General features: G+C 45.9%; 5 protein-coding genes across 5 annotated transcripts in view; all 5 read right to left on the reverse strand.

Moving 5' to 3' along the window:
* The window catches only part of LOC129380053 (mite group 2 allergen-like Ixo r 2), an 18,681-nt gene extending 3,645 nt beyond the window's left edge, over nucleotides 1-15,036 (reverse strand). The window contains exons 1-3 of the mRNA XM_050193694.3: nucleotides 14,809-15,036; nucleotides 7,191-7,295; nucleotides 6,406-6,578 (exon numbers count right to left, since the gene is read on the reverse strand). Coding sequence (XP_050049651.1) covers nucleotides 6,406-6,578; nucleotides 7,191-7,295; nucleotides 14,809-14,977 — 447 coding nt within the window. The 5' untranslated portion in view covers nucleotides 14,978-15,036. The remainder of the gene's footprint in view (nucleotides 1-6,405; nucleotides 6,579-7,190; nucleotides 7,296-14,808) is intronic.
* Nucleotides 15,037-46,570: 31,534 nt separating this feature from the next.
* Nucleotides 46,571-60,619, reverse strand: LOC126545737 (mite group 2 allergen-like Ixo r 2). The gene is made up of 4 exons (XM_050193710.3): nucleotides 60,390-60,619; nucleotides 55,429-55,533; nucleotides 54,641-54,810; nucleotides 46,571-46,687 (listed from the first exon to the last, which is right to left on the reverse strand). The coding sequence occupies exons 1-4, from the start codon at nucleotides 60,556-60,558 to the stop codon at nucleotides 46,607-46,609; spliced, it is 525 nt and encodes a 174-aa protein (XP_050049667.1). The 5' UTR covers nucleotides 60,559-60,619; the 3' UTR covers nucleotides 46,571-46,606.
* Nucleotides 60,620-103,057: 42,438 nt separating this feature from the next.
* LOC126545774 (mite group 2 allergen-like Ixo r 2) lies at nucleotides 103,058-111,348 on the reverse strand. Its single transcript, XM_050193768.3, has 4 exons — nucleotides 111,148-111,348; nucleotides 108,416-108,520; nucleotides 107,209-107,381; nucleotides 103,058-103,314 (listed from the first exon to the last, which is right to left on the reverse strand). Exons 1-4 carry the CDS (start codon nucleotides 111,227-111,229, stop codon nucleotides 103,234-103,236), a joined length of 441 nt encoding a protein of 146 aa, XP_050049725.1. The 5' UTR covers nucleotides 111,230-111,348; the 3' UTR covers nucleotides 103,058-103,233.
* Nucleotides 111,349-116,423: 5,075 nt separating this feature from the next.
* On the reverse strand, nucleotides 116,424-125,974 carry LOC126545781 (mite group 2 allergen-like Ixo r 2). The gene is made up of 4 exons (XM_050193781.3): nucleotides 125,716-125,974; nucleotides 123,404-123,508; nucleotides 121,135-121,307; nucleotides 116,424-116,662 (listed from the first exon to the last, which is right to left on the reverse strand). The coding sequence occupies exons 1-4, from the start codon at nucleotides 125,792-125,794 to the stop codon at nucleotides 116,582-116,584; spliced, it is 438 nt and encodes a 145-aa protein (XP_050049738.1). The 5' UTR covers nucleotides 125,795-125,974; the 3' UTR covers nucleotides 116,424-116,581.
* Nucleotides 125,975-137,431: 11,457 nt separating this feature from the next.
* Nucleotides 137,432-144,179, reverse strand: part of LOC126545789 (mite group 2 allergen-like Ixo r 2) — an 11,307-nt gene continuing 4,559 nt past the window's right edge. The window contains exons 3-4 of the mRNA XM_050193790.2: nucleotides 141,467-141,639; nucleotides 137,432-139,605 (exon numbers count right to left, since the gene is read on the reverse strand). Coding sequence (XP_050049747.1) covers nucleotides 139,525-139,605; nucleotides 141,467-141,639 — 254 coding nt within the window. The 3' untranslated portion in view covers nucleotides 137,432-139,524. The remainder of the gene's footprint in view (nucleotides 139,606-141,466; nucleotides 141,640-144,179) is intronic.

The raw sequence follows: 144,179 nt of genomic DNA on the forward strand, positions 1-144,179 counted from the left end.
TGCACAATTCTTTCTGTTCATTCTTACAGTTTTTTCTATTTGTTACTTGAGCACAGCAAGTGGTGCTGCATCTTCGTTTTCCTCTTTCTACCTTGCGGAGACGGTCCTCACTCTGTTGCATCGCTTGCGACCACTTTACTCGTGACAATGTAATCAATAAGTACTTTTGCTACAACCATGACTTCAACTTAAGGCAGGCGTCTACGGACTCGGAACCACCCAGCAAGAAACATGCCGTCAATTAACACACGAAAACAAGTAATTTACCTCATCTTTAAAGAGACGCGAGATCCTTGCGGCGTTTGCTTGACACCACGTGACTTGCTGGCTGCGTGGATGTTTGCATGCGCGGTCCGTGCACGAGCTGCGCGTTTCGCTCGCGATAAATTCGTTCCACGTCTGCCATCGGAACCTGGCTGCCAGAACCAGCGCTCCCAAAGCTTCGTCTGTTCCTTCTGAGCCTGGTCAGATTCAAGGCATGTCAACCTTCGCTGCTCGAAAGAGCTACAGGAGAACGAATTTGAAGCCCAAGCTGTCGTTCGGCTCGACAAGCGGCGGCCCCACCAGCTTGCCGTCGAACATCAAGGTAAACCTTTCGGAACTCTTGGCCCTTCTCAAGATGCAGCTGAAACCTGATGTTCCTGGAAACGTGACAGAAGCAGCTGCTTCCCAGCACTGCTCAAACGATTACATGCTGACCACTTCAGAGACACGCCGATCGTCAAGGGCAAAGCTCAATCATCATCTCGCAGCACCGAACCTTGGAACGGGTCAGAATGCGAGGCAAGTGTGTCCATAGTGGATTTCGTGAGGCAGCTGCGAGAAGTGCTGCAGGAAAAGGGCCCGTCCCAGGAACACGACCCCTTGGAAGCGTTGAGTTATTCGACCACTAATAATCGAGGTATACGGCACCCTGACTGTCTTTCTGGAACGGCGCCCAGGATTTCGAGTGGTGCCCGAGGACCTGTGCTCGTTTGCCCCTTCGAGAACCGCGATAGATATAAATTTCTTGTTTAGTTTTGCGCTCTCACCATTTAAAAGTGTCTTCATTTTTCCGATTTGCCAGTTAAATTATGTAATAAATTATTCTACTCGAACGTGTGTTAGGCAACCACTTTCTTTATTAACACAAAAATGCATCGATTCATTCATGGCACATATTGCAATTGCGAAAGGGATGCAGAGCAACTGTGTAGACTTTGTAGCAAAGACTTTTAGCCCAGCACCGTTTTTGAGAAAACTGTCCCTAAATGTGTTCCAAAGTGCGTTTGCGTTGTAGCTACGTGAATGAAAAGTTTTATTTGTTCCAGTCCACTAGAGAGACAAAAAGTTAAAAAAATTAGCTTGACGTCTGAAGCGTAGAAAACAAATACAAATATACATGAACAGGGGTTACATGAAGTCGCAATTGGTCAGCATGCAAAGACGAAATAATATTTCAAAAGGACGTAAGATTTCATATGAAATATTCTGTGTGATATATCCAACAAAATCGCACACAAGACACGCGTTAAAGAATCGGGTATTAGAAAACTATACTCTTTTGGGTTTATTGTTTGGCTAATGAAGCAATATTGCTGTAGGATTATGTATTTACAGAATACATTTGCAAAAGCAATAGCAGCGATAACCAAAGTAGTAGTCATGGCTCTGCAGTGAAATGGAGCAGCCCACTATGGGGGATCGGCCGTTAATCGGGCAGTGAAAAAATTATTATAGTTATCGCTTTTTAGAGGTAAGTAGCGGGCAGCTCGTTCCAAGTTCATGATAGGGCGACCCTGCTCATTATTTAAGAGGCGAACGCTCGTAACATTAGAGACGTTTAGCGTGTCCGCTATTCCGGCAAACGGGGGCGGTTTGGGCGGATTACCGGATGGTCGGGGGCGTAAACGTGAGCGGCCGGAGTGGTGCAGCCGCCTGGCGGCATAGAGCTCAACCAAACAAACACAGAGCTAAAATTGCAGCAACCTACTTTATTCTGCTTGGCTGCTGGTACAAATTTTCGGCAGCGGCGTAATTGTGTTCACGATTACGCCGCTTTTGAGAACTTACACTCCAGCTCAGAAGAATATAGTAATTGGCTCTGTGTTTAGGTGGTTGAGCTTTGCACCAACAGCTGGCGCCACCAATCTGGCCCGCTCACGTTTACGCCCTCGCTCATCCGGCAAACCGCCTGCGCTTGTCGGTATACTGGACGCACTAAAATTCTCGGTGACAGAAAAGCTGTTCCGGCGCGTCTTAAGATCTGTAGCAATGACAGAGCGATAAGGTTTGAGGTGTGCGACATGCACAATATTACTGAATTGGGCTGCAGATGAGGAAATGGGATCGCTGGAGACGATCTCATGTGCAACGGGACTCACAGCACGAAGTACGCGGTATGGGCCTGTGTTCCGAGAGAGAAGCTTGTCTCAGAGTCCATTGTGACGGGATGAGAACCAGAGTAACACCATCAAACGACGTGCTTAAAGCTCGCGCCTTTGTGCCATCGATCATACAAACGACGTTGGTTTTGTTAAGAGGTAAAGAGGCAAGTGCGGGAAATCGCCAGAGCTTGCGTCGCCTGGTTAATGGCGTCTTGAGCATATTGGCTGGCCAGTGCTACAACGGTTGAAAGAAACGTGTCCAGTGGTAATGTGGGCTCTTGGCCGAACATCAGAAAAAAAACGGGGAATAAGCATTTGTGTCATGGCGCGAATATTTGTATGCAAATGTGACACAAAGTAGAACAAGATCGCAATCACCGTGGTTGGACGAGACGTACTTAGAAACTATGTCTGTAAGGGTAAGATTAAGACGCTCCTTGAGATCACTTGTTTGTGGATTGTAAGATGTGAGCTGATGGCGCGTTGAACATGAGTGTAGGATGTCGGCAATGACTTTTGAGAAGAATTTACTGTCACAGTCAGTCAGCAGTTGGAGTGGGGCTCCGTGTTACAAAATAATGTCGTGAAGTAGAAAATCGGGATCACCCTTGGCGCACCTTGTCGATAGCACTCTGGTTGCGTGTAGCTCGTGGCGTAATCTATAGCCGCAGCTACCCCCTTGTCGCCAGAGGTGGGCGCAGAAAAAGGGCCTAATAAGTCCAAGCCAACGCAAAATAATGACTCCAACGGGATGTCGAGCGTTTAAAGATACCATGAAATTTTAGCCGATGTTTTGAGGCGTTGGCATTTCCCACAAGCCGCAACGTATCTTTGTACCGAGCGAGCAAGGTCTCGCCAAGTAAAGAGTTGACGGATCAGGTCGTAAGTTCTAGAGAGGCCGAGGTTTCAGCGGAAGTTGGTACGTCGTGAAATATGTGGTAAACGGTCGAGTGGTGGTGTTTGGGAACGGAGGTGACGCGGGCAGGACCATCAGGGCGAAATTTGTTGTGGTAGGGTACACCATCCTTAAGGACAAACAAGCGAAAGAAGGTGTCGGAAGGAGGAAATTCGAGGCTGTTAATGAGGGTGCGTAACGTCACCAGCGATATGCGTTGTGGTAGGCCTCTCTCTCTCTCTGCGAAATTGACAACAGGGACAGCAGGGCTGGGGGCAAAGGTTACCAAAGAGTGCAGCACAATGAATCCGCGTCAGAAGGACATCGCAAATAGGCGTGACGATGTTATACTAATCGGGCATGGATGATGGTGGGAATAAACCGACGCATGTTAGGGCTTTAGTAGGCAGACGGATGAATGCGGTGGTACTGAGGCTGTTCGTGAGTTCGGCACGAATATCCGGCAGGAGGAGAAGGTCCAGGCAGAGGGTAGGGGCGGACTTTCGATCAGAGCGGAGTGCGTCATAACGTCTAGTGCAAGAGTCAGGTCATGGGGACGATTGGCCAGAGAGAGAGAGAGAGAGCAAGGACAGGAAAGGTAGGCAGACAGGTCAACCAGATGAGCACATAGCGTGGTAAAGAGGTCTGGAACGTGGCGGCCGGCGACGCTTACGTAGGCAGTACACATCCCAGTGACCGCAACAGTGCCGCCGTCGGCAAAGCGTACTGCTCGTGTGGTAGCATGCGTCAGGATTTTCTGGAGTCGACGACAGGGACTTGGCGCTCGTAATGTAACCCTGGGCTCAAGTATCAATTAATGTCGTCAAAGGAACGCCGTCGACTTGTACCTCTAGTAAGCTATGAATTCTAGAGAGCGTCGATTGAGGATTTCGGCAAGATGAAAATAATGCAGCGATTTTCTTTGGACAGATTATTTGGATCTTCGAACTACCCAAAAAGTGTGACCTAACCAGTTGTCGATTATCTTTGCTGTAACAGAAGTGTAGTTTCTTAAAGCAAATTTTAGAGATAGATGTGTCGCGGACGTGGAGCTACAAACTTAATATTTCCATTAAGCAGCCATGGTTTTATTTCTGTTAGGCTACAACATGGAATCACTTAAATAGGGAATCATTTTTTAATTAGCCATTTGGATAATGCTATCTCTCGCGCAAGTAACGTCGGTGTCAGCAGGCAATACGCCTGAGCGGGCCATATAACAGCATGTGCCCCATGCGATCCTAAATCAATTTTTTCGAACAAAGAAAGAAACGTCCACACACACACACACACACACACACACACACACACACACACACACACACACACACACACACACACACACACACACACACACACACACACACACACACACACACACACACACACACACACACACACACACACACACACACACACACGCGCGCGCGCGCGCGCGCGCGCACACGCGCACACGCGCACGCGCACACGCGCACACGCACACACACACACACACACACACACACACACACACACACACACACACACACACACACACACACACACACACACACACACACACACGCACGCACTGCTTGACGCTGCTTGAAAGATGGCAGTGCTAAGACCTTGTGCAAACAGTTTCGTCAGGACATGCTCCCATAAAGTCCCAAAGCGAAAGCAAATCATAGGCCTTCTTCTGGCCTTCTGCCGTGAGGCTTTATTGCTGTTTACGTGGTAAACTGACTAATAAGCTCGGTGAGGCGGTGCACTGCAGACGTGAATCTTTACAGAATGAACCTGCATTGAAGCAACACCGCTGCCACCAATTGTTGGTGGTGTATTTATTTATTTATTTACTTATTTATTTATTTATTTATTTATTTATTTATTTATTTATTTATTTACTGGCTATAATACTGGCTATCGGCAGGGGCGTTTCCCAAACGTTCGGGAGGCAGAAAAAGCCGCGAGAGAATTCCTACGCCGAGTTCGCGTACTCGTCGATGGCTGACGTCAGAAAGTGGCTGAAAGAAGCCGGGGCTTCATACGCGTACATTCTTGGCCAATATCCCAGAATTGATATGCCCGGGTGACTCAAGGGAGTATGTAACTTTTGATATATTATTCTTTTCTTTCTGCTTTTCTTTATTTCTTCCTGAAGACATGGTCTAGGAGGAGGCCGAGACGAAAGACGAACAATGCACAGCAATTTAGTGTTTAACAATTCGGGCAGACGGGTTACGCGTACTTGAAAACAAATGAAAGCACATCACATAACTTGAAACCCGTAACTGTTCAGTACCAACCAATAACCATTAACAAAAGCGAAAGGGTCAGATCCGAAGCAGACACCTCCGCTTCTCGCGTGGCCGCTTGATGGATAGTCATTGCAATGAAATTGCAGCTAGGGTCGTAGTAGATACTGGGGGTTGCTACGGAGTTCCTACTCGAGTGCAGTGATTAAAACAAGATGTACTGTGTCGTGGTATCATTCGACATTGTGGTTAGCAGAGAGATTGCCACTTTGTGCGTGTGGTAATTTGCCCATGAGAGTTCGTGATTCCAGGGTGGCATGAAAATCAAATAATAATCAAAATAATGGTCATAATATATCAAACAAATCACCAATTACACAACATCATCAGAAAGGACTGCGAATCGTTTACGTCGTCGATGATAACCAAAGAATGGATGCGCCAACAGTTTCATTCGTTTACATTCGTAAGCATATTTTGCGTCATCACAGAAACTCAGCGGTAGGTAGGTAAGATCCTGACTCGGCGTTGTTTCGAGCCTCTGCAATAAAAAGAAAATTCAAGTGCCTGAAGTTTCGGTCGAACACTGTATTCCCATCACAGCAGTGCCTCTTTTGGCTAGGAATGATTTTGGTGGCAAGCCGATCCCACATATGTATGTATGTATGCATGCATGTATGTATGTATGTATGTATGTATGTATGTATGTATGTATGTATGTATGTATGTATGTATGTATGTATGTATGTATGTATGTATGTATGTATGTATGTATGTATGTATGTATGCATGCATGCATGCATGCATGCATGTATGTATGTATGTATGTATGTATGTATGTATGTATGTATGTATGTGTGTATGTATGTATGTATGTATGTATGTATGTATAGAGTCGTCAACTCACGGGAGGCGCAAACCAGGGCACATGTGTTTCCAAAACTCCGGTGTACGTATTTCCCTTGACGATGGGGCACTGAACGACGCCGTTGCACACGTCTTTCGCCAGACCGGGGATCGGTACCATGAAGCCGAACACCTTTATGGTGGCGTCGAGAATAGCGGTGTCACTGTCTTCGTCTGCAGAAGGCGCCGTAAGGTAGAAGTGGAGAGGGAGAAAGATTAGTAGCAGTCCATGAGTGAAGACGTGCAAAGAACTATATAAGACATGGATGCAAATAAGGATATGTGTTATAAGCACGGGAATGCAAAGATGCCCTTTCGTATTAATTATAGAAGCATCTGCGTCGCCTTAAGCAGTCAGATTGCACAACTGCACGTCTGGTTTGGTCGTACAAAACGTCTTGCAATTGTTGGTTTCTTCCGTCTGTGTTGCGAATACGAAGAGCATGAACTTCTAGGTTATCCTTTGCGCACTGTTTACATTATAAGTTGGTAACCCTATTGACAGATGAGTTATGCGTTGCGCGAACTTCCGGTTTACCACATATCTTGTGGAATTTGTCCCGGACTGCGCTCATGAAGGCGGGACTAGTTGTTGAAAGTGAGACTGCACCCAAGCTGCCGACCTGATTACGATCTGTGTATCTGTGGTTCATAAAATAGATTCTTGCTGGACTTCATTGAACCTAACAAACTATGTCTGTACATATAACATGCACGCTTCACAAGTTTTATATCGCAGAGCAAACATTTGATCACAACTATAGAAGTATGAGTGAAGAGGCATACCTGAAACCAAGGTAAAGTGTATCTTCACTTTTGATCCACGCTTGATGACACATGGATCGGAGTCACACGGCTCCATTTGGACTGAAGTAACTTGGGCTTTGCTTCCTTAAAGAAGGAGGGGCGCCATCTTTAAAGTCATCTTCCTCGCCGTTCATTATTGTCAGCCGTCATAATCATCGCCTCTTAATGTAAAAATAGAGAGAAAGGGAAAAAAAAACCAGGGGCTTTAGCTAGAAAAAAATAGACACCGACTCAGCTGCTCTGTGCCAATTAGTGCGGGAAGAAGCTTCACTGAAATGAGCCCTTTCCATAGTTATAGCAATCGCAAGTTATAGCAATCGTAAGGTGTGCTCAAGATTAGTCTACACTCCAGCGCCACTGTGCAACTGCTCGGTAACCCTTCTCACTTATTGACAACTGGCAAAAGCACGACCAAAAGGAGAGAAAAAGGAAAAGGAGACGGGTTTGCTCCCCTGTGCGGGAGGGGGAGAGGGGGAGGGCAGTTCCTGTAGCTACACGCCTAAGCAACATGTTCTAATCGCCGCCTCGTGGCTAGACGCCACGGCAGCAGCTCCGCTCGCATTTCCGTCTTCTTCAATAAATGTAGGCACGATGGCATGGAATGCCGGTCGCCGTCACGTCGTTCTAATACAGCAAACACCCTCAGTAGAAGTTGAAACGAGAAGGGAAAAAATAAAACTTGATTAGGCACCTGTTACCTGTAATTACACTGAAGTGCCACTCTGTTTTGAGTTTCTCAGGAGAAGGAAAAGAGAGGGAAACACCGGGAGTTTATCCAGGGAACACGATTTCTCACGGAAGGAAAATAAGGAAAAGGAACGAAGTAAGGAAAATATCACACGAACTTTACAACTATATCGGTTCGAAACCAGCAAGGCAGTGCATGCCGCTGATATGAAAAATGTAAATTTTAAGACCATGAAATGAGCAAGTTGAGGACAAATGTTTTAATTAAACTTTGTCACTCAAGAACTTTGTTTACATTTTTGTACATATACAACGGCCCGGGAAAAATCTCAATGACGCCGTCATTTGTTCCAAAGAATTGCTGAGGAGCAGCTGTCACCGGTCGTGTATTGTAAGCGATTGCACCGAAATTATAGTCGCAACGGAGAGCACATATAAAACGCAGGAGTTCTGCAGAATCTACGAGGGCGAGTCAAATGGAAGTGAGCCAATGCGAATATATGACAAACGGGGTACATTATTTAAAAGTAGTCTCCATGAGCAGTTATACATTTGTGCCACTGACTAACGAGTTGCGTGATTCCCGTCTCATAAAACTCCTTGAATTGCTGCTTCAAGAAGTGTCTAGCTGACTCTTTCACGTCATCGTCTGACAGGAATATGGTTCCCTGGAGCTGTTTTTTCAATTGCCCCAAAATGAGAAAGTCGCAAGGCGACAGGTCTGGGCTGTATGGCGGACGTTGCAGCGTTTCCCACTTGAACTTTGCCAGCTTTATATTAACCACATCAGTGACGGTGGAAGGGGCATTGTCGGGGAACAAGATGACCCCATTCCTTAATTTTCCGCGTTGTGTCTTCTTGATTGCGACCCGCAGCCGATCCGGCGTTTCACAATATCGGAAACGATTGATAGCCTCTTCAGGTTTAGCAAATTCTATCAGCAATGACCTATCAGGAAAGTCTACAACTTTCCGGCGGAAATGACGGCCTTTGCTTTATTTGGGGGTGGTGAATTCGAATGTTTCCACTGTAAGCTTTTTGCCGTCGTGTTTCAGGCTCGTAGTAGTGGCACCATGATTCGTTCCCGGCCACAATTGCAGACAAGAAGTCGTCACCCTTATTGTGATATCGGATCAGATGAGTCAAGGCAGCGCCAACTTGTCCGTCTTCTGGCGGTGGTTCAAAATCTTGGGCATCAATTGCGCACACAAGAGCCGATAACCGATATGCTAATGAATTATGGTGTGAACCGAACCGTGACTGATGTTCGCACGCTCTGCCAGTTAATCGATGCTTTTCCTCCGTTCTTGTCTAATAAGCTCATCAACCTTTGCAATTGTGTTGGGGGTAATTGCACGGCGGCTTTGTCCCGGTCTTGGATCGTATTTGCAACTTTCACGTCCTTGTTTGAATTATTTGCTCCCATGCTTCACAGCGGCCAATGAAATACAATGTTCAACGTACACGGCAGCAATACGGCGACTAATTTCTTTCTGGGAAACACCATCAGCTGCCAAAAACCTCACGACACCACGCTGTTTAACTTTTGGAGTGTTCATTACGTCATGCAACCATGTTCAACCCAGTGTATAAGAGCATTAAAACACCTTTATCCTCACACCTGCGTGTCACTTTTGTAAATGAGAGATGCCTGTGTGCTATGCGCATGCTTCGCAGATCATGAACTGAACCATTATTGCGCGGCGTTGGTTGGCTCACTTCATTTGGCTCGAACTCATACATTAGAAATGCGAAGATACTATAGAACATACATATGCGAAGATACAGCTTGATAAAGGGCAAGAAAGTGTCACTGGAAACAAGGTTCACTGCATGTGTACACAAAACCTCGCAATAAGATATTTTAATATACGTATATGTTTCCGATAAATCTACAAGGTAAATCTACAAGGTCAAACAAGGTAAATAAACATGTTGCGCAATCACAAATTCACAAACCGCAGAGTCCTAAGGCCCGCTCCTCCTCCCTCCAGTCCTCCCGATGTATCGCGCGCGACGGAAGGCGGCACGCTTCCTCCCCTCTTTTCTCCCTTACGCACACAAGACTGAGCCACCATCATCTCGTCCCCCATGCCACCTCCCCCACCCTTTCACTCGCACATACAGCATCCGGCGCTAGGTCACGATGTTATCACCCTTGGACATTATACGGAACATGAAGGCGACGGCGACAGCAGGAACGCGCCTGGACTGTCCATATAATTGCTATCGGAATAATATAGTAAGAATATCCGGTAACTGAAGTGTCCCGTCGCCCATGACTTTCCGCAAAATAACAAGTAACAAAATCCAACTTTCCCCATGCGACAATTCGCTGCGCCGCAACAATGTCTTTCTTTCTTTTCCGAGGCGGGGTAACCAAAATGAAAAAAAAAAACCGCAACGGAAAGCATGTTGGCCATAATCGGATGCCTACCTTGGGCACCTAATTTGGCTACTGGAGGAATATCGAAGAAAACGTGAGACGCTTGGTACACAGGGAACCATACGCATACTACTCCGTATCCTACACTGGCGAGACAAAAGACTTTCCGGAGAGGTTGCGCTCAAGCGAACGCGTTGCAATACGTCGAGTCCCCACAGTGATCGCGGCGAAAGGCAACTGTTTCTTTTTCTGGTCTGCTAGCCAGAAGGTGTTCAAAACTCTGCCAGGTGAAAATCCAATCGCCTAGAGAAAAACCAACGCGCACAGAAGTGCGCCGTGCGATAGTCGAGGCAACACGAGAAAAACGCATGCTCTCTGGCTGGCTCTGGCAGCCTGCGGGTAGCGAGAACAAGAAAATTGAGAGGCTCAATGTGTTCTCGCGAAAAAAAAAAGTCAAAGTAGAAAAATAAATAAGAAAGTAGTTACCTTTGCTGGCTTTAGTGTCTTGACATGGGGGCTTTGGCGCAGGTGGAAAAAATGTTGATATATTTTTTTCTGTGAAATGATGGCACAAATGAAGCACCACAACGCTTCCTCTCATCGGACATCGCTGCGTGCTTTGTCAACTTCTCTGATAGTGTGTTGATTCGGCTTGCCTCGTTGTATGTACCGATGTACAACTTTAGAAAAGGCAATGCAACTATGGCGTCAAATGTTCATAACAACATTAAACCCACAAAGTTCCGTCATTGAAAACCTAAAGCACGACTTTGTAAATGTCTATCTACCTTCCGCATCAGAAGTTTATGAGAACTTTATACCCACAAAGTTTCGGAATTGAAATCCATGCGCTCCGTAGATTCCGCGGCCTGCGCGCGATGCCGCGACGAGCCCGCTCGCCATCAAAACGCCCTTGAAAGTTCGTGCTCGGATGGGGCTCCTTGCGTTATGTCACTCCCGGTGCATGGGCGTTGCCGCAAAATCCAGCCCGAGTTCGCAATGTACGCGCTGAGATGTCTTTTCGAGCGTGAAAAAAAGACATTCTAGACAAAATCCAGAATGTTATCCGGATCCAGGGGTTGTTTTGGTCGGTGGTGCATGGACAGCACGAAAAAATTTCATGGTCCCCCCCCCTCCCTCCTGTGGCTACGCCCTGACCCCCGTGGCTAATAAGTACCCCCCCCCCCCCCCTGGCTGCGCCCCTGATGGATGAGGATGCCAAGGAAAAAGATACAAAAGAAAATCATGCCATGGACGAGGAATCTGCGGAGAACGCGGCAGCTAATTCTGGTCTACACTACCAGGGCGCCATATCCATTCTCTGATTTGCAAGATGCAGCGACACTGTGGAATTGCCCATCAGATCCAGAGAAATTGTCATAGCAAGACCTACCGGTCATCGTCATGCTGCAGTCACTGGCTGATGCTCTTCGAATGCTTTTTACTAAGCTGCAGACACCGTTAGCTGAAAACGCCTTACAAGCACTGTATACCCTTCATCGAGTGCTTGTATGCCTTCAGTAGGCATCCTGGCGTAAACGAAGGTCCTTGAACAATGGCCGTGCGCGTCGATGACAAAGAAAGCGACGAGAACATTCCTGCAAAACCTCCAGTCGACAACTCTCTGCGACCATTTACACACCTACTGCGCTACTCCAAGTGTGCGTGAAACAAGTGCACTCTCTCCCTCTCTCTCTTTTCGACCCTATGTCCCCTTCTTCCCCCCAGTGCTGCGTAGCAAACCGGGAGTGCATCTGGTTAACTTTCCTGCTTTTGCTCTCTTCCGTCTCTCTCTCTCTCTCTCTCTACAAGGTGAGATGGGTACGCAAGAATTCGTCTAGTTATGCCTGCAATCTTATACGTCGAAAGACAGTCCAGTTTTCTTTTCTTATACGAAAGAGATACGTTGCATCACAGCCTATAGAAGAGGGGTTCCTCTACGCGAGCTTCCAATCCATGAAGAGCCAGGAATAAATATAAAAAAAAGCTTAAAATAAAATTATCCAAGTCCAACGCACATGCTGGAATGTATGTGAAGCGAGGCTTTCGTAAAGCCAATAATGAAATGCTACAAATTTGCCTATGCTATTCCCGCGCCTTTGTCGCAAAATAAACTGGCGTGTGGACTTGCTCTCGCGTACCCGTGCCACGCAGTGTGAGAAATGTTATATATGCCTTTATTTCTTCATTATTTCTTATTTATTTTAAATATACAGCGACCGTTTCTTTGCCGATCACCCGCTGTGGGCATTTGCCATAGCACCGTCCGCTTCTTGGCCAACTCCCGCTGTGGGTACGTGCCATTGTACGGAAATCATCATCACCATAATCAACACGTGGACACGCATGTAGGCCGATCCCCCTCTGTGAGTGTTTTCCATAGGACGTGAATTGTAAGTCTCATATTCGTGTTTCGGGAATATTCCAATTGGCTCAGTCGCACATGTTCGAAAGATTTCTAGATTATCGTGTAGGTCTTGCTGTGGCTGCGAGACGCCTCAACACCTGATATTGCAGTCCCCCACTCTTATTGCGCAGAGCACGTGGCTAGTGAGGGACTATCACCTCCTTGGCCTGCGGTGCACGACACTCGACGAATGTTTGTATCTCAGTGGTTGTCATTCTCAACACCATCAGGCGCATCGCGCTGTTCCTACTTTTCTAAAAGAAAACAGCTCAGCTTCACATTTACAGCCTGTTTATATTTTCGGGTGACGGGACCTCAAACACTATTTATTATTTTTTGACATTCTTTAGTGGCGTTACCTGCAGTTACCGGCCCCACTGGGTGTGACCTGTACTGTGTGTGTTCTGTGTTATTCTTTGATATTTGTTCTCTTGCTCTTTCTTTCCTCTCCCCTCCCTTTCTTCCTATTTTCCATTTATATGTTTCTGTCCCTTCATTTCAGAAGAGTAGGCAGTGCTATGCCCCTTCTGGTGGCAGTTGCCAACCTGCTCCTCGCTTTCCCGTTCCTGTCTAGTGTATGTATGTTTTTAAAAGAAACAATACATAATAATTATAAGCATCCTCATACGCGGCTATCATCTCAAAGCGTTAGTTGGCGTTGAAACATATCTACCTCTCGCTTCTGGGCCAACCTTCCTTTGTGGTGGGTATGTGCCTTTACATATAAATCATCGTCATCATAATCAAGAAATGGACACGCGCGCTTGGTCAATCCAAGCTCATATCAAGCTCGCGTACTACAAGTGACTTTAATTTTGAACGCATAAGCTGCAGTACTCTCTAAACATAGTCGCCTTCAGATCTGACGTGATGTTGTGGCTGCTGCTAGCGTCGACGATCGCTCTTAGGAATATCATTGGTATTCTTGTCTCCTAACTCTCGTACTATTGACCGCGAGCTTTTTTGTTGCAGCGGCCAGAAGTAGATGTACTTCCATATGATCATTGCCAATGAAATAGTATCACGCCACAGTGACAGAGTATAGTATCATAGTGACAATAGTATCAATAGTATCAATATCAATAGTATCATAGTATCAATAGTATCACAGTGACAGCGAGCACTTAAATGACTGTGGGGGTGAACGAGGAAAGCAGTCACACATCAGTACGCACGAAACGTGCGCCTAGCCATACTTCTTTTGCGCGATTGCAGGTCTCTACACATCACAAACCTATTTTATGTCTCCATCTCCCAGCGATCTTCATTTAGCCTTGTAATGCATCACTCAATTCTATGCTATGCCTGAAATGGTATTATATCATTACACTACCTAGTATTTTGGCGTCCTATTTCCATTCCCTTCGCATCAATTGTGTAATGTCACTGGAAACTTAAAAAAATCGCTAGGGGAATAAACGGCTAAGGAAGGTTACACAGAGAAACACTCATGTCAACACATTTCCAATGCCCGGACCGATATCTATTGTTATTATTTCGCCCCTCAAATTTTCTGCTAATATTAAATAAAGAATGTAGCATTAAGATAATAATCGCCATAAACAATCTTCGAATGCGGTACCAACATTCGCTTATTTCTCAAATTTATCGCTGGACACAGTGTGCCTCTGCACTACATTAGCGGATATTTCCATCTTTGTGATTCGAAGCGAGAAACATTACAATAAGAAGAATTTTGAAAACGGGGCTACAAGAACGGCTGCGGCGAATGACCGAAACAGATTTCACAAGAGCAAGCAGGCGTTGAGCGGACGACAGAAAGACGCCACCCAAATATTCTCGGCCTTACCACGGGACTAACATTAGAACGCTTTCCGACAAGTCGCAAAGAGCACATATCGTGTAACACATTGTATACAGTTTGCCCATAAGCGGTACTATAAGCTACTAAAGAATGCTGTCTCGACCACGACACTCGTGGCGTTTGTATGCGGCCCGATGGAAGCGCCGTACTATGTGCCACCGTTCTAGTTTTACTTTAGCATGCCTGCTTTCGTTGTATGAACAATGTATCCTTTACGAAACGTGAGAGATAGAAAATAAGAATAACGGAAGCCTCGGGGGAGGGGGGGGGCAATTTAGCTCGTGCGGCTTACCACAGTCTTCATACGCGACGTCTTTACGTTGTCCGAAGGCCAAGCCGAAGAGTAGCAATACAGCAACGAAGCGAACCATGATATGCTGCGTGCGTGTCTGCCCGGGAAGAGTACGAGGTTGAAATGCTCTTGTATGCAACGTCAGTCGGGAAGATGTAACAGCAGGCATGGCCTTAAATAGTGCCGCGGTGATGCCGACTGCGTGAGCTCACATGACCCCATTAATGTCGACCGGAGGCCTTGTAGTGTGTAATGCGAATGCAGCCGCTTTAACCTTGATCTCGGCCTTATCGCCTCATTGTGGCGTTGCCCACAACATCACCGGGTAACGATATAGAAAGGGAAAGAGAAAACAAGCACCTTCCGTACTTCCGAACGCGATATCTAGACTATGTTCAGTCAAGGACGCTGCGCGGGAGATTATATCGAGGTTCTCATGAAGCTTGCCAACATTTCAAACGTGATCCAAGTAAACCAGTCGGTCGAGGACTATGTTCTGAAGGGCACGTTGGGCGAATGCCACCCTGTGAATTATTCTGTGCAGTAAAAACAGAAGAGCTCTGACTGCGTAATCATCAACGTTTTTAATTTATGCTGGCGTGTATATCGGAATATTTTAAAGGTTCTGGGTTGTCAGTAGCAAATTTTTATCACTGTTCTTACTTTTCTAACAATACTATTTGTAAATTGTGGCAATTTACTAAAAAACGAGGCAAGAAAACTTGATAAATCCTCACCAACCCTTGAAATGAATATTATGTAAGCTGCTTCTATTGTAGTTTCCATAAGCATTAAATAGTTTCCATAACTTGCAACTAGTGGAAAGGTGTAGCAATATGCATAGCACTATGTAAGTTGTTATAAACGTGTACTATACGATGAAGTACAAATGTATGTAGTTGACACGAAGCAAAACTAGAGAGATTCGTACCTAAAGTTGCCACAGACCGTCTGTGTGGTTTGATGGGAGAAGTCAACGGTCTTTCTTTCCTTTTTTCTTGGCCGCTGATATTACTTTTCTTGCACTCTACTACAATTCTTGATTACCTTTGTAATCACCAAGGAAGCACGTAAATCCAAGAGGAAACAGTGGGATATTTCTGAAGTTAGTGTTTCATATGTAAAGTACGTACCACGAATAGGGTTATTTTCTTATGTTCAATCATTTTGGCCCTTTTTAGCATCTTAATATATTTAATCTGTATAACATGTGTTACGTTCTTCCACGCGCTGAATACTGGGGCATATTTTCAAGTTCAATGCAATAGCAGGAAGCAAGCGTTTGTAACCTCTGTAACTGATCCCCCAGTTACCACTGCCAGCCCAGCTGAGCTACAGCTGCTAATCTGCCCCATTTCATAATGAAGTTATTATTCTTTCTTTGCAAAGCAAGCACCAGAACTAAAGGGTATATAAGAGAAATGGTTGAACAAGCCATTAGCACACCAATGTAGCAGAAGACTTGCTGCCGCCTTACGGAAATTCCCCTAACACAATCAAACTGAAGCTTCTTTAGAGAAGCTGTTGAATTTGAGCGCATACTTTTTCAGGAATAGGCTGTCAAAGACAAAACTATGCCGGAGAGCACTCGCTCCACAGGAAGCCACGGGAACGTTCTAGACTCCGCGAATTCGCGGTTAAAAGAAAGAAAGAACGATAGAAAAAACGTGCTGGAATACGTCTCTCACTGGCCATATAAGCTTGCTTGGCATGCGTGCAACCGAAAGATAGGAGCGAACACACGCATACGGTACGGCGCAAAGGCAATTTCATATCCTTGACATGTCCAGCACAGGGGTTTTCAAAGTAGACGCCACTCATACAATATTATCACTCGTGAAGGCTGACGTACCTGAACCAGCTTTGACAGACGAAAAAATTCGCGGTTGTATAGAAAAAAAAAAATGTTGTCTGCAGTTGTCATCTCTTCTCTGACTTGCGACCTATATTGTGACGTAGTCCAAGGTGCATGCGGGCCCGTCCGCAGTTTGAGGATCGTCGGCTGGTGGGAAAATCAACATAGTGGGTATCTCGCACCGTCGAGCTTGCCAGCGAACTTGTCATCCTCTCTTTCTTTCTTTCTGTTCCGCCTGAAAGCGCTCGTGTAGCGTGGGTTCATCAACGCGGGCGAGTGCCCCCCTTTTTTTTTCGGCCTGTATTCGTAATAGCGTTATTTGCTTGGGCTACATGACACATATAATATACCTTTTAAGGCGAAGATTTCTTTGCATGCCCTTCTGGACTTCCCTGACCGAGGTTAAGAAGAGAAGTTAACAGAACATATCAAATCAACAGAAGTCAGCGATTCGTGACACTGTCTTGAAAAGAGCCATGAAAACAAGAGAGTCCTCAAAGGCTACCAATAAAAGTAAACGCACTGGAAAAATTCCACATTGCACGCAGCAGTTAAACGGATAGTACAGAAGTAAAACGTCCACGGGGAAGAAAGCCGTCGCGAGCACAAGATATCACGGCAGAGCTGATCTCACGATGAATGTCGACGGTAATGCAAATAGCAATCGAGCAATGCAGCGACGGACCATATTCCTGAAGTCACGTTTATTTAACCTACGGAGTAGTAATTGTGAGACTTTCGTTGCTTCGGCCATATGCAACATACTGCGATGTCATGAAGACGCGTTATTTTGCCTGTTTTTGAAATGTGACATATGGTGAAATTACGCTAAATAGGGAGTACTGACGGGGCTAATATGAGAGAAGATGTGCAACGGTTTCCGCCTTTGCTCGGACCACTCGGACCAAGTGACCAACCACGTGACTCGAACCACGTGACTCGAACCACGTGGCCAAGTGATGAAGTCACGTTCCTGCCGCTGGACTTGCTCCGGTTCGCACTTCGAAATCCTAGGGTGAACAGCCGCGGCGTCGGGCGCACGCCGTGGCCCACATCCAAAATTGGATTAAGGTGAATTAAATTGGATTAATGTTGATACAAGTTAGAGAAATGTGTATTAAGGTGGATTAAGGTGAATTAAGTTGGAATTTTAATGCAAGGCGATCCCTTAAAGAAGTCATTAGGCTTTCGCATTGAGATCACATAAGGATGCGTAAGTCACTGTTAACTTATTATTTTTTCAGGCCTCATACACAACAAAGGTAGAGTACGGGTCATCCGCAGCCTATGCCAGCACTGGCAGAGAATGTAAGGAGAAAAAAAAAAAGAACACACAGACGAAAAAGGATGTTGGCAAAGTGGAGAGTACAAGCAATGGTCCAAAGAAGTGTTTATTCTTGTGTTGTACATGCCAAAGGAAAAAAAAAAGACAAATAAAGTGGTCTTATCGGTGCCGCAGATCTCTTCAGGTGGGCTGTAGACTGCGGTCGCGCTTATGAAGTCGGTCGGACGCTTATTGTGCCGAGCTGGCTGCGGTGCTCTGACTAATCTATTGGATGCTACGGAAACGTGGACTTCACCATTTAATGGAAAAAGCGTCCGCCGCTATCGGCGCAACAAAAAGAGTGAAAGGCTATTTACTTGTCCAATCTGGGGCAAAGCATCTGAACTATCAGTCGTATACCTTGTGAAGAAAACGGGACACGGAGCTACGTATCCGTCGCGGCTGTTAAGGAGGGCAAGTTGCAAGCTGCGTTCACAACGGGGTCTGGTGATGACTGTAGCTTCAACATAGTCCAGACATTCCTAAGCTTTACCATCTTGGAGTAAAGATTGTAGTGCCATCTTCGACTGGTTGTTCCTAATCCCTCTGGCATGCAACGTCTGCCGAACTCACTTAAAGAAGGAACCAAGATGTGAGAATAAGCCCGCTCTAGTAGGTACAATGGAACTTGATGATCACATTTAAAGGCCGAATGATCACATTTAAAGACCATAAAACAAATGCAATTTGAATTTCTTCTTAAAGGACTTTAGAGTGCGCCTTGATTTTTTTCTAACCAGAGATAGGAGATTAACTCGGCTATAGAACTTTTTTTTTGATAAGAAAAATTAGGAATTAAGAATGCTTCGAAGGCAGGAGCCACGTCGGGGCTGTCATGAGCTTGTATTTCACTCTAAATGTTATTAACATTAGAGCGCTGCAAAGCCGATATGGATCATTTATTCTTGCTCAAAGCCTACGCGTATATCCCATTTATTACGCCTTTGCGCCTAAAAGAAACTTTAATCCAAATGCCTGACATGTCTGTCGTCTAAGCTTAACCATGTCATGCATAACGTACTTGGTGCTTCCTCAGTCTTGCGTCACGAAAATATTAATAATTATAGGGAATTCGCATAGAAACAAAAAAAAAACATAATACGAGTGCTGTGAACTGAGCAACCTAAGCGATAGATGCTTCTGAATATATGTTTGTCATGCTTACCAAGTTACAAACGTCAGCGTAGATGCTGTACAACATGGTTGACAATTATCGCATTGATCAAAGGAACATTATTCGCTCATTCGTTCACATTAATTAATTAGATGATTCGTTCGGTCGCATTCATGCATTTATTTGTTCAATGATTTCATTCATTCATTACTTTTGGCTGTGTGTTGGGGGAACATCTACGCTGCTCATACAATGCCATTTTAAACCCTGCTAGATCTGCCGTTACCGTGTAAATTATTACTACGATAAACTGAGTCACTAAATTACTCACCGAACATGTTAATTGCCACTTGTCCGCTTAATATAATGTCGTGGTTACAGCATATTTCAGACTTGAGTCGATCTTAATAAGAACTACTGCACGTGACTCGAGCTACATTGTTATCTCGGCTTGCCGATTGTACGTGCGAGTTACAGTAACTGAGTGGAATGTGGTACTTCCTGTTGTCGGAGCAATTAACTTATTGACCACTTTCGCGAAGCAGTTTGCTCTACAGAAACGAGATGGCGCTTTCGGCGGCGCGGCGCACGTTGCCTCAGCGAAAGTGCACGAATATGAAGCCATTACCTCTTCTGCCCTGCTTCTGTGCAATCAGATGTCGGAAATGCAGCGGTGTTTTCGCTAACGCAATTTACTCCATTTATGCTGGAAAATATGGAGCGGTGGAGTGAAGACGTGTGTAGTAGTTGGCTACAAATGTTGTAACTGGCATATTACGGAATGGAATTAATCTGTGTGTCCAAGCTCATGGGGCCGCTGCTACATATGGACTGCCCGCGTTGCCGGCTCTTCGCGATGTGCGGCTTCCCTTGAGGATAAAAAAATTAACTCATCCGCCAGCGTTGCAGCTCGAACCTCCAAGGAAGAGACCCCGGAGTGTCTGCACGAGTGAGTACCGCTCGTTATACGGTGGCAAAGGCAGTAGCGTCGCTTCTTGGCATATAGTAAGTTTCTCGCACGTTATCTACACACATCCCCCGCAACGCACAAGCAAACTTAAGCCCACTCTGTCACCAGGCCCTTGAATCAATGCGGCGAAACATGGGTGACGGTGTCCGCAGCGCCAGCGCACTAATGTTCGAAGCCGAACGTTTCGTAATGGTCCCCACAGTAAGCGAATGACCAACGATAATACGTATTTGCTTCAAGCTATTACAACGTACAGAAAAAGTACGTTACTAGCCTCGTTCCTGGAAAGAACAAGTATATCGCAACTGAGCCCACCCGTGACGGATCGGGTGGAAAATCAACAATCAGATATTGACCACCCGGACACCTTTACTGAATCAGAAATATGACAAGTCGCTGTTTAAATGTATTTGCTAAATAAAGAAGGAAGAGCTAAACACTCTGATACTGATTCACTTCATAAGCAGAAAGTTAGGACAGCTCGGAATACATTTTTAGCCCCGCTTTTATTTCAAACACCGTATAAGCTGATCGAGCCGTTTCGACAAAGCGTAATAAGCTCCGAAAGCGCGTATATGTCCTTTGAAGCAGTGGCCAAAGCTTCGCTTGTCGCCCACCCAGTCACCGTCTACGATATTCGGCGGAACAGAGCTTCGCCGAGCGCACTGGCATCATGTACGTCCATTGTAAACACAGAGGCAACGCACGCAGTTGAGGCAAGCAATGGTCGCCACGTGATCAAGCATGGCTGCGCCCGCGGGATCGCCGGGAAAAGGGTCAATCCTGATTTAAACAGGCCACCCTCCACCTCTCTCTAATGATCAGCTACTATTACGTGATGGCGATAAGTATTCTAAGATTGCCTAGCAAGACATATAATTCAGTCGTACAGAGAGATTATTTCTAGAACAATGATTTACATTTTGTTTCCCAGTACCGTAATAGTGTTTTTCGTTTTCGAATGCGGCTGCTGTTTTCTGCGTAATGGCCACTTAAAGACCTTTCAGGAACTTGACACATTCTTGTCTTTTACGGTGTTCTCGTTGAGCTCCCATTACTGCATATTGACCAATTTCGAAATCAACATAACTAGAAGATCTCGATTCAGTTGCATATTACGGGACCTTCGCATGCGTGTAAATAATTTTAATTTTGTTTAATTATGGGGTTTTACGTGCCAAAACCACTTTCTGATTATGAGGCACGCCGTAGTGGAGGACTCCGGAAATTTCGACCAGCTGGGGTTCTTTAACGTGCACCTAAATCTAAGTACACGGGTGTTTTCGCATTTCGCCCCCATCGAAATGGGGCCGCCATGGGCGGGATTCGATCCCGTGACCTCGTGCTCAGCAGCCCAACACCATAGACACTGAACAACCACGGTGGGTGTAAGTAATTTAGTCTGATACACGTCACGAACATAAACTTGTCGTATTTTTGCATCGAAGATTCCTTGCATCGAAAAGATTCCCCAGTAAACACCCCGAATCGCGTTTTCATCGCGTAGGGTTAATAGCAAGACAACAAAAGGATAGCGTACCTTTGAAGGTATGCAATAAAAAACGTCCAAGTGGAGTTGTATAACCTGTTTGTAAATAGGTTTATTAAAGGGAAAAATGTTGGGTGGTTCTAGAGAACAACGTGGACGTGTATCGTCCATTGCTGTAGCAGTGGGCCCAACGCGATGCTTCAGGCGAATTATTTGCGCCTGCATTTTTATTCGATGACCACATTGTTCTTGATGCAAATGCTGACGCCTTTGTCGCCCACAAGCTTGAGGTGGACTTGGCTTTTCATCTGCGAAGATAAAAAATTCACCGACGATTACGATACTCCGTAATTCGAAATTTGAGGGCAGCTCTATATTATCTACATATCATATCGACCGCTAATAAAGGCGAAGACCTGGGCCTTTCTTCGTCTTTATGAGCGGTCAATACGATATGCAGTAAAGATCAACTAGGCCGAACTCAAGTTCTCTGTACCTGTTTTCATTTCGCGATATGTTGGTTGACGTATACAATCGTCTCGTGCAGCACGTTCCAAACGGAGCGATGTGTGACGCATCTACCTCGATAATCGGGAGATCGCGAGAGGCAGTGCTTGTGTGACGTGTGGGTGTGATTCACAGCTCCCGACGCAGACAGACCTCCGCTCACGCTGTGCTTTGTTTCCATAGAAACGACGCGCGCTACTGTGTAGCCACATCGTAGTCATCGTCGCCACACAGCCCGTCTTGCGGGTACTACGCTGCGACGCCTGGTGGGCCATAGAGAAAGCGCATATTGCTACACATGCAAGGAAAAGGCACCGCGAGCGTGTACAGCAACCATCGCGGCGCCGAAGCACAAGCGGAAAGGGCGCAAGCGCGATCGCTACATTTCGTCTACAGCATGGCTGTACATCCACTTTCAAAGGGTGGAATAGTGGCAGATTTTTTAAAATGCGTAAGCATTTCTATGGCTACCCAACGAGGGAACCTGTCCGTCACGTAAGAGGAATCACTATAAAGAAAATAATGTATAAAACACTGCCGTTGTTGATATATGTGGTGATGGTGGAATAAAATTCAGCTCTAGAAATACATTCAGAGTCGACTTGGTGCGTTTTAGACATCCTGATTTTGCCACCACTTGAAACTATTTTCTAAACACGTGCTGGTGTGTCTAACGGATTCTTTTCACAACTGAGGCCGCAAGTGGCTGTAGCCTCTACAGAGAAACCAGCGCAGGTCATTAATATGTAACTTCATCATTGCACACAGCGCTGGTAGGACCCGTAATCGACGAGGACACGCAGCATTGTCTCTGTAGTACGTAGTTAGGATGCCGCGTTCTCGGTTTTTATATCCCCCAAATTATGCATACCTTTTTGTTTCTTATTTCCACCCTAACTTTCAGTTCTTCTTCTGGGTGAATGTACAGGGTGCCGATAAATGTTATTTATTTATTCAAGTCACGTCACAGGCTCCAAGCACCGGAACATTGTGTGAGGGGGGGGGATTACATAGATAGGGGCAAAGTCAGCAGCTTGAGTGACATGATTATACAACGCTTATTGACGGTTACTACCGATCACTAAAACACAAGAACATCTTTATGCAATACTTAATGACGCCCTAGTAACTAGAAAATATGGCGGTTACTTGGGCTCTAAAAACTAGCAGCTTATTGTCTGTTAGTGCCGATCCGTAAAACGTAAGGACATCTTTATACAATAGTTAATGATACGTTAGTAACTAGAAAATGTGGCGCTTACTTCGGCCCTAAAACGAGCAGAATCGCCAATGTTGACGATCTGTTCCGGAAGACTATTCCAGTGGATGATCGCCTGCAGCAAGGCGGATGAATTATATGCTACGGTTATACCAGAAATGCGGTGGAAGTTTAACCGGTTGTTTAAACGACGTGATGAGCGGTAAGGTTGCACAAGAGGCAGCGTTGAATGACTGGCATTAGATACCATTTTGTGAAATAGGCACATTAGTGCGATTATTCGCCGTGATTGCAATGATTACCATGATTTCAAGATTAAGTATTAATTATATTTATGATGGTAATGTGTGTTTTTTATTACAGTGTACAAAGGGACCCACAAAGGTTCTGTCCAGCTGTGTCTCGTTCAACTCTTTCGCCACAAGGAGCGCTGTGTAGATATATCGTAAAATGACTTCCCCCCAGGAGAAAGCTCAGTGTGTTGTGTGGCTATCAGAAAGCAAATTATCGATTACTATGCAACGAAAATTTAGGTCCCATAATGGAAAGAAAGCGCCCGATGTGAAGTTAATCAGAACAAAGAAGAAACTTTTTTTAGCAACGGGTCGGTCCACAAACGGACAAGCAGCGGCAGACCATCTGTTTCGGAGGTGACTGCGCAGCCATTTCAAACAGCCTTGACGAGGTCGCCACGGGAATCGACTAGACAAGCTTCACGGGAGCTCCAGGTGCCAGGGAGTACACTGCATAAAGTGGTTCGCAAACCTCTTAATTTGTATGCGTACAAGGTCCAAATTGTTCAGGGATTTATAACCGGATGATCGCCGAAAATGTGAATAATTCGCAAAGCACATGCTGAACTGTTCGCAGGAGGTCAATGATTTCTTGAAGCATATGTATTTTTTTCCATGAGGCTAGATTTCATGCTCATTTAAGCGCCATAATGTCCGGATCTGGTGATCAGAAAATCCTCATGTCGTACGAGAACATATTCAAGACAGTCCGAAGGTTAATGTGTGGCGCGCGTTAATGTGTGATCGAGTGACTGGCCCATTTTCCCCCTTGAAAGCAATGCAAGTGGATATGCTTGCCTAGATATGTTGGTGAATTATGCCATTTTCCAGCTACAGGATATGCAAAGCACTATCATCTATTAGCACGGTGGCGCTCCCCGTCATTGTTCTCTAGAAGTCCGCGCTTTTCTTACCGAAACCTTCCCCAACAGGTGGATTGGCAGAGATGGCCCAATTCCATGGCCTCTGAGATCACGCGACATTATCCGCTTATATTCCTTTCTTTGGGGATATGTGAAAGATGTTGCCTACAAAACAGCAGTTCCTGATATTGTGACATTGCAACAACACACCAGAGATGCCATTGGCACAATCGCACCAGACATGTTACAGAATGTGTGGCAAGAGATTGAATACCGGCTTAATATTTTGCCTGTTACTAGGGGTGCACATGTTGAAGTGTATTACCTGCATTAAATGTTCATGTAAGGTTCAAAACTTGATGCGTAGAGGCATATGTGCCATAACGCATGTTTCATTTACTGTATCCTATTAAGAGATACATTGTTTTCTTATCAGGGTAAGCATTTATAGACACTCTGCATATAATTTTACACAAAAGCTTAATGAACTTTCTTTCGGTGGATAGCTTGCGTGTGGTACCTACCGGTTCAAATATCTAGTTCACTAAGTTTGTTGATGTTGAGATGTGCTGAATGATCGCACATCCCACTTTTCAACACTGTAGTTGCATCCAATACACACTATAACAAAGTTTTCGAGAAGCGGCGTACACCACTGGCACAACGACATACAGTGATATGACTGTCTACAAATTAGAGTGCATTTGACATTCGAGCCCAAATTGAAACATAATTTGTAACATTAGTCTTATAGAATTTGCTAACTAATAATATAGAAAAATGACTCGGTAGATACGACTCCTCATTTCCGTCAGTGAAGTCGCCCCGTTTAGCAAACGCAGTGGCCGCATTGCGGAGACAGCATGGAGCCGGTCCACAGCTCCCTCAAGACCTCGGCGTACCACCCTCCCCCATCTCTTCCCCGCTTTAATTTTTCATCGAAATGGCAGTCGAATGCACGCAAATAAGAAAACAAGTGAACTTTGACTGCACGGCAAACTGGCGCGTGACCGCCACCCCGGCGGGCTGCTTACATCGGAGCGCCTAAGCTCACAGCTGCGCGCTGATTGTCGGATCAGCTCTTCGGTAAATTTGGTTTCACTGACTTTTCCGAACCAGAGTTCGGAAAAGTAGATTCGGCATTCTTTTTTTAGTCTTTTAAACCAGGAACGTTGGACTCTATAACTACATATGTATGTATGTATGTATGTATGTATGTATGTATGTATGTATGTATGTATGTATGTATGTATGTATGTATGTATGTATGTATGTAGAAAAAGTAGGCCGGTTTCATACCCTGTACGGGAGGGGCGCGAGCGTAGTTCACCTAATTAAACACCAACGGAGCATGCTCTCACGCAGCACTGACAGCGACAACGCCATCAGTCTGAAGTGTCCTAACTGTTTCGAATACCGCGGTGGCTCTTCCATGTAAATTCCACTGTTTAAGAAAGAAAGGGTGATATTGTAGCAGAGAGTGTGGGACCACTTGTCTCACCGAGAAGCCGTTGACATGGTTAGAAAATGACGCCGACGACTCTCCCTTCCCCGACATTCACCAAGGACCTCCACAGTTGCTTTTATGCGCATGCCTCGTCCGTCACTGTCACCTCTTCTGCTACCTAGACCAAGCAGACTTGAGACCAAGGACGAGGATGCCAAGCAGAAAGATGCAAAAAGAATGATGCCACGGACAAGGAAGCTGCGGAGAGCGTGGCAGCTGATTCTTGGCCTGCACTCCCAGGGCGCAATGTCCATTCTCTGACTTGCAAGACACAGCGACACCGTGGAATTGCCCATCAGCTCCAGAGAAATTGCCATAGCTGGAGGTACCGGCCATCGTGCTGCTACAGCCACTGGTTAACGCTCTTCGCATGCTTTTTACGGAGCTGCAGACACTGTCGGCTCAAAGCGCCTGACAGGCACTGTACACCCTGCATCGAATGCTTACATGCCTTCAGTAGGCATCATGGTGTTTCTTAAACGAAGATCCTTGAAGAATGGTCGTGCGCTTCAGTGGCCAAGAAAGCGACGAGAACATTCCTGCAAAACCTCGAGTGGACAACTCTCTGCGGCCGTTTATACACCTGCTGCGCATCTCCAAGTGTGCGTGCAACTAGTGCACTTTCTCTCCCCCTCTCTCATTTCGACCCTATGTCCCCTTCATCCCTCCAGTGCCGCGTAACAAACAGGGCGTGAATCTGGTTAACCTTCCTGTCTTTGCCCTCTTCTGTCTACCTCTCTCTCTCTGCAAGGTGAGATATGGGTACGTAAAAATTCGTCTAATAGTGCTCTGAGTTTTACGTTGAAGAAAAGGCCGTCAGGTTTTTTTTCTTGTATACGTGTATACGTCGGCGAAATTTGAGCGCAGCTGTATACGTGTTTTCGCTATATATTAGCTAGCACGGACAATCTGTCTGGTTCGGCACGTCGCGAACGCAGTGAAATGTGGCGCGACTGCTGCAATCGGGTGATCGTGAGAGCTGGCGTTGGGTGACGTTTCTGGGCGCGATTCATAGCAGCCATCGCAGACAGACGTCCGGTCCTGCAGCGCATATTTTTTTCATACAGACGACGTGCGCTACTCTGGCCCTTTATCTTACCCTCCTCCTCCGCTTTCCGCCTAATGGCGTTGTATGGTGCCGCTGCCCCTTGCTGCTGCACTTTCCCCCTCGCGCGCTTTTCGCTATCGCCGTCTTTCATTTTGCGCTGCGCTCGTCGTTCGATTTCATCCTTCGGTGTGTTCGTTAGCTCGCTTACGAGGGACAACGCCGATGCTCGCACGAGTAACGGGTGCCCAAGAGCGGCGCTCTAGAAAGATGACTAAAATAAAGTTATGCAGATCCCACGCACATGTTGGAATCTACGTGAAGCTAGGTTTTCTTAAAGCGCCATCAATGAAATTCTACAAATTTGTCCATGCTGTTCCCGCGCCGTTGTCGTAAACGAAACTGGCACGCAAATTTGCTCTCGCGTACCTGTGCTACGCAGCGTGACAAATCTGATATACGCTTTTATTTCCTCATTCTTTCTTATTTATTTGAAATATACAGCGACCATTTCTTGGCTGACCACCCGCTGTGGGTGTGTGCCATAGTATGGGAATTATATGCATCCTCAACGCTTGGCGATCGTCTCAAAGCGGTAGTTGGCATCGGCACATACACACTTCCCGCTTCTTTGGGTGTGTGTGAATTTATATAAATCATCGTCATCGTAATCAACATGTCGAGACGCGTCTTGGCCGATACAAACTCATATCAGGGTCGTGTACTACAAGTGGCTTTATATTTGAACGCATAAGCTGCAGTATTCTCTAAATGATGGTCGATTTCAACTCTCGTTTGACGTTGTGGCTGCTGCTAGCGATGACGATCGCTATTATGAATATAATTGGAATTCTTCTGTGCTAACTTTCGCGCTATTGACCATAAGCATTTTTGTTGCAACGGCCAGAGGTACATGTATTTTTATGTGATCATTGCCAGTGAAATGATATCACATCCAGTCACGGAGAACACTTAAATGACTGTGTGGGTTAACGAGGAAAGCAGTTACGCATCAGTACGAACTAAACGTGTGCCTATAGCCTTACTTCTTTTGTGACATTGTAGGTCTCTATATATTGCAAACGTATTTTATTTCTCCATCTCCTAGCGATCATCATTTAGCCTTGTCATGCATCAATCAATTCTATGCTGTGTTTCAAATGGTGTTATTTCCATTCTCTTCGCATCAATTCTGTGATCTCACTGGAACTAGAAAGCGTACTAGGGAAATAAACGGCTAAGGACGGTTACACAGAGAAACATTCATGTCAACACATTTGCAATGCACACACCGAAATCTATCGTTATTATTTAGCCCCCCAAAATTTCTGCTAAGATTAAATAATGAATGTAGCATTGAGATAATAATCGCCATAAACAGACTTCGAATGCGGTACCCGCATTCGCTTAGCTCTCAAATTTGTCGGCGGACGCAGTATGCGTCTGCAATGCATTAGCGGACATTTCTATCTTTATACTTCGAAGCGAGGAACTTTACAACTCGCATGATATAAAAAAAAGTTGCTTACAAGAACAGCTGCGGCGAATGACCGCAAACAGATTTCACAAGAACAAGCAGGCGTTGAGCGGACGACAAAAAGACGCCACTCAAGTATTCTCGGCTTTACCACGAGATTAACTTTAGAAGGGTTTCTGCAAGTCGCAACGAGCACGTATCGTGCAACACCTTGTACACAGTCTGCCTATAAGCAATACTATAAGCTACTAGAAAATGCTGTCTCGATCACCACATTCGTGGCGTCTGTATGCGACCTGATAGAAGCGCCGGACTGTTTGCCATCATTATAATTTTACTTTAGCTTGCCTGCTTTCGTTGTATGTACGATTTTTCTTTACGAAACGAGCGAGATAGAAAGTGAGAATAAAAGAAGCCTGGTGTTTAGCTCGTGCTGCTTACCACAGTCTTCATACACGATGTTTTTACGTTGTCCGAAGACCAAGCCGAAGAGCAGCAATACAGCAACGATGCGAAGCATGATATGTTGCCTGCGTGCCTGCTCGATAAGAGTACGAGGTTGAGTTGTTCCTGTATGCAACGTCAGTCGGGAACATGTAACAGCAGGCATGGCCTTAAATAGTGCCGCAGTGATGCCGGCTGCGTGAGATCACATGATCCCGTTAACATGGACCAATGGCCTTGCAATCAGTAATGCAAACGCATCAACTTTAATTTTTATCTCAGCATTATCGACTCATTGTGGTGCGATCCGCCACACTATGCTAGGTAATGAGAGAGAGAGAGAGAGAGAGAGAGAGAGAGAGACGAAGCACGTTCAGCATTTCAGACACGATATCTAGACTTGTTCAGTCAAGAACTTTGGGCGTGCGATAACATCGAGGTCTTCACGAAGCTCCTCACGAGGATCGCGTGACATGTAGGTCACGGGCCCTGCCTTCACTTTTTTCTCTCCGCTTTTGTTGCGCACACGCGCGAGCTGTTGCGATTGTCTCGTTTTGCGCATCGCACGATTGTGCGCGATGTGCACGAGGACACCTGACTAGCGGTGCAAGTCAGTGTTAAAAGAATAGTGAGGCAGACACAAGCGGATCACAGAACATGATCTTGCGGTGGAGCACAGTTGAAAATGACATAGTTTCGGTGTCTGCGCGCGGGCCTGCACGACGTGAGAACGAGCAGACGAAACGGAAGTACATCTCTCTTGCTGCGGTGCGAGGTAAAACAAAAACACGCAGAGATTCGGTTTGTGTGTTTTATTGTTTCTCTAAGCTTTAATTAGTCTATTCAAGCGACAAATTACATAAATAACAGATGTTGCTTTGGATAATTCTAGGAGTCATGTGTCACCACGAGCGATGTCACAGCCCAAACACGTGTACATAGGTACACGAGCACGTGTACGTCAACCGGCGGCTTGGAGCGCGGTGGCCGCGAGGTGAAGGGCAAACGGCGTTCGGATTGAAATTTCAGATCGTTCCGTGGCGCATAGCGATGTAATACTTCGCAGACACGATCGTTATCGCGCAATGTATTCTCTGCGCATGTCAGCTCCAAATGGCCAGACCTGGTGAGGGGCCCTTTAAGGTGAAAAACGGCTCACGGGACGAAAAATCCTTTGTCCGGCGTTATGGCATGGCACCAAGATTCGTAGGGAGTCCAACCCTCGACTTTTGGTGGGAGCCAAACCCACTCCCTGCGGTGTTAATTACCACGAAGTTAATTAAAGCACTCGAACCAGTAGAACTACCGACCTTTGGTTGGTGTCAAACCCATGACCTGTGGGGTTAACTAGGTCAAAGTTAATTACTGCACGGGTAATTAAAATATGGTTAATTAAGGCACTTGTATGCGCTACCTTTGGTGTATACGTCAAACCCTCGACTTTTGATTGGAGTCGAACCCACATGGAGATATTTGTGAACTGGCGATATCTCCAAGTTGGATTCCAGTTTACATGGTGAACGTCGAGAGTCAAACCCACGACCTTTAGTGTTAACCAAGGCGCATTTAATTAAGGCATGGTTAATTAATGTATAGTTAATTAAGACACTCGAACCCGTGACCGTTGGTGTTTATCATGGCGACGTTAATTACGATACTCGAACTAGCAACCTTTACTGTTAATTATGACGGAGGTAATTAAGGCACAGTTAAATAGGGCAGGATTATTAAGGCACTCGAGCGCACGACCTTTCGTGGGAGAAAACGAGTAATAGGAAGTTACAATGCATTAGAATGATGTCAACTAATCTAAAATAATGTTTCGTGAGCGGGCAGGCTTCCGCAGTAAGGTAGAAAAATGGCTTAGTCGGAAACGATATATACTTATTTATCAGCGTGAAAACAATGGAAGACACAGAATTGGAAGGAGAATTAGAAGAATTAGAAGGACAGAGTTGAAAGAGGATGAAGGCTTTCGCCTTCGTCCTCTTAGGAGTATGCTAAAGTGATTGTCAACATTTTCATTATGCTGGAGCCGATGATGCAATGCTAGTGAACCTTTCAAATTTGATACAAGAAAATCAGCCAATCGAGGCCTACATTCTGAAGGACAAGTCGGGCAAATGCGACCCCGTGTATTATTCTGCGCAGTAAAAACGCAGAAGTGCTCTGATTAGGTAAGTATATAACGTTATGAATTTGTGTTTATTTATTTATTCATTTGAACATACTGCTAGCCTCACATTTGAGGCTGTTGCAGGAAAGGGGCAGGATACATATTCAAGAGAACACAGTTCAAGTAGGCGCGGAGATAGATAAGTTTGGGTGAACAAGGCACTACATATGCACTTTATAATCATTATACAATTTCTATAACAGGAGCGGGAAAAAATGGTAGTAAACGCCATGTTGGAAGGTTTTGCACACAGAAGAAGAACAAAGAAAGAAAACGTAAATATGTTGGATGTGTAATGCGCAAGAGACAAGATTCAGCAGGTTTTTATGTCACGGCAGAATACAAGACACTGCTAAGTGAATTAGAATGCCATTGTACGACGCAGCTCACCTATGTGCAGATCGTAGCTACAGAGCATTGTTTGATAACTTGGCGATAAATGTTTCGAGTGATGTGCAGGTGACAACGCCATCAGGCAACATGTTCCATTCACGGATTGCATGTGGGAAAAAGGAGTGCCTGAATATGTCGTTGTGAAATCTGTATTCTGTTAAGTGCTTGGTGTGTTTTGTTCGAGAACTACGTGTATCTGTCTGCAGCAAGTAGTCACTCGCATTGATTTTCATACTGCCATTAAGAAGAAGGAAAAGAAACTTAATACGAAGTAGTCGAGCTCGATTTTGTATAGTGGGAAGTTCAGCTCGCCTTAATAGTTCTGTTGGGGAGTCAAGACAGCGATACTCATTAAAAATAAATCTAATCGCTTTCCTTTGTACGCTCTCCAATTTTGCTATGTACTGCTTACGGAAGGAAAACCAACATACTATTCCATATTCCAGTATAGAGCGAACTAGTGACAGGCATGCTAAGCGTTTAGTATCTACTGATGCGGATCTAAGCGAGCGTTTTAACGAGTATAGAACTGCCATTGATTTATTAACAATACATGTTACCTGCTTGTCTCATTTAAGATCTGATGACATTATGACTCCTAAATATTTATACTCTTCTATTTTCTTTAACATCTGTCCTTGTAAATAATACGGGCAGTTCATGGGCACTCTCTTATTCGTCACTGTCATACAAACTCTTTTCTCTGTGTTCATCACAATCTGCCACGTTTGGCACCATTGTGTTATATTTTCAAGTGCACTGTTTAAGGTTATCTGATCATCACGACAGGTTATTTCCTTGTAGATAACACAGTCATCTGCAAACATTCTTACTGTGGCGTTAGTATTAATGTGTAAATCTTTGATAAAAAGAGGAAAGAGGATGTTGTCGTGTTTATCAGAATATTTTAACTATCAGCAACTGTTCTGAGCAGATTCTGTGCTAAGTTTTCTTATTCTTAAAAAAAATAATAATAAATAGCTAGAAAGAATAAAAAAACCAGGTAGAAAAGCTCCGCCACTCCTCAACAACACTTGACATCGCAAAAATGTACACCGCATATGATACAGTGTTTTAAAAAGTCTTTGTTTCCATATCTTATAACTAATCGCAAAGGTGTCACAATAGGCACTACGCTTTGCGACTCATGATGACGTGTCTCATACTATGAAGTATATTTACATGTAGTTGAGACGAAGCACGACAATAGAGCTTCTTAAATTAAGATACCACAGACCGTCTCTGCTATGATGTGGCAGGCTTTATTTTTTTCGGAACCGTTGATATGGCCTTCTTTTTTTTTTCGTCATGGAACCATGCAGATATAAGAAGAAGCCGTGAGGTATTTCAGCAATTAGTGTTTCCGTTATGGAGAATGCAGGTGATTTTCCTTTTTAATTCACCCCCATGTTTGCTTCATAAAGGTTACTTTATTATGTTCTATCATTTCGATCTGCTTTAGCATTCTAATATGGTAAAACGTGTACTTCTTTATCGCTCTCCTTTGACCGGTTTTCACCGGCTAACACATGTTAAGTGTTATCGCTCGCCGCCGGACGCGCCCGCAGTATCGGACGGTTCTGCCCGTTGTCTGGGCCGCTATTTTGTAGCGATGCCTTATGCCTTATGCTATACTATTCTTATCATCCACCACACACGGCCGCCTGATCGCGTTGATAATGTGGGCAGACCGTCGCTCTGACCAGTGGCCAAGCGCGAAAAGCCTGAAAAAGCATAGAATCGAAAAAGGCATCGCTACAAAATACCGGCCCTGTTTTCACTCGACCTCGTGTAATCTGAATGCATGCGCGACGCCCATTGTGTGTAGTGCTTTCTGGGAGGTACGCTGAGACCAGCGATTAGGCTGGAAGCTTCGTCGAGTCAGGTATGAAAGCCGACGCCCTTGTCCCGCAGATAAGCCGCCGCTATCTCAGCGTGTGCGTTACTTGTTTTTATGGCCAGAAGTTCGCCCAACAAAAAAAGGTAAATTTGTAATTCACTAGTGGGCCGAGATTATAGACCGATCAGCTTACTGTCCGTTGCCTACAAAGTATTTACTAAGGTAATCGCAAATAGAATCAGGAACACCTTAGACTTCTGTCAACCAAAGGACCAGGCAGGATTCCGTAAAGGCTACTCAACAATAGACCATATTCACACTATCAATCAAGTGATAGAGAAATGTGCAGAATATAACCAACCCTTATATATAGCTTTCATTGATTACGAGAAAGCGTTTGATTCAGTCGAAACCTCAGCAGTCATGGAGGCATTACGGAATCAGGGTGTAGATGAGCCATATGTAAAAATACTGGAAGATATCTATAGCGGCTCCACAGCCACCGTAGTCCTCCACAAAGAAAGCAACAAAATCCCTATAAAGAAAGGCGTCAGACAGGGAGATACGATATCTCCAATGCTATTCACAGCATGTTTACAGGAGGTATTCAGAGGCCTGGAGTGGGAAGAATTGGGGATAAAAGTTGATGGAGAATACCTTAGCAACTTGCGATTCGCTGATGATATTGCCTTGCTTAGTAACTCAGGAGACCAATTGCAATGCATGCTCACTGACCTGGAGAGGCAAAGCAGAAGGGTGGGTCTGAAAATTAATCTGCAGAAAACTAAAGTACTGTTTAACAGTCTCGGAAGAGAACAGCAGTTTACGATAGGTAGCGAAACACTGGAAGTGGTAAGGGAATACATCTACTTAGGGCAGGTAGTGACCACGGATCCAGATCATGAGACTGAAATAACCAGAAGAATAAGAATGGGTTGGGGTGCGTTTGGCAGGCATTCTCAAATCATGAACAGTAGGTTGCCACTATCCCTCAAAAGGAAAGTGTACAACAGCTGTGTGTTACCAGTACTCACATATGGGGCAGAAACCTGGAGGCTTACGAAAAGGGTTCTGCTGAAATTGAGGACGACGCAACGAGCTATGGAAAGAAGAATGATGGGTGTAACGCTAAGGGATAAGAAAAGAGCAGATTGGGTAAGGCAACAAACGCGGGTAAACGACATCTTAGTTGAAATCAAGAAAAAGAAATGGGCATGGGCCGGACATGTGATGAGGAGGGAAGATAACCGATGGTCACTAAGAGCTACGGACTGGATTCCAAGGGAAGGGAAGCGTAGCAGGGGGCGGCAGAAAGTTAGGTGGGCAGATGACATTAAGACGTTTGCAGGGACAACATGGCCACAATTAGTACATGACCGGGGTAGTTGGAGAAGTATGGGAGAGGCCTTTGCCCTGCAGTGGGCGTAACTAGGCTGATGATGATGATGATGATGAGTGGGCCGAGGGAAGCAGACGAACTTCATCACGGCTTCATCTTCCGTCAATGATTTCACAGGGAAACCACCTAAAATCACCGAGATTTTGCTACTACCTCACGCAGCAAGATGCCAGGATTCTGCTGATGCCAAATATAAGGTGGGAATTCCATTTTTCGGACATATACGCCAAATTTTTGTCTGTGCCATACCGGCAACCACGGCGGCGGCTGCCCCGAGCCGATAGGCCTATAGGCGCACCTGGAAGAAAGAGCACACGTACCGCGTGCCCAATCGATTGGGTAAGGGAACAAACGCGAGTTAATGACATCTTAGTTGAAATCAAGAAAAAGAAATGGCCCTGGGCAGGACATGTAATGAGGAGGGAAGATAACCGATCGTCATTAAGGGTTACGGACTGGATTCCAAGAGAAGGGAAGCGTAGCAGGGGGCGGCAGAAAGTTAGGTGGGCGGATGAGATTAAGAAGTTTGCAGGGACGGCATGGCCGCAATTAGTACATGACCGGGGTTGTTGGAGAAGTACGGGAGAGGCCTTTGCCCTGCAGTGGGCGTAACCAGGCTGATGATGATGATGATGATGATGATGATGATGATGATGATGATGATGACCGCGTGCCCATGCTCGCTCGCAGACGGAAGAAATGGAGGTTCTCGTGCTAGGGAGCACATTTCCCAAGAAGAATTCGCGGCTGACACTGGCTGAAGCACCGTGGGCTCCAAAAAAGCAAACCGTGGAGACATCGAGTAGCAGCAGTTTCGGCGCCCACCGCGCCACCGGCGGAAGGAAGCAGCAGCGCGAGCAGAAGCTGAAACAGCAGTTAGTGAAGGCCAGCCGCATGCCATATCAACCGAAGCGCGATTTCAAGATCATCATCCGCCCAAAGGGAGGCCTCAAGATTGGCGAATTAGGAGCAGCCCGAGTAGCCTCGCGCGTCTGCCAAGCTGCTGGCATATCCGGGGAGCACAGGGAAGACGACACCATGCGCCTCAACGTACAGAAGACATTATCGTAGTGAGTACCCCCAGTGAAGCCAACACAGACAGATAAGATACCAGAGTCGAACACCTCGTGGTCAACGGCTAGGCATGCGAGACCAACACATATGAATTGGCATCGGACCTAACTTTCAAAGGAGTCATCAGGAGTACACCTCTCGAAGATTCACTCCGGGACATCGCCGCCCAGGTCGTTATCCCAAGAATCCTATGGCAATCACTGCGAAGTGACTCAGCAGTACCACCACGGTCATCGTGCTGTTTTCCGGACTGAAAGTTCCCACCATCGTCGGCTACGGAGGCGCATTCATCAGAAAACAAGTCGACATGTGCCACAAATGCGGCAGACTGGGCCGCCGCACTGGACGTGGGCCCCAGCCCACAGAAACGCATCTGTAGAGTCTGCGGCATGGCCAACCCAGGTCTCGACCACCAGTGCAATCTCCGTGGCTAACTTTGCGGGGGTGAGCACTTAACGGCTGGTAAGGATTGCAACACTCGCTTCAAGACGCCATATATTCAAGGGACGACTATGGGAAAGACAACGACAACAGGAAGAAGAATTCCTAACATCGGAGGCTACGACGGAACCACTTGGGCGTCCCTCCCGCGAGACCAGGCCCCCTTCGTGCTCCAGATCCCGCTCGAGAACCATCAAGTCCAGATCACGGAGCCGCACACCCGAACCGGCCCGAACCAGGTCAAGGAGCTATACGCGATCGCGGTCCCGCCGCAGGGCAGGCGGCCCGGCGTTAGAAGAGGTGACCAACAATATGAGCTGGGCATACGGGGTCAAAGGCTCGTCGCACCGCGGTGGATGTGAGGAGACTGCAGCTTCTAGAGAAATAGCAGAAATGAGACGGGAAAATGCACAGTTAAGATAATTAATCTCACACCTCGCGAGAGGAATCCACGATGTTAAGAATAATCGTGGAGCTGAGATATCCCCTCGTCCGAGTACTTGTAGTGGAGGTGCAGCTACAGTAACCCCTGATAATCGCATGGAGGAGGACGACAACCCTCCGCCACCTAAGAGAAAGGCTCCGGCCGATAGCAGCCAAACATGGATCGCAACTGGCAGACCTAGGGCAGAAATTAATGGAAATGCAAAATGTACTCAAAAAACAAGTAAAAGCCGCCGGCAACCTCACGCTGGCCGTCCCGACCATAATGTCGAGACTTGACAAATTCGAAAACAACGTGGTCAACCTAAGTCTTAGGCTAGCCCAACTGCAGCCAGTTACCACCGCAGAGGCCCCCACAAATGGGGTCGCATCTAATCAATTCCATAACATAATGCCGCTGCAAAGACTATTGGCCTCGAGCTCCACCACTAGAAAAGCTGGCGCCACCGTCGGCGTGACGTGCTATGAAGGATCACGTGAACATAGCGGCCGCGTCGGCTGCTTCGGGAGCGCCGAAGCGAGCTGAAAACGAGAGTTTAAATCCCTGCGTACGCTGCGGCCCTCATTTAGTGGCGAGATTTTCCCGCTTCGAGTGTCTCCTTTACAACGCTTGAAAGCACTACAATAGGTAGTGGCTGCCTTTGAAGGCGCGCAACATGGTAGACTACTGCTCGGTGCCGCAGTGTCGGACATACGCAACGGAGCCCGGTGTCGGCCTTATTCACACGTAGCCGAAGGACAAGCAGCTGCGTGACGCTTGGCTCGCGAAACATAAAACCGGCAAACAGTCATCGGCTACAACTCGGGTATGCAGCAAGCACAGACGTGAGGAAGATACGGCGCTGCTACGGCGCCGGGTCTGCAATGTTCGGAAAACGCGCACTGATGCGCTCGCCCGAGCCCGCTACCCGACTAATGTGATGATGGTTTGGTCTATGAACTTGTCGATAATATAGATACTGGCAAGTTCACTGGAGTGAAAAGGGAGCGGTAAGAAGCACATTAAAAAAAAGCATGGCATATGGTCATGTTTGTGTTATGAATTATTGCACTGGATTACAAAACAGAAGCAGCGGGAAATCACACGCTGAGAACACCGATAAACATACAGTGCGACGCAACTCCAGAAATAATATTGAAACGTCGAAGAATTAAGAAAAAAAAAAAAGATTGAATCGTCGCGACGGGGAGTAGGCGCCGAAGTCTCTACAATGAAATTATTTATGAACAGCTCTGATAGCGCCCACGCAACAATGGTTGCTTGTATACTGTCAAATGCTCATATTCTGCGGCCTAAAGCTCATGGCACGGTGAGAAAACGCGCACGCGGCGAAAGCGAAACAGTGCGCGGACAAGCATGCAGACGCGCAGTCGGTCGCTGCTAACCTGTGCAATCGCTGCATTGAGGCTTCATTCTATTACGCTCCATTTAGATATACAAACACTATAAGAACGTATTTCACATAGTTTGCTCTCAGCGTTTGCCCACCTTTCAAGCAAGAAGCCTGTTCGGGAGACTCCATCGCGGCGACCGCGCGCAGTGGCGTTCACTGTACGTACTCGGTAAAGAGATAGCGTCTCTAAGCGATTCTGTGCTTTCAGTTTGCCCAAGATTATTATTTAGGCAGTAAAAAACTTCTCTCGTTTCGAAAGTACTTACAGAAATGTCCGGGAGAGCTCCCGCGTGGTGTTTTCAGGGAGCGCTGACAGCAAAACCTACGAGGAGCGCGCCGCGTGATCCCTCATAGTATGCCAGCTAGGCGCTTCCGACAGATGGCGACTCCGTAACTCCTCGCCGCCAATAGTAGTACCTGGGGTCGTTCAGAGTGCCACCCCACGACCAGACCTAAAGAGACAAACATCGTAAAAGAGGCGCGCTGACGATATGGCAGTGGAATTGCAGAAGTTACGCCGCGAAAAAGCAGAAGTTCTTCCGGATCGAAAATTCTAAAATAGAAAAATGAAGCCAAAGCTTATGAAATGCTTGACTACCTGATCCATAACAAGTTGAATCAAAAACTTTCATTAATCAAGAAAACTAGCTGTAGAAAACGGACGCCGAGTATTTTCAGCCAGCCATAGAGAAACCAGCACTGATGCTTAACATGTTACATGAAAATATAGCAGCACTAAAACGTAACTTTGCATATTGAGTTATGGAGGCATATCTATAGTTGAAATCCTGCAAACAACTATAATCAGAACTGACCTGCATGAATTGAAAGTACTATTCAATGAAAACAGTACTTTCTTAGCCACATGTACAAGAAATTTCATAATGAACAGGCTTTCAATATCGTGTTTCCGTAAATGTGAAGCGATGTCATATGGAATTTTTTCGCCTATGGAATTCGCTTTACAGTGGAAAATGACACTGAAGCATAGAGAGGACACTGCGCTTGTCCTTTGTGCCTGTGTGTATTGCGCCTTTGCACAGAGTGCAAATTCGGCGAAAATTATCCAACCGCCCCAACAAGATGTTCTGATAATGTATCTGTTTTTGCAGGTTTTACACCGCCGCAGCGAGGCCAAAAGCACAAAATGTACTCACCAGGTACCGCAGGCGTCATCAACCGACTGAGGGAGGATACACAAAGGTATCGCAAGTAAGTGAAGTCAAAGAGCTGCCGAACGGTTACCACGGGGGAAGCACTAGAGAAGTTGATGTATCATGTGAGCGCAGAGTTCTACCAACTTTTGGAGAGCCAGGTGGCACTCCATTATCCCAAGAGGAAGGGAAGCACATGGATAAATGCTTTCTGTAGCACCTTGGTGTAGTCGCGCAGTTGTGCAGCGTGTCCACTATATTTAAAGATAAGCTAAACAGCCGTCTACTGTAAAACATATTTTTCCCTAATAAGCGTCGCATAGACCTGCTGCAGCAGTTCCGCTTTGCGTGTCTTACACTGCACATAAATGATATCAATCTGGATCTCAGAAAACAGCGTGAGAGAAACCTCGCTGCAAAAAGAAAGCTCCAGAAGCTTGAAAATTAGGAAATATTTTCTTACTGATATTTTATTCTTTTTGTAATTCTGACAGTTCTTAGGACGTTCTCCTGATTAGTTTATATTTACACAATATTTCGGGCATAATTTAATATTTGCATAAAAATCGTGCCGCGTATTCTTTGCGCTAACAATCATTGCTCCCACGCACCCTCCTCTTTAAAGGTTATTACATAGCTAACATTCATGGATCTTTGGGTGCTAGAAAATTCTTGAGCTTACTTCAGTAAAGTTGTGAAAGTACTAATGTTGCTCGACACTCTTGACATCAGTGTTTTCATTATCATGGCAAAAGAGGGAGGGGGCCGGGCTCTTTTCGATAAAGCCACGGATAGTCTTAATAAGCAAAGAAAGCATGCTGTGCCAAAACGAGTGTTCTAGAATAGTTGTAATGTGTCGACATCGGAATTCTCATGATGGATAACCTCCAATCAAGGATTAAACTCGTAGCATAGCTCTGGCACCTGTCCTATGCTTCAAACATGTCGCACAACACTGAGCCTACGCGCTCTGTTAAAGAAAATGCGTAATGTATGTTCAGCGTATTAGAGCAAGATCTTGAAAATCATTCGAAAAAGAATCGTTCTGAGCAGGTTGTCTTGATGCACGGAATGCAGCCGACTTGCGTTGCTTTTAAAAATATGTCTACATGTCCCGAAGCTACGCGTTAAATAATACATTTGTGCATCGCTCCGTCGTTACCGATTGACACGTGCTTCTCCTACATTGACTGTTTCTTGACAAAAAAAAAAAAAAAAAACTTGGCACTATTTGTTATTGTCTCGGAAATGTGCCATTCATGCCTAGATGACAGAGCAAATGAAGTGCATTACCATTTTTTTGGAACATCTGCAATATGCTGGTGAGAAATTTTGTAATGATACCTCCTTCGTAATGCTACAGATGTGAATGAATCTCTATGGGTCTTACATGTGCATCGTGGAAGGAAACCACATATGAAAAGAAACTATAGACATTTTCAGTATAAGTTGCAGAATATTTATCGGTACATTAGCATTAGGAAAGCTATGCGGAAAATTGGCTAGGTATAGCATGTTTTTTGACTTGCAAGTATACCCGTTGTGTGGGATAAAATAGGAATTTGTTTTTACTGGCATGCAAAAACGTGGGCTCTTGGTAATCTTTTTATTATTCACACATACCTGTTACGACGAAAATTAATTTGGTAGATTTGTGTTGGGCGCACCAAACAAACATGGTCTTTGTAGCAATTTTCTGTCAATGACAAATTGCAGGAAGCTGTCTTGTGTACATATGGTGGTACAGTACAGCATGCGCCCATTTGCACTGAATAATGAGAGGCTCAGCTGTACATTATTGTGTTGCGTATTAAAATTACGGGGTTTTACGTGCCAAAACCACTTTATGATTATGAGGTACGCCGTAGTTGAGGACTCCGGAAATTTCGACCACCTGGGGTTCTTGAACGTGCACCTAAATCTGAGTACGCGAATGTTTTCGCATTTCGCCCCCATCGAAAGGCGGCCGTGGCCGGCATTCTATCCCGCGAACTCGTGCTCAGCAGCCCAACACCACAGCCAGTGAGCAACCACGGCGGGTTGTGTTGTGTATAGAATACCTAGCTGTGCGATGTATTGGTAATAAAAACGGTGAATAAACCACATTTTTCTACCGACTTATGTTTTGCCGAAACAGTATAGCCGCGCGCCATGACAAGCTGGGTCGCGCGTCTTGAACAGAAAAAGAGACGTTTTCACACAGATGCGCTGCACATATGTTGCAAGTGCGAAAAGAAAATTAGAAGCCGAAGGGTGTTGAAAACAAGATCTGAGAGAAAAAATCAATCTGAAAAAATAAGTGCAAGCGGTGTTGGAAGTGTTGCAAGTGCGAAAAGAAAATTAGAAGCCGAAGGGTGTTGAAAACAAGATGTGAGAGAAGAAAACGATCTGAAAAAATAAGTGCAAGCGGTGTTGGTTTCCGTTGGCGCCTGCAGAGAAAGTCATGTGCTCGTCGAGCGCATAGCAGACAAGCGGGATAGCGTTTCCGCCTCGCGGATCAACAAAACGATTGCCATGGCAGCATGCTTGATTTTTTTTTCCCTCCGAGTTTGGCCTACCAAGCACCAGGGGACATATTGGCGCTCGTGACGCAATGTTTGGAAAAAGTTTATTTCAACAAGAGACCATGCGAACACTCAGTCACAATCATGGCCCAATTCCACCAGGACGATAACATATGCAAAGTACGAAGCATTGTACCCACGGCACGTTTTCAAAGTAGTGTCCCAGTCCTCACTCACTAACATAGAACCACATAGACCCACGGAAGCGCACAGTCGCACATAAACTGATTGTCACATATATAAAATGATTTTTAATAATACAGTGTACACAATGGTTATGTACAATGGTGGTGCGACAGAGACACTTTACATAATTTTGTAGTGATGCTATGATATGTGTATATACACAAACGATCATGTATACGAGAGCACCCACATGCGTAAATAATGGGCACCTATATTTTGTGCACATTCAATGAATACTTCTGGTGGCCTGGCTACATGAACCAGGGTGGTCGAAAATTAAGCCAGACGCATCCATCAGCCACCGACAGGAAACGGCATGACCACTGTCGAAGAAGCTCTTCTTCCCCAAGGAAGAACAACTCCTCTGACAGAAACGACAGTTGCTCAGAGTAAAGCCTCCCCAAAAGTGGAAACAGAGCGCGGTGACGATGTCCCGTGGCAACTGCCTCGCTTCGGTTACGCCATAGACAAAAGGCCCCCGCAGCAATTACTAGTCGCGCGAAGCGGCCACGTGAGTAGCGAACCGGATGTAACAAGGCGGTTAACTCCGAGGCCACGGAAACCAGCATGCACGGCCCTCCTACCCTGGCAACGACGCATTGCAGCAGCACATGTTTATCAGATTCCTGAAGGAACAATCGGGACACAGCGAAGATGGGACTACGCCCCACCGCTCTAGCTTGCCACGCGTTGGTAGCACTTGCCACCCCAGACGCCACATGAAGTCGCGTAAGTGGCCAGGCAGAAATGATGCCTTTATCGCACCCCACGACACATTACTGGGGCTGACTTTAAGAAGGAACTAATACCCCTATCACATGGCACGTGTAATGTAATTCGCAGCGAATGAGGTTACATCTTAATGCCATTTTTGTTGCTTCTACACGGGCATAGTGAATGACATTCACAGATGATGGCATTCGCCCATTGAATGAGTTTCCCGAACTCATGCAAGCGCGATTTATGTAATGTCGACAACATGGGCTTCGCAAGAAATTACGAAATCGATAAGTTAAAACGACATGTAATCAGCTTAAAGGTTATCATAATTGCTGTTATGAACGTTTTAATAATTTTATGACATACAGCACGATAGTTGAAGTAGTTTGCGCAGCTATATTCTTCTTCCCAGTCGACGACTGGATGCTAGCACCTCTTGTCGGCCGTGTTTACAAACGCTTGTCAGCGTTTTTTTTTTTCATTTCTGCGTATTGTTTTCAAAGTGATGCCGCACTAAAGCCTATCCACCAACCACGGAATCTAACTTCTCTGCAGCTTCGTAAACGGAGATTCAAAAGCGAAAAGCGAATTGGACCGACGACGAGACGCGCGCACTGCTGAAAGTGTGGGAAGACCAGCTCACCGACTTGCGCAGGGCTATGTGCAACCTGAAATTATAAATGTCGACTGCCGACTGCCTGCTTGCCGATAAACATCGCCATCAATTGCGAGTGCCATTTTGTATACCTGTGTAGACAGGGAGCGCAAGACAGCAATGACATTCGGCATGAAGTTAATTTACTGTGAATGACATTACACGTGCCGTGTGACAGAGGTATAAGATCTATTGTGAGAGTAAGCTGGCTCGATTACGTACAATGGAACTGGATGATCACATTTAAAGGCTGAGTATAAAACAAATGCAATTTGAATGTCTTCTTAACGACTTTAGAGCGCGGCTTTATTTTTCTCGAACCAGAGATAGTTATGGAGAATAACTCGCCTAGAACTTTCTTTTGATAAGAAAAAATATGGATTTATAATTGCTTAGAAGGCAGAAGCCACGTCGTGACTGTCGTGGGTTTGTACTTCCCTCTAAATGTTATTACCATAAGAGCGCTGCAAAGCCGATAATTGATGGATCTTTTATTCTTGATCAAAGCCTTCGCTTACCCCATTTATTACTCCTTTGCACCTAAAAGAAACATTACGACAAATCTAATGAATACGCTATTGCGCCAAAAAGCAAAATAAAGACTTGGGAGGAAGAGTATGAAACTACAGATCGAGCGCTGAACTTCAACTGATTTTGTTCTTACAGCAGGGCAGGGAGAACGAACAAATGCGCATGCGTACATCAGTGTTGCCTAGAGCGATTACAGTGACGTTTTTAACAGTTGCATCTCGTTTTCAAACAGAAAAACAGACGTATCACTAATAGAACTCATGCCTCTCTCTTTTATATGATATGCCTCCAAAAGTATGTTAGCAAGAAAACTTTTGGAGGCATATCACATGAAAGAGAGAGGCACGAGTTGTGTTAGTGATGCTGGAAAATATAGAGCGGTGGAGTGAAAACGTGTGCAATAGTTGACTGCAAATATTCTAACTGGCATATTAAGGAACGGAATTAATCTGTTCGTCCGATTTCATGGGGCCACTGCTACATACGGACTGCTCGTGCTGCCGGCTCTTCGCTATGTACGGCTTCCCTTGAGGATAAAAGAGTTAACTCATCCGCCAGTGTTGTAGCTCGAACCTCCAAGGAAGAGACCCCGGAGCGTCAGCTCGAGTGAGTACCGCTCGTTATACGGTGTGTTGGGACGCCTATTTCTCGAACCTAGACCGGCGTTAGTATTGGGTAGCGTGGCATTGTCGGCGGGCTGCAGGCATCCGGTAGACCATAGCGACCAAGCAAGGACGAGACACTTTCTAGTGTGAAGCTTGCACTGTTTATTCAATGGTTGGTGAAGGATAAGAAGAGAATGAACGAAGTGAAAAAGTACATTGCGGGGCCCCTTAAATTGGCCTACTAAAATCGTGCGCGGGATCTTGCTCACGTCAACGTCACGTGGCAGGCACTGAATCTGGTTGTGGATGGGTGGCTGCTCCCACTTTCCCAGGTGACGTTGCACGTTCCCGTCGTTCCTTTGCGGCTGCTCCCATTTCCCGAGGTGACATTTCACTAGCTTGCCTCCGCTGGTAGCAACCAGCGGGTCCGGGATCGTAGGCGGCTGATCCTTTTTTTCTAGGCGACGTTGGTTCGCGGAAAGCGTTCTCCCCTAGAGTTGGACAGTTCGTAGAAAAGGTTCTCCTTTTGGTCGCACACACAAAGGGGCCTGTCATCACTGAGGTGCGCCTGCCAGACCGGCCACCACCCGAGACAATTATAGCAAATTAGTAATCCATCCTCCGTTTCGGTTGAGCAGGGTCTTTCGAGCATCCTTTTTGCCTGGGTTGTTACATGCCAACCGTAACAGGTGACAAAGGGAGCAGCGTCGCTTCTTGGCATATAAGAAATTTCTCGCATGTTATCTACATACATGCCCTGCAACTCACACGCAAACTTAAGCCCACTCAGCCGCCAAACCCTTGAATCAATGCGCATACTGGAATCAATGCGCCGAAGCATGGGTGACGGCGTCTGCACCGCCAGAACACTAATGTTGGAAGCTGAACGTTTCGTAATGGTCCCCACAGTAAGCGAGTGACCAAAGATAATAAATATTTGCTTTAAGTCATTACAACGTACAGAAAAGCTACGTTACAAGCCTTGTTCTCAGCAAGAACAAATATATCTCAACTGAGCCCACCCGCGAGGGATCAGGCAGAAAATAAACAATCAGATATTGACCACCCGGGGACCTTTACTGAATCAGAAAGGGGACAAATCGCTGTTTAAATGTATTTCCTAAATAAGGAAGGAGGATCTAAGCAATCTGATACTGATTCACTTCATAGGCGCAAAGTTAGGATAACTTGGAATACCTTTCTAGCTCCGCTTTTATTGCAAGCACCGCATAAGTTGCTCGCGCCGTTTGGACAAAGCGTAATGAGCTCCGAAAGCGCTTACATGTCCTTTCAAGCAGTGGCCAAAGCTTCGCTAGTAGCCCACCCAGTCACTGTCTACGATATCCGCCGAAACAGAGCTTTGCACACAGCACAGGCATCATGTACGTCCATTGTAAACACAGAGGCAACGGAGGTAGTTGAGGCAAGAAATAGACGCCTCACCACGGGATCAAGCATGACAGCGCCCGCGGGATCGCCGGGAAAAGGGTCAATCCTGGTTCAAACAAGCCACCCTCCCCCTCTCTCTAATCAACAGCTTCTATCGCGTGGTGACGATAACTATTCTAAGATTACCTAGCAATACATACCATTCAGTCATACAGAGATAATATTTCTAGAACAATTATTTGCATTTTGTTTCGCAGTACCGTAATATTGTTTTTCGCTTTCTTGACGCATTCTTCTCTTTTACGTTGTTCTCGTTGAGCTCCCATTACTGCATATTGTCCAATTTCGAAATCAGCATAACTTGAAGGTCTCGATTCAGTTGCATATTACAGGACCTTCGTATGCGTGTAAGTAATTTACTCTGTTACACGTCACGAATATAAACTTGTATTTTTTTCACTTGCATCGAAAAGCTTGCCCAGTAAACACCACGAATCATGTTTTCACCGCGTAGGGCAAATAGTAGGACTACAAAAGGATAGCTGGCCTTTGAAGCTCTGCAATAATAAAACGTCCAAGTGGAGTTGTATAACCTGTTTGTAAATACGTCTATTAAAGCGAAAATGTTCATTGGTTCTAGAGAACACCAACGTGGACGTGTATCGTCCATTGCTGTAGAAGTGGGCCCAATGCGATGCTTCAGGCGAATTATTTGCGCCCGCATTTTTATTCGACGACCACATTGCTCTTGGTGCAAATGCTGACGCCTTTGTCGCCCACAAGCTTGAGCTGGACTTGGCTTCTCATCTGCGAAGATAAAAAATTCACCGATGATTACGGTACTCCGTAATGGGAAATTTGAGCGCAGCTTTATATTATTTGCATGTCATATCGACCGCTAACGAAGACATGAGAAGAGGACACAAAACGATGACACGGGTACTATGCCCGTGTCATCGTTTTGTGTTCTCTTTGCTTGTATTCGTCTTTATGAGCCGTCAATACGATATGCAGTAAAGAGCAACTAGACCGAACTCAAGTTCTTCTCTAAACGCGTTTTCACTTCTCTATATATTGGTTGGCGTACGCGGACAATCGTCTCGTGCGGCACGTTCCAAAAGGAGCGATGTGTGATGCATCTGCCTCGATAATCGGGAGATCGCCAGAGGCAGCGCTTGGGTGACGCGTGGGTGAAATTCACAGCAGCCGCTGCAGACAGACCTCCGTTCACGCTGCGCTTTGTTTCCATAGAGACGACGTGCGCTACTGTGTAGCCACGTCGCATTCATCGTCGCCAAACAGCCCGTCTTGCGCGGGACTACGCTTTTCTTCTGACGCTTTCGTTTCATCAACGACGAGAGCGACCCTTCGTCACGGGGAAGTTGTGCCACCAGTGTCAATGGCGCTAACACCCAAGGGAGCGCTCCGTCACATCGAGCGTTACTCGTAGTCGCTCGCCATCGCCCCTTGCAAGAGCAGTCATCCCCTTCACACACGCTGGTAGCGCGGACTGACCTCAGCAGATGACGCTACGGACGAGCGTAGCCTAAAACTCCTTAACCTTCGTAAACTAGCGACACGCTTTGAAGAATGCCGCCTCCTCCTCGCGCGCTCTGGCCGATGCCGCGTCGCTGTTGGCCTAATAGCATCACGTGGGCCCTCGCGCCGTCCATCAGCACCATTTTTGCTCGAGAAGCGTTTACGGAGTGGCGAGGAGCGCATGTTGGCGCCGTTGCTACGGTCGAGCAGTGTAGGCGGCGCCACGGTCGAGGAGGGAGCGTGAAAGAGAGGAGAAACGAGGAGGAGTAAAGGCGGAGGAGGAGAGTGCCGTTACTTTATGAAGTTTAAGGGCATTTAGCGTAGCCCTCCCCACCTCACGGCGCCTTGCACCCCTCCCCCTCCCTCGGAAACGCAGATGAGATCGCCTACGCGGCTGCGGATACCTAGGCCGCGGGCAACTCTGCTTATGCGCAGGGCGTCTCCCTCCACTCCTCCTCCGCTCCTACGCTATCGCCTTTCTTTCATTTCCCGCTGCGCTCTGCGTTCGCGTTCATTATTCGCGGCGCTCGTTCGCTGGGTTATGCCGACGCTGTCGAACAACGTCGACTCTTGCCGCTCGAACGGGCACCTAAAAGCTTCGCTCTAAAACAAGAAGCGTTGGCTGAAGCAGATTTTCGTTAAAAAAATATAGCCGCCCATCCACTCTGTGAAGGTGTTTGAGCAGCGAAGCTGTGGTATCACCTGATCCGATCGACTAATGCGAGGTAGCTTTGAACTGGGTGCTGCCGAGCCTAAGCAAGACGCTATTGTGCATATTGACCTTGCTGTTTCCGTCGTCGCTCATTCTGCTCATGCTGCTCTTCGGGAGCTTTAACTGCGCGTGGCGTTTGCATAGCGCTATCACAACACAAATGAAATCAATTGCTAGGCGGGCTCTTCTGGTACACATGGAAGTGTACTGACGTCGCTCCTCGCTTCGTAGGCTACAGGTGCCACTTCCAGGTGATTGCAGCTTATATGAGCGTAATCGCTACCGGGAAACGCCTGCGGCGTACGCTATGCGCGAAGGTGAACTTTCACGTTCTCTTTTTTCCCCCTGCATTGCCAGCGCCGCCACTACACGGTGACGAGCGCTATCAGCTAGGGCTGCAAGGAACCAAGCTGCGCACTCGGTGCGTGCCTTTCGCTGTGATTGTTTTTTTGGCGACGCAGAGAAAGAAATTCCGGGATCCTAGTCATAACACAGCTTCGCTGTTAAAGTCCCGGCAGATCCGATCGATGGGTTGTCAGCTTACACTGTACATCAGGCTCTGTGCACATGCGCCATCCTGCTCTACAGTATGCCACTAGATGCCCACTGACATTTGCATCCATGCACACTTTCGCTTCACATCTCACTTTGACGAATATGAGCCAAAATTTGCTTGATATATCTTTGTAATCGATATCTTGCGCATTACGACAAGAGACACGCTGAATAGTTCAGTGACTAACTCGTCCCCCAGCCACCGCGATGTACCTTGCATATAAAGCATAACTTTTATTAAAAATTAAAAGGTGTTGAATCACAAGACACACGTGCTTGACCTTGTAGAGACGCGCCACAGCGGCGCATATACCTTGCTAGAGCGCTAGACACGCAGCGACTTTCGGCGACGAAGGCGCCCTGTAACTCATCGTCAGCTATTTTGCAGGGAAGCTGTTAGCCGATAGTTGATCAAGATTTGTCGTGTCCGCGTGCCAAGTTTTACTGACACAAAGGCAAACGGGCAGGCTTTGTGTTTTACTTACACAAAAGGAAATCTGGAAGGCTTTGTGTGTGATTTTCAGCGTAAAAGAATTATGTTTTCTCCCATAGTTTTCGAATTACAATTCGATGCTATCATGTCTGCTGGTTGTGTGTGTGTCGTATATTACAAATTTTGTGATGCACATTATTTTGGGAAATTGAATGTGTTGAATAATGCACTTGCGCCAGGCCGAACGCAACTAGAATGATGATGTATGCTGCAGTTCCGTACACCTGGCGTGCGCGCATGACGAACGTGTAATACGATATGTCTGCCCTTGATGTATCCGCGCTCTGCTTGTTGCATCTTTTTCACAGCGTGTGCTGCGACCGTAATCGACATTACCGCGCTGCATGCTCAAAAGGTAGTGACGTTTCACTTCGCGAACGCGGGTCAAGCGCAAGCGTATGGACGGTGCGAACTTGCACCGAGGCGTCGCATAACAAATGGAACGGGTATGAACATGGTAGCCGACTTTACATGGATGGATGGATGGATGGATGCATGGATGCGTTCGTACCCGTTCCCCTTTGGAACGGGGTGACGGGTGGCGCCACCAAGCTCTTGTTATCATATTGCCTAATGTCCTACTTGTGTAAAAAGAAAGAAACATGAAAGAAAAGGAAAAAAAAAACCACGATGAATTCCCATAACCAAGCTTTCTGAACCCCTATTGTGAACTTCGTTTTTGTACGCCTCCGTTGTTGGTCGTTTGCCAACTTTTCTTCCACCAATCTTCCAATAGCCTCTTACTAATCCCTACGGCGGACATGTTAACTTTGCCCCTGCTCTCGCTGAACCCAAAGGCTTCAAGGAGGCCAGAGGTGCCTAAATCGGCCGTGCAGATATCCTCACATTCTAATAGAACATGCTCCATGGTTTCTTGTCTTGTCTGTCTCCCAAACACTGGCGTAAACCCACTACGGGGCATTGGCCAAGAAGCAGGTGGTTTCCCGTATGTGTAGAATTTCTCTTTCTCTTCCTTACCTTTATAAATTAGATTAATTCTACGTTGCCGCCAACTGTCTGATATTCGTCTATCTCTTAAAGTTTTCCCTCTGTTTTCAACCAAGCTTTCTTACTTTTTGGTCCTAGTTAATAATCACCCTAATGGGCACATCGTGCACCTAGCCCTGTGGCTGTGCGCTTAGGAATTTTTCTTCGGCTTTCTTCCAGCTTAAATTTGCCAGCACGAGCTCCACAATAATCACGATGGTGCGACGCCTGGTGGGTAACAGGGAAAGTGCCCATTGCTAGACATGCAAGGAAGAGGCGCCGCGAGCATGCACAGCGAAATTACCTAATTGAAACCAATCGTTTTCCATGTTAGATTGATCGTTCTCCCTCCCTACCATAGCTTTCTTTTATTTCTTATCTATTATTAATTATTATTGTTATTATTATTATTATTTTCTTATACCCGGTTTTCATCTGATTATCATTTTTTTTTCTCCAGACACAAAACGTTTACTTTTAAGCTCACACGCCCAAATTGTTAACTCCCTTGTTATCATTATTATTTTTAGGCACCTAATTAAACCGCCCGATTCTTGGCCAATCCCCCACTGTGGGTATGTGCCACGGCCACATAGGACAACAACAACAACAACAACGACCACCGCGGCGTCGAAGCACAAACGAAAAGGGCGCAAACGCGATCGCTACATTTCGTCCACAGCCTGGCGGTACATCGACTTTCATAGGGAGGAATAGTGGCGCATTTTCTCAAATGCGTACGCATTTCTATGGCTACCTTTCCGTCACGTAAGACGAATCACTATAAAGAAAATAATGTATAAAACAATGGCGTTGTTGATATATTTGGTGATGTTGGAATAAAAGTGATCTCTAGAAACACATGCAGAGCCGACTTGGTGCACTGTACACATCGTGATTTTGCCACCATTTGAAGATATTTTCTAAACACGCGCTGGTGTGTCTAGCGGATTTTTTTTTCACAAATGAGGCCGAAAGCGGCTGTAGCCTCCGTAGAGAAACCCGTGTAGGTCATTAAAATGTCGCAGCATTATTGCACACAGCGCTGGTAGTACACGTAATCGACGAGGACACGCACCATTCTCTGTGTAGTACGTAGTTAGGATGCCGCGTTCTCGGTTTTTATTTCCTCCAAATTATGCGTACCTTTCTTGTTTGTTATTTCCACCCTAACATTCAGTTCTTGTTCTAGGTCAATGTACAGGGTGTACATAAATGTTTGCCCTAATTTCAAGAATAAATATTAATTATAGTTATGACGGTAACGTTTGTTTCTTTATGACAGTTCTACAAGGGAACCCGTGAAGGTTCTGTCAAGTTGTGTCTCGTTCAACTCTTCCGCCACAAGGAGCGCTGTGTAGTTATACCGTAGAAATGGCTTCCACCCAGGAGAAAGCTCAGTGTGTTGTGGGGCTATCACAAACCAAATTATCGATTACTGTGCAGCGAAAGTTTAGGTCCTATATGGAAAGAAAGCCCCTGATGTCAAGTTAATCAGAACATGAATGGAATCTTTTTTTAGCAACGGGATCGGTTCAGAAAAGGACAAGCAGCGGCAGACCATCTGTTTCTGAGGTGAGTGCGCAGGCAGTTGAAATCGCATTCACGAGGTCACCACAGAAATCGACTTGACATGCTTCGCGGGAGCTCCAAGTGCCAGGGAGTACAGTGCATAAAGTGGTTCGCAAACATATTAAATTGTATGCGTACAAGGTCCAACTTGTTCGGGCATTAGAACCAGATGCTCGCCCAAAACGTGAACAATTTGCAAAGGACATGGTGAAGCGTTTGGATGACGCCAATTATTTCTTGAAGCATGTGGGTTTTCTTCCGATGAGGCTACATTTCATGCTCAGTTAACCGCCCTAATGTCCGGATCTGGGGATCAGAAAATCCTCCTGCTGTACGAGAACATGGGCCGTATAACGTAAAACTATTCCAATATGTTTTTATTCCAATCTCCTGACGTCAAATTTACGTAATCGCCGACGCAAGCAACGGGCGGTCACCCGCAGGGTTGTCTGACCAAACCAATCAAATGCTCCCGTCGTTCATAGGAGGTCACTTTTGTTTGCTTGAAAAACGAATAACGTTGCCTGCAGTAAGAGGCTTGCCTTATCTAATTGGCTCACGAGAGGCGAGGAGCATGCTCAAGTGGAGAGAGATTCGATATGGCCGAGCCACTGCATTGAATATCGATAACCGGAAGAAAAGGGTGGTGCCGGCGTCTGCGATTGCTCCGCTTTCTCTTACTTAGCTTGTGGTGGCTCGTCGACAATCGCGGCGGCATGCAACGGAAGCTTAAGAATGACGCTAAAATGGATCCTCAGCAAAGAATAGTTGACAGAACGAGGTCGTAAACGGGCCGAAAGTTCTCTAGAACGTTACATGGCCGCACAAGAAGTTTTATTACACGCAAATAAACCCATGCTCTCCGGCAGGGGCGAGTAGCCAGTGCCGGATTGATCGGCGGCAGCCATCTTTTATTCCTATCGGAACGGGGCAGCCTGCGGCTATTCAGAAGAAAATTCAGTTTTGTTCGGCATATTAATGCATCTTTAACGCGTACGCGTCACTTATACGCGGTAAGTTTTTGCGGTTTCGTGACGTCGCGTGAGATGCAGGTGAAATGGGTACAGCCCGAAAACTTTTGACCAATAGCCGTGGGCTAACGGCAAAAAGGCGTCGAATCAGAAATAACAATTTTTTGTTTTGTTCGGTCAAATTGTGCATAATTAGTGTGTACACATCATATCAGATGGGGAGGTATCGCGGTTTTCTAGACGTCGCGTGACAGACAGGTGAGGCGGAGTTGGTCCACAAAAGTTTTTGACCAATCGCGGTGGGCTGATTGCAGAATTGGAATAGAAAGGTTTGGAATAGTTTTACGCTATAGCGCCCCATATTCGGGACAGTGATCGAGTGAATGGCCCATTTTTTCTTTGAAAGCAATGTAAGTGGATATGTTTGCCTAGATATGTTGGTGAATTATGCCATTCCCCAGCTACAGGACATGTAAGACACTATCTATCAGCATGATGGCGCTACCTCTCATTGGGCACAAGAAGTGTGCTCTTTTCTTAATGAAACTTTCCCCGACAGGTGGATTGGCATAGACGGGCCAATTCCATGGCCTCCAAGATCACCTGACATTACTCCCTTAGATTGCTTTCTTTGGGGTTATGTGAAAGATGTTGCGGACAAAACAGCAGTTCCTGATATTGTGACATTGCAACAACACATCAGAGATGCCATTGGCACAATAGAACCAGACATGTTGCAAAATGTGTGGCAAGAGATTGAATACCGGCTTAATATTTTGCCTGTTACTAGGGGTGCACATGTTGAAGTGTGTTACCTGCATGTTCATGTAAGGCATATGTGCTATAACGCATGTTTCACTTACAATATCCAATTAAGAGATACATTGTTTTGATATCAGGGTAAGTTTATGGACATCCTGTATATTTTTAACATAGAGGCTTAATGAACTTTTTTCGGTGGATAACTTTCATGTGGTGCTTAGCGGTTCGAATATCTGGTTCACTAAGTTTGTTGATGCTGAGACGTGCTGAGTGATCGCACATCCCACTTTTCAACACTGTCGTTGCATCCAATACACACTATAACAAAGTTTTCGAGAAGCGGCGTATACCAATGGCACAACGACATATTGTGATATGACTGTCTACAAATTAGAGTGCATTTGACATTCGAGCCCAAACTGAAACATAATTTGTAACATTAGTCTTATAGAATTTGCTAACCAATAATATAGAAAAATGACTAGGTAGATACGACTCTTCATTTCCGGCAGTGAAATTGCCCCGTTTATCAAACGCAGTGGCCGCAGTGCGGAGACAGCATGGAGCCGGTCCACAGCTCCCTCAATACCTCTGCGTACCAGCCTCCCCCATCTCATTCCCCGTTTTAATTTTTCATCGAAATGGCAGTCGAATGCACGCAAATAAGAAAACAAGTGAACATTGATTGTTCACTTGTTTGAACACGGCAACCTGGCGCGTGACCACCACGACGCCGGGCTGCTTACATCGGAGCGGCTAAGCTCGCAGCAGCGCGCTGATTGCCGGATCAGCTCCTTGGTAAATTTAGTTTCACTGACCTTTTGTGGGGGTAAAACTAGAGTCCGGAAAAGTAGGTTCAGCATAGTTTTTTCAGTCTTTTAAACCAGGAACGGTGGACATTATAACTACATACAAATAAACATGTATGTATGTATGTATGTATGTATGTATGTATGTATGTATGTATGTATGTATGTATGTATGTATGTATGTATGTATGTATGTATGTATGTATGTATGTATGTATGTATGTATGTATGTATGTGTGTGTGTGTGTGTATGTATGTATGTATGTATGTATGTATGTATGTATGTATGTATGTATGTATGTATGTATGTATGTATGTATGTATGTATGTATGTATGTATGTATAGAGTCGTCAACTCACGGGGGGCGCCAACCACGGCACGTCCGCTTCCAAAATTCCATTGTACGTATTTCCCTTGACGATGGGGCACTCAATAACCTTGCACATGTTTCTCTCCAGACCGGGGATTGGTATCATGAGGCCGAACAGATTCATGGTGGCGTCGAGCCTAGCGGTGTCACTGTCTTGGTCTGCAGAAGGCGCCGTAAGGTAGAAGTGGAGAAGGAGAAAGATTATTAGCAGTCGATGAGTGAAGGCGTGCAAAGAACTCTATAAGATATGCATGTAATTAAAGTATGTCTTGTAAGCACGGGAAGGCAAAGATGCCCTTTCATATTAATGACAGAAGCGTTTTGAGTCAGTTTGGATTCACTGCATCGCCTTAAGCCAGCAGGCATCACAATTTCACGTCTGATTTAGTCACACAAAATGTCTTGCAATTATTAATTTCTTCCGTCTGTGTTGCAGATACGAAGAGTATGAAGTCCTAGGTTATCCTTTACGCCCTGTTCACATTCTAAGTTGGTAATCCTAATGATGAGTTATGCTCCACGCAAACTTCCAATTTACCGCTTATCTTGTGCAGTTTCTTGCGGACTGCGCTCGTCAAGGCGTTACTAGTTGTCAAAAGTGGGACTGCACCCAATTAGCCTTCTCCAATACCACTGTGTATCTATGGTCCACATGGTAGATTCCGGCTGGACTTGATTGAACATAGCTAACTATACCTGTAGATATCGTTTCACGTGTTTAATGTCACAGAGCAAGCTTTTAATTACAACGATAGAAGTATGAGTGAAGTGGCATACCTGAAACCAATGTAAAGTGAATCTTCACTTTTGTTCCTCGCTTAATGACACATGGATTGGAGTCACACGGTTCCAGTTGGACTGAAGTAATTTGGGCTTCGCTTCCTGAAAAAAGAAAGGGCGCCATCTTTAACGTCATCTTCGTCGCCGCTCATTACCGCTACCTGTCATAATCGTCGCCTCTTAAATGTGCAGATAAGAAAGAAAGTGAGAAAAAAAATTAAAAAGAAAACAGAGATCTTAGCTAGAAAAATAGGCACCTACTCAGCAGCTCCGCGCCAGTGACTGCGCTGAGCAGCTTAAATGAAATGCTCGCCTTCACATGACCTAGCAACCGTATTTATACAACGGAGCAAATGTTTACGTAAGGTGTGGTCGAGACTTGTATTCACTTGAACGGCACTCTGCAACAGCTCAGTAACCATTGTCACGTATTCACAACTGCCAAAACACGAGAAAATGTAAAGAAGAAGGAAAATCACAGAGCTTAACCAGAAAACGTAGACCGGTTTGATACCCTGTACGGGAGGGGGGCGACGGTAGTTCACGTAATTAAACACTAACGGAACATGGTCTCACGCAGCACTGACAGCTACAACGCCATCACTCTGAGAGAGAGAGAGAGAGAGAGAGAGAGAGAGAGAGCAAATGATAAAGGAAAGGTAGGGAGGTTAACCAGGACCGAGCCCGGTTGGCTACCCTACACTAGGGAAAGGGAAAAGGGGGCGGAACAATTAAAAGGAGAAGAGAAAGTCTACTGGGTATATCGTTCGGTCACTGAGTCCGGATCACAGACGCTGACTCAATCCAGTAGCATTCAAACATCGCAGCAGAGCTTTTGGGGCCTTTTGTAGCGGCGATATGCGAGGCCATGGTCCCAAGATCTTCGTCAAGGTGAACGGTGTTCTATCTAGCCGATTGAGAGCTGTGCAGAGGTCATGTCTTTCGTTTTGAAAAGATGGGCAGTAGCACAGTAGATGCTCTATAGTTTCCTCGACACCGCAGGCATTACAGCCGGCGCTATCAGTCGTTCCAATAAAAAACGCATATGCATTGGTGAATGCGACGCCCAAGCGTAAGCGGCACAGCATTGTTTCCTCATTTCGCAGAAGCCCTGGTAACAGCCGCAGTTGCATAGAGGGGTCGAGGGAATGCAATCGATCTTGGGTGAATTCAGGTGTGTGCCACTTCTCTAAAGTCATACGGTGTGCTACCTTGCTTACGTGTTGGGCTGCGTCGGTCCGCGATAAAGCACAGAAACAAGGGTTGCGCCTTCGTGTGCTTTCTTAGCAGCTTCGTCAGCGAGGTTGTTGTTCACATGACCCGCGACGAAGAGATAACAAAAGACGTTGTAAGGCCACCTTCGAATCGCAGAATATTGCCCACCGATTAGCGGGTTGGTTGTTAATGTAATCAAGGGCACCTCGGAGGGCAACAAGCACCGATCCGGTCGATGTTGTCATGTGAGAAATCTTGTATCGGATGGTAATTGATCGTGATGGTATAACCACTGCGTCGGTGGAGCTGGTCTGAGTGGAAAAGCCATCCGTATATATGTGGGCTCGGTCAAAGTAGAAAGTGTTTAAACAAACCAGAGCTGCTTGCTTCAGGGCCAAGGTAGGCAGGTCGGTCTTCTTTCTTACCCCTGGAACCGTAAGACGCACTTCAGGTTGTTTTAAGCTCTCTGAAGTCTCCTAACTGTTTCGAATACCGCGGTGGCTCTTCCATGTAAATTCCACTGTTTAAGAAAGAAAGGGTCATATTGTAGCAGAGAGTGTGGGACCACTTGTCTCACCGAGAAGCCGTTGACATGGTTAGAAAATGACGCCGACGACTCTCCCTTCCCCGACATTCACCAAGGACCTCCACAGTTGCTTTTATGCGCATGCCTCGTCCGTCACTGTCACCTCTTCTGCTACCTAGACCAAGCAGACTTGAGACCAAGGACGAGGATGCCAATGAAAAAGATGCAAGAAGAATGATGCCATGGACAAGGAAGCTGCAGAGAGCGCGGCAGCTGATTCTTGGCCTGCACTCCCAGCGTACCAAATCCATTCTCCAACTTGCAAGACGCAGCGACACTGTCGAATTGCCCATCAGCTCCAGAGAAATTGCCATAGCAAAACCTACCGGTGATGGTCATGCTGCAGTCACTGGTTGATGCTTTTCGCATGCTTTTTTACTAAGCTGCAGACACCGTTAGCTGAAAACGCCTTGCAAGCCCTGTACACCCTTCATCGAGTGTTTGTATGCCTTCAGTGCATCATGGCGTTTCTTAAAGGAATATCCTTCAAGAATGGTCGTGCGCGTTGGTGACAAAGAAAGCGACGAGAACATTCCTGCAAAACCTCGAGTCGACAACTCCTTGCGACCGTTTATACACCTGCTGCGCGTCTCCAAGTGTGCGTGCAACTAGTGCACTTTCTCTCCCCCTCTCTCTTTTCGACCATATGTCCCCTTCTTCCCTCCAGTGCTGCGTAGCAAACCGGGCGTGCATCTGGTTAACTTTCCTGTCTTTTCTCTCTTCTGTCTGTCTGTCTCTCTCTGGAATGTGGAATATGGGCACGTAAGAATTCGTGTAGCTGTGCCCTGAGCTTTACGTTGAAGAAAAGAGCGTCCGGTTTTCTTTTCTAGTACGAAAGAAATTCGTTGCATCACAACCTATAAAAGAGGTGTTTCGCCACCTGAGCTTCCAAGGCATAAAGAGCGAAGAATAACAAGAAAATTACCGACGATAACCATACTCCCTAAGGCGAAATTTGAGCGCAGCTGTATACCTGTTTTCGCGATATATTAGCTAGCACGGACAATCTGTCTCGTGCGGCACGTCGCAAGCGGAGCGAAATGCAGCGCGACTGGCGCAATCGTGGGGTCGCGAGAGGCAGCGCTTGGGTGACGCGTGGGCGCGATTCATAGCAGCCGTCGCAGACAGACCTCCAATCATGCAGCGCTTTTTTTTTTCATAGAGACGACGCGCGCTACTCTGGCGCCATACGTTAGCCCTTGGTACCCGCAAAGCCCGTCTTGCGCAGCACTGCGCTTTTCTTCTCGCGATTTCGCCACACCCTCCTCCTTCGCTTTCCGCCTGAAGGTGTTGTATGGTACCGCTGCACCTTATTGCTCCAATTTCCTCCTCGCGCTCTCTTCGCTATCGCAGTCTTTCATTTTCCGCTGCGCTCCGCGTTCGATTTCATCCTTCGCTGTGTTCGTTCGCTCGCTTACGAATGACAACGCCGATGCTCGCAGGGGGAACGGGTGCCCCTGAGCTGCGCCCTAATAAGATGGCTAAAAATAAAATTATGCAGAACCAACGCACATGTTGGAATCTATGTGAAGCGAGGCTTTCGTGAAGCTCTCAACGAAATGCTACTAATTTGCCCATGCTGTTCCCGCGCCTTTGTCGTAAGCGAAACTGGCGCACAAATGTGCTCTCGCGTACCCGTGCTACGCAGCGTGACAAATCTTATATATGCTTTTATTTCTTCATTCTTTCTTATTTATTTGAAATATACGGCAACTGTTTCTTGGCAGATCCCCCGCTGTGGGTGTGTGCCATAGTATAGGAATTATATGCATCCTCAACAAGTGGCGATCGTCTCAAAGCGTTAGTTGGCATTGGCACATATGCACTTCCCGCTTCTTGTGGGTATACGTGTCATTGCATATAGATCGTCGTCATCGTAATAAACACGTGGACGCGCGTCTTGGTCGATACAAGCTCGTATTAAACTCGTATACTACAAGTGATATTATATTTGAACGCATATGCCGCAGTATTCTCGATCGAAATCATGGTCGATTTCAGCTCTGACGTAGTGTTGGGACTGCTGCTAGCGTCGACGATCACCATGGGAATCTCATTGGTATTCTTGTCTCCTAACTCTCGCGCTATTGACCATAAACATTTTCGCTGCAGCGGCCAGAGGTAGATGCATTTCCATATGCTCATTGCCAGTGAAATAATATCACATCCAGTGACGGAGAACATTTGGATGACTGCGTGGGTTAAAGAGGAAAGTAGTCACACATTAGTACGCACCAAACGTGCGCCTAGCCATACTTCTTATGCGATAATGCAGGTTTCTATACACAACCCTATTTTATGTCTCCGTCACCCAGCAATCTTCATTTATCCTTGTCATGCATTCCTCAATTCTATGCTATGCCTCAAATGGTGTTATATCATTACACTGCATAATATTTGGTGTCCTATTTCCATTCTGTTCGCATCAATTCTGCCATCTCACTGGAAATAAAAGAAATCACTAGGGAAATAAGCGGCTAAGGAAGGTTACACAGAGAAATATTCATGTCAACACATTATCAATGCACACACAGAAATCTAACGTTATTATTTCGCCCCCCAAAATTTCTGCTAAGATGAAATATTGTATGTGGCATTAAGATAGAATCACCATAAACAAACTTCGAATGCGGTACCCAGATTCGCTTAGTTCTCAAATTTGTCGGCGGACGCAGTATGCCTCCGCAGTGCATTAGCCGACATTTCTATCTTTGTACTTCGAAGCGGGAAAGGTTGCAACTCGCATTATTTTTAAAAATTGGTTACATGAAGGGCTGCGGCGAAGGAGTGAAAACAGATTTCACAAGAGCAAGCACGCGTTGAGCGCACGACAGAAAGACGCCGCTCAAATATTCTCGGCTTTACCATGGGATTAATTTTAGAACGCTTTCCGGCAAGTCGCAAAGTACACGTATCATGTAGCACCTTGTATACAGTCTGCCTACAAGCGGTACTATCAGTGACTAGATAATGCTGTCTTGACGACAGCACTCATGGCGTCTGTGTGCGACTTGATGGAAGCGCCGGACTATTTGCCACCATTCTAATTTTACTTTAGCTTGCCTGCTTTCGTTGTATGCACAATGTTTCCTTTAAGAAACGAGAGAGATAGAAAGTGAGAATAACAGAAGCCTGGTGTTTAGCTCCTGCTGCTTACCACAGTCTTCATACACGATGTCTTTACGTTGTCCGAAGACCAAGCCGAAGAGGAGCAATACAGCAGCGAAGCGAAGCATGATATGTTGCCTGCGTGCCTGCTCGGGAAGAGTACGAGGCTGAAATGTTCTTGTATGCAACGTCAGTCGGGAAGATGTAACAGCAGGCATGGCCTTAAATAGTGCCGCGGTGTTGCCGACTGCGTGAGATCACAGGATCACGTTAATATGGACAGGTGGCCTTGCAATCAGTAATGCGAATGCACCAGCTTTAATTTTTATCTCAGCCTTATCGACTCATTGTGGCGCGATCCGCCACACTGCACTAGGTAATGAGAGAGAGAAAGAGAGAGAGAGGGAGAGAGAGAGAGATACGAAACATATGCAGCATTTCAGACCCGATATCTAGACTTTGTTTAGTCAAGGACATTGCGCGTGAGATAACATCGAGGTCTTCATGAAGCTGCATCGCAACACCCCCTCCCCCCTCCTCGCCACCCTCCTCCTCTTTCGGAAGGCAAGAATATTCCATGTTTGCTTTAACTAAGCGTCGTCTCCTTTATTTCATAATGAACCAATCAATGTACCCTGGATGACAGGTGATATCCTTCACGTATCACGCCGCGTTGGACGCCTCAGGCGCATGAAGCGTTTACCAGACCCTGATAGTGCTATCAAGTTTGGTAGGGGAAAGGAAGAACTGCGAGTAATTACAAAATCGGCAAAAGATCGTTTTTCAATGTCCAGCTAGGAAATCTTCTAAAAACTAATCCTCGCAAATTTTGGCGCTCTGTCTTGCCAACAGTCTACATCGGCGGCTATAATTGTCGATGATGAAACAACTAATGATCCGTTAATAATAGCTGATGCTTTTAATGCCTACTTTAAATCTGTGTTTTCATTAGATACCCACGAAGTTCTAGTCTTTCACCCTCCTAAAGTGGCAACCCCGATATCATGATTAATGAGCATGGTGTACTGAACCTAATACTACAGTTAGACACTAAAAAATCGACCGGTCCTGATGGTATACCCAATTCTTTTCTCGTCCGTTATTCATTGTGGTCTGCTCGCTATCTAACCATTATCTTTCAAAAGTCCCTCAATACCGGCATTGTTCCATTGTCATGGAAGCTGGCCAAAGTACATCCATTATTCTAATCTGGTAATAAACAGCTCTTATCTAATTATAGACCTATTTCATTAACATCATATTCGTGCAAGATGCTGGAGCACATAATTCACAAGCATATAATGGAACTTCTGGAATCTAATAACATGCTTTCTAACTTTTAGCACGGTTTTAGGAAAGGTTTCAGCACCTTAACACAACTAGTTGAATTCTCACATGACATTCTCTGCGCCCTTGATATCGGCACCCAGGAGGACACTATATATATAGATTTTTCCAAGGCTTTCAAAACTGTACTGCATTCTAATCTCTTAATAAAGCTTAACATGATCTTGAAAAATTCTCACTTGGTTAGCTGGATTGCCAGTTTCCTTTCTTATCGGTCACAATTCGTATGTTATAATTCAACTACTTCTTCTGTTGACGTGTCATCTGGTGTACCCCAAGGCTCGGTTCTTGGTCCTTTACTATTTCTACTATACAATAATGACTTACCTCGAAACGTCACTTCACACATACGCCTTTATGCGGATGACTGTGCATTGTATCGCGTGATTAACAGACCAGAAGATCATCTTGAACTAAATTCCTCATTTGTCAACTTCTGTACCTGGTGCAACACTTGGCAAATGAAAATAAATTTTACTAAAACTGTGATAATGTCATTTTCTAATAGTGCCTCTCCTTCATTGATCAATTACACTTTCAACGACCTAACCTCGCACAGGGTCACGGAATACAAGTATCTTGGTGTCATATTTACCACTAACATGTCCTGGTCAAAACACATTAATTTCATTTGCACTAAAGCAATCGGGAAGCTCGGGTATTTGAGGCGCAATTTCAACAATTCTCCAAAGGAAACTAAGTTACTAATGTATAAAACTTAAGTTCGCCCAATCCTAGACTATGCTTCTCCTGTCTGGAAACCTCATAAGCAGTGCGACATTAACTCTATTTGGAGCATACAACGAAAATCTATTAGGTTCATATATCGTCGCTATGATCACTATTTTTCACCCTCTCGTGCCGTATCTACTTTGAACCTAACGCCTTTATTCATACGCGTCACATTGATTCATTGAAGTTTCTGCATGGCATCGTCAATTTTTCTTATTGTGTCTCACATCCCATATATATTCCTTCAGATATTCCTCGGTCTAGTAGGAGTCACCATAGCCTTAATATTAAGCCTCACTTTGCTCGATGGAATAAATTTAATTACAGCTTTTTCTCAGGTACTATTGAATTCTGGAACTTGATTCCCGGGACAATTAGGTCACTGCCATTAAACAATTTCCTGTTAAAAGTTAACTACACCTGATTTTATGTATTTTTTGTTGTTACAGTGTATTGACTCATTCTTGTTTTTGTACTGACTCTCAGTGTTGCTGTTATATTGAGTTTAATTTATGTCATCTGCCTTATTTCTTGTGAATTCTTAATATGTTGTTTACTTGTTTTTTTGTATGACTTCTTTTTGTCTAACCAACTCCTGCAATAGCCCCATAAAGGGGCTGCAGTATGTATGAAAAAAAAAAATAAATCTGTTCGCAGCGGTTTTCCTGCTGCTCGAGCTTTATGTAATATACGGTTGCAGTCGCAGTCATACGCGTTGCAGTGAACCCGCGTTACAGGTTTTAGCTAGGAACCAACTGTGGTCTCTTTATTTAGATCATGGTGATAGAGCTCAGTGAACTACGTGCTGTTACGTTTCGCCTACAACGCGCGGTAATGCCGGCGCGGATGCAACGGACGCCGGGGCTTCGCTCAAAGCGGCAGACATTTTGGCCCGTTCGACGCCGCCGCAACGCCTCCCCGCCAAGCGTGTCCAGGCGTGTTTCAGTGCCACGTGTCTTCGTATGTGCGTGTGTGTGTGTGTGCCCACGCTTGTCAAAGCGCGGCAGCCGGGGAGCGGAGCTCCCCAAGTGAGGAGCCAGCAGGTCTGTCCGTCGGCGGGTTGGCGATGCGTCACTACACTCGGTTCGCTATGTCTCTCGGCTCGACCGTGCGCGCCGTCGTGGGCTCATGCTCCGCCGTGTCGTGGGCTCATCCCGTGACCTTCCTTCTGGCCCGCGACGCCGAGAGTATAAGAGCAGCTGCCCCCGGACGCCAGGAGAGAGGCTCCGATTTGTACTGTTGAGTTACGTGCTCTCCCGTCTCTCCACTTCGGTCGAACTGACCGGCCGCTCTTTTGCTATGTTAGAATAAACAAGTTGTTCTGTTACCAGTCTTCTCATGCTTTGCCGGGACCTTCGGATGCTTCCAGTGCCCCAGGCCGCCAGGCCAACGCTACCCTTGGGGCTTGCGACCCATTCGCAATAACGGGCGCCAGCACCGAGACCCCAACAGCTGGTTGCCAGCGGTGAGATCGCGACAACGGAGGCCAGCAGCGAAGAGATGCGGTTGACTGTATGCTGAGCAGCACAACGACCATCCGGGAGCAGTGCAACGAGCCCTGTGTGATGACTGGTTGCCTGCAGCGGAACGACTGCGCGGAATTCTTGGCTGCGAGGTTTGGTGAGTGCGGGACTTTCTTCTTCTGAGTTTTGCCAGGCTTTTGTTAGTGTTAGAAACAGAGCTGGTAATTGTGGTTGTCGTTGCTGCCGGGTTAGTTTGCGGCAAGACAATAGTAGGCAGTAGAGAAAGCAGCATTCAGAGCAGCCATGGATTTGAAGTCGTTGCGCAAACCGAAATTGCTGGAGCTTGCAAGAGAGTTGGGTCTGGATGTCTCAGACAAACTCAGAAAACCAGAACTGCTAAGGGCTATTCTTGAGTTAGAAGCTGAGGATGACGAGCTGTCGGAATGCCTTGAGACCATTGAGGAGAGGGAGACGGCAAAAAGACAGGAGCGCGAACTTAAAGAGCAAAAAGAGAAACAGGAGCGCGAACTTAAAGAACAGAAAGAGAAAGATGAGCGCGAACGTAAAGAACAGATAGAACGAGAGCAACAAGAGAAAGAAAGAGAGCGCGACCGTCAACACGCTTTGGAAATGAAGCGTCTCGAGGTAGAGATGGAACGCGCTCGTAATGGAAGTCAGGCACACGGTGCAGGAGAACGAGTATTGTTCAAAATGACTGACCTGATGCGGCCGTTTAAGCTTGGAGAGGACATTGGTTTGTTCCTGGTTAACTTTGAGCGAACGTGCGAGAAGCAGGGGTTCTCTCGGGAAACGTGGCCACAGCGCTTGCTCACTTTGCTACCCGGCGAGGCGGCCGACGTAGTCGCTCGCTTGGAGAGAGAGGAGGCAGAGGATTTCGACAAAGTGAAATCGAGTCTGCTAAAAAAGTACCGGCTGTCAGCGGAGGCGTTCCGTCGGAAGTTTCGGGAAAATGAGAAAGGCAAAAGTGAGTCATATACAGAGTTTGCCTACAGGCTTATGTCAAACATGCAGGAGTGGCTCAAAGAAGAGAAAGCGTTTGGTGACCACGAGAAAGTTCTGCAGTGTTTCGGGCTAGAACAGTTTTATAGTCGGTTACCTGAGAACGTGCGGTACTGGGTCTTGGATAGGCCAGACGTTAGTACGGTGGCTAGAGCCGCTGAGTTAGCCGAGGAGTTTGTGACGCGTCGGGCTCGCGGAGCTAAGGACGGTCAAAAGGGTGAATTTGGCTCCAAGTTTGAGAGGCCGAAGTTCACACCCATGAGAGCAAAGGGGGATACACGTAGTGCGGATGCGAGTGAAAGCAGTCCGACCGAACGTAAGGAGACGGCGGCAACCGAAGCCGAACGCAGAAAGCGGTTCGAGACGAGGCAAGCGCGCGTTTGTTATACGTGCCAGAAGCCGGGTCACTTTTCGGCGCAGTGCCCAGAAACAAAAACAAAAGTCGTGTTTTTGTCTTTATGCAGCACTGACGAGAACATGAAGCTTCTCGAGCCTTACATGCGAGACCTCCTCGTGAACGGGAAAGAGTGCCGAGTGCTTCGCGATTCCGCAGCTACAATGGATGTAGTTCACCCCTCTTACGTAGAACCCGATATGTTCACGGGCGAGTGCGCATGGATCAAGCAAGCAGTGGAAGCTCATAGCGTGTGTCTGCCGGTAGCAAAAGTGCTTATTGAAGGACCTTTCGGAGCACTTGAGACGGAGGCCGCAGTGTCATCTATGCTGCCCCCCCAGTACCCGTACTTATTTTCGAACAGGTCCGATCACCTCCTGCGCGAGAAGGGGCTTTTGTTTGGTGACGCTAGCGTTCAGGCCTTAACCAGATCGAAGGTTCGGGAGCTCGCTGCAAAGGCGGTAGTTGCGGGGCCGACGTTGTTGAACGATGAGAAAGGGTCAGAGGCGCAGCAAGCTGGTATTCAGAGCACGCCCGAACTGAATAAAATTGAGCCTGTAGCGTTAAAGGCACCAGATACTGGAGAGGAAAATCCCGACACGGGAAAGTTAGAAGAGCTGTCTCCAGATTTGCTCATCGCGCCTACGTCAGACGGACTTAACAGGTTGCTAAAAGTCAGCCGGTCGGCTTTGATAGCCGAGCAGAAGAAGGATGGCAGCCTAGAAAACATACGCTGCATTGTCAAGGAAGGTATCGCCAAGAAAAATGCTCGCTTTGTGGAAAGAGGTGGGGTCCTGTACCGGAAGTATCTAGACCGCAGGGGAGTGGAGTTCGATCAGCTGATCGTGCCTCAATGCTATCGTCAGGATCTGTTGCGCTTGTCGCATGGGGGTTCGTGGTCCGGACACCTAGGAGTTAAGAAAACTAAGGACCGTCTCTTGCAAGAGTACTATTGGCCAGGGTGTTTTCGGGACGCAGACCACTTTGTGAAGACATGCGACACCTGTCAGCGGGTGGGCAAGCCAGGGGACAAATCGAGGGCGCCGTTGAAGTTGGTACCTATCATTACGGAGCCTTTTAGACGGCTCGTTATTGATACAGTGGGACCTCTGCCGGTAACAGCCACGGGGTACCGACACATTTTGACTGTGATCTGCCCAGCGACAAAGTTCCCTGAAGCAGTGCCGCTTAAAGAACTCAGCTCAGTTGAGATAGTCAATGCACTACTGTCCATATTTGCGCGAGTTGGTTTTCCTGCAGAAATCCAGTCAGATCAGGGTACAGTGTTTACTAGCGCTTTGACGACAGCCTTTCTCGAAAGGTGCGGGGTAAGGCTGTTACACAGCTCAGTGCACCACCCCCAGTCGAATTCCGTTGAGAAGCTCCACTCCGTCATGAAGCGCGTGTTGAGAGCATTGTGTTTTGAACATCAAACTGACTGGGAGCTGTGTCTGCCTGGAGTGATGTTTGCATTAAGGACCGCGCCGCATGCGGCTACGGGGTTTTCGCCAGCTGAGCTGGTGTACGGTCGCTCGCTGCGATCTCGCTTCGCATGCTTCGAGAATCATGGGAAGGCAGGGGCGACGACCCAGTCGTGGTAGAGTACGTGCTTAAGCTCCTCGAACGCTTAAGAAGGGCACAGGAGTTGTCAGGTGAAGCAATGGCAGAGGCCCAGCAGAGGGCCAAGGTTTATTATGATCGGACAGCCAGGGCCCGTCGTTTTGAGGTGGGCGATGAGGTCATGATATTGCGCACATCGCTAAAGAACAAACTCGACGTGCAGTGGGAGGGCCCAGCACGGATTGTTCAAAAACTGTCGGACGTTAACTACGTGGTGAGTCTGCCAGGAAAGCGGAAAGCACAGCAAGTTTACCACTGTAATCTGCTCAAACCCTATAAGCAACGGGAAGCAGTGGTGTGCATGATGGTAAACGTTCCCGAAGAGCTTCCGGTCGAGCTTCCGGGACTAGGCTCAGTGACGAACAGGAAAGACACCGATCAAGTCATTAGTGACTTAATAAGTAAAGCATCGCTGTCGCCTGAGCAGAAAACCGAACTACACCAGCTCTTACAAGAGTTTCAAGGTCTGTTCTCTGAGAGGCCTGGTAGGACTTCTGTCCTTACTCATGACATAGAACTTACCTCCCCAGAGCCAGTACGATCCAAGGCGTACCGGGTGTCACCCCGCCAGAGCGATATTATGGAGGCTGAGGTAAAGAAAATGCTACAGCTCGGTGTTATTGAAGCGGGTGAGAGTGATTATACCTCCCCTTTGATTTTAGTTGAGGTACCGGGCAAGGAACCTCGTCCTTGCGTCGACTACCGCAGGCTTAATTCCATCACTAAGGATCAAATTTATCCGATCCCTAACATCGAGGAGCGCCTTGAGAGAGTGAGTAGCGCTCGGTTTATTTCCACCCTAGATCTTGTCAGGGGTTATTGGCAGGTTCCACTTACAGAAGAGGCTAGTAGGTATGCGGCGTTCATTTCACCAATGGGGACATTCCGTCCTAAAGTTTTGAGTTTTGGTTTGAAGAACGCGCCATACTGCTTTTCAAGCCTCATGGATAAAGTGTTGCGGGGACAGCAAGAATTCGCTTTACCGTATCTAGACGACGTAGCGATATTCTCCGCATCCTGGCCTGAGCATATGGCGCACTTGCGGGCAGTGCTAACCCGCCTGCGCGATGCGGGCTTGACAGTCAAGGCTCCCAAGTGCCAGTTAGCACAGGCCGAGGTTGTCTACCTCGGACACGTGATTGGTCGGGGTCGTCGCCGCCCCTCTGAAATAAAGGTGGCCGCTGTGCGAGACTTCCCGCAACCGCGCACGAAGACCGATATTCGGTCGTTCTTAGGTGTCGCCGGCTACTATCAGAGGTACATCCCCAGGTACTCTGATATCGCGGCTCCCTTGACGGATGCTCTAAGAAAGACAGAGCCGCAAACAGTCGTCTGGGATGAGACAAAGGAAAGAGCTTTTAGCGCCCTAAAGAGCGCTCTAACAAGCCAGCCTGTGCTACGATCGCCCGACTACACAAAAGGGTTCGTTGTTCAGTGTAATGCTAGTGAGCGAGGCATGGGCGTTGTACTGTGCCAACGGGAAAATGGAGAAGTAGAACACCCCGTCCTGTATGCTAGTCGTAAGCTGACGAGTCGTGAGCAGGCGTATAGCGCCACCGAGAAAGAGTGTGCGTGTATCGTGTGGGCCGTTCAGAAATTGTCATGTTACCTAGCTGGCTCGAGGTTTATCATTGAGACGGATCACTGCCCTCTCCAATGGCTGCAGACCATCTCTCCCAAAAATGGCCGCCTCCTGCGCTGGAGCCTCGCTTTGCAACAATATTCCTTTGAGGTGCGTTACAAAAAGGGGGGTCTCAACGGTAACGCCGATGGCTTAAGTCGAAGCCCCTAACGTGGGAATCAGCCTCAAAATTGCTTGTTACTGATGTTTTTCTTCCTGAGGCAGGATTTTTAACCTATTGCTTTTGTGTAGTGTTTCAAAGTGATGATGTGCTTTCTAGTGCAATTTTCCGATTTGTGGACGCGTTCTGAGTGCTGCTAAACTACTGTAAGGAACTAGGCAGCAGTATAAAAGGGGAAAGAGCCTGGCAGGGCTTAGTGAGGGTTGTGCCGTGCTTGCTGACTGAGCGGTTGACTTTCGGCGTAGTTCTAACGCTTGCCGGAAACGAGAACAAAAATGTCAACTCTCCCGAAGTCACTTTGCAGTGTCCTGTGTGAACGTGAACGTGAGAACGAGGCCTTCTCTGTGCGCTGCGCTCAAGAAATGCCAAAGGACGCCCGACTTCGGTTATGAGCATCATCGAGCGACATCCCTCCGGACAGCGGATGCAGTCCCCTGACCATCGGGATCTCCTTCCCCCGGCGGGGCGGTCTGTTACGTTTCGCCTACAACGCGCGGTAATGCCGGCGCGGATGCAACGGACGCCGGGGCTTCGCTCAAAGCGGCAGACATTTTGGCCCGTTCGACGCCGCCGCAACGCCTCCCCGCCAAGCGTGTCCAGGCGTGTTTCAGTGCCACGTGTCTTCGTATGTGCGTGTGTGTGTGTGTGCCCACGCTTGTCAAAGCGCGGCAGCCGGGGAGCGGAGCTCCCCCAAGTGAGGAGCCAGCAGGTCTGTCCGTCGGCGGGTTGGCGATGCGTCACTACACTCGGTTCGCTATGTCTCTCGGCTCGACCGTGCGCGCCGTCGTGGGCTCATGCTCCGCCGTGTCGTGGGCTCATCCCGTGACCTTCCTTCTGGCCCGCGACGCCGAGAGTATAAGAGCAGCTGCCCCCGGACGCCAGGAGAGAGGCTCCGATTTGTACTGTTGAGTTACGTGCTCTCCCGTCTCTCCACTTCGGTCGAACTGACCGGCCGCTCTTTTGCTATGTTAGAATAAACAAGTTGTTCTGTTACCAGTCTTCTCATGCTTTGCCGGGACCTTCGGATGCTTCCAGTGCCCCAGGCCGCCAGGCCAACGCTACCCTTGGGGCTTGCGACCCATTCGCAATAACGGGCGCCAGCACCGAGACCCCAACAGTGCTGTCATCGTAAATTCAAACACCAACAATACTGAAACTTCTTCAGTGCGTTCTTCCGTTTACAGGTTCGCTTATATTTGTAACATGAGGCTTAATTAAGACTGAAACATACATTCTGGTTTAGTTCATTTTTATAAGCCGGCTACAGAGCGATTGCACGTCGCACTTTTATGTAATTACGCGTAAGAGGCATTCTGATGAGTAGTTTTTTTACCTCTTCGCGTTTCAAATTACCTTGACGGTACAGTGCGGTGTGCATACACATGTAAAGCGCACAAGCACATCACCACGTAGGCAGGCACGTCGAGAAGTGTTAGAGCCGGAATGTAAGGCCGCTTCCAGTTGAAAATGTCAGGGGCGCTCTTATTGCACGGAGCGCACTATTACGATGTTGTGCGCCCCCAGAATATTTTGCCCCTGAAGAGGTCGGTCGTCCGAACTAGACACTATAGCAATGAGTTCGTGACGCCCCGTGCCAATAATCAGTGATATTGTTTCGGGAATCTCTCACGTGTGAGAATTGGAGTAGTCTTAATTACCGATATTCTCCCTGTTATCATTAATTAATCATTTAACACTTTGTTAAAGCGCCCCTCAACAGGCCACACGGCAAACTTCGGTTATACGCTGGAAGTTGTTACGCGTCCTCTAGGGAGCGTTCTGCCGCAAAAAAGTTTTCGAATCCGCTCAACAATAGCATAGATAGAAATATTCCAGTGCCGCGAACGCATGATTTCAGGAGGCGAGCTCCATTGCCCAGCGAGACACTCTCTCCGCTCACCCCGTCTAGCCTTCGCAAGCGAAATTTCTTCCCTGCGTTCTCCCATGCCGGAACTCGAGGATCGCGTGACGCATACGTCAGGGGCCCGCTTGTAGTTTTTTCTCCTCGTTTTTCTTTTTTTTTTTTTTTGCGGTGCGTCGCACTTTCGCTGACGGCGTCGCGCCCGAGCTGTTGCGATTGTCTCGTTTTGCGCATTGCACAATATTGCGCGATGTGCACGCGGACACCTGACTAGCGGTATAATAAGTGCTACACGAACAGTGAGGCAGGCACAAGCGGATCACAGAGAATGATCGCGCGCTGGAACACGATGGAAAAGGACGTATGTTCAGTGTCTGCGCGCGTGGCTTCACGACGTGGGACCAAGCAGACGAAACAGAAGTACATCTCTCTTGCTGCGGTGCGAAGTAAAGCAAACACAAGCAGACATTCTGTTTGTGTGTTTTATTGTTTCTTTAAGCTTTAATTCGCCTATTCAAGCGACATATTACACAAATACGAGATGTCGTCTTGAATAATTCTCGAAGTCACGTGTCACCACGAGCGATGTCACAGCACAAACACGTGTACGTAGGCGCAGGAGCACGTGCGCGTCAACCTGCAACTTGGAGAGTGGCGGCCGCGAGGGGAAGGGCAAACGGCGTTCGGTTTGAAATTTCAGATCTTTCCTTCGCACGCAGCCGATGTAATACTTCGCAGACACGATCGTTATTGCGCATTGTATGATCTGCGCTTGTGAACTCAAAATGAGCAGGCCTGGTGAGGGGCCCTTTAATTCGAAAACCTTAGACGGCTCACAGGACGAAAAATGCGTTGTTCGGCGTTATGGCACCAAAATTAATAGGGAGCCGAACACTCGACTTTTGGTGGAAGTCGAGCCCACTAACTGTGGGGCTAATAACCGCGAAGTTAATCAAGGCACTCGAACCAGTAGAACCCCCGACCTTTGGTTGGTGTCGAACGCACGCATTAAGATAGAGTTAATTAAGACGCTTTTATCCGCGACCTTTGGTGTAGGTCCGACCCTCGACCTTTGACTGAAGTCGAACCCACATGGAGATATTGGTGAACTGGCGATATCTTCAAGTTGGATTCCAGTTGACATCAAGAGGTCGAGAGTCCAACCCACGGCCTTTAGTGTTAATCAAGGTGCATTTAATTATGACATGGTTAATTACGATATAGTTAAGACACTCGAACCCGCTGCCGCTGGTGTTAGTCATAGCGAAGTTAATTAAGGCACTCGAACTAGCGACCTTTGGTGTTACGACGAAGCTAATTTAGGCACAGTTAATTAAGGTAGAGTTATTAAGGCACTCGAACCCACGACCTTTCGTGAGAGAAAACAAGTAATACGCAGTTACATTGCATTAGAATGAAAAATATCATGTAATGTATGTCTCGCGAGCGGGCAGGTTTCCGCAGTAAGGTAGAAAAATTGGTTAGTTGGAAAGGATGCATACTTATTTATCAGCGAGAAAACAATGAATGACACAGAATTAGGAGAATTGCAGGAATTAGAAGGACCGAGTTAAAAGAGAATGAAGGCTTTCGCCTTCGTCCTCTTTAGCGTATGCTAAAGGGGCTGTCAACTTTTTCTTTATGGAGGAGCCGATGACGCAATACTAGCGAACCTTTCATATTTGATAAAAAAAATCATCCAGTCGAGGCCTATACTCTGAAGGACACGTCGGGCGAATGCCACCCCGTGTATTATTCTGTGCAGTAGAAGCGTAGAACTGCTCTGATTGGGCAAGCATCTAAAATTTTGAATTTGTGCTGTCGTGTTTATCAAGATATTTTAAACGTTAGCGACTGTTCGGAGCAGTTTTTCTACAAAGTTTCTTGATTTAAAGAAAGTAATAATGAATTGCTAGAAAGAACTAAAAGAAAACGAGGTAGAAAAGCTCGGCAACTCCTCAACAACACTTGATATCGCAGTAATGTTAACCGCATATAATATAGTGTTTTAAGCAGTCTTCGTTTCCATATCTTATGACTAATTGCAAAGGTGTCACAACATGCACAACGCTTTGTGACTCATTATGACATGTCTCATACTATGAAGTATATTTACGTGTAGTTCAGACAAAGCGCGATAACAGAGCTGCTTAAATTAACATACCACAGACCGTCTCTGCTATGGAGTGGCAGGCTTTTTCTTTTTTCGGAACATTTGATATTGTATTTTCTTTTTTTTTGGAAATTCCTGATGACAGTTGCAAGCGTCATGGAACCATGCAGAACTAAGAAGGAGCAGTGAAATATTTCAGAAATTAGTGTTTCAGTTCTGAAGAATGTACCACGATTTTCCTGTTCAATTCACCACATGTTCGCTTCATAAAGGCTATTTTATTATTTTCTATCATTTTGATCTGCTTTACCATTCTAATATAGTGAAACGTGTACTTTATCGCTCTCCGGTGACCGGTTTTCACCGGCTAACACCTGCTAAACGTTATCGCTCGCCGCAGGACGCGCCTGCATGTATCGGAAGTTTTTCAAATGTTGTGGACAGTTCTCTCCATTGTCTCTTGTCACCCGACGACCGACCTAGCGTAATCTAAATGCATGCGCGACGCGCATTGTGTGTAGTACTTTCTGGCAGGTATGCGCTCACCAGCGATTACTCTGGAAGCTTCGTCGAGTCAGGTATAAAAGCCTACGCGTCTGGCCCGCAAATATTTTCGACGATCGCCGACTTTGCTCGCCGCTATCTGAGCTTGTGTGTTGCTTGTTTTTCTGGGCGCAAGTTCGCCCAACAAAAAGAGTTAAATTTGTGACTCACTAGCGGCCGAAGAAAGCAGACGAACTTCACCACGGCTTTGTCTGCCGTCAATGATTTCGCAGGGAAATCACCGAAAATCACCGAGATTTTGTTACCACCTCACGCAGCAAGATACCAGGATTCTGCTGATATCAATTTTAATGTGGGAATTCTATTTTTCGGACTTTTACGCCAAATTTTTGTACCGGCAACCGCGGCGGCGGCTTCCCCGAGCCTAGGCCTATAGGCACACCTGGAAGAAAAAGTGCACGTGGCGCGCGCCCACGCTAGCTCGCAGACGGAAGAAACGGAGGTTCTCGTGCAAGGGCAGAACATTTCTCAAGAAGAATTTGAGGCTGGCACGGGCTGGAGTACCGTGGGCTCGATAAAGCAAACCGCGGAGAGATCCGGTACCAGCCGTCTCGGCGCCCACCTCGCCACCGGCGGAAGGAAGCAGCGGCGCGAGCAGAAGTTGAAACAGCAGTAATCAAGACCAGCCGTATGGCATGGGCTCTATAACGTAAAACTATTCCAATATGTTTTTAGTCCATTGTCCTGACGTCAAATATGCGTAACCGTCGACGCTACGATAGTGCGGTGGCCCGCAGGGTTGTCTGAACAGACCAATCAAACGCTCTATTCGTTCATAGAAGATAAATTTTGTTTGCTTCAAAAACGAATAACATTGCCTACAATGAGCGGCTTGTCTTATCTAATTGGCTGACAAGAGGCGAGGAGCACGCTCAAGTGGAGACGGATTCGATGGGGCTGAGCCAGTGCACTGAAAATCAACAACCGGAGAAGAGGGTGGTGCCGGCGTCTGCGATTGGCCCGCGTTCCCTTACTTAGCTTGTAGGGTGGTCGAAAATGGTGGCGGCAAGCAAATGAAAGGTTAAGAATGCCGCTAAAACGGATCCTCAGCAAAGAAGAGTTGGGAGAGCGAGGTCGTAAACGTGCCGAAAGTGCTCGAAAATGTTACGCTGCCACGCCAAAAGTTATATTATACGCAAATAAACCCATGTTCTCCGGAAGGTGCGAGTAGCCAGTGCCTGAGCGATCGGCGGCACCCATCTTTTATTCCTTTTGGAATGGGGAGGCCTGCGGCTACACAAAAGAAAATTCAGTTTTGTTCGGCATATTAATGCATCTTTAACGCGTACAGGTCACTTTGACGCGATGAGGTTTAGCGGATTTGTGACGTCGCGCGACAGGCAGGTGAAGTGGATGCCACCCGAAAACTTTTAACCAATAGCCGAAGGCTAATGACGAAAAGGGGTTGAATAAGAAATAACTATTTTTCTTTTGTTCAGTCGAATCATGCATAATCAGTGTGTGCACCTCATATAAGATGGGGAGCTATCGCGGTTTTCGTGACGTCGCGTGACAGACAGGCGAAGTAGGGGTGGTCGAAAAGGTTTTTGACCAATCGCAGAGGGCTTATTGCAGATTTGGAATAGAAATGTTTGGAATAGCTTTACGTTTTAGCGCCCCATATCTGCCAAAGGGCGATTTCGACATCATCCACCCAAAGGGAGGCTTCAAGATTGGCGAATTAGGAGCGGCACGAGTAGCATCGTACGTCTAGCAAGCTGCTGGCATACCTGGAGAGCACAGGGAAGACGACACCGTGTGTCTCAACGTGCAGCAGAACATTATCGTAGTGAGTACCCCCAGTGAAACCAACGTATACAGATACCAAAGAAACGATCGCCTCGTGGTCAACGGCCAACGGCCTATGAGACCAACGCATACAAATCGGCACCCGACCTAACTTCTAAAGGAGTCATCAGGGTATACCTCTCGAAGATTCACCCCAGGACATCACCGCCCAGGTCGGTACCCCCAAGAATCCCATGGCAGTCGCTGCGAAACGACTCAGCAATACCACCACGGTCATCGTGCTGTTTTCCGGACTGAAAGTTCCCACCTTCGTCCGCTACGGAGGCGCACTCATCAGGTGGGCGTTGTACAGAAAACAAGTCGACCTGTGCCACCAACGCGGCAGACTGGGCCACCGCATGGACGTGTGCCCCAGCCCGCCGGACCGCATCTGTAGAGGCTGCGGCACGGCCCACCCAGGTCTCGACCACCAGTGCAACCCCCGTTGCCAACTTTGCGGGGGTGAGCACTTAACGGCTGATAAGAATTGCAAGGCTCGCTTCAAGACACCAGAGATAGTCAAGAGACGACGATGGGAAAGACAACAACAGGAAGAACAATTCTTAGCATCGGATAATACGAGGGAACCAGTTGGACGCCCTTCCCGGGAGACCAGGCCCGTTTCGCGCTCGAGCGCCCTCTCGAGAACGAGAAAGTCCTGATCACGGAGCTGCACACCCAGGCCGGCCCGAGCCAGATCCAGGAGCCGCACGCGATCGCGGTCCCGCGGCAGTGGAGGCGGGCCGGTGGTAGAAGAGGCGACCAACAAGGTGAGCTCGGAGAAGAAATCCTTTCCGAACTCTGCGACAGATGCGCCCCGCAGAACCCGACTATTCCACACGGGGAATACACGGGAAAACACAACTTCTGTCTGGACAGATACTTTGACGAGGCGGAAGTCTGGGCCGGTTTGCAAAAGCTCAGCAGCAAGTCGGCCCTGGGACCGGACGGTGTAACTAATAAGACCCTTCGTTACTTGGACAACGAGACCACCTCCGAACTGGCCAAGTACATTAACGATTACTGGACCCGAGGAACCATCTCCGACCAGTGGAAAAGAGCAAAAATGGTACTCATCCGCAAACAAGGGAAACGCCCAGATATCGCCAGCCTTCGACCAATATATCTTACGTCGTGCGTCGGCGAGTTGATGGAGCTCGCCTTCCTCACCCGGATTAACGCACACTTGGACAACGTCGAAGCGTATCCGGACACCATGCTCGGGTTTCGAGCTCATCTCTCCACGCAGGATGCAATGTTGCAAATCAAACACCAGATACTAGACAACAAGACGAGATGTACCAGGGCCATTCTAGGATTAGATCTCAAGAAAGCCTTTGACAGCGCGGCTCACGCAGCCATGCTACGCAGCATTGTCGCACTCAGTTTAGGAAAGTGAGTGTACAGCCATGTTGAGGATTTCCTCGCAAACAGGACAGTCTACTTAACGCTGGGGAAACTCGCATCCGAAGACTGGAACATGGGCAGCGTCGACACTCCGCAAGGCTCGGTCATCTCACCTGTTGCTATTTAATCTCATTATGATCGGCCTCCCCGGGCACCTCAACACCATCGAGGGAGTGCATCACACCATATACGCAGACGACATTAGGATTTGGGTGTTCGAGGGAAGCGATGGAGAAATTGAGCAGCGGGTACACAGACAGCGGTCGAGGTGGTGGAAGAGTATCTCGTCGGAACCGGTCTCGTCTGCTCGCCAGAAAAATCAACAGTCTCCTCTACCACCTGTCTCCGCGTAGCGCGAGGTCACACATTCCGCGCCTTTCTAGAAGGATCCTCTCTGGGGGTTGGAAATCCAACGGAGGCATGGACAGAGAGGGACAGAATGACCAGGTACTGTGACATTACAAAATGTTATCAAAACTCCAGGCGTGTTTATCCCTCCCCTAACCCCAAACTCGACAGGGCCCAAGTGGTAGACTGGAAGCAGTTACTAACCAAGACTTTCCCCAACTCAGTGCATCTCAGGAGGATATATCCAGACATCTATTCAGACGATAGCTGCAAACTATGCGGCAGGGCTCATGCATCTCTTAGAAACATTTTCTGGGAATGTGAGGTTATCTGCAGAGAAAATGCACTCTTCCCAGATGAAACTGTGGCGCGGTGGACTGCCGCACTGCGCAGCTCAAACCTCCAAGATCAACTATGGGCCATCCAACAAGCCCGTGAGGCGGCGAGGAGACAGGATCTCCGTACCTCCTCAGGGGTGGCCTAGGCCCAGGCCTCGAATTTGCCGGATTTTCAATAACGTTGGACCAAATAAGAGTTTATTCACTCACTCACTCACTCACTCACTCACTCACTCACTCACTCACTCACTCACTCACTCACTCACTCACTCACTCACTCACTCACTCACTCACTCACTCACTCACTCACTCACTCACTCACTCACTCACTCACTCACTCACTCACTCACTCACTCACTCACTCACTCACTCACTCACTCACTCACTCAACAATGTTGTTGCCACCACCGCCACTATTTTGAAACTGCGCCGTTCTTCACCGTCACTACAGCGTGACAATATTACGGTATGAGGCGGCTAGGTTCCCCTAGAGTTGCAACCGGCAGCTTTTTCACTTTGTCATCCTCACAATATTGTTGAAGAATAAATTGAATGTCCATAAATGTCAATAAATGAAGCTGTCCATTCAATTTGGATGCACGCTTAGAATATTGGTGTGCATTCGCAGGTTCGATGGAGTAGCCGGACGCGAGCATTTGTAGCCTCTCTACACATGATCACCCAGTTATATCTATGCCAACCAAGCTGACCTACAGCTGCTTATCTGCGGGCTTTCATGGTGAGACTATCTTCCGTTCGCTGCAAAGCACAAAAATTACCAGCACTGAATGATGATTGAAAAAATTATTGAACGATCTATTCGCACATTGATGCAGCAGAACGCCTGCTCGGTGCCACACGGAAATTCTCTTACCACACTCAAACTGGAGCAATTAGGCCACAGTGATCCGCTTGTCCTGAAAGAAACTGTAGTTGACGTTCTGTTTTGGTCGTTTCTAGTTTCAATTACTGCTAATGAAGCTTCTGCTAGTGAACCTGTTGAACTTCAGTGCATACTTTTACAGGAGCAGGCTGCCAACAACAAAATTATACCGGTGTGTACTGACTCCGCATGAAGCTACGGTGAGGTTCCACTCTCCGCCAGGCAAAAAAAAAAATCAAAATCATAGAGGCAAAAAATAACCATGTTCCGGAATACGTCTGTCACTGGCCATATAGGCGTGCTTGACATGCTGGGAACCACAAGATGGGGGTGAATGCACGCGCACGGTGCGGCGCAAAGGTAATTCCAAGTCTTTGACCTGTCCAGCAAAGGTGTTGTCAAATGAGATGCCACTCATACAATATCCCTCGTGAAGGCTGACCTACCTGAAGCAGCTTTGACAGACCAAGGAATTCGCTGCCGAATAGAAAAAAAAATGTTGTCTGCAGTTGTCATCTCTTCTCTGACTTGTGGCCTGTATTGTGACGTAGTACAAGGTGTATCCGGGCCAGTCCGCAGTTTGGGGATCGTCGGCTGGTTCACGCTTACAGGGCAAACGAACATAGTGGGTATCTCGCCCCGTCGCTTTGGCAGCGAACTTGTCAACCTCTTTGTCATTCTCTCCGTTCCTCGTGAAGGCGCTCGTGTAGCGTGGGTGGATCAACGCGAGCGAGCGTACTTTTCTTTCTGCCTGTATTCCTAATAGCGTTATTTGTTTAGGCTACTTCACACGTATAATATTCCTTTTACATCGAAGCGTCCTTTGCACGCCCTCCCAGACTTTCCTGACCATGGTTAGAAAGGGAATTGTAATAGAATTAACACAAGCTACGGAAATGACACCAATGGAAATACAAAATCGTATAGCGACGACGGCGTGACAACAATGATATGTCGATTCTTAAATTATGGTGGTGGTATCGCGACCTGCGAGGCGAGGATTACCTGAGCCCAATGAAATGACGACGGCTGTTTGACGTCGATCGCGTGACGACGACCGCATGACGACAAGCGGGTGAAGCAGCGGGAATGAGGACGATTGCAGAACGGCGAAGGCATGTCGACGACGCTATGACAAGGATACATGATAGCGTCTGTGGGACGACGATGCAATGAAAAAGATGGCAGTGACAACGGCTGCATAATAATGATTGAATGAGGACCGCATGATTATGATAGAATGACAAACAAGGAAGCAGTTCGATAAATCGACGAAGGTTGTATGACGGTGACGGCATGATGACAGTGGGGTGATGATACTGAAAGAATAACGATGTTGAAACGACAGCGTGGCGACAATGACATCAGTACAACAATATGACGACGACGGCAGGACGAGATTCGGATGTCAAAGTTACAATGAGGACGATGGAACGAACGTGATAGCACCCAGACGATGGTATGACAACACATAAATGACGACGGTTGTATCACGACGATGCGGTTATGACGATGGCACGACAACGGTATGAGGAACAGGAAATGATGACTAGTGTGCTGACAATGACATTACGACGACTATTACGAAATCCGTATGACGACGATGGCGTGAAGATGACGGGATGACAATGGAGCCATGATGGCGAATTTATGACGATGACTGCATGACAAGGGTGGCATAATCACATGATTATGATACAATGACGAAGATAGATTGATGTTGATGAAACGATGAAAACTCTATGATGACGGCGAAATGACGGCAGCGGGATGACATTGCGATAGTGACGTCAATGATACAACGAAAGCGCGACGACAACGGCATGATGAAGACTGTATGACGACGATGGAGTAATGACGATGCAATGACCCCGACGGTATCACGATCCCCGAGCACGTACCTATAGCGACTCAGTTTTTTAGGCAACTTGAACCAATGGGTTGGAATAGAAGGCCTGACGACGACAGCATGGCGAGAGGCAGACCATTAAGCTGGAATGACGACCATTGAACAACCAGGACGGCATTACTATGGCGGCGCGAGAAGGAATGTATGACCTCTGTATGACGACGATGGCAAGACGATGACGGCTTGACGAGAGTCGGATGACAAAGCTGGAATGACGGTGATGCAACCACCACGACGACATCGCTACCACGAGCTCATACATAGTTGCCCACACTGTTAGACAACTTTGGCTGCTGTGTCGAGATAGGAGGAGGAGTTGGTTTTAATGAAAGGAGGAGAAAGGAGAAAGGAGGAGAGGTCGGCCTGGAGACTGTCTCTAGCCTGCCACTCCTCACTGGGAAAAGGAGAAGTCGGAATTCGTGACTAAGAAGGCATGGCGAGAGTAAGATCACGAAGCTGGAATGATAATGGTATGACGACGACGGCATCCTGACTAGCAGCGTATAGCTAATCGCCTAAGGAGGAAGACAACTTTGGCCTCAGCGTAAGAGGCTAGATAGATAGATAGATAGATAGATAGATAGATAGATAGATAGATAGATAGATAGATAGATAGATAGATAGATAGATAGATAGATAGATAGATAGATAGATAGATAGATAGATAGATAGATAGATAGATTCAAAACGGCGGAAGTAAGCAAATAATGATATTCGCATTAAATGTGGTATGCGATACACAGATCTGACTAATATTGCAGGAGACTAATAATCAATGACACGCGCGTCAGGCTGTTGTGTCTGCAAAAAGTTTATTAAAAAACGATTTGCCAGTTGGGTGGGAGATCCTGCTGCTGCTATGCTGGATAGCTTGGACGCACAGCAGCACTACCGCTTTTGCTACACTTATATATGTACAGGCTGCTGGCTTTGTTTTCTACGAAATTACTGAGTGACCAAACTGACAATAAATGTCACCATTGCAACAAATATACGTCATCAAGAGCAGAATTCTTTTAATAAAGCACACCTTTCTGTGCCTACGTTCCAAACCACGAGACCACAATCGCACGTACACTTCTATTGTGCCAACTCCAACTACCCAATTTTATATGATCGCTGCTTGTCGATGATGATGATTTCTATACTATGGCACATACCCACAACCGGGAATTTGTTGGGAAGCGGGCGGTACATTTAAATTAAATAAGAAATGAAGAACTAGAAGACAATATAAGAGCTGTCCCATTGGGTGATATGAGTGCCCGAAACCACATGCGCCCGCGCCACCTTACATTACGCCGGAGATGCAGGAATGGAATGGCAAAACTTATAGCATTTCATTAACTGCACCAGGAAAACTTCGCTTCACAGAGTTTCCAAAATGTGCGTTTGATATGCGTAATTTTATTGTTCTTAGCGGTCTTGGATAACCACAGAGCGCTTCGCGGAACCGAGAACCTCAGTTGGAGAACACGGCGTCAAACAACTTTTTCGTTATGCCAAATGGGGATAACGTTTGTTCCAGGTTCACTAAACTAACGAACTCACTGCAATGAAGTGTTCAGTGTTTGTAGACAGCCTCGCGCTAAATGCGTACCAGCCGACGTTTTCGCCGTATGAGATTTCGTGCTTTTTTCCCCAAATATAAGGTAACGAACCATAAGCTTTTTCGGCCTCTCTTATATATATATATATATATATATATATATATGTAAGGTTGTCACAACAACACACGGTAATTGTACGAATTTGCTGCCATTGGGGTCCTCCATGTCTTCCTGCTCCTCTTCTTCTCCGTGTCGTCCTCTTAACTGTTCATCCAGAATCACTACAGCCTCGATCCCGAGCTTCTATATTATCTCTCCTGGCATGATACTGAAGAATATTAGCAATCGATGCCTCTTCTGTTTTTCCTCGGAGTCTCTGATAACACAAGCTCTTCGGAATCTCTTGGTGCTTTTCTGTTTTCAATACTGAAATAGGGCTTATAAAGGGGCACTTTGAATCGAACCCCTTTCGGACCGCCACCATATTTCCTGGTTCGATATCAGGCATCGCGGACTGGTGACGTTTGTCGAAGTTCTTTTTCATTGTTTTACAGTACTTTTCTCTCTGGTTCAAAGGCATTGGCTATTCGCAAAGTGTTGTTTTGTGAACTATATCGAGTTGTTTGTCCGCAGGTAACCAACAGTGTTTCTGGAAAGCGGCGAAGTAAGGGCTACATCCCAATGCTGCAGTGTTAAACTAATTATGGCGACGGACAGATGCTTCCAGAGCGCACGTACAACCGCCTTTGAAGTTGTGGTACAGAGCTAGAAAGTTGCGAATCACCCTTTCTCCAAAAGAATTAGCTTCCGGGTGATAAGGGGCTGGAAAACGCAGCTCGACGCTTCTTGGTTCAGTGAACGGCGAAATTTTTCGCTTCGGAATGCCGGTCGATATGCTGATATATATATCATACATCTGTGCTGGGACAGCCGAACCTAGTGTACTTTTACACTTACCTGCAGTGATTAAACAATAAAAAAGCATGGCTTCTCTCCAATTTGAGACATTGCAAGGTTTTATCTGATGGTCACATTCATGTTAACGCAAATGCTAAGTCCTTTGTCTCCCAGGACCTTGACGTTCACACTCTGTTTCATCTGCAAAAGCAAAGCAAAGTAACATGAGAAACGAGCTCGTTTTACGTCAACGATCGGGCTGAGTCAGCGCTATGATCTCGCTTTTAATGTAATAAGTGCACCATATATGTTACGAACATGGCGAAGACAGTTATACAAATCCAACGTACAGGTTGAAATCTGCGTAAATAGAAGCTTTGCTGAAACGATGAAATAAATTATATACAGCTAACTGCTGCGTAAAATCAAATTTATTTCAATACTACGCACCATGCAAGATCATGCATCATCATCATTATCAACACCTGGTAATGCACGGCAAGGTCGGGCACGGCCTATACAGGGCAATGTGAGTAGCAGTCCAAACACCAAATCGGGTGGATGCACAGTGTGAGACGTCGAGGCAGCCATATCTCACGAGAAGGAGGGCGTTGTGTATGATGCTTGTCGGAAAAATAATTGTGATGACAGGTGTATGGACAAGGAAGTACCGCAAATACATATGTTTAAGGCGTCTATGTACCCCTTGCGTTATAGTGGCACAGGCCCATTCTAGGTGGCCGGCCAGTAATTGTCACGCATCAAGTGAATTATATCCAGTTGAACAAAAACGCCATAGATGAAATAAAAGAAACCGGAGTAAATCAAGGAATGTGTTAAGAGTTCCGTGTCCTTATATAGACGTATACGTAGGAGCCGGCACTAAATGTTGATGTTATGTGTCGTGATTTGTCGCTTGATTAAGGAGACCAGATGCGCACTCAATGGCAATATTTGGTTGGCAAACATTCAGTGCTGTATAAGTCATCCATTCGGTGAAAAACTTGCGCACTTAGATCCAACGCTGGGTGAGCGGGCAAATATAGCTTCGCTTTAAACATTGCGATATCATTAGTCGTATAACTGCGCACGCAGAAAAAAGGATATAGTGCCACAATATTGGGATAAAAGCGAATCAGCCATAATACATTTCTTTTTGTCCTAGATGATGCGCTTCGATCAGCTCAAAAGAGTTGCGAAGTCTTTTAATCTCACTCGTGAAAACCGGCCTATATTCCTTAACCACTCGCTATGCTAAATGGCGGCTGTCACAAATTTCATGCTTTCTGGTTAAGATTATAGGCAGATCATCATTGTGTTCTACTAAATACAATCGAAATTAGTGACGATACCATGCCAGGTAAGTTATTTTTGAAGAAAGGTAAATTGAGCGGCTTGGTATGTATTCATGTTGGAGTTTAAGTGCCAAAAGTAAACAATTGCGAAAGGGAGACTACGAATACGCGACAGGCGCTCGTGTCGTGCTCTCTACCTTTCATCCTTGTTTATCTGTTCGTGCTCTTAAGTTCATACAACGCGGTACTCTTACTACCCAATGCAATTTAACGTCTAATCTAAGTGAAACATTGAAGACCCGCCCTTTTATTTCATTTTGTCGTGTCATGCAGGGGCCTTTCAGTGCATAGTTATTTTGTGTAGAGAATTGATAGACTTTCTTTCCGTATGTTATTTTGCAACGAAAGCTAATTTAGACCGCTTCACTCACTTGTTTGCGACCAGCGCGCCAGACTGGGTGCACAAAAAATAATATAAAAAATGCGCTGGAAAGTTTGAGCTTTGTTTGGACTATGCGAGTAGTGAAGTCATTTAATACGTCGTGTTGGCTTTCCTCAGAGTTCGGGGTCGGGGAAAAAGAAAGAAAAAGCAAGTAAGAACATATGTGCCAGGCTGTCAGTCACAAAATAATGCATTCGATGCTTCTATACGCGCTCAGGGGACTGGGGCCTCGGACGACCGCTTTTAATGGTAATTGACGACTACCAAGTGATACTATAGGTAAATCTCATAACAATACATTGATTCTTTAAGCACACTAAGAGTACGTCGCCCGTTGTCGCTTACGGTGAGCGGAATCTATACCAGGTGTTCCTGCGAATATGTGCCGCAAAGTGATAAGATAAAAATTTAGATTAGCGAATTTCCGTCGATTTCAGACGACACTTTATCTAGTTGATTGAAATGTTGCTTTCACCACATTTCTTTCTTCTTCAGAATCATAGAAAGTGTACAGCTTCAAGCAGAAAAAAATAAGAATTTTCAATTGTTTATTGAGTTTTGTCAAAGTTTACAGAATGTCGACTCTATGCGAAAACTCACTACCGGAACATAAAAAATCAGAGCATAAACTATTTCTTGTTTTCAAAAGCTTGAAAATGCACTTATCCAGCCACTTGAATATTATGTCTGGTGCATAACATGGTGAAAAACAATGAAAGAAGTAACTCCGCTCCATACAACACACTGACAGCGAGTAAAGACACGGAGGCGTCTACCTTCTCACTCATTTTTTTAAAACATCCTGCACATTATTCAAAATTGCACCACAGTTCCAATAATAAGTGTTTCAAGATGTATGCGACACATTTTAAATATCATTACTTTTATCAGTGCTCTCTCTGTTGATGCACTACCTTGCTGCACATAATTGTGTGGACAGCGGGTGAAAGGGTTAAGCAATTTTTAAATATCGCCCGTGACAGATAGCCCAATTTTAGCCCTTGAGGTGCTTTACTCAAGAAGGTGGACATTAGTTGCACGAGCAATCGAAATGGATCAACTAATTAACAAAAATTCGCTAAATAAATTATTTTTTTACTTCACGGCATATATTGCCATTTAGAAATTGACCTCTTTTGATCGGTCTGCCCTTTCCTGCTCATTAGATTTGGTCTCCTCATGCAAGGCGCAGCACTCATTGGTGTCTGAAGGCACAAAACAGGCTGCTGCCATTTCGCGTTGCAGTTACATTTAATACAACCATGGTTTCAACTCTAAATATAGCTCTTCGTACTCGAAATGACGGCTTAAAAGCGCAAGTCGTCAAAGCCGAGCCTCGCAGCACTGAACCATAACCTCCTGTATATTTTAACGCATTGGTGCCAAAACTGGGTGTCACAGAGAGGGCACCATCTTTCCAGTAGTTAGTCACAGTCCACAGGTGATTGATACGGTCACGTCAACGTCATGAGGAAGCATGGGACATGCGAAAGCAAAGGAGCATGCATGTTGCGGCAGCAGCGCTCCGTGAAGGTTGTCCATGCTGTAGTAGGAAACATGTGTAAACGAAGGAATGTGCTGTCACGGCAGTGGGGACTGGCTATCTTGCATTACGAGGCGTCTGGGCAGACGTTGAAAAAATGCCGAAGGCTGTGACTGAACAACTTACGGGAGGAACGAACCACGGAATGTGCACTTTCATGATACCGTCGTAGGTCTGGCCCTTGATGATGGGACACTGAACGACCTTCTCGCACAGGTCTTTCTCTAAACCGGGAACGCGCACGTTGAGACCCAAGATGTTCACCCTGGCATCGACGGTAGCAGTATCGCTGTCTTGGTCTGCAGGAGCCACGGTAAGATATGTATGTAATAATGGCATAAATAGTTATAGTCGGCAACTAAACGTCTACGAAGAGACGGAGCCGATATCTGTAGAACTAAACGTTGATAGTATGTACTTCTTTCTGAGCACTCTCATGTAACTATCTTCGTTCTTATTCTCGTCGCAGAATCATGAATAGTGTGAATGGTTAGGCGATGCTGACTCGCAACGTCTCAAGCCAGCAACTTGCACCGTTTTACACCAATGTCTAACAATTATTTACTTGCTTACAGTCGTCATCGTGGCATGTCTGTAATAAAGCAAAACAACTTGAAATGTTTGAATTTTTTGTGCATCGCTAGAAGCTTAACTTTGTAATTGCTATTTGGTTTAAATGCTCCGCAAAGCTTCTTTCATTGCCGTATTATATCACGGACTGACGAAACGTACCGGATATCAATGAATATCGAACCATCGTTGTCGCTCTACGCCTGAGAATGCAGGGATCGGAGTCACAGGGCTCCATTTGAGCCGACAGAATTTGGGCGCTTGAGCCTGCAAAAAAGGCAGGCACAGATAAGTAAATTTTTTTTAAGCAAGAGAGGTAAGAGAGGGGGAGAAAGACTAAACCTTATTTGCGATATCAGCGTCCTAGTCTGGTTTCCTGCGCATATATTATGGGGTACCTCACACAATTCGTAGTTATATTTAAAGGGACACTAAAGAGGAATAGAGTTTTAACTGTATTAGTAAATTATCCTTGCACAATACATAAGAAGATCCGCTCTTTCCGTAAGAAACGGCTTGCCAAGCCAGAAAAGACCCAATGACCAGACGGGTGGCGATGCCACCTTGAAGTACCCGCGCCTGCTCGCCGCGGTGTCCTCTCAGGCCTGATTAATTTTATTGCGATGGCAATTATATGGACACTCCAGGCGAATAAACACTGTCGTCACCGCCATGATTTATCGTCCAAGTGCGATAACATCGTAGCCGCTCGCCGTATGCTGTAGGTGCCAGCGAAAGCTTGCGAGGGTGATCACGGAAGGATGGTAGCTTGATGTCTCCTCGCGCTCGCGAAGGAGGAACGCGGCGAGGGTGGCCGCGCTAAGAAGGGGGTGAGGGAGCAGGTTAGTAGTGCGCATCTTCTTTTCTACTCCAGTTGCGGTTGCTGAGCGCAGTTGCGCGCGTCCTATTTTAGAGGCAATCTGCTCTGGGTTCCAAGGCTAGCTGACTTGAGATAGGTGATGGCTTCGCGTGCGCTTTGTTCTCGCTTTGAAGCGAGAGGCAGCACGAAGGGGAATTCATTCGCCGCTGCTCCGCTCTTCATCACGCCAGTGTTCTGACAGCGAGTGTCTGAGGTCATCGAGTGAGATATGCGTTCGTGTTTGCCTGTGCGTGTGTGACGACGTGCTTGCTAATTCTAATTTCCCTGATAATTATTGGTCTCGCTTGTTTTCATCGAGCATTGATTCAGGTGATTTTATTGAGCTGTGTTTAGAGTTCAATCTTCCCAGATTGCTTCTGAGCCTACTCGCGGCACTTATATATTAGACCTTACTCTCCCAACAGAGCCACATAACATAAGCCCTGTCGTGCAGCTTGATGGTTTTAGTGACCATAACGTACTGCAGTTCTCAATTGATATTCCACTGAAATCGTCTGGTGCTGAACGTAAGATTATCAGGGATTATAACCAGGCAAATTATGGACAAATAAACAATGAATTTGACGTTTTCTTTCAGATTACATTTCTTCCATCATTCACAAACAATTCTGTTGAAGCCAATTGGAATTAATTTAAAGATATTATGTTACTTATAATAGATAAATATGTACCACCAGTCACTATATCTAATGACAAACGTAACCCATGGTTTAATGAATCATTTATATCACTCCAAAATTAAAATAAAAGGTTATACGCTTCTGCTAAGCGGCTATCACGTCCCTCGTCATGGTCTCAATATAAGGGTTGTTTAAAATCTTACTGTCTTGTAATATCTGAAGCGAAAAGAAGTATTTTTCCAAAGATCTGTCCTTACTTCACATAAGATAACTTTACATAACGCGGACAATGTTCCTGTCTCGGCCTCTGAGTGTGCTTCAACTTTCAATTCATTTTTTTTCTCTTTGTTCACTAATGAAGACTTCCTCCGTTCCCTGTGTCTCCGACCTTGAGTATCGCTTCATGTACCCTATAAATATTAGTGTTGAAGGCATTTCAAAACTAATACGCGATCTAAATGTGTCTACATCGTGTGGCATTGACAATACTAATTCTAAAGTTCTAAAGAACACGACCGCTATGTCCCGTCAGATTTTGTACTACATTTTTCAGCAGTCTTTATCAACAGGTCTTGTTCCTGCTGACTGGAAGATAGCCAAAGTTGTTCCAATATGCAAAGATGGAAACAGACACTCACCTGGTAACTACCGCCCCATTTCGCTAACATCCATTTGTTGCAAGCTTCTTGAGCACATCATTGCCTCCCATATATCCAACCATACTGAATGTAATAACTTTTTCTTTCAAAATCAACATGGTTTCCATAAAGCGTTGTCTTGTAACACTCAACTATTGGAATTTACGTCAGATTTACATTACGGCATGAATTATAGCAAAATTATTGATTGCGTCTTTCTTGACTATACAAACGCCATTGAGAGAGTTGCTCACTATCGTCTGATAGCTAAATTAAGTGCTCTTAGTATTGACTCATTATCATTATCCTGGCTTCGCAATTACTTATCTAATCGGCAACAGTCCATATCTGTGAATAACTTTAGCTCTTCCACATCTGTTGTAACGTCAGGTGTACCCCTGGTAGCGTGTTAAGCCCTCTTCTTTTCCTCATTTTTATCAATGATTTGCCGAGCAACATTTCCTCCTGCATACGACTTCTCGAGGATGATTGCGTAATTTACGGAATGATTAAAAGTCATGATGACCACCTAACTTTGTAAAACGACCTTCACCTAGTTAATCAGTGGTGCGACCGTTGGCAAATGACACTTAACACATCTAAGTGCTGTGTTCTTTCCTTCGCTCGTATGAAATCATATCCTAAGTTTCCTTACAAAACCAGTTCGGCGGAAGTTCCTCGTGACTCTACTTACAAATATCTTGGCGTTTATTTTTGTACTAATCTTGCCTGGAGAGAGAGAGAGAGGTGAGAGAGGTAGCAAAGGAGAGGAAAGGCAGGGAGGTCAACCAGACGAGCGTACGGTTTGCTACCCTACACTGGAGGAAGGGAAAGGGGGAATAGAAAGAGGAAAGCGGCATAGAGGGAACACTGTCTGTGCACGCAGCAAATTGCTTGGAAATCAGTCAAGTCAAAGCAAGTGCTCCGTTGATAGGATAGGCTGCCGTCAACCTTGGTGGTTCATAGCTGGTGATGCACGTTGAAGTTACCAGTGAAGACCAAGGACCCGGTGGGCGTACGTTGCAGTGCGTGGCAGTATATTTTTAAGCTAAACCTCAGCCATTCTGACTTCAGTGCGGATATAATGATGCGGGTGAGCCATGATGCTTACTCAAGAGTTGCAAGTACTGAATTGAGAGCATCCAGAACTTGCATTACACTTCGCGCTGACGGAGTGTGCAGGCTATTTAAGAGCATTCGAAGGGTATTCATCAGAGACCGGAGCATCATAACGACTTGCCGGTCTTCTTCGGGCAATTTGTCAGGAACCCGCGCTGTTCGCTCTACAGCCGTGCGCAGCTGTATCACTTGACGTGGCTCCGGCTCCGGCTGTGGCATCAGCTGCGGCATCGCCTCCGGTTGTGGCATCGGCTGCGGTATCGCCTCCGGCTGTGGCATCTCCTCCGGCTGTGGCATCGGCTGTACCACCGACTGTGGCTTCGGTTGTGACTTCCGCTGTTGTTCTGGCTTTGGCTGTTGCTTTAGTAGTAAGGACCAAGTTGTATTGTTCTACGCCATGGCCTTGTCAGATTTAGACTGAATTGCCCCAGGCCTAGGGGGCAGAGGAGGAGGTGTTGTCGGATGGGGCGTACTCTTCATAGAGGTACCAGCGTTCTTTGAAGTCGGGAGCGTCGCTTTCTAACGGCCGCAACAGCTTCCCGACGAGACGAATGGTCGCTCGCCATCTGCTTCAAGATCGCCTTTTCCTTCTTCATGTTAGGGCAGTCCTTCGAGGAAGCATCATGGGGCCCAAGGCAATTGGTGCATTTGAGAACCGTGGCTGCACAAGAGTCTGCAGCGTGGGGCTCGCTGCAGCGTGAGCAAACTCTCGTGTTCTCGCACACGGCACTCACGTGTCCCAGCCTCATACATTTGCGGCATTGCAGTGGCCTTGGGATGAATGGTCGCACAGGGTGTCTAAAGTGGCCCACCTTGACGTGCGAAAGGAGAGTTTCGCCCTTGAATATAATTTTCACACAGCGGGATGTGCCGAGGCGATGCACATGTGTTATGGCGACGCCATCAACGGCAGGCTTCACTAGAATCTGCAAATCGGCGCTGGAGATGGAGACGTCCACGTCGTAGATGACACCAGTAGTTGAACCACTCTTCTGGGGGATGTACGAGCGGAGCTTAACGCCACCTAGTTCTGTAACATTAGTCAAATTTCTCAGCGCAGTCTCACGTGTGACGTCGATAGCCAACACATTTTTTCGTGTGTTGACTCTAACGTCTGCTATCTGATTCGGCGCCACCGCTTCAAGTTGCACCGATACGGACTGTCTGTTGAGTCGCCTCTGGTTGTCGGTAGCGAGTTCTGGTACAAATAGAATCGTACAGACTGCGGTATTCTGAGTTTGTCCTACCGTTGGCGTGCTCGAAGGCATGGATGCCCTGGTGGTGTGTCTTCGTTTCGCCTTGCGGCTCCACACAAGCTCGAAGGCGTCATCGGAGAAGTCCTCACTGCTGAGCGAGTAGACGCTGGTGTCGTCGTCGTCGGTGTCACTCTGGAGGCCGGTCCGCTTCCTAGACGCAGCCGCCGCTGAAGTCGCCATTCCCGGCAGAGGCACCGGACGTCAACTTGCATCCGCGAAACGAACCATGGCGGCTCTCCAAAGATGTACGCAGATATATATATATATATATATATATATATATATATATATATATATATATATATATATATATATATATATATATATATATATCAAAACGTTTAATTAAAGGGAAAAAAAATGCAGAAAGCGAGTGGGTGGAGCCCCTAGTCCAGGGCCCCACTGGCTTGGGCGGTCCGCCATGCTTGGTCGAGGAGCGCTAGTTGCATCTCCCGATCCTCGCTGGCGAGCCAAGTCTCCCACTGCTCCCTTCCGGAAAGTTTGCCGGCTATTTTTGGTGTATTAATTTTGGGTGGCCTGTTCTGGCAGTCCCACGTAATGTGGGCGAGAGTTGGCCGGCCTCCGCACGAAGGACAGCGAACGCTGTACAGCGTTGGGTGAATGGCATTTTTCAAATAAAGGTTTGGAAATGTGTGCGTCTGTATTCGGCGCCAGTCATAAGAGTCCTGCCTGGATAGGTCAGGGTGTGGTGGACTGTGCTTCTTCGCTCGCGCCGCTGGTGCTCAAGGATGTCTCGTGGTAAAAAGGGGTTTTCGTCAGAGTGGTCGGCCGCTCGGTTGACAAAAGCACGAGCTGCGCCGTCCGCTCTCTCATTGCCCTCGAGTCCTGCGTTACCGGGGTACCAGATGATCATGCGTTTCTGCGTTAGGTTGGATCCTAATAGGTGAGTGGTGCTGTGTGGTAGCCTCCCGGTGAGGAATAGTCTACATGCGACTTGGGAATCTGTAAGAGTTATCGACGATTGTCCCAGAGCGTCCTTAGTTTTAATAGCTAGCGCGATGGCTGAAGCTTCTGCGGTATTCGCAGATGCAACTCTAGCCGTGGCGCAAGTCACGAGCCCTTGATTTGCGGCCGCTCCTACCACTGCGAGGGCGTATTTGTAAGCACCACATCGAGCGACATCTGTGTAGACTGTATCCGGGTTTCCACCGAATTGCTGCATTAACTTTCGAGCTCGAGCACTTCTAAGTCCCCGGTGGTATTTTGGACTCATTTTCTTAGGGATTGGGGCTACTATGATCCTTTCACGAAGGACTCTGGGCAGAGATTCGAGTTCTTCTCCCGCATACTGTGGACGAGTAGGGTAACCCACGCGGCAAAGTAATTTTCTGCCAGAGGAGGTTAAGCTAAGCCGCTATATGTGAGACGACTTAGCACAAAAGCCTGAACGAGCCGGATCGTCTCTGTTTACTTGAAACCTTTTCGGTGATAAGTTACTCTACGGATCATACGGGAGATCTGTTTCACCGTAGTCCTAAGGGTTTTAATGGTGTGGTCTACTCGTTTGTTGCTTTGCAGCCACAGTCCGAGGACTCGCGTTTTCTGGACTTCCTTTATCTGGCTGTCTCCTAGAAAGAGGTTCACCGGCTCGTGAGTTTGACGGCCTCTACCTCGTATCCCGATAAATTCTGATTTATCTGGAGCGCAGCTGATTCCACTGCTGCAAGCGAAGGTTTCAACAACGGTCGCTGCTTCTTGCAGGATTTCTTCTTTTTGTCCTAACGAGCCGCTGGTTGCCCATAGGGTAATATCGTCTGCATATATCGCGTACCCTAGCCCAGGTATGACGTCGAGTGTTTTGACTAAGCGTCTCATATTGAAAAGAAGGGGGGAGAGTATCGCCCCTTGCGGTGTACCTCTATTGGGCATGGGAAAAGGGTCTGAGCGTGTAGTGCCAATGCCTATTGTCGCGATGCGAGAGGTCAGGAAAGAGCGGGCGTAATCATAGATTCTTTGTCCACAACCGATGTCACTTAGCTCAGATAAGATAAGTTCATGTGAAATAGTGTCGAATGCGCTTTTTAAATCAAGAGCCAGGACGAGATGTTCCGCACCAACCGTGGTGTTGCATAGAACTTCTTCGCGAAGTAGCAGGAAAACATCTTGTGTCGACAAATGTTGGCGAAAGCCGAATATGTTTGTGGGAAATAGGTTGCGGTCTTCAATGTAAGACATGAGACGTGTGTGGATCACCTTCTCAAATAATTTTCCAAGACAGGAGGTTAGTGATATCGGCCTGAGATTTTGTAGATCATGAGGTTTTCCTGCTTTCGGAATAAGCACGATTTTGGCCTCCTTCCACTGTTGTGGAGCTACGCCCCTCTCCCATATCTGTTCATTAAAATACCGGGTAAGCTGTTCTAGGTGCTCGTCGCTCAGGTTCCGGATCATAGCATTTGTGAGCTGATCTGGTCCTGGAGGAGTATTTCTCTTCGCAGCTTGCGCTGCCGCGAAGGGTTCTTCCTTAGTTATCGGAGCGTCTAGCACCGCGTTTTCTTGCCCTTGGTATGGCAAGGTGCATGGGGGAGAGAGAGAGAGAGAGAGCAAATGATAAATGAAAGGTAGGGAGGTTAACCAGGACTGAGCCCGGTTGGCTACCCTACACTGGGGAGAGGGAAAGGGGGACGGAAAGATTAAAAGAAAAGAGAAAGTCCACTGGAGATATCAGTCGGTCACTCAGTCCGGATCACAGACGTTGACTCAATCCGGTCGCTTTCAAATATCGCAGCAGCGCTTTTGTGGCCTTTTGTAGCTGTGATATGCGAGGCCATGATCCCAAGATCTTGTTCAAGGTGAACGGCTTTCCATCTAGCTGATTGAGAGCTGTGCAGAGGTCTTGCCTTTCATTTTCATAAGATGGGCAGTAGCACAGTAGGTGTTCTATGGTTTCCTCGACACCGCAGGCATTGCACTCGGCGCTATCAGCCATTCCAATCAGAAATGCATAAGCATTTGTGAATGCGACGCCCAAACGTAAGCGGCACAGCACTGTTTCCTCATTTCGCGGAAGACCTGGTAACAGCCGCAGTTGCATGTAGGGATCGAGGGAAAGCAAGCGATGGTGAGTGAATTCAGATGTGCGCCACGTCTCCAATGTCAAAGAGTGCATGGGGGAGTGATTACTGCTCCTACGTACTTCTCTTTAAGCTTAGTGAGGAGGGCCTGATCTGTTGCTGAAAATTCTCCGGCAAGTTTTTGAAGAGTGCGGTTATTGTTTTTGTTTTTCCTGGTTCCATTATGCTGCGAAGTATCGCCCATGTCTTGGAGGTGTGTAACGTTTCGCGAAGTGAGTTGCAAAAGCTCGCCCAACTCGCTGTCTCTAACTGCTGTGCGTAAGCGTTTGCCCGCTCTGATATTTCAGCAATACTGTGGCGTAGTTTGCGATTAAGTCGCTGTTTTTTCCATCGTTTAGTTAGCCCCCTTCTGGCTTCCCACTGAGCTAGAGAAATAGCGTTTTGGCTCGCAGACACTTCGTCTTCGTCCAATTTTACCTGGAGCTCTCACGTAGAGAAGATATGTGCTAAAGCTAAAAGAACTTTGGAGTTTTTACGTCGTCATCTGCACCTTTCGCCACCAACATCACTCAACAGGCCTACCAAACTTTTGTACGCCCCCAACTTGAGTATGCTTCATCGATCTGGTCTCCTCATCAACAATACCTAATAGATAAATTGGAATCCATCCAAAACCGTGCTGCTCGTTTTATAACTTCTAATTACAGTCGTCATTCTAGCTTTACCCAAATTAAACGCGATGTTCCTCTTCCGGACTTGGATTCCCACCGCTCTGTTGCCATTCTATGCCTCGTTCAATAATACTTCTATAACTCATGGTCCAGCCGTTTGTCGCTTGAAATTCCTTCTCGCACATCTACTCGACTTCATAACCATCTCAGTTTCAGGCGTATTTTTTGTCGTACACAGTCATTCAATTACTGCATTACCGCGCGCCATCGTACTATGGAATAGCCTTCCAAATAATATTGTTTCATTAAAAGATCCTGCCAAATTTCGTGAACTTTCGGGACTTCACAGGTTCGCTTGACTATGTTGTACGACTTTGTATTGTATTCGCCGTTGTATCTTTGTAGACTTTGTTTTGCATTGTATTTCCTTGAGATTGTATGTATTTTTTCCAATGTATACCAGTGTTCCTTTTTTCCAATGTACAAACTTATTTGTTTCTTCTACTATGTAGTTCCCTTTTTTTGCCCTAAATAAGTGAATAATTAACTGAAACTGAATAAATAAATAAATTAAGTTAGTAAGCGAATGTTTACAACACTTTACGCAGCTAATAATACGACTAACCTTATTTCGTAAAGCTGTGTAATAATTTGCTATCACAATCAATATTTCACCTGTCCGGCGAAACTGTTACGTTTTCGAGCTAAATATAGGCTCCAAATACTAATGAATAGTGCCTCAAGGGTTCCACCAAAGGGACTGCACATGAGCCGCGGCCACAAAAATGGTGAAATCGATGACAATGGGGTTTATGATGTATGAATGAGTCTGGCTTTCTTAATGGCAGTTTTTGAGCGCGGGAGTTCGTGAATGAGTGCTTTTTCGTTCAGAAGAAATTATATTCTAAAAAAAGTCAAACACCAGAATTAGCCTGTTTCTATAACCTTTACTTCGCCACAAAGGGTCGAATATGAATAAAAAGAAATTCTATGAAATCCGTGACGTCTTACTGACGCACCGGTGCGAGGGTTCTGACCCAAAATTCAGTAAATGAAACTGTTACCTTCATTTTCTTGCCTATTGGTCAATATAAATCCGCAAAGTTATGAAAAGTTGTGTTTTGGAATAACACTTGATCACGGTAAAGTTATTCCGTGTTTCTATTTAGTGTCCCTTTAAAGCTTCTACAATCATAAAGACAGAACTACTGCTTCTGGTGACATATAAGGCTGAATGGAAACGTAGGATTATTCGCACCCATTGTTTTCAAACACTCAGGCCTGAGACGTATTACAGAACGAGCAGTTTTCTTTCCGACCGTCAAGCAAATCATTCTTTCACAAAGAAAACAAACTGGAGCATTCCTTCATTTAAGAAAGCCACGCTGCTTACCGCAGTCTTCATACGTGATGTTTCGACGTTGTCCAAAGGCCATGCCTATGATGACGATGGCGACAGCGTATCGATTCATGACGTGCTTGCTCCGGAAGAGTGTACAGTCGAGGCCTGAGGTTATGCAGTTTTACAAACCACAGCAGCCATAAGCTTAAGCAGTGCTGCAGCCGAGCTAGTTACAAGCACCCACGTAAATTCTTTGACGTAAACGAATTCGTAAAGCAATTGCAGCGCAGACAATAACGCGAAGCCTCCCGTTATAATTCCGTCTAACTTTTACCGTCTTATCAGTGCGTGATACACGAGATTGTTACGAGAAAAAAATATGCGGCTTTGGTGCATCCTCGCGCTCTATCCTATTCCGTGCGGCATCCGCTTCTGTTAGAGAAGCACAGCAGGCACTACTCCGGCAATATCATGGATGCTTTCCACGTCGAAATAAAACGCTTGGTACTGCGTAAGGCCGGGCTTCAGTGGCCGTCCAGAAATGATTAATGACCCGGATTTCGATGACATGCGTCACTACTACGCACATTCATTTGGGCATGTGTCTCTCATTTTCATTTGTCGCAGTATACTTTTTTTTGTGTGTGACAGAAGCACCGACCCACTCTGTGGGGTCATTTGTTTTCTAGTGCTCGTTTTGCGCTTCTTTCTTCTTTGTCTGTGTTTCTTCCCGTACAGAATAATAGTCCATTCGGAATAAAACTTCAGTTGGAACAAAGCACTCATTTCATCCCCGTTTCATTTCTGTCGTTTTCGTACAGCATCGTCCAATTGTAATGTTACATAACATATATTTTTTAATTGTCGCTGTCTTAGATATTTACTACTCTTCAAGTATTAATTAACTTGTGATCTAATTTTCTTCCCATTTCATTGCTTTTATACTTTTATCGGTAAATCGTCCCAGGTCACGCGAAGAATGACGAAAAAAAGAATGCTGGGAACGATTAGAATAATAACGGAGGGATTGTGTGTGTGTTTAATAACTAAGCATCCGCATTGCATAAGGATGGCACAAAATTTCGTGCTTTAAGTGACTAGCGAGATAAAAAATGTATAAAATGGCATTTATCTACTAATTTAGTTTAATTAATCTTTGCTAGTAGTTAAAGCGTTTTCGTATGAACATCATTGCCGAGAAAACGTGCAAGGCTAGGCTTTTCATCGTTGCAGTTGCCATGGCTACATTTGTGCGCACATTAATACGGCAGTCATATTAGCAAGGTCCTGATTAGTTGTTAGGTCAGGCTGTCCTCTGTGTCCAGGAGTTCTTAGGACACGCAAATACTGAAATCACTTAGCTTTGCTAAATCGTTTTGCAGTATGCGTTTTCGAGTATGCAGTATGCAGTACGCGAATAGTATGCGGAGACATGGTTAGTGCTAGAACCAATATATTTTCTGACGACCACGTGACTCGAGTGGGTTTGTTAACCATTTAGGCAAGATTATGTGTAGCACACAAATCGAGAAAGCCAGAACACTGGGAAGAGCCGGAAACAGTTGTATAGAAAGAACTGGAACACCAAATTGCAGGAAAATTAAAATCGTCAAGGAGGAACATTGGTGTATTTGGAAACCGGACAATAAATTTGCTTAAGCAGTTTTGCAAGCCATCGCAAAAAAAAAAAAGAAACAGAGGGAAGATTGGGCGGTCGATAGCAAGCAGAAGGCACCTTATGTTTGTGATTGAGGCGAAGCCTCGTACAGGGACCCTATAACGTAAAATTCTTCCGATCTGTTTTAATTCCAATCTCCAGGCTGGAACGCAGGGCGTACCCACCACCTCACCCAAAGCTCAACAGAGCTCCTCACCTCACCACCTCACCCAAGCTCAACAAGAAAGCATTACAATCAGAAGACTACAAAGTAATACTTACATCCACGGAATCCTCATGCATAGACTGTACCCAGCGCTACAAGAATACCACTGCCCAATGTGCGGCGTACCGGACACCTTAGCGCAGCTGATCCTCGAATGTCCATGGCATCTAGAAAAAGACGCATTGATTTCACCGAGAGACTGTTGTAACGCCAGACAAGAAAGCGAAGACCTCATAGAACGTAGGAGGCCAAGCTCGTCTCCGAGGACCTGGAACAACAACGACGCCTCGTCGCCAGGGCCAAGGAGGCAGCGAAGGCCAGAGGGTTCCTGGAATGAGGAGACCTCCCACCGAGAGTAGAACCGGGGCTTACCCCGGGATATTGTTTCAAAAATAAAAGTTTATTCCTCCTCCTCCTCCTGACGTCAAATTTACGTAACTACCAACGCAAGCATCGGGTGGTAACCTGCAGCGGTGTTGTTTAAAAAGCCCAAACAAACGCGCTTCTCGTTTATAGGATTCACTTTCTTTTGCTTTCAAAGCGAATGGCATTGCTTACATTGAGCAGTTTTTCTTATCGAACGTTGAATTTCAATGGTAGATCCAGGTCAAAATTTTCTGCTTTGTATGGAGCAATCCTATTCGAATGGCAGAACGAGTGCGTGAGTAGTGCGTTCCAGTGGCAGATTGGGAGCAGCCACAGATTCCGGATCGCTCTGCGGGGCAAAAATATTTCCTCTACCGGAATCGGCAGATGTGACCGGAATTCCGCGTGACGTATTTACTTCCCCCGCCTCAGCTTCCTGTCACGCTCGCCTGTTTGCGGTCGCGGGCAGCTATGGATGACATGGAAAACATGGAAGCTACGTTGCGCCGTGCGTTTTTGTTCCTGCTCCTGGATAACGAGAGCTCCGACGCAGATAATATAAGTTCCAACTCAGGGATGGTTCTTCCGATACGGAAGAAAAACTAACGCACGGAATGCGGGGATGATTCAGATGGTGGTGGTAATGGTGATGAGACCTAATCGATGGATGGATGGATGGATGGATGGATGGATGGATGGATGGATGGATGGATGGATGGATGGATGGATGGATGGACGGATGGACGGATGGACGGATGGACGGACGGACGGACGGACGGACGGACGGACGGATGCTAGGAGCGTCCCCTTTGGAACGGGGCGGTGGGCTGCGCTACTAAGCTCGTGCTATTATACTGCTTTATGTCTTACCTAGGTTAAAAAAGAAAAACAAACAAACAAAAGGAAATAAAAAAAACCCACGATGAATTCCCATAACCAAATTTTCTGAGCCCCTGTTGTGAACTTTGTTTTTGTACGTTTCCGTCTTTTTTCCATTTCCCTACTTTTCTACCACCAATAGAGCTGGAACACCGATAGTCCAGCGCCCTCTCACTTAATTTCCCTGTACTCAGTGCCCACGCGGGAGTGCACGCATTCTATTCGCAGATTTCGGGAGAGGGATCTCAGTTGGAGCGGCGCGCACCGTTTGTGATCCGGCCGAGCGCTCGCGATCTGCCATTGGAATTCAACTTAAGTGGCTGAGAAGAGGCGAGGAGCACGCTCAAGTGGAGCGAGCTTCGGTGGAGCCGAGTCAGCACAGGGAAAGTAGAAAACCCGATGAGAAGGGTGGGGCCGGCGTCTGCGATTGGGGCGCTTCGCTTTACTTAGCTTGCGGTGGCTGGTTGAATATCGCGGCGGAGTGCAAACGAAGGTTAAAAATGCCGCTGAAACGGATCCTCGGAAAAGTAGATTTGGCAGAGCAATGTCGTATACGTGCAGAGAGGTCTCGATAACCTTGTACTGCCACGCAAAATTTTTTATTTACGCAAACAAATCCGTGCTCCCGGCAGCTCCGAGCAGCCAGTGCCACAGCGATCGGCGGGCCGCCATCTTTTGTTCCTTTCAGAACGGGGCAGGGCACGGCTCTTTAGAAAAATATTCAGTTTTGTTCGGCATATTAATGAGTCTTTAACGCGTACACGTCACTTTGACGCGGTGAGTCTTCGAAGTTTTGTGACGTCACGTGACACACAGGCAAAGTGGGCAAAGCCCGAAAAAAATTGACCGATAGCAATTGGTCAAATGACGCCTTTTTTCGCTAATGGCAAAAAAGGCGTCAAACGAGAGATTATTATATTTATTTTGTTCGGTATAATCATTAATAATCAGTGCGCGCATATTATATCAGATAGGGGCTTTTCGTAGCTTTCGTGACATCGCGTGGCCGAAAGGCGCAGTGGCTGGTGACCCGAAAATTTTCTGACGAATCGTGGAGGGCTGATTGCAGAATTGGAATAGAAAAGTTTGGAACAGCTTTACGTTATAGCCGTCCCCCCCCATGTCAATTCAGTGGGCGATTGCATCGGAATTTCGTCAGAATCCGAATTGTGAGATATTGTTATTAAAATGCCGCCACCAGAGCGATCACCATGGTCATGCCTATATATGCTACATCATTTGCCCAAGTAAAGAGTTTGCTACTATGGACCTTGGCCGACAACCATGTATTGGTCAAGACAACATCTGCGTTGTCATTGTAAGTAGTTTCCTCCTATATATCTATTCTCTCTGTCAGTTTTTGTTTCTCCTTCTACTCTTTACGCAAATACTACCCGAGTTGCTGACGGCCGTTCACGCTTCAGTTTACTACGTACGCTAAACAGTTAGTTACAATAAGGCCTACAGTAACTTCCTTTGCTTCCCTTTCCTTATATGCTAATAATATACAAGTAATTACACGTACGTTGTCATTAGTTTCATACTCATCGTTTCTGACAAGCGATAACAACAACAACGACAGCAAGAACAACAACTACAACAACAACGTTTCAGACGTTCAAATTGGATGCTATTTAAAAAAAAGTCGCAGTTTCTTCCGAAGGGCGACGCATCGAATGCGAAGCATCGACTACGATATGTTATCGGCCAAATAAACTTGTAAACATTCGCTTACTCTAAGCGCACGATCAAACATGAACGCATCCCACTCGATGAGCGCGGAAACTCACTGTCACAACGCTGGAGTGAAGAAGCGCGTCAACAAGAGCCAGCGCATTCGTGCTTCCTCTCGCTTCAACGCGAACTAAGCGTCGAGAACACAGCGCACACGAAGCTTTGAGCCCTCCGTGCACCTAGACTCCGTGCTCACAGTAGTTCGCTTTCAAGATGGGGGCTCCGTCAGGGCATAAAAGAAAACCTCGCGTACCCGCCTCTTGAAGAAGACACCTCAAGTCTCACGTGAACACTTGACCTCCACTGGGGAACAATGATATCTTCAATATGGGCAACACTACTAATGAATGGGCCTTAGGCTTCTTGCTGGCTGCAGCGAACCGGTCCAAAAGGCATATTGCACTCAAATATTTGACCGCAGCAGCCTGTGCCAGTTCTCCAAACAGATTCATCATGTCTGTTTCTCAAGCAAGAAGCACCAGTACATTGCTCAAGTGAGTTGAACGTGTAGCACGGAAAGGGAATAAATATTGGTACATTCCTTTCTGTGTGCTGCAAACAGCTGTAAACCTCAATCTGCTTTGCTTCAAGTTACCGCCACTTAAATTTAACCGGTGAAGAACGGCCTAATTTTGAGAACCACTTAAAAAGGCAAGTGGTGCTGGCCGAATATAAACTGCAGAGGTAGTTAAGTCCTCGTGTTACTGCCGAGGGTTTCTGTGAAGAAATAGAAAAATTCGATATTATACCGTTAACTATTTGTCGTGAGCAAACATGTTTTAGCGGGTTAAAATCAAGATAAATGTTGTAGAAGTCACATATATTCAGCGGTTATTTGTGACACGCATATTGCACCATGGTGGGTATAGAATTTTAACTAGATTCTTATGTGCTGTGTTTTTGCGTCTATGCTTTTATTATTCACGTGAGATACCACTGGAAAGTGAAAAACCCCTAATGGGTTGGTCTGAGCTCCCTCGGGTGGGACTATAGCGTTGCCTTCGAGAAATATATTGACGTCTAGGAAATAATCACCTTGATTACATTTTCGCGAACGAAGACGTCGTAAAATATATATTTGAGAGGCCCGTCATAAGTATACAAGCATTGGGAGCGATAGCGAACAAACGGAAACACTGCAGAAGGCGTGCGGGCACCACCCGAAGTGCAGCTGACGACAGGCGCGAGTCCGCTATTTCCCGCTGTTCTTCTTAGCCTTGATGCAGAGCTAATACCACTAAATTTTTATAGCTTCTCCAGGACGCTCACAAGCCAATTCGCACTTGCGGGCTAATTGGCGAATCACCGTATGCAGTAAATAAATTATGTTTCACTCATGGAACATGGCAGTGTACTCAAGGAGAGTGTGTCGGGAGGCTAGCTGGTAAGACATATTTGCGTTCGTCCTGTCTTCTACCTCGGTGTCTCGTCCCTATAGCGCAGTTTAAGTTCACAAAAGATATGGCAGTGTAGTTTTTGAAAATCGAGCTTAAAGTTACCTTTTGTTCTGTTTCCGAATAAAATTTATGATATAGTGGCAAATTGTCAGTTGGAATTTACCGGATAAAAGCGTTATCTTCGAGGGCTACACTGAAACTATGTGACTCTGCTAAACCGGTTAAAACGAAATACGTGTTCTTGGCCCTGATCCATCGCAGGATCTCCGAGCGATGCGGGCATCACTGAACTTTCTAAAATCGACTGCATTCACTGACCAATTGCAGGCGCGATGGGCGGCACCATCTGTTCGCACAGCGAAGTAGTTATTGGCTTGCTCCCTCTCCATTTCTCCTTTATTTTTCTGAAACAACTCCCTCTTCCCCGCGTAGGGTAGCAAAACGGACGCGCGTCTGATTGAGCTTTCTACCCTTCTTTCTCTATCTTTCTCCTATTCTGATCACGTATACGTCAGTAGTCTGGTTCTGGATTTCGCAATATTACAAGCGTCTGTAAAAAAACAAGATTGTTGACGTTAACGTGATTATCATTCAAGCAACGTTACAACAAACCGTTTCGCCGAAGATATATATATATATATATATGTATGCACACACAGAAAAAGAACACTTCACTAATTCACTAAACTGGGCCTACCAACAGCACCAAGTTTTGTGATGCTGGCACTGTAAAAGTAGAGCTCGGCATATCTGACTTCCAGTGAATCACGTTGCGGTTTCATAGTTCTCTCTTTCAAGTCTAAAAGCTTTATTCATAGACAGCTAGCAAGCCGGCCGTTCTCACTTTTAACATGCACCTGTGGAGAGCACTCGCAGACAAGTGAAGAGCGCCGTTTAAGAGGTTAGACACCAGCACACCAAAAACGGATCGAAGTATACAAAGAATGCCAATCGCATTGAATAAGGTTGTCTAAATAAAGTAAACTGAAGAGAAGGGGCGTGCAAGTGGAGTCTGCGTCGCTTTCTGGCACTTTTATTGAGGCCCAAAATTCTTAGCCCTTATTAACGAGGAGAAAGAAGTGCGTCCTCAGGGCGCCAGGAGCGATGCCTGGAACACGCATCACAGTTTGCGGTGACAATGGGACCTGATTACGATGACGTCGAGCGAAATATGTGCGTAGGAAGTTTTATCCGATGGTGATTGCGCTTCTGATGCAGACGCTCACTCCTTTGTCACCCGCAATCTTGATCTGCACGTCAGTTGAAACCTGCAATGATAAGATAAATGGGAGGGTATTGTGTTACACCGATGGGAATGCAGGCTTGCGAAGAGCGAGGACGTCTGCATACGTTTACCGAGGTGGATCACTCAACTGAAATACCAGGTTCACCTAGATCAATTCATTTATGTCCCGTTGCTCGTTCATGGTTTCTACGGCAGGTCAAAAATAATGTTGGCGGATATAGTTCCCCTTCTCACGGCCCTTCGACACGACCTTCGACATCAGTGCTCTAACTAGACATTTCGCCGGATTCAGTTTCTTTGTCAGGCTTGGACTTCACTTTATTAGAAGAAGGGGAATGTTATAAAACAGCGTCAATGTGCACTTATCTATTATTTCTTTAAGAATAAAGCGAATTCGTGTTTTTTTTTCTTTTTTTTTTGGTAACTGGCAATAAGCTAAATCATGCTTATCCTTGCTGTGTTCTGTGACGCAGCAGGAAGCTGCTTCCAGTGACTCAAGGTACCTGCATGCCTTCTACTTAGAGCGTAGACGTCAGTTCAGAGGAAACTTCAGCTCGGGAGCTCCAATCTGAATACATGGGAATGGAGAAATCGTTCTTCGCAGGAACCACTGCACTAATTTTAATGAGGTTGGTGACACTTAAAAGGAAAAGTTAAAACGTAGGGACTGTAGGAAGTATATTTTTTTATTTAGGCCGTCAATATTTAAAAAAAGTAACGAAAATTGCGAAGTTGAAAATAACTCGACCGTCAAGTTTACAACTCACTCAGAAATGAAAAGGTGATGTCACAATCCTGTAAACTGCTTGTAATGATACGTTTAAAGTGGGGCAAATTGATGTATATTACAGCGCTACAATATATGTCGCTAATTTGAGAGTAGGACTTCTTGCAAAAACTTCGTCAACATTGTAACAATTTCACGTACATCGTAAATTCTTATACCAAATTTATCCGATTAAAATGCTCTAATGCATGCAGTTGATAAAAGTTCCACATTTGTTTTTGATGCCGAGTTACGGATGTGTAAACTTCGCATTTCAATTTTTTTACGCTTAATAACATTCTAAAAATTTCGAAAAAATCGTCATTTTAAACTGAAGTTCTGCTTCCAGAGAAACTTTAATTTAACTCCTTCTCTCGAATGCAACGAATAAAATTTAAATCAGTCCAACCGCTGTCACATAAAAGCATTTCTTCGTTCTAAGCGTATTTGAATGGGACCGAGCTAAACCTCCTCATGAAAACGAAAACCGAAGGGACCGCGAAAATGTGCTCGTCATATGCGTAGTTCGTCTGAACAACAAGAGTCGAAAGTACTATGTCAAGTTCGCCCAAATATACACGGCGCAAAATAATGAATGAAACAAAATTGACAGCCAGAGGCACATGCAAAAAAAAAAAAAAGTCATTTATTGACTTTGCACCATACAATACTGATTTATGCACTCTTCCTTAAGCAATCGAGTAATGTATTGTTGGCTGGCGTCAAACCTGTACGCTTTACCAAAGGCCGACATTAATTTTACCTAGCTTGCTAAAAAAATGTCGAGTGCTCTGCCGTCATTCTGTTTTTCTTAAAAAAAGGCAGCAATGTATTCAGGCATTACCCGGTGAGTCAAGTTTCAACACAGCTGGTTATTGTACCACGATATTTGCATTGTCCTCACCATAATTATCAATCAGCCTGCTACAGAAGAACCCTGAGCACTTCGTGACTTATTGTTTCTGTGGTGTGAGCCATGCATGCTTGCACGTCATTATCGAGGCTAACATAGCTGTTTATATCTACATAAACGCCATTTGCACGTCGTGCAGAGCCATGTGCTGCAAGTATGCCGATCCAGGATTATTAATGAACGTAGTAGCATCCGTCAGTGGCTGCGGTGGAACTTCGGCTTAATCGAATTCAGCGTTCATGTTAAGCCAGTTTATTTTTTGTATTGGGTCAATATCTCTTCTTTTTTTCTTATTTGCTGTAACCCACTACCCTCTTTAATGACTTTGGCCCTGAGGGAAATAATAAATAATAAATAATAAATATGAAACGAGCCAAGTGTTCACGCATTACTTCTTATATTGCAATATTTATCCTAACCGGATTTGTCTTAACAACAGTCTACTGTATATGCCATTCGCGGATGTGTGAACGTTCTATTTACTGCTGAAAACAATTATAAACAGCAGCAGGTGGAACATTCCCTGTTTTTTTTTTTTTTTTTTTGTAGGGAATACTGTCAAAAAGTTTGGTTCTCGACTGCTTTGCTTTATAAGTAATCGCTGATTCTGTAACCACGGTATGAGACCTGTGTTCCTCGAGCGTGAAACAAATCATGCATAGACAGCAGTAAATACCAAAGAATAATTTAGATAATTATTTGGATGAGAACAAGATGAAAGCTATTTCCTTCATGGCGCCTTCGCGCTATTCCGCCGATGACATCTTTTTGCAGGCAGACTCTGGCCGTGAAGTAACTTAACCTCCCCCTTTGCACTCTTCCTTTCCTTCTTTTGCCGTCGTTTTATTCTAGGCCCACGTCAACACCAGAAACAGAGTCCAATGCAGTCTAGCATCATAGCTGCTCTAGAGGAGAATCTACGAGAAAAGATGCTGCTGGTACATTTATGCATGCATTTACGCCTCGACATGTGTCTGTCGTGAAGCAAATTGGCAGTAACAACTGCCCTCTGAGTTCTTCTAAACAGCGCAACGGGTCCCAAACGTACGCTGCGTTCCTGCATTCTGCCTTTATATTCACCAAGCGCTGAGCGTCATGTGACGAGCGGCGCTCGGGCTGTCATTGCCAGCAGTGTACGTAAGGCTATGTCCATCTGTCATTGGCAGCGCTCTACTGTCCCTCTTGCTTCTCGCAGCTTTCCTTCTCCGTCTCTACATTTATAATTTCCAAGATTGTTTCTTTGGTTCCCAGAGGCATGGGGCGACGTTATATTTGGGCTACCGGTGGCAAGTAATATGCGCTTTTTCCTTCGCGTGCTTTCTGCTGCATTTCTATCTCGTTACCCATTTCCCTGCGGTCAGGATATAAAAGGAAAACGGAGTCTGTCTGTCTGTCTGTCTGTCTGTCTGTCTGTCTGTCTGTCTGTCTGTCTGTCTGTCTGTCTGTCTGTCTGTCTGTCTGTCTGTCTGTCTGTGTGTCTGTCTGTGTGTCTGTCTGTCTGTCTGTGTGTCTGTCTGTCTGTCTGTCTGTCTGTCTGTCTGTCTGTGTGTCTGTCTGTCTGTCTGTCTGTCTGTCTGTCCGTCCGTCCGTCCGTCCGTCCGTCCGTCCGTCTGTCTGTCTGTCTGTCTGTCTGTCTGTCTGTCTGTCTGTCTGTCTGTCTGTCTGTCTGTCTGTCTGTCTGTCTGTCTGTCTGTCTGTCTGTCTGTCTGTCTGTCTGTCTGTCTGTCTGTCTGTCTGTCTGTCTGTCTGTCTGTCTGTCTGTCTGTCTGTCTGTCTGTCGCACGTGCTCAGCACACAAGCAGCGCTGCAGAAATGAGCTATAGCGGTGCCGTAAGTGGCGGGCCCCGCCTCAAGGTGTCTCTACAGTGCAAAGAAAAGCCGGACTTCAATACGTAAATATAATATCACGGCCGCTCGATTAAAAAAAAATAAATGCAGTCTGCCGCGTCACGCGGGCTGCAACGGGAATGACCGTGACGGCCGTATTTGCATTTTCGGCCGCTTGGCTGGGCCGAATGGCGCTAGCGGTCGGGGATGGGACTTAGATGGGACGCGTCAGCTTCCACGGGCGACGTCGTTCCAAGCGCGTCCCTGAAAAATTTTCTATGCCAATCCCAGACAAGTCCTCGACTGGTGGCTCCGTGGAGGATGACACCATTTCTATGCGCGCGGCAGGCCGCACTTCTTTTTTTAATCAAGCGGCCGTGGTATTATTAGTCACAATAGCTCCAACTCACAGAGGGCATCAATCGCGGCACGATCACGTTCATTATTCCGTTGTAGGTGTTTCCCTTCACGATGGGACACTGAATGGCGCTCTTGCACAGGTTTTTCTCCAGGCCGGGAATTGGCAACCACATGCCAAGCACTTTCATCCTGGCGTCCAGCGTAGCGGTCTCACTGTTCTGGTCTGCAGACGCCGCAATGAAGCATACGTATCATCAGTGAAAGAACTGACATGAGTACACTTTCTATACTGTGGATTTATCTCGAACAGAGATAACCTTTGGACATTCTATACATGTTGGCACATGGATAACTCCTTAAGCAGAGGATAAAGGCTGAGCGCATTTTGCATTTGTGTAGCAGCGTGGACAGCATTTAGACGCTGACTGAACGTTTTATCATGGCAGCTCTGTCTATATTGTTTATCTTTCTTGACACATTTATCTCTTTTCGTTGTTACTGTAGAACGGATATAAATTTGCAAGCGTACATATTTCCTACCCCAGTCGCTCCAAAGAAATCCACTAATAACAAAACATAATATAAACGTTTACTAGAATATCTGAAGGCACCCGGGAAATTAAGGATAATTATTGCAAGCATGTCCATAATGCCGTCCTGGTTTTGCATCAACGGTCGTCTCAAATCGACACTGATGGCGAATACTGCATCTATCTAGACTTTTAGACCCTTTTAGAAATATTGCTATGTTTGCTTTATGACAGCAGATAAGTTGCAGCGATACTTATGCCTGAAGGACCGTACAGTTCTTAAGCAAATCATATCGCCCACGATTAATCACGTCCCTTTTAAAGCCTATGCAGCGCTGGAGAATTGAGTACAACTCTGCTGGGCGCTACCACCTTTTTTGAGCCAAAGGGTGGCCCAGCCACGGAGTCACACTACATTGTGTGAGAAGAGAGAGCATGTAGATGAAAGGTCGGGAGGTCAGTCAGGCGAGTGTACAGTTTGCTGCCTTTTTGCCCGGTTTGTTCCATCGTCATCTCGTTTAAGAAAGCTATATTCAAAGTAAAAATGAGGCTGTGAGCATTAGTTAAGACAGATGCGAATGTTTGTAGTCGCACGCATTTCGTATTAATGCAAAACCGTAAGAGTTTGCTACTTTCGTCGAGACATTCCTCTCAGTCGTTAAGAAACAGAATAGCGTATAGACATAACGTTACGAAATAATTACATCTCATATTTTGCGAAACATACCTGAAACCAATGAGAGCAGGATGGTGGTTCTATTTCCACGCTTGAAGACACACGGCTCAGAGTCACACGGCTCTATTTCCACCGACAGGATTTTGGCTGTGGAACCTGCAAGAGAAATTGGTAGGAAGAGATGGTTGGTGAGCTCGGGAGAAGCTCAAAAGTGTGCCAAGACAAGCCTGACAACATAATAATGGACATTAGGAATTGGGAGGACAGCTGGTCAAGCGAATTGTAAAACAAACGAAAACACATAAGTATTTAAGCTGGCAAGAAGGTGAAACTACCATATATTCGCAAAACGTAGTCAGCACATGTACAAATAGGTGCACGTAAGAGGCTTTAACAGTATTTTGTACCTGTAAATGGCGCCAGCTACTCATTTTATCTGTGTTACTGTGTATTGTTCCCCTTAGGGCGTCATGTATTAAACATACTAAAATTTTCTGCTCTTCCTTGGCATGATCAGTGGGCTCAAAAGGATGACGACAACATCAGGAACAAATAAAAAGAAATGCAGTAACATCAGTTCCAATGTTCACGAACAAAACAAATGTTCCTGCCCATGTGCTAAAAGAGCTTCTTAAGGGGAATCTTCAGGAAATGGTGTTTCTACAGCTTTATGGTACTTGTCATTCTGCAGTGTTTCTTTGCCCAAATGAAAATGACATTGTCAGGCGATATTATAGGGAAAAAATAGGAAATGGACAAGCAATAGCGAGACAGAGATGAAATTTATTTACGTACTGTCCGAGCCATCGACGTTGCTATTACATTGTGGTGTAGTGCTTTGGTGTTGGGAAAACGGTTGATTCGATTCGATGTGTTGATTGTCTCAACGAACTCATTACTTGGTATTCGGGTGTCAAGTATTCCGAAAAAATTTCAAATGTCACAGGCGCATTTGCATTCAATTTGACGGTACAAAAATTCGAATTGTATTCAAATCAGATAATAATAATAATTTTAAAGAGAACTATTATCACACCCTTGCATAACAACCCTAACTTTGTTTTTTCTAGTGAGATGATAGGCGTTGCATTCTTTAATTCTTTAGAGCGCAGCTCTTATGCGGCCGTTCCTGTGGCGAGCGTCGGCGTCGGCATCGGCGTCCTCGGCGTAACCGAGCAAACGCGCAGCGTTATGAAAGATGGCGATAGCGGAGAGACCGCGGGAAGGAAACTGGGAAAGAGGTTCTAGCGGCACCATGAGGCGGAAAGCGGAGGAGAAGGGATGGCGAAGGCGTGAGAAGAAAAGTGTAGTGCCGTGCAAGATGGGCTCTGTGCAACGCCACATAGAGGAAATTCTTCTCTGTGGCGGCGATGGCTACGAGATGGCGTCAGAGTAGTGCACGTCGTCTGTTCACCGATGACGCCACCGATGCCGTATGGGGAGACAAAGGGCTGCATGAGCAGAGGTCTGTCTGTGGCGGCTGCTGTGAATCGCTCCCACGCGTCACCCGCGCTCTGCCTTTCAGGATCTACCGAGTAGCGAGGCAGTCACGCCAGACTTGGCTCCGTTTGCAACGTGCCGCACGAGACATACTTTCTGCGCCAGCCAATATATAGCGAAATGAAAATACGTATAGAGCTGCACTTCAATTTCGCATTAGGGAGTATCGTAATCGTCGGTGAATTTTGTTTTCGTTGATTCAATGTGGTGGCTATGTTTTTTATTTTGGGCCTATCCCCCCTTTTCCTACCTTAGATTCATTTTCTTTATCGGCATCATATATATAATGCCCGCACCACCTCCCATCGGAGAGCACTCGCTGCTGTGACTCCGTGGCTACGGAGTTATGGTGCTAAGTACGAGGTCAAAGGTTCGATAATCAATCGCGGCAGCCGCATTTAGATGGCGGTGAAAAAAAAAAACGATCGTGCACATAAACTTTAAGCGCATGTGCAAGAACTTCAGGTAATGAAAATTAATCAGCGTCCTCTACTACCAACGTGCTCATAACTCACTGAACAGTTTAGAGACTTGAAACCACACGATTCAATTTCCTCGCACAGCTTCTTCCGATTGCAATTGGCAACCTGCACTGTAGACATGTTTACACCCTTAAGGGTGTTTTCTTGGCGCACTGGTAACACCCTTGTCGTTAGGGCCTTACAAAATATAATAGAATACAACTGAGCTCTAACTAGACGTGCGATGACGAAATACGTAGTTGAAAATTATGTAATCAGTCTGACAGCCTTGGGTGCACAGAAATATCCGACAAGACAATTTCACAATATGACTCTCCTGTTGGATATTTCTGTACGCCCAAGTCTGTCGAAATGATAATGCAGTTTTAAACTTCGTCTTTTGTCATCGCACGTATAGCTAGATGTTCGCTGTCGTCCTCTGAATTTTTGTAAGGCCCTAACGGTAATGGTGTCACCAGTGCAACAAGAAAACACCCTTAAGGATGTAAACATTTTTGCATGGTGCCGAACTCACAAAGTTTTTCGTTCTCGAGCGCCTGTTCGTGAGCGCATCAGGATTGGCTAGAATTTGTTTTCTTTAGGAAGAACTCCAGCGTAAGAAGTTGTCGTGAATACCGGCCATATTCCTTTTCTTGCTTGGTGTCTCCGCATTTGATGTTCTCAAACCTAACAACACTGGTGGTTTCCGTACACTCGCATCATGAACCACGACTTTCGTCACGTGTTAGGAGAAAACATTTACGAGTGAAAATAAATTTCAGGAACGAAACTGCAACATTCCACTGAATTCGTACTGCTTACCACAGTCTTTGTACTTGACTTCTTTGCATTGAACAAAGGCCAGGCCAACGATGAGGACGAGAACAACGGAGTTAGCCTTCATGGTGTATAGTGCGTGGTTTGCCCCGGAAGAGAGTTATACGGTCGAAGCGATGCGGAGACATGCCGCGGCAGTTATGGCCTTAAATAGCGTCGCAACCGAGCCAGATTCCAGCGCCCACGTGATTCCATAAACAAGCGCGGCAGCCGTTATCGTGTATACAGGGTTACGAGGGTGGTCGTTACAGTTTTATCTAAGTCCTAAGGCTAAGTGTGGCGTGATATACGGTGCTGACAGGCTAGAAGCGAAATATGAAAGGTACGCTGTGCAATATCCGGTATCGGCAATATGCGGAGAGCGGTTCGAATAGGACAGATACAGTAGGATAAACATTTAGTGGGACAGTGTGCTGAAGTGAAGGTCACTACGGATGTACGCGGCACGCGTTCTGTGAGGCATGCCTGGGAATCCGCTAGACGATACATGCTGCGGAAAACTCGCCTTGAATGCAACGGTCTTTAAGAAAGGCATGTTCAGTTGAGCTTTAGTGGTACATTGCACCCTTCCTGAGTACCAATAAAACAAGCTTCAGCGTTGGCCGGGGCCTTCGCGAAGCGTACCACAATCGACAAAAATGAAAAAAAAAGAAAACGAACCTACGAAGAACTGAAGAAAGAATGAAATGAAGGACGGAAGAAAGGCGAACGAACGAACGAACGAACGAACGAACGAACGAACGAACGAACGAACGAACGAACGAACGAACGAACGAACGAACGAACGAACGAACGAACGAACGAACGAACGAATGAATGAATGAATGAATGACGCGCAGCTTTATCAGCTTGGAGTTTCCATCTCCGCGACTTATTCGGAACAGTTAGCTGTTTATCGATAATCGTGTGAACAAATGTTACGTTGCATACTGAACGAACTAAGGGCTCAACACAGCAAGATATCATAACTTTGTATGCATTAAAATGGCCCGGCCATTCACTCGAACTTACGTTGAAATCAATTACTTCGAAGTGACGTGACGGTGCCCCTATGTAAGATAGAAAAAGGAAGCACGTAGCCTTTGATTATGTTTTCTCCGTTGTGCTAACTACCACCTTTCTTTTTTTTTCGCCACATAAGTGCATATAGAGTGTTGAAAGACTGCATAAACAATGTGAACTGATTTAGTGTTGCTTTTTTAATGGTCGCGTAAACTGTTTAAACATACCTTCCAGTCCTTCCGCGCTTTTTGAAAAGTATTCGAATTTGGGCTCCTTTTACGATTTTCCGAACGTTACATCGTTTTACGAAAAATAAGTTCTGTTCACAGATTACTTTCACTCAGCGGTCTCGAAATTTGCCGTTTGAAGTCTTTTAATAATTAAACGATGTCAAAGGGGCACTTGCTTCGAGCAAGATAATGCCGACAATTTCCCGAAGAAGGCTAAGTGAGCGACAGAAAATTCGCCTTAAATGTTACTGTTGTTGGTCAGTCTCCGCTGTTCCAGGTTTGCCACCGCTCGTGTGCTGCGTCTAAATGTTCTAAAAGTCCAAAGCGCTGTTAATAAAACCTGTATGTATCTCCCAAAAGGCGCGTGCTAATAACAAACATTGAAAAAGAAAAGGCTTCAGCAACTACCCCTCCGCCCCCCGCTCCCCCTCCCCCGCTCCCCCTCCCCCGCCCCTCATTTCCGCCTCTTTGGTGTCTGGTCCGTGCGATTTTACGAATTTTAATGCTGACAGGCTGCAGGTATTGATTGCGGGACACGATGCTCTTTCCGCCATGTCGCTCAAATTTTTTAGGAGTGCTGATTTTTGTTGGAGTATTACGTGTTTTGAAACGGCAGTCAGAAATGGGGCGATTCAAGTAACTTACGATTTATCGTGTCGTGCTGCAATCTCATTCTTTTTTTCTTCTTCTGATTCTAGCTAGGTTTCTGCGTCCAAGCAATGCAGTTGCCTTCCGCTGAAGGACATTGACTGCAGTTATCGTTGTTCATTCGTGGCTCCGTGAGACATTGTCTTGATAAAAACTGCCCCCATAACGTGCTCGCAAATTATGATAAAAGGAGGTAATTACTCTGCACGCTCAGTTTTCTGTTGCCTGCCTATTCGAACTGACAGCTCTTGTTGCCTGGCATTGAAAACAGCCATCTTATCAAAACGCACGCTTTCTATTTTATTTAGTGTTTACGGGGAGAAATTAATAGTGCCGAATAAAATATTGCTAACCTTGTCTACAGAGTGTTAATTTAAAATGCAAAAATTTTAAGTTAGCAGACAGTCGCATTCTGCAACGTAGGCGACTATTGTGTCAGCCATTATTATAAACACATGAACAAATATTCTTACGTAAGCAATTGAAAGCTTCCTCTATGCAGATTTATTGATAATCTTGCCAGACAACGCCGGTAAATAATTTCCGACATGGAATGAAGCTTCTCTATCTTGACTCTGTTTAGCGGCAAACACAGTGTGCAAACGAGCAGGCAATGTTAAGCCAGTAACTTGCTGCGTTTGAACGACATATTCGCAAGTTCGAAGGCCAGTGCAGAAGTGGTTAATTCAGGCATTGTAGAGAGGCTAATGCCATGCCGCCGCTGCTGCCGCAGAAGAGCGAAGGTGAGCTCTCTGATTCGTTCTTTGTCTTTCTCTCCCCGCACGGTCGGCGCCGCCGCTGTCGTGGATGGATAGATGGATGTTATGAGCGTCCCCTTTGGAACGGGGCGGCAGGTTGCGCCACCAAGCTCTTGCTACTATACTGCCTAATGTCCTAACTAGGTCCTAGGTGGATGTGCTAAGGCAATCGCCATTTGGTGGGGGTGTAAGGAACCCAGCGGCACGCGTCCTTCGCTGTGATTGGTTGGTTGGCCTATTCGGCAAGAGAACACAGAGGCCACAGCACCAACGGTCACGAAACGCGGTGAGGTTCACAAAGAATAGCTTCGCTTTTATTAAGAAACCTACAGGATGGTGGTCATGTTAGTGCGGTAGCCACGTAATCGATTTTCCATACAAAGATGACAAATTATCATTGTAATGGACTTGGTTGCGAAATGAGCAACAGCGAAGCGATGCAGGAAGACTAGCACAAATCTGTTGCGCTCTTTCTGAAAAGAACTAGATTGTGACTAGTGTAGCTGAACAGAATACGCAAGCTTGAATTTTCCAAGACACATCAGAACCACATCAGGAATATATCGCACTCTCTAACGGGCTCTGGAACCATTCTGAGCGTCTGGGGTTCTGTATGGTGTCTAATACGTACTCATATATTCGGAAAGTTAGTCTTTTGTTCTTAGTACACAATTTCGATATCAGCGGAGGATTATTTATATATAGTGATATAGTCTGGCAGCTGAACCGAGTTACAGAACAACATACGGAGATAAAAAATCCGCAGTCCAACTGCCTGACCTTCTAAGTAGCCCGTAGTATTGGACCTCCTAAATTAGGGAATTTCGAGACAAAAAATTTTAGGAATACGATAATAAAGTTATCATCCGAAGGCTAATACACATCTTAACCTATGAGTATAAAGTGTTTTACATATCCTTATTTTGTGTTTCAAGTTCTTAGCAAACTGTATGAGGCAACCTTTTCATTTTACATGAATTGTGTATTGTATTTGTTGGAAGCATGTGTATTAGGTTTAGTTTCATGTGCGCTGTGTTGAGTGTCTTTCTGCCGTTTTTCTATACAGCTGATACTGTGCGGGTGGCACTGTCAAGTCAGGCGAAATTAGAAAGCAAAATCTCTATGATAAAGGGCCTTGCTAGTTGAGACCCGATCTAGCTGCCTAAGTTCAAGAACATACCGGAACATGTATTCGCGACAGGATGACGCATGCGTGCACTGCAGGAAAAATCCGGAGACAACTCGGTACATCCTAATAGAATGCAAATGTATTCACCCAGCTAGAACCGTACGTGAAGTCCATCCTCGAGGAGCCCTGTAACTTCAAGCGGATGGAATCATTAACCGGTCACCAGTCAAGACAAGCAAAATATGTCTAGAGTGTCGATTGAAAAAAAAAACAACGAAGAAATTGATCGGAATGTATACGTTACCGGCATAAGTAACTGTGCAAGGTAAGACATGAAAGTTTTAAGGAAGAGAGAAAAGATTAAGGAGGCGCAGACAAAATGCAAGCCTGATAAACATGTACATATTACCTGTACAGCTAAGGCAAGCTAGGTTACCATTTGTCTCCTCCCCGTTTTTTAGGGGTTTGCCAATAAATCATTATCATCTTCATAATCATCACAGAGGGAAGGCTGATTTTCGGGTGGGAGATTGTTTTATAATACGGGGGTTTGACTCTTAACGGCATTGACCTCACCAATGGGGCACGGTGTTATTTCAGAAGGTGTTGGCATACGCGAAGTGGTTTGAGCATCATCAAAGCAGCAATGAGTACTGGCCTCCAGCTTATCCAATGTTTATCGCCTTTGACTTTATGTCACTGCGAATTGGCTACAACATACACTTGACGAGTCGCAACGTGCCATTAAGCCTGTCTTCTCTGCGTTTTCCTTGAATTTTAATTTTGTTTCCTGAATGACGCACTCATTCGTGCATCCGTTAGAAGGTATAACCGCTCAGTGGTTCTTTATTGCCTTTCTATTGATATACGCATGTTTTTGCACTTTTTTTTTCTATCTATCTGGACAACCATCCCGCCAGACGGTATAACCTGTCCTGTGTAATACTTTGTCGTTCATCTCTCTTGCACTGTCCAAATTTATGCTTCCGTTAGAACTAGTCCAATCACAGTGCTTGTTGAGAATGTATTTATTCGTATATTATACGTATGTATAGTATGTATGTATTATAGGCTGAAGATGAGCGTGATGATGATGATCCACAATGAAACCAATGAATTTTGTACTGTACTATTTTTCTGATTTATATTAAGTTTACTTCCCGGTCGTCTCAGGAGTTGAACCGGAAGTGCTGCGCAAATAACAAGAGTGTCATTCAATGCTCGTGCCAACAAAAAAGAACCAGAAAGCTCGCCTTCGTGCATAGCGTTCGCCGCCAGTGTTTGCAGGAAAACATAACGGTTACATAAACCGCAGTTGGCGGGAAGCTTGAGAAGTATAGTGAAGGATCTTTGAATGCTATCGCGTTCCGAGGCGCATTTAAAGGCGAAGCTTAAGCGTTCTCAAAGTACTTTATAAAAAATACGTATTATGTGAAAAAAGTCGACCTGTTTGTACATGTTCTAAGCTTCAACGAATAAACTTGTTCAGCGTAATTACTTTCATAAATATTTATTGAAGCCGAGGTTCAAATGGGTGAGGAAGAGCGCATGCAGCAGCACACGTTGATGAAAACTGCAGCTCGTACGCGCACTGAGCGTCGCTTGACGAGTGGTGGGCGATGCTGTGCGAAACTGATTCTGTGGCCGTCGGTTTATTCAATCAACACAGGTGTCTTGGCGCATACGCTGACGCCTTTGTCACCCAGCACCTTGAGCAAGACATGACTCTTCATCTGCAGAGAAAAAGCAAAGAAAAAGTTAAGGAGCACCGTTTGATGTCACTTGCGAGTCATGCACGCAAAAGCTCTCGTCGACGTAGATTTTTATTCGATTTGCATCTCCTTGCATCACTGCAAGACAACCATGACCTCACGTTGGAAGAACACGGGACTAGATACACCACAATTTTTTTCCCAAGAGAGGGATTTTCGATGGGAACGTCGGCCTTCCTACATCGTCATCGTTTCAGACAAAGCACGCCGGTCTTGGGCGTCGGTTGGATCAACGCTTAAACTTGAGCACCCTGACGTTACTAGGCTGGCAGTACCCATATACAGCAGCGACGCTTATTGCAGTCACGAGCACAAAGAAGACGAGGTTACGAAGGACTAAGCTGCGGAGTCGCATAGTAGGTCGGTAGCTCGTTCAAGCATGCTAGGGCCCGCCGTGGTGGCGCTGTGGCTATGGCATTGTACTGCTACGGACGAGGTGCCGGGTTCGATTCTCAGCTTCGGCGGCAGCATGCCGACTGCGGCGAAATGCAAAAAAAGAAGAAGATTTCTAGTACATGGATTTAGGTACACGTTGAAGAACGCTACGTGTTCAACATTAATCCGGAGTCCTCTTCTACTACGGCGTATCACTTGTCACCGCAGACACGTAGGTGCGAAAGGCAGTGATGTGGAGGCAAAGGTGTTGCAGGACTTTGACTGCTAAAAGAACACACGTTTCCTGGTCTTACTAAGCGCTTTTCTAGCCGTGGGTCATCACTTGCCTCCTTTGCCGTTGCTAAAGCTACAGCGTCGAGAGGCAAATGATGTGCAGATATAGCTTGGCAGACTGGGCAGTCTCCCACTGTTATAACAGAAGGTTCGAAGTCCCTGTCCCCAAATATACTCAGCGCGGAGGGTTGCTACAAGGTAGGCTTCGCCGCTACACTTCCTGACGTCTATTGTCCTGCATGATAGACTTTAGAGTGCCGCAGGGTTTTCCCGGATTGTGTACAAGCCTCACAATCCGTGGGCTCATATTTTTTTTCCCGTCACCTTACCCCTTCCTCCCATGCAAGGTAGCCAACCACTCGGGGCCAACTCCGATGTCACTTATTCAAATGCATGTAAATCGCAGAAATGCTTTTATGAAAAGACCCGCGGACCGAGTTGAATAGAACTTATTGCATTTCAGAGAAAAGGTTATATACTGTGTATATCAAAATTTTGATTTAGGGCCTGTGATTTTTTATCAGGATTGCTTAAAATTGGGTCTCCTTATAAAAAGAAGCACATAGTTTACAAATCTGTAGTTTTGCACCAAAAACAGATGACGCAGTTCTGTAATCTGTATCCTTTAGAGCACCCTAAGACGAAAAATCTTTATATAATAATTTGCAGCTGAAGTGAATTGCTACAATACTTACAAAAGTCCCACTCACTTGTCGTATATTTCATAGCGGTGTGTAATACACCACTTATACCCGCTTCGGTTTATTGCTATGTGCATTGCAGAATTGTGATGTGACTTTTGATTGCTGAGTTACACGGCTATAAACGTGATAGCTTCGTTTTTCAAAATTTTGAAATTTTCAACAATATTAATTAAAAAAATCAACGGCCTAAGCCAAATTCAGATTCTAGAGTCTCAATATTTCAACATTTTTTTAAAGTGTAATAAACCTCATTTAATTTCGTGCAGTGATTGCCCAGGAAACGGTTTCTCCGTTCTCATGTATTTAGATAGGAGCCCCCAGCTAAAGCTTCTTAATAACCTTCACGCTTTTCCATAATGCTTTCCGTCTTTCCCTCTCTCATGTCGTTTGATCAGGAAGGTAGTTATGGGTTCTTTCCCTTTTGATCTTTTTTTGTGTTAACAACGATTACTGCAAAAAGGCAGAGTAACCCAACACGCTTACGCCATAACAAGAAAACAGGAAAATTATGAAAAAAAAAAAAACATTGAGCGAATTCCACGCACTGTGGGAATCGATGTTATGCGAAGAATTTCGCCGGTAGCCAGGTATCCAGCATGATTTATGGTTCCGCAAAGCTTTATCATGTGGGCCAACATGTTTGTGTAAGTATTGTAGGAGCTGGATGTCTTCCGAGTGCGTGCGTGCGTGCGTGTCACCACATCGCCAGGACAGCGATGACGGTCACGACCGCACGGTTTGTACTCCATACGTTGCACAGAGCCTATGACATGTCGATTATTGAGTAATTCATAGGTACCGGGCGGGCCTAAACGACAGAAACATACACTTAGACATCTGCGTTACGACAGCAAATTTAGTGTCACTTTTAGCGAGTGCACTTTGCAGTTAGCGCTACTCTCAGGTTGTAAGACAGAACGGTTTATTGGCACAGTGGAATGCACTTGCCAGCGACTGTGTTCAATGAACTAACTTCGCTGCGCTGAAAAGTGTGTAGCCTCGGTAGCAGGGCTTCGAGATATATAAAAAATGCTGAATGCAAAGTCAGCACTACTTCTAAGACCACTTAGTTTTTTTTTTATGCGATTTCAAATGTTATGAGCGTCTCCACGACATTATTAGAGCAACAACAAGAGTACAACGTTCCTTTTTGACACCCTTTAAATCGTCCGACACAGAGTGCACCATTTTGGCTGTCTGGGTTTTCTACATGTTCCTTGTTTGTATTGGCTAAAAATGAACAGACGTGTTACGAGATCATATTACTTTTATTTTTATTGCAGGTATTCGTGTAAATAATCATTCATTTTCATCATAAAAGAGTGACCCTTCTTAAAACACAAAATTCTATGAATTATATCAAACCATATGTCTTTGTAGATCGTCATTATGATCAATACCAAATGATACTTTGTTTTGCCGTCTCGCACCATGTCACCAAAGTGAGACTCGGCGAGGCAGAGTGAATTCGCTCGAAGTGTCACTAAATTTGCCCGTCTGACTGAGGTTTAAGTGTTACACAATCATACGAACCGCTGTCTATGTCATCGGCTTTATGGTAAAACGACGATGTGATTTGTACTGCGGCGAACAAACTTGAAGACCTGTTCACCATGGGCCGTTCATGCAGGCGGTACAATGTCGTGGAGCGTTTACGGGACATTAGCTGTTACAAAAATGAAGTTGGTGCAGTCTAACACAGCGTCTCAAAGCGTTAGCTGTCAATAGGAAAAATGCAAGAAACTAGCCCGTGGCGTCCGCACCAAATGTCCTAAAAGAAAGTTGGGGAACGTTAAAAAAAAGTTTTCAGCGAATTTTACCACTTCAATTTTCACCCCTTAATTATTAAAGTGAAATATAGTTTAACAGTCTACAGCTCAACACAACTCGCTTTAATTGAGCAAAAGCGCGCAACAGCGTCTGCGGGTGAAGCCTTGGGTCGGTTAATGACCTCTGATGGCGAAGACGATTGTGACGTCATCCTCGATAACGGCGAGGCGCTTGATTCGAGTAGATCGCTCACGTGACCACTGTGTTGACGTCGTCTTCGCGACCGGTCTCGCGCTGCTACGCCCAGCGCGCGAGGGCGCGAATATTCGATGAAGACTTAAACAGCGACTGTGGCGCTGCTACGCACACAATAGAGAAATTAACTTGGAGTTGAATTATACTGCGGCATCCTTCCAAAGCACTGTAATAATTAAAATTCTAAAAGCTTTTGAGCTTCTTAAAGAACTAGTCGACTTCCGCATGAGACAAGTATGCGAAAGGGCTTCGTAAACGGTCCAGGCTGTTCCTGTTGTTGCTGCTGTGTATTGCTCTTTGCGATCTGCAGGCCCAGACCAAGACACTCTAAAACGTGTCAAAAGAACGTTTGCGTGACCAGGTGTGAAAGAGGTTTGCTTTTAAATTACACACTAGCACATTACTTGTAAAAACATGAACGGAACAGAAACACCACTTTGTTCCTCGGGGTATAAATTGCTTATAATGTCAAAGGCGAGAGACAATTGAGTACGTTTTACTTGACAGTTTGGATGCAGTTTCCTTCTGGGCCATCCTACAATGCACCTTGAAGAAGGACTTGCCATTATACAGGCATAGAATAAAGTTTTTAGCAACAAAATGTAATGATGGCGTACCATTTGACGTTTCAATGTTACTGGGCCTTCACGGTATATTCTGAGATCTCAGACAGCTATTTGTCGATGCAAAAGCTTTCCACGAGTACTTTCGTGAGGCTTTGATAATTTTCGCAGAAGTGCATAAAACAAAAATGTATGTTAAACTATTCACTTCTAATAGTCCAATGTCTGACTTACAGTGACCTTCTTGTATTGGACTACCTACTATAACCGGAAGGCTATTGGTCCAAATATTTTTGCACGCGTCTGCTTGTTGTCATTGTATAATAAAGAGCTGATTTAATAAAAATGTGCCTAGGCAAAAAAGAATGCGCTAGGGAAAGAGGGAGTAGGGGTCAGCGACAAAGAAATGCCCTGCCGACTTGTCAAACAGCGCTGCGCGTGTGATCATCAACGACCACCGATGCGTACTTACGATTGGTGCGAATGGAGGCACGAACACTTCCATGGTGCCGGAGTAGGTCTGGCCCTTGGAGACCGGACACTGTACCATGTTCTTGCACAGGTCAGTCTCTAGGCCGGGAACCGGAACCATGACACCGAACAGGTCGATCTTGGCATCCAGTGTGGCCTTCTCGGTGTCTTGATCTGCAGTGGACGCACAACGTGGTGTGATGGGGGGGGGGGGGGGTGGGGGGAGTATTGCACTATATATATATATGGCACACCAAGGGAGGAATCGGAGATTGTTGTTCGGTACGCGCGTTCGATTTCGCCTATCGCGATTGGTCTGGCCGTGCCGACAACGTCAGCCGCCGAGCGCGGCCACGTTTTTGGTGACGTCAAAATGACGGCACGCTCCTGTCCATCATTTTCAAGCCGAACACGTCGTCTGCTAGGAGCAGGACGCGACGATTGGACATGTTCCCTTCGAGCGATAACGCGCCCACTACGAGACCGGCTTCGCATGGCACGTCCGGTAGATTGGCTGGGGTCCAAACGGTGGCTGCAGTTACGAAATAGTACGCTCGGATCACCCTAGCGTTCATACAGATAAACTAATAGTAATGAATTGTAGCAATCACACAGGTGTATTACTATAAGAGAACGTGTTGAAGCTTGAGAAGAAAAAATACATTGTTTTTCATATTAAAATTTTATTCATTAGAAGGCGAGAAACATTTCGTTTTGTAGTATATTGTCCCAAGCAGGTGACAAACGAGGCCCGTCAACTTCCGGGGAGTTCACCGTTTACCAATGGGCTGCTCTTTCCCTGCTGTTCTCATAAATTGTGCGAACCGCGAACTTTGTGACGCTGCAGCGACCGGACGCGTTCTGTTCCGAACAAAGAGCTGCGATTTCCTCCCAAGTGTTCGCTAGTGGTAACTGAGAAACTGATTCTATCAAGCAGTTTGCGTCCACATATTCAGATACCACGACTTCACACTTGCCGTCTACAACCAGGTCGAGCACTGCACGCGCTGCAATGAAAACTATGTGCTGTGAAAAGAGCGCGGCAGGTCGCAGCAAGAAATTTATTGCCAACAATCTCAACTATATTCAAAATTAATTAATTATTTGATAATTCTCGTCGGAAAGCGCGGCAGTAAATAAATATGTTGGAACGGTGTAACGAAACTATTTCAATTATTTTCTTTTCACCTTTCATGAGTGGTGCGAGCAGCGTTCTAGGATCGGTCGGTCATGAGCGTTGAATGGTATGACAATAAATAAATAAATAAATAAATAAATAAATAAATAAATAAATAAATAAATAAATAAATAAATAAAATTGAGCGAAAGAAACCGGCCCATAATTATGTCGGGTTATGTGCATATACGCGAACATCAGTGCCACAACTGATGTTGTTGACAGTCATCACAATGGTTTCAGAAACTTCTTATCGCTCACAGCGACCTGTACGTTATACCTTACTTTGTCCCATCCTATCGGGATGGCAGAGGAGATATTTTTAATATTTTATCGCTACCTACTATACTGACACGTAAGGCGCGTCGTTCGAACCGCCGGTGCCGTCGTGCTGTTCTAGTATCGATGGTACATGCGCGGCCCGCGGAAGGCCGCCAGCGATGCTCAGTGCGGTCGGATGCAAAAGAAAAAAAAAGCGAAGCCAATTCCGCCATCCTGCCAAATTTTTCAATGGCGCCATTTTGAGCCAATCAGAGAAGCCGTAGCAGGAGTCCGGGCCAGTCAGAGCTGACCAGATTGCGAATTTGACGATACGGCGGAATTCTACCATCTCAGTAACCACCCTCCGATCAAATCGGCTCTGTCGGAGCCAGTTCTTGCTCCCGCTGCTGGCATGGGTGTTGTGCGCGCACGCCCATTATGAAGTTGCTGCTGAGGAGCTGTGCATACCGTATCGAGGTGCATGTACTGGTTTCATCCGAAAGGATTGCCAAACGTCGGGCTAAATATACATAATCCTTTCACTGGGCGCTGACAGACACCGATGGTTTCCTGTGGCTCTCGTCGCCAGTACCATCAATGCGTGACGCCTGTAACGTCCACTAGGCCGTTCCTCATCGCGGCAACGTCGTGACACGCCTGGTCACGGGCACGCCGGAACGCTTACAGCGCATGCGCAGTTGTCTAGCTTGCCGCATTGCGCATCACACAACAGGCAGTGCCCGCTTTTCGATAGCGCAGTGACAAATATGCCGTCAACCCGGGGCGCCTTGTTTTGCAATGGAAGGCGGTAAGTAAACGAACGAAAACCTACCAGAGGTAAGCGTGAAGTACACCTTGGGCTTCGTTCCACGCTTGAGGACGCAGGGGTCGGAGTCGCACGGCTCGATTTGGGCTGAGAGAACTTTTGCCTGGCTGCCTGTAAATGTTCGAGGGCAATAAACACGCTTTACATTTCCTTATACGTCAAAATCGAAAATTTTGGAAAACCTGCAAATTCTTCCAGAATGCAATCCTTAAACACCCAGAAGAATTAGTACTGAACATGACCGGTGCATTTCGTTTCTCCTTTTTTTTATGCTTTCGTTACTTTTGACAAACTTGATCTTTTTTTATGCTAGTTTATCCTATTGATCACGAGAGTGCACTTGCGTTCGCAAATCAGACGCGGGCTACGGGTACGAGTCTTATGTCTCGTGTGTCAATGCATGGTCGCAATTATTACTTTCTTTTTTGTTGTTAGCAAAAAGTTATTGTTGTCAGCGTATAGACTTCCCTTCTTAGTATTATGCCAAAATCTTCCCCTTCTTTCTGCTTTCTTTCTTTTCTTTTTATTTCTTATCTAAGATTTTGGTTTATACGGCCCTTAAGTGGGCCAAAACATTGCATACATTGCAGCTAATAAATGGCTCGAACATCCGCGTACGATCTTAAAATCAGAAGGAAGTCATAGCTCGCCACTCAACTGCGTATTTATTGAATGTGAAAGGAAGAAAGCTTCTTAGTAGGCAATTGCTGAAACAATGTCAATGAAATTTTCTGCATCGTGAAATTTTCAAAATGTTAACCGTCACCGAACTGGCTCTCCCTTTCATTCACGACACAAGTATTTTGTTTATCTTACTTTTAAAAATTCACATGAGCAGTGTAAAAAGAAGGCCCGCAGCCCGCAAGTACCATGCCAGTTTGTTCTGCTTCAACATGACGCGAGAAGCAGTTTACAGGATTCCAACAACTCGTTTCAAAGTTGTGCTATAAAAGTTACGAACAGGGATAAGGTGCCTAAGAAAGGCTGGGCAATATTTCGATAGGAGGACCTTCCTCCTAACGAAACGTTGGCCAGGCTCTCCGAGGCACTTTATCCCTGGTTGTAAATCTTATAGCACAGTGTGCTACTCCATCTGTCAGCCCCCTTGATATTGCGTTTCAAGAATGAGTTAGTTTTAAGCATGACGTTTAGTTTTTTTCCCCTCCACACATACTCTGATTGCAGTGGCGTTTGCGCATGCATGTTGAGCGCCAGAACAGGCAATGTTTAAGCGAACGCTGTGTCGTCCTCTTCATTGCATAGAAATGTTTCCTGAGAAGCGATGGGTGTATTGGCATAAAATTCGTCGTCCTGGTCGGGAACAAAGCCTGAAGGGCACAAACGAGACATGTGTAACAGTGGTTATAAGTCTCAAATCTCACATACATCCAGAATGAAGGATGCCCACGGATGAAGTAATTTTTCTTTTTCTTTCTTTTCTTTAGCGCAATAAACTTCATGCATACCACTCGATTGATTTCCTTAGGATTGTACTTATTCGTTTCAAATATAGTGTTTCTATAGTCACCTTTCACTGATCAGGTAATAATGTTTCTGTGCGCGACTCCCGACTTGATTTCGCGGCAAAAAATAAAGATGTGTTGCAGAATTAAGGGACGCGAAGGGAAAGGGAGGGAGTGAAGGAAAGAAACTTTTGCAAAAGCTGCCTCATTTATGGCTGGGATACACTATCCGCAAGCTTACCACACGCCCTAAAGCTTTCTGACACTTTGGCAATGGCATGATCAAACGAAAAAAAATATTCTATTTAAGTAATTATGTCGAATTAAGAAAAGCTGACGGTCACAACATGCTCAACTTGTAGCGGAAAGTAGTTGGTTGCACATACGCAGCACCGTGCCCAATCTTTTTACTCCCTGTTCACACCTCGCTATAAAGAAGAGAGACATAAAATGCAGTGCTGAGTGGAGATGGTATTCTAGCTAAACAAGGTTGGCAGCTACTATAAGTTTAGAGCATGTGAGGGATGAGAACATAAACACACACACACACACACGCACACAAATGCACACGCGAAACGCATTTACGCACCTACTTCTAGAAGTTTACAGTCTCTGTAAGTCCTCTATAGCGCAGGAATACAAAGCACTTTACACCCTCGTATTGCATAGGTTCAGTAGGCGGCAAAGGTCCAACACTCATATAAAAGCGAATACGAGTGTAGCGTTGTTTGCCCTGTTCAACTGAATGACTTCTTTCTGCTAACTTAAAATATACCACCCGTCTTCCTTTCGATACAACGTGTTTTCTCCGTAAGGAAAACCTGACGCGCACAATGACCTGACCCCCTAGCTTACCGCAGTCTTCGTACGTGATGTTCCTGCGCTGTCCGAGGGCCAAGCCGCAGAGAAGAAGGCCAACAACTAAGCGAATCATGTTGGATGGCGAATTCTGAAACTCTAGGCAATGAAGAGAATGTACGTAGTAGGCGCTCTGCTAATGTCGCTGTGGGCGTTTTTCTCGCTCCTGGAGCCGCTGCAACAATATATACCCTGTCAGAAGCAAATCAGCGGTCAGCTGCAAACTCTCACAAGGCGCAGGGGAATTTGTGCGGAAGATATACGTCTGATTCGCTTTCCTACTGTACTTATCGCCTCAATGACGCACGATCGGCAGATACACCGTACGGAACAGACACGCATTGGTGCCGTTCTCATGGCAAGTTCATATCACGCTACTTTGTTTCAATGTCATTGGCGAGGGAGATAAAAATATAAGGTGGCTGTAACTTTGGCTTATCTTCGTGCCACAGTTCAGAGCATTGTCTGTCCCTTTGTCTTTTCACCACTTACTACAGCGATAGCTGTTATGAGCTAACTCCCCTAGTTGTTTTGATATCTGCCGGCGCCCGACGGTGTGCGCTGCTGAAATTCCGAAGTGTACTGGACAATTTTATAACAAAAAAATCAGGAGCCATTCCATTCTGTGAAGGTGGTTGACCAGCGAAGCTGTGTAGCACACGACACGGAGGTGACACATAATCTTGCACAAAGGTAGAAACTCATTTATTGTCTTGATGGGTGGTCATCGTGACGAAACGTATACGCACACTCATTTATTGTCTTAATCGGTGGTCATTACTTCACTTGCAACTGCAATCACATTCTTTGATTATGTCCAATCGATGCGCGTGCGCCGCTGGGTGGTCGGTTGGGCCGGATCGGTGTGGGATCGCAAGAGATATGTCTGTAACACGGAATGCGTAAACCGCTCCCTTTTTGCTACCGACACATCCAAATTAAGATCACCGACAGCGACAACAGGGGTAGTGTCATCGCAGCTAATTTACCCAAAGTGAGTAGCCATGAACCTTACGGGACTACGAGTCATGGCATTTTTTGCTTGCTTATGGGCGTATGATCCATTGCTCACGGGAGCATGAATGCTTACAGCGGTGCGAGTCATAGTTTCTGTTCACGGAGAACAAAAATGCATGGAACCTTAGTCATATGCAGCTTCATTGTAAAAAAACAAAACAAAACAAAAAAACAAATAACGGTTCCCCGCCAGGATTTCAACTCTGGACTCGCAGATTGCCACTTGAAGATTCGATTATAGATCTCAGCCCCACGGTCAATATCTTTTTCTTTGTTACATGGAAATAAGAGTAATGACATGCGTTCATTGATTACATTACCTTTACAGATTCACAAGCAAAACAAACACGCACGAGCTACGCACTCCAATGAAAGTTCAGAAATCGTGTAAAGAGACAAGCGTCCAGATGCAATATCCTCTCAGGAACGGAATCGAAATCTTACAGCCGATGCAGTAAGCGAAACTATTGCGCCTGGACAACACTGTGTCTGACTTCTTGAGCGCTCGTTAAAACGATCGGCTGAGAACGTAGAGTTTCTCATTATAACACCTAGAGGGATATCTGGCACCACCGTTTATGGGAGTTTCCTAAGGAGAGCTGTGTTGTCATAGGAATGAGAGTATATGTGTCTGTGTGACTGGTGTTGGCTGGTGTTGTAAAAGGCTTCGTCTAAAACGTGGATATGGCTACACAAATAACGCGTTCTTAAAGTAAAGTCTTCATAAAATGTTTTCATGCACTCATAATACGTCTTCCAATGATCCTATACTCACCTACACTGCATAACCATGCGAAGAAAAGCAAGAACAGACGACAAACTGTTCCATAGCATGCGCGAATCTTGTCATCTGCCACCCAACTTCAGCGGCCCGCTGAAGATTTGTACGTTTCATATAATTGTATATGCAATAAAATAACTTGTTTTTCTGTAATCATAAAGCTAAAGCAGCTTCTTGAATGCTGTTTTAGTTGAAAAAGAATCATTGTGACAGACGGAACGGCGCTTGTCTTCACGGTGTCCGGGCTCACCGAGAACGGTGCCAATATGAAGTCACAATATACCGTCATTCCCATGTATACCACAGCGCAGCACCACCAGATTTCCTCTAAGTAGTGTAGTGAGAAACTCTATGGCTGACGATATGCTCTGCAGCTTTACCATAAACCAGTGCCGAGGGGAAAGAATATAAACGGAGGCAGTGGGAAGAAGTGAAAGGGCACTATAGGAAACAGAAGGAAGAGGTCCTGTCTCTCAGCTACCTGATTTCTCGAATCTTTACTCACAGGCATATCTACCTGTGAGGAAAACGTTCAAGAAATCACGCATCTTCGCACGTCCTCCTGTGCACCAGGCCAGCAAAATGACTTCAAAATTTGGTCATTCGTTTTCTTGATACCTTGGTGTCCAGAGATTGGAGTTTCGTGTGCCAAATTCAACACTGGGCCACCCAAATCTTTTGAAAGAACCGCCTGTTGAAATGCATTACCTGGGGCCAGGTAGTAACAGTGGTACAGGATTTCTTTATTAATAATGCTAAATAACTGGTTCGTGGCCTCTTTGCCAGGGATTACAGTGCCGACTTCTGCCATACAATATTTCAATGTCTTGTCTTTCTCTTGTTCTTGGCGAAAAAACGGCTGCGTCACTTCTATGTTTCCTAACTTAACAGCCGTCAGCTTCCGGCATTGTCTTTTGCTTGAAAGACCAACCACAAGCGAGCTAGGCGTTCCGCATCCATCCTTGGTGTTCGCTTCCCTGTTGGGTGCCTCATTATATTCGTCGGTTTCTTCTAGTTAGCTGACTGCTTCTATATTGTGTCTGGCCCATTAGCACCACGGGAGCCGGGAACATTTTCTGCGATGCCATCGTAAAGACGTGACGTCGTGCACTTGACCATAGCCTTTCCGGAAACATTGGGAAGAAGAATCTCTACTTCCGCTTCGGGTACCTCGACACAGCTACCATCAGAGCCAATAAAATTGTGGCGGGAGTACCCGTAAGCCCTACATCTGGAACCAGGAATCGGCGTACAAGTGTGTTGCTTTCAGTATCGCTCAAGACCGAGACGGTGTGGCCGAAGACCTCTCCCTGTAGCACGGGCAAGTGATATGTAACCGCTGCGGTGTGTGTTCTTAGCGCACTGGCAATGCATTCATTTTGTTGCGAGTCATTTGTAGACTCAAGCGTGTCCGATTATTGGTCAGGTGACACAATGTATGAGGTCGTCTTCTTTGAACCATCGCTATTCTTTGGACGTGCCTTCACACCATGCCCTCTGCGACAATATCCACAGTAGAGTTGTTCCAGTCTCACCAGGCAGTCAGATGCTCCCTGTCTCGGTCGATCACAGAGGAAACATCTGAGTTTAGACATGGTAGAAGCGTGCCCATCTAGCTCTTTGGAAGTGCTGTTTTCCGATTTCTCCTCGAAGAACAACAAATTTGGTTGCCATTGGGCCTCTAACAAGATATCAGCGGCTTCTATCGCTTCAACTGTCTTGCACTACTTCTTCCTTGGGAAGAGTGCCAGACGGCCATGACAGTTACTCGAGAACTCCTCAGCTACAATAAGGTTGCGCACGAACGTGAAGTCCTTTTCCGTTTTCGACATTTCCAACTAGCTGTCAAAGAAGCTCTGCAGTCTGTGGCGTACTGTTTGCAATAGTTTCGCCGTCTTGCGGATTGTTTTGCCGAAACTTTTCACCATAGTCTTCGGCTGTGAAAAGAAGACCTCTGGAGCGAGGACACTTTCGTGTTCTTGTAATCCACGTGCTCTTTTGGTGACAGGAAACCGAAGGCTTCCAAGGCTTCTCCAATGAGGTAAAAAGTAAGAGCTGTGGCCCACTTCTCCTCAGGCCACCCTTGACGAGTAGGTACGCGTTCGAACCTCTTTAAGTAGGCAACCGGGTCGTTACGACTCTCATTGAAAACGGTGACCAGGCTGTCAGGATTTATCAAGTTCGCCCGATTTTGATTTCTTTCAGGTTCTTGTTCACCCGCAGTTCGTTCTCAGCTGCCTTCAACTGCGGCTAGACGAAGTCGAAGTTAAAGTTGAAGGCAGCATATCCAGGCGTTCTTACGTCACCTCTTTTCCGTTACCCGTTGTTCTTCACGCGCCTTAAAGGATTCCTCGTGAGCACGGTCCAACTGTCTACCCATGATCTTAACTGTGCCCCTGAAATCCCATGCGTTCCGCCAGCGTTAGATCTTGTTGTCTGATCTTAGCTATAAACATTTCGACTCAGCGTAAACGGCTTCGTCCAGTCGCCGCGACCACCAATTGTTCGGGGAGGTTCGAGAAACCACCGCTATGGAGGCGAAACCTTCATTGCCGTAAAGAACAAGGCCGTTTGCGTTTTTGACTAACTACATTTGTTACAGCGACGAGAAGAACGAAAGTACCGCGATATGAACTAGACAAACACCTTAGTAGTGCACACTTGCATAGTACCACCGAACAAATAAAGTTCCATAGAGCAATAAAGACCCACACCTTGTCAAATGATGTTTGTAGGCGTTCACTCTGTGGACGTCGATGTACTGGCGGCGAGACTGTAGATTACGCTTCACGATGACGGCGGGGACGAGCGTAGCATGGGCGAACGACTCATGGACCGACGAGGACAGGACGGCAGGATAGGCCTGGCACAACATGGCCCTGGACAACAAACAGAAGGCGCAGGGCGGCGACTCGTCACGGGAATTATGATCTTTAATGAAGAGACGACTAATTACGTGCTGTCAATTCAACAAGACATACCCGTAGTCGAGCAATATAAATACTTCGGCGTATACATAAACGAAGGAAAGACTTAAGCACCCAGCAAGATAATCTGAAATTAAAGGCGAAGTGGAACGCAGCAATAGTGAAATATACAGCACTTTGGGGCCAAAATAAGTATAAGGTGGTGCGTGGAATCTGGAAAGGACTAATGGTGCTATTGATAATGTTCGCCAATGCCATTCTGTGCTTAGAATCGGATAACTTGTCGGGGTTGGAAGTTATGCAAGATCGGTAGGCCGGTTGGCTTTGGGAGCCCAGGATAAATCCACAAATTCCACAATAAATCCACAAATGAGGCAGTGCAGGGTGACATGGGTTGGGCCTCTTTTTATGTTAGAGAAGCGCAGAGCAAAATTAGTTTTGAATAAAGACTCATGAACATCTAAAATAAGTGGGCGCCTAAGGCGCACAAATATTTGTGCCTGAAAGGCGTGAACACAGAATCGAGAGGAGGTCAAGAAAGTTGGCAGCCAAGTACAGGGTAATTGTAAGTGCTAATAGACAACCAGCAGTCATCAAAAAGAAAGTGAGTGAAACAAAAACAGTGAATGGGATGGAAAGAATGGAAACAACAAAGACCATAAACATTTACAAGAATGGGAAGAAACAAATGAGAAGGAAAAATTCTGTACGATAACACATAAGGCTTTGCTATTCGGGGCTCGAGCAGGTTGACTAGGCACAAAAACATACCGCAACGAATATTCGAAACAAAATGAAGCATGTGTATGCTGCAGCAAAACAACGGAAACCACTCAGCACATCCTAAAGTATTGTGAAGGGATCCACCCAGTCAGACCCGTAGGTAATGTACAGCTTCCGATAGCACTTAGCTTTAAAGTGGGTGGAAGCGTCAATCGGTTGGCATCGAGATAAGCAAAAGACATTTAGAGCATTGGCGGGAAAAATGCGGGGAAGATATTTATACGACCAGATTCGTTACAGGCATAGGTAGCCGTACAAGGTGGATAGAGAAGTTTTGAGGAAGAGAAAGTAAAAAGATTAGGGAGATGTACACATAAACGCTAGAATGAAAAAGAAAGCCATGTATATCATACCTGATTAACTCAAGCGGTCTAGGTTACTATTTTTCACCGCCCCGTTTCAAAGGCGATGCCACTAAATCATCGCCATCACCATCACGGTCCAAGTGCAGCGGACCATGAGCCTGAAGATGAACCACCGTACAGGCGGAGTGAACAGGCAGCAGCTGGGCTTCTGGACCAGAACCCGACGAACTCTTGCGGCCTGGCACTGCTCGCTTCGGTGCTGCTCCATGAGCTAGCTGGCTGGCTGGCTGGCTGGCTGGCTGGCTGGCCTGCCTGCCTGCCTGCCTGCCTGCCTGTCTGCCCGCCTGCCCGCCAGCCTGCCTGCCTGCCTGCCTGCCTGCCTATATTATGGCGCGTACCCACTACGGGGAATTGGCCGCGAAGGCGTGGGGAGAAGGCACGAGGGGAAAAAGTATATGTGCGATCTCCCAGCATTTTCTTTTTCTTTTCTTTGTTCTTCGCGGTTGATTTTGCTATTGGCCGAATATGATTTTTCCGTTATTTTCTTTTTTCTTTCTTTTCCTTCTCTTCCGTCCGCCAGATGCCAGCAGCATTGTCTCCTTCTCTTTTTCGTCGCCTTCGCATAATTTCGCCGAAGCACCGCAGAGCACCCGTACAGTGCACGCCGCATGATGATACCGCGCAATAAACGATGCAGGCCTATTCCTTTGGCCGTTACAAAGAAAACTGCGCGAGATGAGCGCAAGACCGGAAACGCAAGTGTTTCAGCACAAAGCAATGAATAAACATATTCACTTAACTCTACACTGAGACGCAAATTGTTGTGCAGTGACAATAAATCAGTTCCCTGAAGCCAGCCAACAAGATTAGTCCTATTTTGTTGTTCATATAGTTAGCGTCTGTGGCAACAACTTACTCATGTAATAAGCACTGACGTTCTCTGAGCCTTTGATATGCTCCACGCGGAAGGTGTAATCTTGCAATGCGAGACTCCAGTGTAAGATTCTACTGTCTAAATGCTCGGCATGCGAGATGTTTCTGTAAAGGTTGGTGGTAAGTATCAACGACAAACGATGTTCCATAGAAGAAAATGTGAAATTAATCAATTGCTCAAACTCACGCTAAACGCTCTCTTTCAATTGCAGAGTATCTCTTCTCATGGGGCAAAAACTGGCAGCTGGAGTATGATACCGGATGGAGCAAGTCACAATGTTCCTGCGTAAGCACAACACCAATACATGTATCGATCTGTACGTGGCGTGAATGTCTTTCTTAGGTGGGTTGCTTTGACTACTGGTCCAGATTCCAACAGCATTGTCCCTTTGTTCATCGCATTCGCATCATTTCCCTGATGCACTGCACAACACAATGGAGACCGCGCACCACATGATGATGCCGCATACATGACACTGCCATCGCAGAGCGCCACCTACGCCATCGAAGACGTGTGTAACTAGACTTATCCACTGATTACACTTTTCTTATTCTTCTCAATAGAAAATAATTTGCTTTAATCTGCGAATGTTCACTCCAATCGATGTTTACTCCAACTTGCACGACACAGTGAAAGGTTTACTGTGCATAATATTCCACCGACTATCGCTTCACTATTTCACCTTATGTGCGAAACTGTCGCCTTTCTTGTTCCCTTGACTCCTATAGGCACGCAGTAGAGTCAAGGGAGAGTTCTCTCTTAAACAAAGGTATACTTCAAACTCCATCACAACGTTAGTGACCAGCCGTTGATGTGTACTTCGCATTCGGTTCATATAACTGTAGAATAGTTGTAATACCGGCAAAAAATCTTGCTGAGCAGGTGTGTGCTACTGCGACTTCAAGCCAGGTAGACCCAGACATTTTCGTAACATTCGAGCCTGAACGCTTTCTAGTGCACGTAAAACAGATGTCCTGATACAGAAGTGACGAGCGCGCTGTATCAGAGGTGCCCTACAAGGAGGACCTCGTAGAGTTCTAGAAGCGATTGTTCAGAAGAGTTCCAACCTTTTCAAGCCATGTGCTTTATAAACGGAAAGAAGTTATGAAACGTTTTCCTCAGCAATGAAACTTCCAGAGACCAATATAAGGCGTGATCGACAGTAGCGTACACCTGAAAATTTGTAGCGAGTGAAAGATGCTATAGTCTGCCCTTCAACTATTATTGGTTACAGCGTCTTCGTTTATCATGCAAAGCCAACAACACAGTCTGCCACTGCAACCCTGCCTGCAGTAAAGCAGTGAAGCGTCTCATAAAGGGCACATAGTCGCACTGCAGAGGATTCAGGGTCATTGTGTACCAGCAGGCAATGTGAATAAGCCGATGATGAAGCTGAACTGGCCTACACCAAAGCAATCTTCATACGACTCGCATCTTCACGAACATATATTGGTGGCCTTCTTTCATGATCCGTGAGAATTGGCTTTGAAGGATATTTGGCAGGTCCCAGTTTTCGCCACGGCCACCTGCACAGACTCGAGGCAGGCTTAAGATTTCCTATGAGTTCTTGTGAGCATGTTGGTGGGGTTTATTAGTTATGGCTTTCGAGCGCTAGATGAGACACACAAAAGGAAAGGACCGCGGAATGCGCAACGTGAGCGTGTGTGTGTGTGTGTGTGTGTGCGGCCACGGCGGTCGAAATGCGGCCACGGCGACCGGAATCGCATCCGTGAAATCAAGTTCAGCAGCGCAACGCCATAGCCACAGCCACTAAGCTACCGCGCCTGGTACTGTGAGTTGTGAGTGTTGAAGATATGAGACATGCAGATATAGTGTATGTGTACAGACGCTTTTATGGGGTTACGTGTATACATAGTACACATGTTGTGGGTACGGATAGTGTGTTTGTGGGTAGGTTCATTAATAGAGCTAGCGCTTTTTCAGAAATTATCTGACAGCAAGTGCTTATATCCCTTTACATTATTTTATTTCCCTCCTTCGGAGGTAGCAAACCGAACTGTTTTCTGGATGACCTCCCAGCTGCCACCCCTGATTCTCGTCTACGCTCCTGTGTTTTCTCATTCCCTGGCGCATGGTGTAGCAAATCAGAGGCACGCTCCACTGGCTTTCCTCCCCGCTTTTGCACTCAATAAACCTTCTTCCCAGTCTCTCTCTTGACACTCCATAGAACGCAGATGTATCTTTCTTTATAGACAGTCTATGAAGTTGCGGCCTTGTCATATTTAAATCCGGGCCATGGACACTACACTGTTCTTTTAAAAGGTTTTCACTGTGGAGATTGCCCCTCACTATATACCGTACAACATAGGAATGTCCCATTACTCGCCCTCTCCCCCCTCCCTGTCCTCCCCCTCCTCCAGTTCTCAAGCTCATCACCGAGCAGTGGGAGGCCGTTTTGTCCAGTTCGGGTCAGCAGGACCAGTGTGGCAGCCCTGGGAGGCAGCGAAACCGCAGGCACCTTGGACTGAAGATCCCTCCCAGAGTCAAGCGGGAAGGCAAGCTGGATTGCGTCTCATTCCTTTTATTTTCAATAAAGCTATTTCCTCCTTATCCTCATCCTCCATGGGCATTTTGCAAACAGCCCGCTCAGATCTCTATTGACAACAATGGATCAAGTTAAAAAGTCTTGTAACAACTTTCGTTCGGCCTTTATAGGCGCATGTTAAAGAACACCAGGTGGTCAGAAGTGAACGCAAATTGAACGGAACTGCTCCACTACGTCATCTCTAACCTAATCTTAAGAGGACGCTCTAGCTCGGGTGCTACTATCTAAATACATGTATTTGCTTTTCCAGAATTTGCTTTTCTCGGCAACCACTGGACCAAATTTGGCGAGTTCTGTTGCATTTAAAAGAAGAACTTAAAATCTAGTGACTGTTAGTTTCGTAGTTCTGATACATAAGTTGTCAATTTTTTATTAAAAATTGACAAAGATCGCAAGTTTTCAGAAAACGAAAGTATCAAGTTTACAACTTTGTAACTCAACAATCAAAAGCGATATCACAACTCTGTAATTGCCTCTAATAGTACATAGTACATCTAAACGGGCAAAATTGGTATGTTACACATCATTCTAAAGAAATTTAGTAATGAGGACATACAGCTTTTGCAAAACCCTTGTACAAAACGTAACGAATTCACGGAAGATATAAACTGACATATCCAATTTGTCCGCTGTGAATGATCTAATGGATGCCATTTACAGAACTGCGATATCTGTTCTTGATGCAGAGCTATTAATTTATAAACTTCTTGCTTCTATTTTTCTCGAACTTCCGAAATTTTGAAGATTCTTTTAACAAAATTCAGGACTTAAACCAAAATTCCGGTGCAACAGTCACTAGAATTTAACTTTCTCTCTCAAATGCAACAAATTTCATTAAAATCGGTTCAGGGGTTACCTCATAAAAGCGTTTCTGTCTTCTACATGTATTTTAATGGGCCGCATCAGAGTTGGGTCCGAGCTAAAGCTTCCTCTTAAACCTGACCAATAAACAGATACTTTTGCCGACAGAGAGTGTATTGACACGCGTACATGGTTTATCTTCTGGTGGCCGTTTCAATATGAAGGCCGGAAGTCGCGCCTTCATATATCGGGGTTTTCTGCAATGCTGTCGCTGATTGTATTCAGAAAGAATGCTGTCTAATCAAATTGTTTGCGCTAAGTCAATAGTGCGGTACATTCATTTTAATGCGCTAGCACGAGGAGTGTATAAGTGGGGAAATAAGTGTGGGGGCAGCGGGCCACAGAGTATAGAGGTAGAGAAGGATGAGAGAGCTAGAGGTAGAGAAGGATGAGTGTGCGTAGGCATATATTTATATATATATATTATCAGGTAATTAGCTGTGGCGCAAATTGACATGTAGAAAATAAGGAAGTGTTTCTCCCCATCGTCGACAATTTATCTTTTTGCTTCATCTGCTATTTTCTTTATTGATTTGTATGACTGGATGACAGGCCATTTACGGAAGCGAAGATCTTGGGAGCCTGGCCTCACAGTTCATTAGCGCAGAAAGCAGTTCGAGCGCTTTTTCACTACCTGAAGGCAACAGACTTGAGTGCCCGACTATAGACATCCTGCACTTAAGTTCTCTCTCTCTCTCTTTCACTCCCCATTCCCCTCCCCACGTGTAGGGTAGCAAACTGGACTCAGTCTGGTTAACCTCCCTGCCTTTCCTCCTTCCCTTCTCTCTCTCTCTCTCTGTATGTTTCAACTTGAACCACACATAATTACCCCTCTGCTTTCCTGGGCTTCATTGTGTGTGTGTTTGTGTGTGTGTGTGTGTGTGTGTGTGTGTGTGTGCGCGTGTACGAGTGTGTGCGTGTGTGGGTGTGTGTGCGTGCGTGCGTGTGTACGTGTGAGTGTGTTTCTGTGTATGTGTGTGCGTGTGTGTGTGCACGTGTGTGTGCGCGCGTGCGTGCGTGTGCGTGTGTGTGTGTGTGTGTGTGTGCGTGTGTGCGTGTGTGTGTGTGTGTGTGTGTGTGTGTGTGTGTGTGTGTGTGTGTGTGTGTGTGTGTGTGTGTGTGTGTGTGTGTGTGTGTGTGTGTGTGTGTGTGTGTGTCACACGAACCTGTCACTGTTCTTCTGAACATGGTTGCTATTAAGGATTTGAAACGTGGATTAATTCATCAACGTTTAGCATGTAGTCTCGGAGTCCCTTGGGCCGTGTGCTTTGGTATCGCAGCTCATGATGAGCGTGATATAGTGCATTTCTACGTACAGAGGTGTTCCTTTGAGAGCGCTATTTGTGAGCGTTTGAGTGATCAAGGGCACCGACGCCGGCGAACAGATGTGGCATGGCACGGCGTGCGGAGGAGCGTTGAGGAGGCGGTCCGAGTGATGCGAAATAGGCAAACGGTTGAAAGCCAGGCGAGTTCTGCTTCGTGGTGCAAGAGTGCGTGAAACACACAGAAACACACGGAAAGAGACTGACGACACGTGCGCGAGTCTCCACTGGTATTTGTTTATTAAAGCGCTCCGAAGAAATACAGGAAGTCATTTCTTCAAGCGTCACTAGATAACAAAACAACAAGAAAATAAAAAATCATATATACTGACGTAGAACAAGCTACCGGGCGGAACCTTTATTAGTCGCGCGAGTTCTGCTGCATATATAAAAAATATTCTTTTTTCCGTCATTAAAATAGAGACTAAATCGTGCATCTCCCAGCTTTTATATCTGAAGGGCCTCAATGATTTCTCGGTTAGCTAGACTACTATGTCTCGCTATGATTCAGGTGTCGGTTAAGATATATCTGCGGCCAGACGTCCTGCAGTAGCAGCTAAGTAGGCGTACACACACCTGAGCAGCTGCTTGGTGCACCAGGGTGCCTTTGGTGCATGTTATCCCTGAAGCTTTCGGTGAATGGGGCATGGTGTCCTGCGAGGCCCTTTATTATAACCGACGAGGATGCCCATGGGTATATTTATTATGGCTGTCTATGGCCTTGCAAGGAGACATAATTTAAGGCGAGGAGTCCATTATTTAAACATCTGACACTTTTTTTCCCACATATGCATGTCTTCATCTGTGCGAGATAACCACAGCTATCTTGCACGAGATGTGCTGCTACCTGCGCTTGATTTGTTCACAGAGTTGCCCTTTAGTTATTCTACAAGAATTACTAGAGGGATCTCTGGCACTGCGTTGATTAGCTACACTACGAGAATTATGTTTAGTATACGAATTTGCATAATCTCCGTACCTGTGACTTTAAACGTTCTTGAGAGGTTATCTGCTACGCCTTAACTGCGTAAATTTTCAAGCGCTCATAGTTTTCTTACACACAGCGAGGCGATAAGTCATGGACGAATGCGTAATTATTACAAATTGTTACAGACGTAATATTTTGTCGAAGATGACCAATTTCCAAAATCACGACGCATTTGAAGCCAGGACGAAATTGAAGTGCATCCACGTACTGCAAATTGTTTTCATTCGGGCTCAACCGTCATACGTGCAAGTCCCGTAGGCACTATAGTACCATAGTCTTATCTAGACATTTCTGTGGGAAACTCATGTTACCACAACAGTATTCGTTACACGCACAACCGAAGCTCTTAGCTCTCTCTCTTTTTTTGTTCTTCTGACACGCAGGCCCAAATTGGATAGCTTATTTGGCGCGATGAATGTTATTTTAACTTGGTAGCGCGCCGAGACGTTTTTCAGATCACAAGAAAGACTGTGTGCGTAAGGAATGGCTGCAACATATTTTTGTGCATGTGTGCGCCTACATCATTATGTATTATCGTTGCTAACTCTCGGGGATAGGCTGGCGACGACCGGTCCTATCAATGCGGGGGCCGCTAGTCGGCACGTGCTACAAAGTCCCACACATTTTTGGTCATACCATATCGTGATTTACATCAAGAAAGGTGCAGCAGCTGCCTAACATGGCTACCAATGCAGGCAGAGGTACTGTGAACAGTAATGTTTACAACGGAACTTTAACTATGACAACAACGAGACCGCTTCTATGCTTATGACAGTACAACAGAACACAAAAGAGAAGAATCTGCAACTGAGCTGTCAGGTATTATGTATACAAAAAGAAAGTTGATTGTTGTTCAGTAGAGAAAAAATATTCGGGACATTTCACCGTTACGACTTGAAGTCGGTAGGGGACTTTTACTCAAATCTCAGGACTGTCCCGCTGAATTCGGGAAGGATGGCAACTCAACCATGTACGCGATTGCGCATATAACTTTTGCTTTCGCTGCAGGAAGTGAACCGCGAATTAGTATTTTGTCCTTTCTTCTGGCAGCTGCTCAGCGCACCAGAGTGTCTTTGGTGCATGTCATTCCTGAGGCTTTCTGCAAATGGGACATGGTCTACCGCGATTATCTTTATTATAACCGACAGGGATGCCCGCGGGGCTGACCATTCGGCCCACGCAGTGGTGCCTTATATGAAGAGACTACACAAAAAGTCATAAAAGCAGTGGCGAAGGCATTCAGTGCACGTCGATGTTGATTCCTTTCTGTCGAACCTTCGACACGGCGTCCCACTTCGTGTGAAGAGCGAGCATTTTCGTGTTCACTGAGTGACGACAGTGGTCCTGATGCAGATGCTCACGCCATCGTCACCGACTATCTTGAGCTGGACCGTACTTTTCATCTACAGGGAGAAGTTATAAAGAAAACATACATCGTGTAAGGTCCTGTCGGTAAAGTACTATACACTTCTGCTGCTCCAAATGCTGCCGCGTATTTACTGCATCCCCATTTCGCGAGTGGTTCCCAGCTCTGTTCTACCTGCCACCTTAAACAATCTCAATTGGAAGATGACAGCGTTTTCGAGAGATAGAATGAATGAATGAATGAATGAATGAATGAATGAATGAATGAATGAATGAATGAATGAATGAATGAATGAATGAATTGTGTATTTTTCACTGTTCCATCAACTGAAGCAGAAGGAAAGGTAAAGATTAAAGCTGTGCCTCTAATAGGCGTCACCAATTCGCCTCTGCGATGCGACAATTCACAAAGCTCTGCGTTTCTTTAGCTCCACCAGTGTATGTGGCCGCTTGTGACTGACTGACGACGAACGCAAGGCGCGTGCAAGATGGTGCAAGTAAGCTTTTTTTCCCTCTCTCTGTCCTCATCTATTCGTCTCCGTTTTCTTTTTCTCCAGCTCAGCGTAGCCAACCGACTGGGCCGAGTTCGGTTAATCAAGAATCGCTTTACTTGTTTGAAAAAGAAAAATACTGGCATTATATTACGCAGGAGAGGGTCCCAAGATCAAAGATTGCGCCGTGATTCTCAACAGGTCTTTACAAAGAAAAGAAACCTGATACATAACCAGCGTGCCCAACAGGTTTTACTGAGGCTAACTAAACGCCAGCAACATCAATCCAGAAACTAATTAGCAATTAAAAGAATAAATGCCGTTCTTGTGGGCAGAGAAACGCACAACATATCGCAACAAAATGTTCAAACATGAATGTTAATTTAATACGCAGAATACATTTCTGCAATTTCATATGCAGAAGGAAACAGCGCAGAATTTATTGTAAAATATAACTTCTAAAAGGTATGATTTAAAAGATGAGAATCATGATGATCGTTCCTTAGCCTTGTTACTTCTCTTTTTCTCACCGCCGTGGTTGCTCGGAGGTTATGGTGTTGGGCTGCTGAGTACGAGGTCGCGGGATCGAATCCCCGCCACGGCGGCCGCATTTCGATGGGGGCGAAAACACCCGTGTACTTAGATTTAGGTGCACAAAACACGGCACAATACTCAGCGTTTTTTATCGCTGAGACATTACACGGCCGCGCCGAACGCATCGCAAGATATGAGATTCAGCGCTCCTGTCTAACCTGCTCAGTGGTTGGGATCTAAATGATGCTAAGCTCGTTTAAATTGACGAGGCAGCAGCGGTAGCGGTTGACATGCGCACGCTCTCGCCGCCTGCAGTCAGCTCTTAGATCTCTATTCCACGAGGACGAAGGCGATGAACACTGTATGATGCTTGTTACGGGGAGAGCTGGGATCAAAGCGTATGCACAGAGAAGCACGGAACTCATCAAAAACGCATTTAAGCCTTCTCCAATCCTGTGCGACATTGGCACGTAAGCATTCTGGGGAGATTGAACAATTAGAATGGGCAGATACCTCGTGGCGCCGAGCCAGCGACCCAGGAGTGCGATAACCTAATTATAATAACTATAAGAAAATCGAAGACATTGAACGCCACGCGCCCTGTACTCCATTACGAGACGCGTGTGCTTTAGAATTACGTATGAACAGTCATTATGTGCACCGGTATTACTTCGGGATTTATTGGTTGCCCAGAACAGAGGTGCGCTCATTAGCGCTATACTTTGTCGGTCAACATTCAGTGCTGTATAAGTAGTCCACTTGGCGAGAAACGTCGTCTACGTACTTACGTACGCGCTTACGCCAGACCCAGAGGGAGGTAGGCAAAGCAAGCTTAACTTTAAAAAAAGAAACGCGTGTTAACAAATCCACTCACGGGGGGCGCGAAGGAGGGGATGGACACTTCCATTGTGCCGCCGTACTCTTCCCCCTTGACAATGGGACACTGCACTAGGCTCTTGCACAAGTCCTTCTCCAGCCCCGGGATCGGCATCATCATGCCGAACAACTTGAACCTGGCGTCAAGCAGTGCCGTTTCGCTGTCGTGGTCTGCGGGTAAGGAAGGGCAACGTAAGGTAAGGCGCCCAAAAACTGGCAGGAGCCCGAGTACAACCATTTTCGCTTGTACTGGGGAAACCAACTACAAAAGCCTCGCATAACGCATGAAAATAAGGAAAGAACAATGGTACAGTAATTACTTGCAACGCTTCTAATTAGGCCAGGAATGTTAAAGCTTCGCCCCACAATAGTTAACATATCCCCCATTTCCATCTGATTTGCAATTGGTGTCAAGTATAGTTTAAGACTCTGGGAAACTTGTACTTACTAATTCAAATAAATATATTATAAATGAATGGAACTGAAAGTGGATGAAAAAACAACTTGCCGCAGGTGGGGAATGATCCCACGTCTTCGCATTACGAAAGTTGTGGCTATTGCACACGCATTTAACTGTACATGGTGATTTCCCATAGTTCTTCACACCTTTTTATGAAGTTTCATTTTTGGTTACACTTGTGGTTATGACAGGACCGCGGGCAACATATTGCGCAGCTCATGAAACGCACTCGTAATGCTCCGGAACTCACGGATACGTATTTTTCATTCATTCATTCATTCATTCATTCATTATTCCTTTCTTTCTATCTTTCAATCTTTCTTTGTGTTTTAATTTTTTCGCAAAGGTCGCAATTAACGTGTACATGCTTTCTTTAAGCACTGAATTTTATCTGCGAAAGAACAAACGCAAGCCCTTGGGTCATTTGTACAGCTGACAGCAAAGCAGCACTTCAAATCATCTTTAGTGAACTCTACGTAGCGATGTTGTTACCTTTGTTGTATTTATTTCATATTTTAATTAATTTATTTATTTTAGTATTATGACTTATTCCTTTACTTTTGCTCCATAACAAAGAGACATTGAGTAGCGTACTTGCTCTTCACCTCTCTGTATATTAGAACAGGGCATTTCGAACTTTGCCTATACATTACCCCTAACGTGCTTGTTATTTGCACCAAATAGAAACAAAGGAGCCTAAGTTCACAAAGGACACAGAGGAAACCAACTACGAACCTCGTACAACGCACGAAAACAGGGGGGAATGCTCAGTCATAGAATCCTATACTTTTCAATGCCAGCCCATTCGCTCAGCATTGCACGAGAATTATTGGTCCATTGCGGTGGCCCCGGATTCCGAATCGTTTAATTACCTCCGTTGCTAGAGCGGGGACAACTTTAGCTCAGCGCTGCTACCACTACGTGCCAGAATGGCAAGATCGTTGCATTTCGCATGACGTGTTATCAGGTGCTAGGAAATGTAGTTAACGTGACCCTAATCATCCCCCCATAAACTGTGACCAACAACTGAAAGAGTGGTGCCCTCTCAGTGACTACTGGTTTTCGTGTCATTGTGCTGGCATTGAGAAATATATAGGAGGCTATGATTCAGCATGCATTTCCAATGCTTCTAATTAAACTGGGAACGACGGCAGGAATGTACTCAATTTTGGAAGTGACAAGCTTTATGCGACAAGTCATTCTCCAGATAAGTGGGTGGTTTGCGCGAATTCACAGTCCGCACTTGAGCTGATTTGCAAGGTTTACGCAAAGAAAAAAGTTAGCACGCTAAATAATCGCAAGAATTTGAGCGCTGACACGCGTTGCGGGAACTCGCGGTCACAAAATTTCCTTTCTGTGGGTTCCCAGTCATATTGGCATAAATGTAAATCTACGAGCGGAAGAAATGGCAAAACATGCACAAGAACATGTTGAAGAACACGACATTCTACTGTTTAGCAAAGAGGTTAGACTCATATTACGAAAACTCCAGCGAGAAGACCATCTGCAGCACAGTTGAATGAAGAGTTCAAAAGATAAATTTTGTATGCCGTATACCCTGGCATGAACTTCAGTGTATACCTGGAGGTACCGCCAACTGTGGGAGCCTTGTTTCTTTGCTTTCGCCTTGGTGTGGGCCTGCACGGAGCCCTTTCTGCTTAAAATTTATCGTACAAGCTCGCGTTGTGTTCAAGTGGAGTGGTGGACGGGGACATGGCGCCACTGTGTTGCTGGACTAGACCCTCTGTGCACCCAGCAAACTCAACAGATGTGCTTCAAACTTAGGGCTCTGAGCAATCGTCTATTGTCCCTTGGGGCAAAGCTTGGATCATGGTCAGTTACTGTCCTTGCTGAACACCTTTCAGTGCAGTAAAAGGCTTCAGTACGGAAATGTGCTCGAAATACTAAGGACCATTTTGTGCAGTGACTCGCCTTCGTTGTGCATGTTGCGTTTTCTTTTCTTCCACTCTTTATGTATTCGTGTTTGCGGGTTCCAAATGTAAGTTTTATTATAATATGGTATGCATTTATTTGTACCAATAGCGGAGGATGAATGGCGCGAAAAGCGTAGCATTAGAAATAGTTCTTTCTTTTTTTGTTCGGCCTAATACGGCATAATCACGTGTGTACACACTTCAGATAGAGGGTTCTGGCGGTTTTCATGACGTGGCCTGGCAAACAGGTGAAGTAGACGCAGCCCGAAAAATCTATAACCAATCGTGGAGGGCCAGTGGCAGAGATGGAATATAAA

Source organism: Dermacentor andersoni, chromosome 3, assembly GCF_023375885.2.
Source record: "Dermacentor andersoni chromosome 3, qqDerAnde1_hic_scaffold, whole genome shotgun sequence".
Lineage (NCBI taxonomy): Eukaryota > Metazoa > Arthropoda > Arachnida > Ixodida > Ixodidae > Dermacentor > Dermacentor andersoni.

Bases quoted from the DNA above. Each gene is read 5' to 3' on its own strand.
- LOC126545737 (XM_050193710.3), bottom strand. From the start codon at position 60,558: ATGCCTGCTGTTACATCTTCCCGACTGACGTTGCATACAAGAACATTT. The intron at 55,534-60,389 runs GTAAGCAGCAGG...TTCTTTTTTCAG, and splicing joins CATCGTGTATGAAGACTGTG to GAAGCGAAGCCCAAATTACT. The intron at 54,811-55,428 runs GTATGCCACTTC...CGCCTTCTGCAG, and splicing joins TCACTTTACATTGGTTTCAG to ACCAAGACAGTGACACCGCT.
- LOC126545774 (XM_050193768.3), bottom strand. From the start codon at position 111,229: ATGAAGGCTAACTCCGTTGTTCTCGTCCTCATCGTTGGCCTGGCCTTT. The intron at 108,521-111,147 runs GTAAGCAGTACG...TTTCTCTTGCAG, and splicing joins AGTCAAGTACAAAGACTGTG to GTTCCACAGCCAAAATCCTG. The intron at 103,315-107,208 runs GTGAGTTGGAGC...TTATCATTGCAG, and splicing joins TGCCGCGATTGATGCCCTCT to GTTTCAACTGACGTGCAGAT.
- LOC126545781 (XM_050193781.3), bottom strand. From the start codon at position 125,794: ATGATTCGCTTAGTTGTTGGCCTTCTTCTCTGCGGCTTGGCCCTCGGA. The intron at 121,308-123,403 runs GTAGGTTTTCGT...CGTCCACTGCAG, and splicing joins GTACTTCACGCTTACCTCTG to ATCAAGACACCGAGAAGGCC. The intron at 116,663-121,134 runs GTAAGTACGCAT...TTTTCTCTGCAG, and splicing joins TGCCTCCATTCGCACCAATC to ATGAAGAGTCATGTCTTGCT.